We start from the raw sequence: 144,179 nt of genomic DNA, 5'->3' as shown, positions 1-144,179 counted from the left end.
CAGTTTTGCAGCATTCTGAAAAATTTAAATGGCAATTCTTGGCTACTCTTCTACTGCTTCTATCATATCCCTTCTCTCTGGAAAAAGAGAAGACTGTGAACATCACGTTACTGAGATAGAAAAAGGCCCTATTCCTACAGGGCAGTGTTTCTCAACCTTGGCAACTTTAAGACATGTGGACTTCAACTCCCAGAACTCCCCAGCCAGCCATGAGAGCCAGCTGGGGAATTCTGGGAGTTGAAGTCCAAACGACTTGAAGTTGGTGAGGTTGAGAAACACTGCTTTAGGGGATATCCTTCAGACCAATTTCTTCAGGGAACAGTAAGTCCTCCTCTGAAATTGTCCAACCCCATCCTATGGAATTAACTAGAGAGTTGGAATGCCACTTGAAAAACAGAACTAGTTATGAGATAAAATCTGCATCTTAAATTGGGAATATCTAATAGTAGGCAAATGAACCTTAGGTGGAATTACGGGAGCTCAGCTTAAAAGCTCTCTGCTTCTGGTGGCTGAAGGAATACTTGTTAGCATTGTTTTGCTTGTTGTAAGCCCAAGGGATCCATCTGAGGCTGGGTTTGGCTCAGGCGTTTCTCCGGTTTTTGCCCAGAATCCTCCCAGCCTTTAGAATTTTAGGCTGGAAAAGAGACAAAGAGGAAGTTGGCTTTTTGTTATATCATCTACTAATTAAATATCAATTATATATAACTTAAGGAGGATTATACTTTGCATAAAATGAAATTTCCTTTTAGGGCATTGTTGTCCCATGCTCAAAGCAGTAAAAAGAAATTAAAAACAATTAAGAATTAACAAAATTAGCAGGCTGCCTTTGTGGATGTTCTTCCTTAAGTCTACCATCTGCTATTGTGCTGTGTGGCATTTATGGAGAAAGAGTTAACATAATCCTCTTCATGGCAAAGGCATGTAGTGTGTCTTGAAAAATAGAAAGTGATTCCTAGCAAAAAGCATTAGCCAGACACCTTGGTTATTTTTTTGGTAATTCTGAGTTGCCTCTAGGTTTAGTAGGCTTTTTTTTTTTCAAACTATGTTTTAGGCACAGTGGCCTTTTCTGACACTTGGCTGAACAGGACAGCCTGGAGCACAAGAAAGGGGTCATGAGAAGGATGTCAACACAAGAACTCAGAATGTGACAAGAAGAACAATGGCAATCCTAAAGAGAAAAAGACACAGCACTTTTGTTGTGATAACACTTCACAGTCCTTTCGGTACTGGTTATAACAACTCTATGAACTTTTCCATCCACAGTGTTCCATCTTCTACAGACCCAAGCCCCAATCTCAGACATTCACTAGAGGGCTGCAAAGAGATACAGATAACCCCAACTCTTTGCTGCCATCCAGTGGTCACTCATAACTTTGCAACCAAGTTATGGTAACCCTAGTGGGTGCCTTTGTAGTCAGACCCCATATTTGCAGGGCCCTTTTAAGACACTGCAAGGCCTTCAGCTGAATGTTCACCTGAGGGTCCCTCTTTTTTTACTGCATCCTAAATCACAATATTTGCTTGAGAGGCCCTTTTTACTGTTGTATCCCATGTCAAAGTTTTTTTTTCCTCCATTATTTTTGCCCATTGGAGTCAATGGTCCAGACTGAAACAACTCTTGAGATGATACGTGAGCTAATTTGCATTCCTGTCTCAAATGAAAAGTATCAGCTCCTCTTTTCAAACCAGAATTTTAACTGAAAATTTAAAAAACTGGCCATTTGCCCAAGCTTTCTCTTAAAATGCCCATTTATCTACTCTCCTATTAGTCTCTTCTACTGGTCTCCTATTATTATTTAATTAATCGTTGCTTGTAACTTTCTACTTTTTTTACCACTTTCCTGTTTTTCTGTTTTAATTATTGTTCTATTTTATGGTATTTGGGTTTGTTTTTTAAAAGCAGCTATGGTTTTTAATGTGGAGAGAAATATGGGTGATAACCAAGCCCTACCTTGGATGGGATCCTAGTCAGTTCTCCACTTTGCTGTCCCTTCAAAAAGCCATGCTCCTATCTGAGTCATAGAAGCATGTTTTTGTTGGCTGAGTAGCAAATTTTGCCCAGACTTCTTGGGGTGAAAGTTGATTTGGGGGCCTTCATGACTGTCCAGGGGATTCTTGCCAAGATGCCAGCAATCTGCAATCTGTGACAAGAATGATGAACTATTTCTGATCAGCTTTTGAACCTACAAAGCCCCAATGACTGGCTGATGAGCACCACAACACAAGGAATCTTTTTGGAATGGAATAGATTATTTTCAAAGGTCTGTTTGTCTGTGAGTCCATCAGTGGTCTAACCCAGCAACATTTCATTGATTGGACACAAACATATAATAGCACTGACACATTTTTTTTTTCCTATTCTCCTTCCCTCTTTTCAGTCTTCTCATTTCTGTTGTACTGTTCTGGCCAGTTAAGAACAATAAAGCTTTGAAAGTTTTTTTTTTTTTCCCTAAAACTGACTATCAGGACTCTGTGGAATATATGTAATTTTACTCGAAGAAAAACTAAGTTCGTGTGCATGGGAGCGGGGACAAATAAATATTTTCTTGACTGCCTGTTACCATCTCTGTTTAATTTCTTAATTGGCTGGCAGAGATAAAGACAGGTTTATTGCCAAACATAGATTAGATTTAGCCCCACCTCATTTTTGTCCTCTGTGCTTATGGTTTTGCTGTTTATATTGTAAGTATTGGGTGAGAAAAAGGTGAACATTCCATGGGTTTTGATAAATACATGCTTTTTGTGAAAGGAAGGGGAGGTGAATGCAGCCTTTGATGTATTCGCTTTAAAAGAAATGCCTCTTTTCATTATTTTCCTGTACCCTCACAACCCCCATGCTTTCAAACTGAGAAACTGAGTGTCACAAGCAATGAAGGAGCTTTATGGACCTTCAGGAATAAAGCATTCCAAAATGTGGGAGCTATCACATAGAAAGCCTGTCATCTCATCCACGTCCCCTTCACTTCAGACAGAGGGGGAAGTTCCTGAGACATTCTCACTAGATGGACAGACTTTTATGGCTGCTTAATGAATGAGGAACACTGCATATAGATGAAGTTCTCTTATCTAGCTCTCATTCTGTAGATCTTTCAAGCAAGGTGACATGCTAATCCACTGGCTTGTCCTGTCTACCTTCCCACTTTGCCTGCCTGCCAGCCCACTCTCCTAACCACTCTGGTAGCTTCATTGGGACTACTTCCTCAGATTGATTGGCTGATTTAGTTTGCTGGTCGGTCAACTGCACCACCCTTTTAAATGGTCCAGCCATGGTTACAGCCTTACCTAGCCATCTGGGTGGTACGCTTCCTAGGAGCAGTCTCAGGTAGCAAGCAGGACCATCTTACATGGAGCATACAGAAACGCATTTACAAATGTTGTTTCCAAGTCCAACATGACAACATCTTCACTTCCTCCTCTTAGTTTCATTTGAGTCTTTTAGTGCATGGGTTGCCTCCTGCTTGGGAAAAGCTTCTTCTCTAAAGTGCTGATCTTACAGCAAGCTAAATGAGGCACTGCCTCACAATTATCACTCACAATTTGGAATAACAATCTGAGTTTTATTAACAGTATGTGAAAACAGCCCACTAAGCAGCCTCCTTTGCTTGTGAAGAAAAAAAAAAACATTATGAGAGCCCAATTGGGAAAGAGTATTTCTGGATAATAATGAGATGCAAAATACATAAAGACACTTGGTGTGGTTCTTTCCTGTGCCAATAATAGCTTTGCAATAACACTTTGCAATTTGACTAGTGTCTCCCAGACAGGCCTCTTAAAAATGCTTTGCAAACACTAATTAATTCAAGTTTATAACATCCCAGTGATTGTTGAAGCAGGTGAATATATTAATAAACTGAATAGAAGCTTATATCCTTGGTAAATTGAAAGATCTGGTAACTGATCTCTCTGAAATGTCCTTGAGAAGCACTCTGGAAATGAGTCATATTAAAACATGAAATGTCTTAATTTTTCTTATTTTAACCTCCCTCTTGGGAGTCTTTCTGAGCCTATCCTCATACTGCAGAAACTTATTTACTTTTAATTGCTGTGAGAATGTTAGTGCAAAGTATTGCACAGTGGCAGTTACAATGTTCAGTCTGTATAATATTAATGCTGGGAACTGAAATTAGACAGAGAAGACAGCCTTTATCCTTTTTTCTTTCCAAATAATTTATCACCATCTCTTAAAACACAATAAATTCTTCCCATATCTCACCTCTTAACTATAAACAAAATCTTAAAGCCTTGTCATTCATTCCTAGTCAGCCATTAAGGGGTACCAGAGATAACTGCATAACTATTTTAACCTTGATCAAATAAGCCAACTCTATATTCCTTCCCTGTATTTTTAACAATCTTGACTTTTAATCTCTTCAGATAATGTCCTCAATCTTGATTTCTTTTCATCTTCTCTTTCTCTCCTCTCAGCAAATCCTTCAAAACTTTAACAGATTTCTTTTATAAATCTAGCAAAAAAAGTTATCCAAATCACTGTTCTGATTTAGTACTTGTATATCTTTTTCATATATCAAGACATCAACCAGTATCATTTGTATATCCAATATACCCATATCATTCTTGTAATTTATCATGTCTAAATCCACATTCAAATCAATTTCAGTCTTATCTGGTATAGCTTGTTCCTCTTCTATAACAATGTTTGTACACCATCCATCTATGATGTTAAACATTGTTAAAATTAATTTCTGAGTCCATAATTCAAAATCTCCATAAAAACATCCACTGTTAAAGTGTTTTGCTCCATTCTGTACTAGTGTATCAAATCTGAGTATTCTTCTCCTTTAATTGAACTTCAGTTTCTTCTGATTCCCTCTAGTGTTCAACATCTTGTTATTTTTCCAAAAATGCAAAACAACCACAGTTTCCCACAGGAAAGATTCTTATATTTCAATTACAAATTCTCATTTCAAATCCAGATGGACCCTTAGTCCATTTTTAATTTTCCAAAATCAACACCCTACACATTCTTTTGCTATTTATTCCAAAAAAATGAAATTTTTCTAAATCCTTAAACTCATATTTAAAGCTTCTTTCATGAAGGAGAAGGAAACTTACCCAGTGGGTACAATAAAAATTTGCTGCTCTGAAGGTTCTTAATTTTTCAAGAGGAATAAAAAGTAATTCCAAAGGTGATTAGGAAATGAGGCTTGGTCAAGCTTTTTGTCCATAAAGGCTACATTACGACTGCGAGCTTAGATGGGATCCCTTAACTCCCAGCCGCTCTCTCCTTTCTCGAGAGAGATTTCACCAGCTGTGATCCAGCATCCAGTCGCAATCTCTGCCATAAATGCCCTCTTGCTCAGACAAAGACATCTAGCTCACCATGGCCTCACCGGAAGTCCAGAAATAGCCTTCATCTTAAAGAATTTATTAGTTCAACATGTGGTAGGAATCCCTGGTTTAGATTGTCTTTTTAAAATGTTGGATCTAAGGGCAGGCTTAGAGTAAATATATTGAAACTAATGGGACCCAACTTAAGGACTGAACAAAATCATGGAGGAAACACTTTTCAAGGAATATTAGCTATGATAACTCACCTATTATTTTTATTATTATTGTCAGTGTAACTTATATGAGTATAGATGGGGGGAAATCAAGTTCATATTTTCAATCATTTATATTCATTTTGCTTTCAATTCAGCACTGTTGCATTCTTTAATCAATTCATTTATTTATTGTGGGGTTTTTCCTTTCTGATTGCATTAGGAAATCTAGATTTCTGCATGCAACTATTTTGGTTTCCATCCACATGATATGATATTTGCAGACTTTCTATTAGTCCTCAAATTTATCAGGACAGGATGAGAATTCTACTAGTCCCCTTCCAGAGCATCAGAGATGCCAGACTTCAGACAGAGTAGATAATTGGTCCTGGTTTCATAGGGAAATTAAAACTAATTTGAAATCATGAATCACTTTGCATTTATTTAGGCTGAATTCCTGTATGACAATAAACAATTGAATGAGAGTCGCTTGCTGATTTTTTTTTCTTTTAATGATTCATCACCCCTACCTTCTAGTTTATTACCAAATAACAAGGCATGAAATATCATCCCATGCCTGCTGGCTATTCTGGACACAGAGCTGACCATTGTAGGAAATTAAATACTGGGTTAGATAAATCTAACCCAGTATTTAATTTTAAATCTAACATACCAGTTTTTATGGTCATACCCAAGAAGCAGTTGACCTAATGGAAAGGGAAAATATCATGGTCTTGGCAGATGTAAACAGATATAAGCAGGAATGATATAAATAGCAAATAATGTATGTGTGTTTGCATCAATGTTCTGGATGTTCTGTGCTGCTTAACATGGATGTTATATATTCTCTGGCTGGAGCTGTCAGTAAACCAAAGAAGACTGTAAACAGTGTGTCAACATTTTTATTCCATCGGCAAACCACAGGCAAGTTAGAACTCCTAGGATTATGGAAAGGTTTGATAGTATTTATCCTTTTGCATTTCACTGAAACAATATGAAGGTGAGGCCGGCATTTAGCAGTTCTTCTGAGTCAGGGCTTTTTCTGGGGGGGGCGGGGGGGTAGTTCAGTTAGTCCCTTGTAGCACCACAGTGAATAACAGTATTTAAGGCAAAAAGAAACAAATAATCCATGTCCTCCCAGGTGCGATGTGGGCTGCCCTAAACACTGTGATGGAACAGCTCTTGGAGGTTAGACAGGAATGTTAAACCAATGGGGTCAGGCTCAAGGGCAGATGTGAAAAAACTGTAGGTTGGCTTGGTGCTGAATCAGTCAAATAAACATGGCCAGTTGGCTGGCCAACTGGTCCAACTGTTACAAACTGTAGTTCAGCAACAAAGGTTTCCTCCACCTGACATAGAACCTCATCTTTTTATTCCCCCTTGTAGTAGACTCAGAGGCTCTGTCTGTCTCTCATTCCTTGGCATATACTGAATTCACTGTTACTCAGACACACTACTGGAATAAGTAGTCCAACGGCTTGATCACAGCAAGTGTGAAGCAATGTGGATAGAATCTGAGGGCACACAATGCCTGATCCTAGATGGTTTTGTAAAACGTGCTGGTATCTTTTTACCTTTAACACCCCAAGCGATTATGCCATTTGTTGTATTAGGCCAACCCCATCTCAGAGCTACGGAGAAGAATTTGTAAACATTGTTATTTGAATTGAACACCACATGACCATATTAAACTGAGACCAAAATCCATTTCTAGCATCCCCTTCTCCCTTAAGTTTTATTTATTTATTTATTTCTCAATTTTTTGCTACTGCCCATCTCTTCCCCAAGTTAGCAGAATAGAATTGCTGGTACATTTTAGTAAGTTGATAGTGATCGGTGGAACTTGCATAATTTCTGCCTATAAGATGCCTTATCAATCTTGTACATTTCATAAGCAGGCTTGCCTCATTTTAAAGAATATGATCAGTTGCCTCCAATTAAGAACTGAAAGCCAGTTGTCTGCATTCTTTGCATAATATCATTCATTATGTAGATACTGGCTGATTATTCAAAGAAAACATTTAGCAGATAGAGAACCAAGATGTGAATCTCTTGTTCCACAAAGCTCAGTGAGCAACTTGGACTGAAGGTTAATTGCAGCTGCTGGGAAGCATGCATTAAGAAGATGGCTCAAAATGGATTGAAGCTTCCTAATGTGATGTGTGTTCCTCTTTTTTGTTTGTTTGTTTGATTGTTTGATTGTTTCCAGGCAGGAGCAGATCCTTTCACATGTAATAAAATAAAAAAAGACTAGAGGTGGTCTAATGAGAAGCAAGATGAGTCTTCGGGATTAGTTGGGATTTAGTCTGTTGCTAGTGGCAAAGACGTTTGGCTTCTGGCCACATATTCACCTAGAAAACACAGAGCTAATTGGAAAAGCACCTGTGATAAGGTGTAACTCACCACCTGCACTTTACTGAAATAAAATAAGCCTACATAATTGAGTACATTACAGATCAACCTTGCGAAATCACCCCCAGGCATTTACTTAAAATTATTATTCTTCTAAATAAGACTACTGATTTCCAGCACATGCCTTTTTATACACTGCTGAAGAAATATAGTTCAGAAGCCATACATAAAATAGATATCAATATATCTAATTTGGTGGGTCTCAGCTAGAGGTATTTGGACCATAGGTGGGGTTCAGAAATAGTCTAGATAGGGCCCAAGTAAGTAATTTGAATCTTTATATCTTTAAAATTTACTAATAATGGGTTTAAGTATGAGAACCCATTATTCTTACTGTTCCCTTTAAGTTGTGTCCTGTTGACCTGAGATGAAAGACAAATGAGCAGAGCCTGCTAATATGGTTTTGTGAACTTCAACTACTTAGGAAGAAACTTTTTATCAACCCACTGCCTCAATGGCAGGCCTGATTCACCTAACAAGCCACCTTAGGCTTAAAGGTTTCCCAAATTGGCTAGGAGTTATAGTTCAGCAATATCCGACGTGCTAAAATTTGCCTACTCCTTGACTAGGACTTTCAGTTGCTGAAAAAGAATCTGATCAATGAGTAATAACATGATATTCTCAGCTCATTCCAAAGCCGTGAGGTTTTGATACTCATATACTGCTAGAACAATAATATGAGAACATTCTAGATTTTACCAATGTTGATTTCTTTGCACCAGCATATGCCACCAAGAACCCCAAATCCAAGGGCCAAAACTGCAACAAGTATGCAGGGGAGAAGAGGAGCGTAAGTAAAATCCTGTGCTTTCAAAGGCTGAGCCTGTCCTAGAAAGGGAATCTATAGTTCTCCAGGCATTCCTCACTATTTGAGATTGCTAGGATATGTACTTCAGTAATTACTGAGAGCCATAACTCTACCCTGTTTCTGTAACTTAACATTCCTCAGCCTGGTGCTCTTCTAATGCATTGGACTCAACTACCATAATAACCATGTTAACCAGATTTAGTTAATTTAATTTAATTTAGTTGAGATAAAATACATTTCAGGAGTTCCAGCCTGGAGAAGGCTGCTGTAACTTCATATACATGCAAGTGAAGGAGCTTCAACAGAACAAGTATTCTATCGGAGTTAATGCAGAGGTCAAGCAGACAGCTTTTCAGACACAATTACCAGTAACCAAAGCTCTCAAAATTGTTGCTTAAACCAGTTGAGCATGTAGCCCCAATTAAAATTTGCCACCCCTGATTAAATCTGACTCTTACTGACTAATCAGTTCAAGCTTCCATTGAATTAAACTCATTAAAACATAACGTCCTGCCTAGAGCAATAGTAATAATCATTTCCTGGTTAACTATCATGAGAAGTACATTGTTTGCCCCATTTTGGCTTCGGATTCTACCAATTTACTTAGGAACTTGTCTGTCTGACATCAGCTCAGTAGAACCAGGAGATCACCCGTCGGGTAGAGCTCAGTCTGTCTTCCCAGGAAGGCAAATGTTCTAAACATAACTCTTGAGATGAGTTCCTTGTCTTTGCTCAAACCTGCTCAGTCAAGTCTTTGGAAGCTTGATTGAGCTTGTAGCACTTAACCTGAGTCAAGGTTTTTTGTGCCAGCCACTTCTTGCAGACACTTGCTTCTTTGGGGATTTACCCATTGGCTGATAAAATCACAAGCAGACCCCTGAAATCACAAGATGTTGCTAGATTTCGATGGTTTGTGAGTTTGCCAAGGAAAAGTGATTTGCTGTAATGGAAGTAGACCTTGGCCTGCAGCCCATCTCATGGTCACCACTGGGTCAGCTCAAAAGGGAATAACCAGTCTACTCCTCATGTTTATGTTCTCACAAGCTTGTTTGATGATATTGCTGTACAGCTTAGGGACTACTGATCCATCACTGCTGTTCAGGTACTTGGTTGATGGTGGTGAGAGCAGAACCACATCTATGACTTAAGTAATACTATGTACATTGGGATCAACTCTTACATGGAGATGAAGTATGACTTGAAAGTCACATCCATCTTCTAAATGGACTGGAGAAAGAAGAGTTACAAACAGACCCCCATCTTTAAAAGGGATATGTCTAATAGACTGTATAAGTCGTCCTCAGTCTGCAGCTTCCTCACACTCAATTTGTCCTTTCATATTCCATCTACTTTCATCCAACTTGCAGTCTAATAAAGAAAGGCATTTGTTTTGTCCTACGGAGGGGAGAGGATGATAAGTGAGGAGAAGTGAAAAGGAAAGGGTAGGGTGAGATGCACTTTTTTTTTTCACAGCTCCTGTGCATTTCTTCAGATTGTGACCTGGTAAGGGTGACAAAAAATAGAAGCTGCCATGCCAGCCATGCCAGCCACAGATTCCTTATTCTTGGGATGGGAACACTGAACAATTCACAGTTAATTTAATGAACTGAGAAGAGCCACTGAGATATATGGTATCTGGAAGCATTTTGCCTATGGAGGATAAGGCCATTTAGGGCTACTAGTTGGTATGTTAATATGCTACCTCCAGGGCAGACATAGGAAGCCATTAGGCTGCAGTGCTTGGGATGTAAGCAGTTAATTGTCTCATGCCGTGCTCTGATCTGGGAACAAGATGCTAGGCTGAATAAAATGTTGGTCTGATCCAGCAGGACTTCTAGAACAAGGGTGAGAAAGTTGTGGCCTTCCTTAATTCTACCTCACAGCAGCCCCAGTAAGCATGGCCAATAAATTACCCTGTGGAGAGCAACACGCTGAGGGCCATGGATTCTCCATGTTTACTCTGGACAGACAAGAAGAGCCCTGCACCAGTGAATTGTTCCAAGGGCAGCCTTTTTTAGGTGACCTTCTCCATTGATCATCAGGAAAGGAACCTTAGATAATACAGTTCTTTGCGATACCACCGATCAAGCCCACTTGATCAGGCTCTATTTCTGTAAGGGAAACAGGAAAACAATAGCCAGAACCTGAGTGCAGAAAGAAGTTTCCTTAATTATGCAGATTAATAAGGTGCTTAGCTAGCACTGTCTGTGTCTTCAGGGGAAAGGTGGTGCTGTAATTATTAGCCAAATAAAATATCTCCTAGGTAATATTTATCACATTGCCTGTTGAAAGATATGCAAAGACAAAGTCAGCATTGTCCTTTTGACCCCTCTGGGAAGATATATAGATATAGATACACAACGTGTGTGTGTGTGTGTGTGTAACTATATCTATATATCTTTGATATTTTTATTCTCACATTCTCAAATATATATGATACACACACATATTCACATACCCCGACACACACTTTTAAAGAAGTTGACTAAGACTGAATTTTTAGTCTGCTTTCATCAAGCTATGATAGAAGGACATGAAAAAGGTGGAGACAGAGAGGTGGAAGAATGAACCAAAAATGTGTCCAGTTTAGTTGTCTTGTATTTTTTTCCTAAACTTGCATCTGTTTTGCTCTTTCTATGTCAGCCTGAAAATATTTTGTAAAACATTTTTTTTAAAAAAATATTACAGGTGCTTTTATGCTATTTCAGTTCAGCAAATCTAAGCAGGTGTATAGGATTTCCATAATCCTTGGGGATCGTAAGAATTGGATTGTACCAGGCTGGAGAAGACCATATTACAGGCATAAAGCACAACTTCTGGAACATTGGCAAAGCCCTGTAGCTGTTTTTGCAAACCGATTTATTTTACTTAACTTCAGTACTATTCCATTCATCACAATCATCATCCTTCGCCAATATTGAATTGTCTATCTCATGTTCCAGACGGGGAATTTATAATACCATATCCCTGGGTTCTCACAGCACCTTTAATCAGCTTGATTAAAATGTCAGATACCACATTCTCACAACACATTAAGGTTGGTCAATTCTAACTTCAGCCAGATTTTGTATGTATGTGTGGTTTATGATTTTTTGCAAACCCAGCTTGGTTTTTTGGTTTAGGATTCTGAACCCAGAAAATGAGTTAATTCAGTAATGAAGTTAAGCAGGTTGTACAGATTCAGCTTCTCGGTATGATATCCTCAAGGGGGAGTAAAGCAATACATCGATGCTATAATGCAGGTATCTGTTTTATACCTTTCCTGTTCCACTTTAATGTTTTTAGCGTTTTAATGTTTTTCTAATGGTTTTAGTAATTTTGTAATCCAGTTATCAGGCAGATTAGAACAATATCAAGAAAGAAGGAAGCTAGCCAACAAATAAATAAGTGCTATTTTCATGCAAAAGAGCCAGTTTTGGTCTACTGGTGAAAGGCGCTGGATGGAATCCAGGAGAATCGGGGGTTCTAGTCCTGCCTTAGGCATGAAAGCCGGCTGGGTGACTTTGGGCCAGTCACTTTCTCTCAGCCCTAGGAAGGAGGAGGCCAGGACAAACACTTCCAAAAATGTTTCCAAGAAAACCAGGAGTCAAGACTTACCTGAAGGCACAAAACAAAACACCATAGAGTTTAGGTTGAAAAGTCAAAATGTCCTCAAGTTGAACTGACCTTCTAGTGACTACATGGGCAGATCCATGCAATTTCCTGGAAATAATATAGAAATGGTTTGTCATGGTCTTCTTCCAAGATGCTTTTTCAATCTCCCAGCCTTGTCTGGGAGTACTTGACATGATCTGCACAATGGGGAATGTGGAAGAGTGATTTTGCAGGGGTTGGAGAAATTCAGGAAGCAGAAAGAGCCAAAAGATGACCTTCCTATTGCATCTTCCTTAGTCCAGATCTAAGGAAGGTGGTGTCCTGAAGCAATCAATTGTCCTGAAGTATCTGGGAGTACTTGAAAGCCTTGCATCCAATTCCATCCAGGCCTGACCTAGCTTAGATGTGATAGGTTGGTGAGATGCTGCCATCTCTCTGGGTAGGATCTTTATATTGTCCTCCTTACCACCACCATCTTTATTTATTTATTTTTATTTACCCAATAGCTTGTAACAGCAGGATTCTAATTTCATCTTACCAAATCATGGCTTGTGTACAACTCTGGCTTGTGTTCCTAACTCTGACTGCTTTTGATGTGGTTTGACGGGATGGTGCTTTTATCATTTTGCTGTAAACCACTGAGAAATCTGGATAGTTGGTGGCATGTCAAGTCGATAAGTAGATAATATCTTGGGCTGCAGCAAGGATACGGCAAATGAGTTGCCCACATTGGCAACCTTGCATTAGAAGAGCAATGCAAGCTGACATTTTCTTAACAGCCTTGGAACCAGACACTTGTCCCCATGTGTGAGAAAACAGTCAATCAATGCTGCAGCATTTTCCACTCCTCTGCCTAACTGCTTTTAACATTTTTCCTGATTATATTTTAAGTTGACCTTAGAGTCAAGGATGTTATCAAAACATGAGCTTGGATTACCGAAGTGATTATCTTGCCTCATACTGAGTGATATATATATTAATCCTCCTTTACCCCTTCTTTATTTTTTTATTTTTTTATTTCTTGCAGAGGCAGCAATTCAATAAATAATTAATGTAGTCTAATCTCTGGGATATTTTCCCTGCTATAAAAAAACAGACCCTAAAATAAATAATAATAGGACTTCAATCATCAGTCTTGCAGACACCCAATGTTATTCCCATTGCCCATACATGTCTTAATCCTTCTCTTGCCCCTGGTACAAAAATTGGTGTATAAGTGAATTGATATTATACATTGCTGTCACATTAAAATGCAGTAACGCCAATGTTTCCCACATAGATAAAAGCACCGATCTCTATGGGAATAGGTAGATCAGCAGTCTTCAACAAGGTTTCATCTAGAAGCTTTCACTGGCATTAATATCAAACTGAGGAGTTATTAAGTCCTATGCTATGTTGCATGAAGCACCTGGCTAGAGGTCTAGATTCAGGCAACTAGACAGACATGGTATCTGATGTGTTGGAGGAAACAGGGCCATTGAGTCAACTTTCATCCATCTGTCTGCAAAAATAAGTCTGGCCATTTGATTGCTTCAGGAAACCACCATCCACCTAAGGAAGATGTAATAGGAAAGTCATCTTTTGGCCCTTTCTGAATTTCTCCAGCCCCTGCAAAATCACTTTTCCACATTCCCCATTATGCTGATCATGTCAATTCCCTTGTCATCACATCTAAGGTAAGTTCTTAAACTTCTTGGGAAAGCAAAAGTACTTGGTCTCAGCCAAGACAGAATAATCTCATTTTTGCTTTATATTTAAGTAATCAACCATCCGAATGAGCTAAATCATCTCATAAAGTTCTGTAACATGAGATAACATGGTAAAGCCTTCCGGATCATCATCAGATGCTTTCCATAACAGGCAGATGATAAACTCTGTGTGCAAAGGTCCTTTTGGTTTATTGTCTGACCTGTCAAGAAAGAAGAGCAGAGAGATGGTGCGGCGGGGGTAGGGGGTGAGGAGACCTCTTGACTGAAGTCTTCTACAGGCATATGTTATTGTTCCCCAGACAACTGATTCACAATTGAATCTGTAATTCCCCAATAGTGATTCTTGAATAATTTCTCAATGGCATGACTTAGTGGTAACAGTAGCATTGTTACTGAAAAAGTCCCATAAGAGGAGTTCCCTTCTGAAGTCTTCTCTTAGATGAACCAAAATATGGGATGTCAGGGAGTTTGTAGACTACCAGAAAGAGGAGTTTACAATATAAGACAGGACCTTCTCAAATTCCTCTTGGCCACTTCCTCACTAAATAAATGCACAAATCCCCCATCCATGAGAATTGTATCAGAATTAATTTATCCCTTGAAAGAGATTCTAAAGGAAATACTCTTTCATCAGACTGAATGAGAAGTGGTAGGAAACAATGCAGAATAAATTACCTGACCACCACTACTATAAATAAAACAATGTAAAGCAGCAATGACTGTAATAGTAATAGCCAAATATAGAAAAAGAAGATAAAAACAAAATTAAAGAATACCTGGGTACCAAACCTAGTTAAACTAAATGGGAAATGGACTTAAGTGAGACACAAGACTGAGAAAGCATGTCCTCCAGTTGCCCCTCATTTAATGTTCAAAACCATGGTCTCTGAAGAAAGGTTTCCAGATCCAGTACAGTAATCATTTCAGTGGCAAGTAATGGTGAGAAACGTCAGGTTTTCTCTGAAGTCAGCCAACTGGGAAAAAAATTGTAGCTTTCAGGATATATACTTGGATGTTTGAGTTGTATTCAGAAATAGAAGAGCTGGCAGTAAACTTGATTCAAACCTAGTAATGTTTGCTTCCCAAGTCTAGTCCTGATGGCAGCCAAGCCATCTTGCTTAGTTACTGGTTTATTGAGAAGAACTACTTTCTCCAACTTGGTGTCCTCCGGGTGTTTTCCCATGACCATAATTCCCAGTTGGTATGACAGTAATGGATATACCATCATTATTTATTTGTTCACCTAGATGCTCAATTAAGCTGTATTCAGGAGAATTAATGAATGCCATCTTCACCTTCTGATTGCCTAGGGGGCCAACAAGTACAAGCATTTTCCCCACTGAAAACCTTCACTTAATTAATGTTGACATGAGCTACCTCTGTCTTAGGCAGCTCCTAAGCAAATTCCTCTCTTTTGATTCATAATCAGCTATCATCCCCAGCAGGCACTGTTTTGCATAGGATGGCCCCAAGTGCAGCTCAGACAAATGGGAAAATGATGATTTTGAGCTCCTTGAGTTTCAAGTGAGCCTCGACAATGGAGGCACCATTTTATTCCATGATGTTTTCAGCATATCAGAATGAAAAGCCATTTTTTCCAATGGTGGGATGTTTAGAAATTGTAATAATTCATTTGACCCATTTGGGTCAGAACAGTGAACTGTTATCAATGGCATAATAGTTCAGGCACAACACATTTTTCACAATTGCTTCTGCAAACTCCCAAAACCGGATGGCAGAGAAAAAGTGCATCATCTGTATGTCCTACATCACTCTCTTTATGGATATGATGAAGTCATTGGGAAACAAAGCTTAAGGAAGCAGGAATTACTTAATTACATTGTTATCCAACACACGCACTCATAGACCATCACTGTAACTTCTTTCATAAGAAAGAGCCCTGTTTCCCTAGAAAATCCATGTCAGGAGACTAACCCTGGCTTATATGAATCAGAGTATTAATACAGATCCATTATTTTGTGTTAGTTGACATGTTGCCTCAGGAAGTGGTGGAAAGAGAGGGACCACCTCTCCCCAGTCACATCTACCCATCCCATCAGGTCCAGCAGAAAGGGAATGGGTCCCATTAACAAAGGAGTGTCATCTGACGAGACCCAGAAGGAGAGCCTTTTCTGCTGTAGTACCCACTCTCTGGAACATCATTCCCTCTGAAGTCAGGCTTGACCTTGTATGCCTTCCAGGAGGCCCTGAAGACACAGCTTTGCCATCTGGACTGAGGATCCAGTAACGTGGGTACAGAGCCTGCAAAGTGGCTGTATTGCTAGGGAACCTGAGCGTGCTGTCCCGCAGATTATGTTTTTAATGGTTTTTAGATAGTTGTTATTGTTGTCAATGTTTCTTTCATGGGTTTTGTGGTTCTGGTTCTGGTGATTTTTTGCATTGTTCTGTCTTTTTAACTTTGTAAGCCACCCACAGTCATGAGGTGAGATGGATGGCTATGTAGATTTAACAAACAAACAGATAAATAAACAACCAGCCAAAATGGTCTGCTGATATTCCATTGATCAGGGAGTTGAATTAGATGACTGTAATGATCCTTTCCAGCTCTTATGATGATATGATCAAAAGACCACTGCTGCTGTTAGATCATGTTGTTGCAGCATCATTTCATTTATCACTGTGTCAAACCTCCATTCCTTTCTTCCATTTTTTTCCTGACACAAGTTTGATGGATGCTGCTGCTTCTCATGAATACAGACAGAAGCACCTCGAGGAAAGGAAGTAGTACAAGGACAGAGGATGGAGAGCATGGGGAAATTAATTTGTTCTTATTTTCAGTCTCCTCCTCCTCCTCCTCCTCCTCCTCCTCCATGTGATGATCACAAAATAGAGAATAACCATCTGAAGGGCCTAGAGGGTGTCCAGCTTGGGGACTAGGATCCAAAAACCTAGTGAGGTTAAAGTGTGTGAGTACGTGTGCAATCATAGGTTTCAAAGCGTGTTGCAGCATTTCTCCGGCAATTATAAAAAGTGACGGGGTGGGGAAGAGATAATTTTTAGAGTAGGCAAATGATGGCAATTGTCTCCAGCTTTTGCTTGTATTTATGGCACCTTAAGGAGGAACTTGAATCCTATAAGCTAAGTCTATCTCCTCAAAGGAAAAATTAAACACCCACTCAGGTGTTTAATGTACTTACAAGATGGATGGGCAACAATTAGACCCACACCCCCATATATGTGAGGGAAAGATCTTAAGATCATGGTGCATCCAGATCAGCAAAAAGCTTCATTCCATGCATGGTACTGTGGAGCGGGAAAAGTTACATTCCATGTTGGGATTCATTAGAGAAATGGCTGAAAATAAAAACAGTCCATTTGTATAAATCTTTGGCATCCTGAGTTAAAAGGATGATGTAGCTGAAATGGAGAGGAAAGAAAAACCTTTCTCCAAGAAGAGCTTGAAGACTTATCAGAAAATGATGGCGTTAGGCCTATTAATTGTCTGATGTGTATGGAAGGCATTGGCCAAATGTTTTGATTTAATAAAATGGCAATGGAAGTTCTCCACAGAAACAACCATAGAGAGAGAAATAGTAAGATAGGTAAGGAAGAAGAGGGAAACCTTCTTTTCCAAGGAACTTCTCAAGATAAACTACCCCCTCCCCCTTTTTTCCCCTTTGTTATTAATAAATTTGCCCCAGTGCAAAGCACTATCTAACACTAGGAACCTATTGGATTTGGTGGTTTGGGATATTACCTTGGACCTCACACACGTAGGAAGCTGCATCCATAGTATGGTTCAGCAAGTGACAAGGTCAGATAGGGAGTACAAATAATCTGTCAAAATATTAAACCCCTTAGAATTATTCATTATTTTGGTTCTCCCCTGCATACTTCACTCTCCTGGGCCATTGACATCAATGGATAAACAAGAGTTTAATATAGGAAGCAGTGAAAATGGAAAGGGGGCTCATATTAAAGACACACTCAGCTTTACAGGACTTTGAAAAAGACTCCATCTAGCACATTTGGGGAGTACCAGGCTGAAAAAGGCGGGTTTCTTGGCATCTCTCAAGTTTATGCACAAATTTCATGCAGAAAAAGGGGGGAGCCTGCCAGTCACAACAGAACCAAGCTGGCGAGGTTATTCCGGTGCAGCTATAGTTTGGCTGGCAAGATAATGTGGCCTTAGGTAGATGTGATATTGTAGTGGATTTGCTTGATTTGCAGCAGTGACAGCCGAAAAGTTAGGACTGAAGCTGATAATAAAGACTTTCAGCACTGCAAGCCCATTATGCTCAAGGAGTGGCACTGCCAAGGCCAAGGTGGTGGGGGCTTTATTTTAGATGCAAAGAGGTCACGAGTAGGAAGAACAGAGTCAAGCCAATATTCAGTCCTAGTTAGGAGCACTCTGCTTCTCTAAAACGTGAGATGGTTTCAGGATGAAGCACTTCTGAGACTTAGTTTGCTTCCAAAGAAATCGCTGACATGATGTCCCAGTTGCAGTGCCCAGAAGCGAGGGACTGAATGGCATTTTGCCTGAGATGTTCATTTGCACATTCTTTCATTTTCACACCACCCAATCATATCACTCTGAGATGGTTTACAAGCAGATAAAGCCAATGTGCAGAAATGACAGAGATAAAACAGCCAAATACTAGCTAATCAGTAAAACAATTGTAACATAATAGGCATGGGTGCCCCAATGTACTTAGCTGCAATAATTACACTGAAAGCCCTCCAGAACAGTTTAATTTTTGATGGCTTTCTGAAACGATGCCACAATCGTGCCAACCAGGCTTCCGGGAGGTGGCTGTTCCTCAAGCTGGGGGGCTGACACAGAAGAACATTTGCCAACGCAGCACCCCTTCTCTTACCTCACATATATGGGGAACTCTTAGCTTCACTACTCAGGACACACAGGTAGGACAAGCTGCTTCCATCTGGAGGAGGCTGTCCTGAAGACATCTTGCAGGGCTTTAGAGATCAAATCCAAACTTTGAATTATACTCAGATATTTACTGGCAACCAATGCAGTACCTGCAGTATCAGTGCTATGGGACTGAAGTACCACCTACTAGAATATTGCCTGTTCCATTTTCTACCTATTGCAGTTTTGGGGGGTCTTCAAAGGCAGCCCCAGGTAAACCACATTGCAGTAATCTAGTCTAGTAATCTAACCTCTTGGATCCTGCCATCAGGGGCCATGAAGGAGGCCCTTTTCCATCCCTGCCTCCCTTTCCATGGAATAGAATTCCCTCCAGCAATAACCCAATTGGCATTAAGATCAGCAATAACCCAATTGGCATTTAGGAAGCATTAAGACCTAACTGTTCAAGGAAGCCTTTGATGACAGACTTGAGAGATGAGATCCCTTTTGCTGCAGTAAGTGATGGTTTATCTGTTTTTTTTCTGGGCATGTTATTCCTCAGTATAGTCCAATAGGAATTATGTTATAGCTGTATTCTGTTGCTGTGTTTTTTTAACCTGTTTATTGAGTGGGAGTGTATACTTGTCCACTGTGATTGAAGCTGCACAGAAACCCAAGAAATAAATACGATGCAATATAATAGGAAGCAGAGAGTGGAATGAAATGGACAATTTTCTCAGCACAGATATGAACCAAGTGAGGTCCCCATAATTCTAAATAGGGATTGCTGCTTTCTAATTTGTTCATGAAATTATCTTACTTCAGACACATTATGTGAAGATCCAGCTTTCTGGAGAAGACGTTGATGCTGGGAAAGGTGGAAGGAAAGAAAAGAAGAAGACAACCAGCAGTAAGATGGAGGGACTCAGTTACAGTGGTCAAAAGAATACTAGTTAGCTGTTATAAACTGTACCAGCAAGACACTGCAAAAATATCAATATTCAGGTTACTAGAATTGAATATATATATATATATATATATATATATATATATATATATATATATAGAGAGAGAGAGAGAGAGAGAGAGAGAGAGAGAGAGGCTTCAATGAAACCATGGCAAGAGCATAGTGGATTTCAGCTTAGACAATAATCCTGTTTACATAAAAATAATATGTGAAAAGGGTTTACAGTATTAGACTTTTGTAATAGAAATGGGCACAATTTCCTGTTCATCCTGCTACATGTTTGTATTATATAGTCTTTTAGTCACTGATTACTGCGTATTACTCAGAGCAACCTCAGGAAATGAATACACTTTCTGGATTACACCCTCAGCCCACAAAGGAGCCCTTCATTTAAATCTAAACAAAGCAATTATTTATTGTTCAATGAATACCACTGAAATACTTAGCCCATTAAGATTGGTTAGGTAAGACACTTTCCCATCCTGGTTGCAGAAGAATTAGTCATCGATAGGTGTAGAGAAATAATCATTTGTGGTTGGAGATACAATGGAGCATCTGCCAGACAAAGGGTGTCATTTTTCTCAGCCTGGTTTGCAAATCCTTTGGTGGGTTGCCACAAGCCAGCTTTGACAGCAGCTTTCGTAAGTGGAAAAGGGATCTCACAGAACTGGAAGTGCATGTGGAAAGGGAAAGGATTAAGTGCTTCAGCCGAAGCACTCTGTGCTCCTTTGGATAACAAAGGCAACAGTGAAACAAAAGCAGAGGGTTTATCATGGCATTCCACCTACTCCCAGTGGAGGACGGCTGAATTATGAGCTCTTAATATACTGCATCTGGAGATAGATGGGGTGTCCTAAAGGAGAAATTGGGAAACTTCAGGCTTGTGGGTTCTATTTTGACGTTTTCCTAGATTCCTAAAGGCCCTCCGACTGGATTGAAACGTAAAATAGTGGGTCAGGAACTTGGACACATATTCAGCATTAAGTGACAGTCTGCCTTGGGAGTTATGACCAACCCAAGGGTTCAGAAAATACATAAAAGCCTCCCTCCCTTCCTCCCTCCCTCCCTTCCTTGGGTTTATAGGGCCACCCAACTCAGCCAGTGTGACTCTGGGCAGCGTAAAGCATAACAACAAACAATTACTCAAAGAAGAGAAAGGAAAACTCACATAACAGTAAACAACACAATATATAAATACCAAATGTAAAATGTTGACCAAACACAGAACAAAACCATCACAAGGGGATTCCCACTCAACCAGCCCCTAATGCCTGGTGGAAAAGCCAGATCTTAAGGTGAGAAGAGTTGGGGGCCTGTCGTATATTGGGAGGAGATTGTTCCAGAAGACAGGGACAACTGCAGAAAAGGCACACATTCTAGGTCCCATAAATGGCAAAATTTAAAAGAAGGAATCTGGAGCATGTCCTCCTTGTTGGAGTGTGTGGGGTGGACACATGTTCTTGAGAGAAGGTGGTTCCTCAAGTAAGCTGCTTCTATGCCATGTAGGGCTTTAAAGGTAATCACTAGCACCTCGAATTGCACCTGGAAGCCTAATGGGAGCCAGTGCATCTCGCAGAGTAGTGGTATTACATGGGCATATTGAGATGCGCCCATAACTGCCCACACTGCTCCATTCTGGACCAACTGACGCTTCTGGATGGTTTTTAAGAGCAGCCCTATGTAGAGCACATGTCAATAGTCCTAACCCACTGAACACAGACTACTTACATTTTCAGAACAAAATTGATCCAATCTAAAATGCCACAAAGAAGAACATCTTAATTCATCCTTGAATTGGTAGCAATGTGCATATCAAGAAAGTATCCTTAGAAAGATCATTCAGTTAGCAGGTTGCCACCACTGAGAAATCACTTTCCTTAAAGCCATCTACCTCATGCTATATTCCAGGAGACCAGAAGGAAGGCTCTCAAAAATGAATACGTGTTTGGATATATTTACACATATCAGCACAATTTCTTACAAAATAAGTTTTACTTAAATGCATTCTGATATTGGTTGGAGCTGGGAAGTGTGTTGAGATATTCAGGAAGTATGAAAAATGGTTGATGACTAAATTTGAATATGCACTAGGCCACAGAGGTGCAACTGAGATCAGCTCACATCCAAGTCCACAAAGATCATCATTACTAACTTGCTAATACAATCTTATATAACCTTGACTTGTGCTTAGCCACCATTGCTGCAGCTGCTGGGGTAAATTAGCATGTGGTGTGAATCCACCCACTTAGTTTAGAATCCATTGTCTTGGGCAAAGTCAGTATTCAGTAACCAGGTTAGCTGTATTATGAGAATTCAAACCATTGAGCTTGGCCTGAAGATAGGGGTTCTATAAAAAACCAGAGAACCATTTGAAACCAAATGTTTTCCATTCAGGCTAAAATTCTGCAAGCCATCCAAAGAAGGCTGGAATTGATTCCAATCAATTGGAATAAATTTAACCTAGCAGCTCTGTGATTAGATATAAACAATTCTCATCCTCCAGTCATGATTTGGATCAGTTCAAATCCCCGCACATATAATTCCTTTCCATTTGAGCCCAAATGGTAGATAGTGGTAGGGAGTAGAGAATTGATTTCCTATTGCAGATAAGTCTAAAAACGAAGAGGAACTAAGAAGTTCTGAACTTAATGTGAACCAAAGCAGGAGCTCAGCCAACAGATTTGTTATTGTATCATTGATTTCTTGACATTAACCTGAAATGTTCTAGTTTATATTCCTGTTGTACCTTCTGTTGAGGAGCCACATGCAGGTGTCTTAAGCTTTCACCATCCAGGGCTGATGGGCTTCCTATTGTCATCAGTTCTGTCTTCTTAACTAGATTAAAGAACCAGAAAAACAGGAAGACATATGACAGCTCGTCACAAAACTAGATATTTGGAAAAGGTTCGAAAAGCAGCTGGTCTTGGCCCTGCCAGCCAATCCCAACTTGCAGTGCCTCACAGAAATGTTCAGAACTCTTGCAGCCAAGAATGACTGGGCTGGCAACTTTTACACCAGCATACATGTTGACTCAGAATCAAATCCCACTGAGTTCTACGGCTCTTACCTGCAAGTTATTATTGGGGGGAATTGTTCAGATCAGAGATGCACTTTCCAAATCTGGTTTAGTGTACTTTACAGCAGAAACATCATTTTCAGCAACATTTAAAGGTTTCTGGTTTTAATTTCCTTGTGTTGTAGCCTCTTGCCAAACATGTATGTCAAGACACCATTCCATGAAACTGATGCAATTTTAAAGAGGCATCCTTAAGTGTTAGTTTTAATCCTTAAGGTGTCACAAGACTCTTTATTGTTTTGCTTTTAGAGATGGAGAGACTTCAATGATTTGTGATCAAGACTGCCCTCCGTATCCCCGTACTGATTAACTGAAGGCTCAGCTGTTCTTCAAAATAAACCTTTCAAAGAGCTTTGAAATAGGCCGATTTCCACCGATGGGCACTTCCCCCTCATTTTGCTCTCCAGCTCTGTAGAGTTAGCAATTTGGGGCCACAAAACCATCAGATGACCACTAGGTGTTGGCAAACAGTTTTCTTCATCTCTTTGCTTCCATCTAGTGGTGTCTAGATCTTTATCAGCTTAGGCAGGTTTTTTCCCAGTTCAGCTCTTATAGCCCTAAAATCACTACTTTACTTTCACTCTCACATTCACCTTCGCGTTCACTTTTACCTTCACTTTCACCTCCACTTTTACTTTTGCTAAGATTTGTATGGCTGCCCATCTAAAACACAACTCTGGGCAGCTCGCAACAACAAAAAACGCAGATCTATAAAAATCATAAAACGTAAAACCATAAAAACAAAACCTGATGCCTCAGTCATCCCCTTGGGATGCTCCATAACCAACTCCAGACAGCTTCACTCTCCCCAGTGCCTGGGTAAAAAGCCAGGTCTTGATGGCCTTCCAAAAAGTTAAGAGGGTGGGGACCTGCCAAATCACCAGGAGGAGAGTGTTCCTTAAGGTAGAGGCAGCCATGGAAAAGGCATGCTTCTGAGGTCCCACTAGGTGGCAGGATTTAAGGGAAGGGACCTGGAGCATGCCTACCCTATCTGATCTGGTAGGATCTGGAAGTTGGGATTTGCCCCACACTTCTGAAGTTTAGATGCCATGATATCTTTCCATCAACCCACTATTTTCTCCATCCACTCCCATATAAGATTCAGTAGCTGCTGTTTCAACATGTTTTTCCCCTAACTACAAGACATGGTAAGAGAAAAACAAAGGGCAGAGCAGAGCAGTGGTTCCTGTTTACGTATTGACCAATTAGAGGGAGTGTTGATGGGCAACAAAATGAAAAACCCAATAATGTGGACCTTTATACAAGATACAAAATTTTGAAGTGAGGATGAAGGACAAAGCCAATAGCTGTGTAGAAGTGCTGCAGTGTATAATTATAGAAGAAAAAGGGGGAAACTCTACATTTGAAAAAATGTCCATTCAGCCATCCTTTCTATTTTTGGCCTAAGAAAAACAAAACGAAGCAAAAAACCCAACATTATTTGTTAGCTGGCCTGAGCCCTTGTAGACTGGAGTGGATTAAAAATATTGTTAATGCGTACATACTCCATTTAACTGTTTGTATAGAATGGGCTGAAAAAATAAGATGACCACTAAAAGAGTGCAGAGATACAGAAAATTCTAATTCTTTGCTGCCATCTGTTGATTGTCCAAATTTTTACAGCCCAAATCCAATAGCCCTATGTTTCTAACAATTGTAGCTCAGTATGGAGATCTGAACAAGAATGTTTTCTCAATAAGAAAGGATTAATGTGTGCAGTACAAACCTTTGGGTTTTAGTTTGTTTGATTTTGCTTTAGAGAATAACTAGTAAATCAGTGCTCATGAGAACCCAACCACCTGTGACTTATTCAGCCAGTCATGGTGATAGCAAATCTGGCATAGTGCAAGTAAATCCAGTCAGTCAGTCTACATCACACTAAGCTATGGTTTGCTTCAACTAGAGTTTGCTGAAAATATAATAGTTTGATTCACACAGAATACTAAGCCATCATCCATGAGTTCACACATCAAGCTCAACTAAAGCAAGCCATAGTATAGTTTGGCACAATGTATGAACCCAACCAGTACCAAATATATATTAAAAAGGCACACGATGCATAAAGGTCTCTTTAACTTTGAAGAACCAACTCCTTAAAGCAACTGCATTTTTAAAGGGGCTGCTTTAATGAATAGCAAAGAAGTGCAGTGCTTTGTGCAAAGCACATCTTCCTGGTCATTTTTGAAACTTCCCCAGCCCTGAAAAAGAATGCTGATCCACCTTGCAACATTCTTCTTTTAATTGCTAAGATGTTTGCTATCAAAGTCCTTCCACTCTGTCATTTGAGCCAATTTGTAAAACAGATAAGGCACCCCGCGTACAGGAGAGATAATACACAGGCCGCTGGGGGTATCTATGTTGTTGTCGCTTCCGACTCTTTGTGACTTCATGGACCAGCCCACGCCAGAGCTTCCTGTCGGTCGTCAACACCCCCAGCTCCCCAAGGGACGCATCCGTCACCTCTAGAATATCATCCATCCATCTTGCCCTTGGTCGGCCCCTCTTCCTTTTGCCTTCCACTCTCCCTAGCATCAGCATCCTCTCCAGGCTGTCCTGTCTTCTCATGATGTGGCCAAAGTATTTCAGTTTTGCCTTTAGTATCATTCCCTCAAGTGAGCAGTCTGGCTTGATTTCCTGGAGGATGGACTGGTTTGATCTTCTTGCAGTCCAAGGCACTCTCAGAATTTTCCTCCAACACCACAGTTCAAAAGCATCGATCTTCCTTCTCTCAGCCTTCCTTATGGTCCAGCTCTCACAGCCATATGTTACTACAGGGAACACCATTGCTTTAACTATGCTGACCTTTGTTGTCAGTGTGATGTCTCTGCTCTTAACTATTTTATTGAGATTTGTCATTGCTCTTCTCCCAAGGATTAAGCGTCTTCTGATTTCCTGACTGCAGTCAGCATCCACAGTAATCTTCACACCTAGAAATACAAAGTCTTTCACTGCTTCTACATTTTCTCCCTCTATTTGCCAGTTGTCAATCAAGCTGGTTGCCATAATCTTGGTTTTTTTGAGGTTTAGCTGCAAGCCAGCTTTTGCACTTTCTTCATTCACCTTCATCATAAGGCTCCTCAGTTCCACTTCGCTTTCAGCCATCAAAGTGATATCATCTGCATATCTGAGATTGTTAATGTTTCCTCCAGCGATTTTAACTCCAGCCTTGGATTCCTCAAGCCCAGCATGTTGCATGATGTGTTCTGCAAACAAGTTGAATAGGTAGGGTGAGAGTATACAGCCCTGCCGTACCCCTTTCCCAATCTTAAACCAGCCCGTTGTTCCATGGTCTGTTCTTACTGTTGCTTTGTTGTTTATTCGTTTAGTTGCTTCCGACTCTTCGTGACTTCATGGACCAGCCCACGCCAGAGCTTCCTGTCGGTCGTCAACACCCCCAGCTCCCCCAGGGACGCATCCGTCACCTCTAGAATATCATCCATCCATCTTGCCCTTGGTCGGCCCCTCTTCCTTTTGCCTTCCACTCTCCCCAGCATCAACATCTTCTCCAGGCTGTCCTGTCTTCTCATTATGTGGCCAAAGTATTTCAGTTTTGCCTTTAATATCATTCCCTCAAGTGAGCAGTCTGGCTTTATTTCCTGGAGAATGGACTGGTTTGATCTTCTTGCAGTCCAAGGCACTCTCAGAATTTTCCTCCAACACCACAGTTCAAAAGCATTGATCTTCCTTCTCTCAGCCTTCCTTATGGTCCAGCTCTCGCAGCCATATGTTACTATGGGGAACACCATTACTTTAACTATGCGGACCTTTGTTGTCAGTGTGATGTCTCTGCTCTTAACTATTTTATCGAGATTGGTCATTGCTCTTCTCCCAAGGATTAAGTGTCTTCTAATGTCCTGACTGCAGTCAGCATCTGCAGTAATCTTCGCACCTAGAAATACAAAGTCTTTCACTGCTTCTACATTTTCTCCCTCTATTTGCCAGTTGTCAATCAAGCTGGTTGCCATAATCTCGGTTTTTTGAGGTTTAGCTGCAAGCCAGCTTTTGCACTTTCTTCTTTCACCTTCATCATAAGGCTCCTCAGTTCCTCTTCGCTTTCAGCCATCAAAGTGGTATCATCTGCATATCTGAGATTGTTAATGTTTCTTCCAGAGATTTTAACTCCAGCCTTGGATTCCTCAAGGCCAGCTTGTCGCATGATGTGTTCTGCATACAAGTTGAATAGGTAGGGTGAGAGTATACAGCCCTGCCGTACTCCTTTCCCAATATTAAACCAGTCCGTTGTTCCGTGGTCTGTTCTTACTGTTGCTACTTGGTCGTTATACAGATTCTTCCGGAGGCAGACAAGATGACTTGGTATCCCCATACCACTAAGAACTTGCCACAATTTGTTGTGGCCCACAGAGTCAAAGGCTTTAGAATAGTCAATAAAACAGAAATAGATGTTTTTCTGAAACTCCCTGGCTTTTTCCATTATCCAGCGGATATTGGCAATTTGGTCCCTAGTTCCTCTGCCTTTTCTAAACCCAGCTTGTGCATCTGGCAATTCTCGCTCCATGAATTGCTGAAGTCTACCTTGCAGGATCTTGAGCATTACCTTATTGGCATGTGAAATGAGTGCCACTGTTCGATAGTTTGAACATTCTTTAGTGTTTTCCTTTTTTGGTATGGGGATATAAGTTGATTTTTTCCACTCTGATGGCCATTCTTGTGTTTTCCAAATTTGCTGGCATATAGCATGCATTACCTTGACAGCATCCTCTTGCAAGATTTTGAACAGTTCAGCTGGGATGCCGTCGTCTCCTGCTGCCTTGTTATTAGCAATGCTTCTTAAGGCCCATTCAACCTCACTCTTCAGGATGTCTGGCTCTAGCTCACTGACCACACCGTCAAAGCTATCCCCGATATTGTTATCCTTCCTATACAGGTCTTCTGTATGTTCTTGCCACCTTTTCTTGATCTCTTCTTCTTCTGTTAGGTCCTTGCCATCTTTGTTTTTGATCATGCCCATTTTGGCCTGGAATTTACCTCCAATGTTTCTAATTCTCTGGAAGAGGTCTCTTGTCCTTCCTATTCTATTGTCTTCTTCCACTTCTGCGCATTGCTTGTTTAAAAATAATTCCTTATCTCTTCTGGCTAACCTCTGGAATTTTGCATTTAATTGGGCATATCTCCCCCTATCACTGTTGCCTTTTGCTTTCCTTCTTTCTTGGCCTACTTCTAGTGTCTCAGCAGATAGCCATTTTGCCTTCTTGGTTTTCTCTTTCTTTGGGATGTATTTTGTTGCCGCCGCCTGAACAATGTTGCGAACTTCTGTCCATAGTTCTTCTGGGACCCTATCTACTAAGTCCAGTCCCTTAAATCTATTCTTCACCTCCACTGCATATTCCTTAGGAATGTTAGTGAGCTCATCTCTAGCTGATCTGTGGGTCTTCCCTAATCTCTTTAGTCTGATCCTAAATTGTGCAATAAGAAGTTCATGATTGGAACTACAGTCAGCTCCAGGTCTTGTTTTTACCAACTGTATAGATGTCCGCCACCTTTGGCTGCAAAGGATGTAGTCAATCTGATTTCCGTGTTGTCCATCTGGTGAAGTCCATGTATAAAGCTGTCTCTTAGGTTATTGGAAGAGGGTGTTTGTTATGCAGAGTGAGTTGTCTTGGCAAAATTCTATCAGCCTATGTCCTGCTTCGTTTTGTTCTCCCAGGCCATGCTTATCTGTAATTCCAGGTGTCATTTGACTGCCCACCTTAGCATTCCAGTCTCCCGTGATGAAAATAACATCTCTTTTAGGTGTGTTGTCCAGTAGGTGCTGCAGATCCTCATAGAACTGCTCTACTTCAGCTTCTTCAGCATCTGTGGTTGGGGCATATATTTGGATCACTGTGATGCTAGATGGCTTGCCCTGAATTCGAATTGAGATCATTCTATCATTTTCTGGATTGTATCCAAGCACTGCTTAAGCCACTTTACTATTAATTATGAAGGCTACTCCATTTCTTCTGTGGTCCTCTTGTCCACAGTAGTAGATCTGGTGGTCATTTGATGTGAAGTGGCCCATTCCAGTCCATTTCAGTTCACTGACTCCCAAAATGTCTATCTTTAATCTTGACATCTCACCAATACCCACATCCAATTTGCCCTGGCTCATAGATCTTACATTCCAGGTTCCAATGGTGTGTTGATCCTTAGAACATCGGATTCGCCGTTCACCACCAGCACTGTCGGCCGCTAGCCATCCTTTCGGCTTTGAGCTAGCTGCATCATCACGTCTGGGGCTAGTTGAACTCATCCTCTGTTCCTCCCCAGTAGCATTTTGACCATCTTCCAACCTGGGGGTCTCATCTTCCGATGGTATCTCTGGTTGTACTGATCCATTTAGTTTTCACGGCAAGAATACTGGGGTGGGTTGCCATTACCTTCCCCGGGGATCGCATTTAGTCTGACCTCTCTGTCATGACCTTCCTGTCTTGGGTGGCCCTTCACGGTTTAGCTCGTGGCATCGTTGAGGTGCTCAAGCTCCAGCACCACGACAAGGTAATGATCCTTTGCTGAAGGAGGGGTGTCTATAGAGGGTCAAAAAAATTAAGATGGTATCCAAGCCATCAAAGCCTTGTCCTTTATTTACATGCATTGCAGATACAACAAACACTTTAAAAAAAACCAGGGCTTTGAAAACATGGGTGATGTCTTGACTTTTGGAATTCATCCCTGATTGACAAGGCACACCAGATGCAGCATATATAAGACACACAAACCCCATGTACTGTATACATAGGCTGTAAATGCACACATTTTAAGCACAGTCACTGGTGGCCAAATTTAGCATTGCTCATAAGGAACAGCTATTTGCACTGGAAAAACCCATCTATAACCATGTTCTAAGACTTGATCTTCAGTCTTTTAATAAGGACGCTTGTATTTCTGCTCTCAAAAACATCCTTTACTTCAAGTTGCCAACCTTGTTTCTATTTTCCATTTATGTTGCCTTGATTGTTTTCATTCTTGGGAGGAAAAAAAAATTAATGAATTGGGTGCCACCCTAAGGAACAAAGACCTGTGGCAGCGTGTAGTTCTAAGTGCAAGCTGTATAGACGGAGTTATAAATTAAGCAGTGATACATAATATATAAAAAGCAATTTTAAACACATAATATATTAAGTCATTCACATTTTCCACAGTTAATTAATCTGTCAGCAATCAGCTCATAAACTATTTGACTCCATGACAGGTTTGAAGGTGAGCACGCCAGCATGCCTTCCCACAGGTGTGCATCTGGGTGGAAGACAGAATTGTACGTGCATCAAGGGAAGAAAAAGAGGGTCTGGAGGAGGGGGAACTGCATGGAAAGTGGGGGGTTGGGAAGCAATTAAAGCTTTCAATTTTAAAAAAAAATCTTATTTGCCAGGAGAAAAGGGGGGGAAAAGATTTACTTGGATATTCATCATGAAGACTATTCAATTAGTCTCACAATTATGTTTGTATCATATTGTAGAATTGTTTACTTTTAGGTCACTTCACTGGAGCAGGGGAAAAAGGAAGATTAAGCAGGAGTGTAATGAAACATATTTCTAAATAGTCCTGAGGTCAAGGCCCCCAGAAATACAACTTTTGTTCAAGGGAAGCACTAAGCACCAACGCTTTCCTAGAAGAGGTTCAAAGGTCAGCTCAAATGAAAATAAATTGGACTGAAAAGAACACTCTTAATACAGTATTGTCCTTAGGTAGATCTGTGATGTAACCTCACGTTGCATCTACGTTCTGGCCACCAGCTGAACAAGAATATGGAAATGCCAGAAAAGAGACAGCATATTGATGAGGGGGCAGAGAAACTCCATTGTGGGGAATGACAACAGGATTGCAGACTTTATGGTTCTTTGTTTTGAAAGGAAGGCATGACTTGCATGGTGTGAAAAATGCAGTTTCCACATTTACAAATATTAGAGTTTGGAGGCATCCTTTGAAAATTAAAGTAGGGAGACACAGCATTAATTAAAGGAAACCTGTCTTTACGCTTAGATACCTTGCAGCTGTCAATTTTCATATTCTTAAAGTGGGCGAAGACAAATTCCTGGAGGGTCATACTATCAAAAGCTCTTAGTTCTGATTCCTGTTTACAAAGGGTCAATGGAATGATTACATTTTAAAGCGATTTGGTCGTTAGCCTCATTGAAGCAGAATCCATCATGCAGCAAAGCAAAGCAGTACTGTTACTCACTGGATTATTTGCCAGTGCTGACCAACTGCTTTGTTCCTTCCTTCAATGGTTCTCTGAGCTTGTTGATCAGTTTCTTCCTTGCCCTTCAGTCAAGGAAGCACCCAACACTTATGGCTCACCTTTGTCTTTTTTTCTTCACAGAATGCTCCTGCCTGTCATTTCTCTTTTCTAAGGTTGTCTTTGGGCCTTAAGTGAGACCCAGAAGCATTCTGATAAAGATGCAGGAACTCAGCACTTCATAGCAGGCTCACATCTCATTTATTTACATATTTTAAAGCTTGCTTCCCTCAGGCTCCATGAAATGTGTCTGTGCGCACACGCATATTGGAGCAGGCCATATCGAGGGACGTCTCCTGGAAATGCATTCAGTATAAAAGTCAACATATTGCAATCCTTGAAATGTTAAACCAGGATTGCAGAAACCCAAACTCAGATCCCCACTTAGCTATAAAACTCATTGAATGTTCTGAACCCAGTCACCATCTCTATTCCTCACACTGTGGCTTTGAAGACAAAAGAAAAGAAGAATTTATGAAGAAAAGGTGGGACACAAATGTAATTTATTTATTATTCAAATTTCTATTACTGCCCATCTCCCCCCAAAAAGGGGGACAGTAATACTGCAATATGTTCTACCTGCACTCTGAATTGGCGTGACCCATTTCCCTGCAGCCGAACTGGTTTCATTAGAGAGGGCCTTCAGTTGCCTCAAAAGAATGAATAGAGAAATTGGACAAGGAAGAAGTTAAGGAAAAAAAATAGAAACCCACAAAACCTATCCTTTTGCATTCAAAATTGTTTGAGGGACCTTATACCAAGCCAATCAACCATATGCTGTAAGTTGTTCTATAATATACGTTAGCAGCCACCCTATGATTTCCTGCCCATGCCCTATTTCCTTCTCTTCTTTTTTCATTTAAAGAAACTCTACATTGTCCACTCCTGGATGTGGGGGTAGTTTATCCAGTGGAGGAACTCAAGTGCTTTGACCCTTTAAGGGATCATTAAACAACAGATGAAATTCAGTTTGAGCAAGCTGCCAAGAGTGAGATTCTAACCAAGCAACCCTTATTTCCAAAGAAATATTTCAAAGCTGGGCTGGCTCTTGAGTTTAAGGAAGGTTTTGGCTCATGTAACCCAGCTGTCATCATTTCAAGACAAAAGATGTCTGGTCAGGAGAGAAAAGTAGTGACTCACACATGCATTAGTATTCTCTGGGCTATAGCCCCCATCTTAGTAAGCGGAGGTTACTATCTAGAGCAAAGTTTCTCAACCAGGGTTCCGTGGCACCCTAGGGTTCCACAAGAGGTCACTAGGGGTTCCCTGGGAGATCATGATTTATTTAAAAAATTATTTCAAATTTGGGCAACTTCACATTAAAAAGGTAAGTTTCATTCTTTATGTTTAGTTTAAGAACACCGTTACTGAATATATACAGGCCTACACGTGACACAGATATAATAATTTTGAAACTTGTAACCTATATTTGAGCCTGAATGTGGGGGGGTTCCCCAAGGCCTGAAAAATATTTCAAGGGTTCCTCCAGGGTCAAAAGATTGAGAAAGGCTGATCTAGATAATACTGTATGCCTCTAAAAAGCACTTGTATAATTCTCCTTCTAGACTACTTATGGCCGGTAGAGAAGATGGGATGTTGGAAACCACATCCTCTCTTGAGCTTTTATTTTATTTCCTGAGATTTGATTTCTTCTTTAATTACAGAATTGGGCAATACTCTGTATTATGTCACTGCAATGTTTCTCATTTTATATATTTATGTATTTCTCTGGGCAGATGTGTGACATATTTAATATTTCAAGATTCAAGATTTAATTCCACTCTTTACCAAGCCAATTCTTTCACAGCCCTAACAGCAATCTTGGTATCAGATACCTGGTAGAAAAGATTTCTTCTGTCATGTGAAAAAAAATGACTTGAACGTAGCTGTAATATGATTTGTCTTGTTTCAGCCTAGGATATTTTGCTCATGCAACAAATTGTGGGTCATTCAATAAGCTATGATGAAACAAGCTATCTGTTTAATGTGTCAACCCAGCCATCATGGTGTCCTACACTGAGATCATCTAACAGTGTGGTGGTGGTGGGAAATTATGACATTGTTCTTTCACAAATACACAACTGTGTACTGAGGTATCATTCAGTGATATTTTGACTTATTTCAGGAAGAGTGTGCACTTCATCATAAAAAGCAGGTGCATTCTTTTTTCTATAAAAATATTTTCTTTAACCTGAAAAATTGTCAAGGGAGCAATAGATCTTCTCCTCCCTACCCACCCCCCTTTACCAGTGTATTCTCTAGATCGTTAGGTACATCTGGTGGATAAATGGTGTACTGCAGGTAAACACCTTGTTTGCAGAACCAGCTTCATTGTAGGCATTTAGGATAAAGCATATCTCACTTTTCCCTTATTAACTTTGAGTAGATCTTCTAAATACAGGTATGATCACTGCTTGGAAAGAAAAGTATGCTTGTGGTAGCAGGTTACACTGTCAAACTCCATACCCAGATCGGAAATCACATTTTTTAGGGTCACCATTTAAGCTCTGAAGATGAAGAAGTGAGTTGTTATGCTTAGAGTACACAACCTTTCAAAGCATGTCTATGCAAGAAGTATGGTGGGCATATTTGTTGAAAGGGGAAGTGCAGCAGGAAAACTTATTTGGCAAGAGAAGGTACAGTGAAGTGCTTAGTGCTCTCTGAGCTTGGTTTTTGCTTGAAGATGAACTAGTTGGGTAATGAAATACTTGCAAGCAAACAACCAAGTTCAGAGAGCACCAAGAACTCCACAAAAGTTCAACCCTGAGCTGCATATATCCTCTTCAATTGGAGAGAAAGTAATCTACAGCTTCTGGAGTGCAATGGTTCCCCAACCCCAAGTAGATATGATGGACTGTCCTTCAGGACTGGAGGCTAATTTGCTTCTCATGCATTCTGCCCAGACTAGTAGAGGTATCTTAAGATTTCTGGATTAATATTATCATTATCATTATTTCTTGTCACCTCACAATTTAAGGTGAAACAAACAAGATATATCCATGGAGCCTTGACTTCACAAGTATGTAAATGTCTCCAACCTCCATCAGCATGTTGTGGCAAACAATCTAAGCCAAGAGGAAATTCTTTCGCAGTGACATCAATTTTGCAGTAAATTAGTGTAATGAGATAAGATTGACAGCCTCCCTGATAATCAGAGTGACTAAATTGTGTTTTTAAAACAAATGACCCAAGTTCTTATTGCAAATATGTTCATCACTTATTATTTTCTTCATGTAGCCTATGAGTAGCTGAAATGTTTGGATATAATTTTACTGTTATTTTTATAATGTACATAGTATCATACCATACCAAGAGGGGCAAAGTTTTCAGTGAGAAGGTCCACATTCCTTCAAGGATAGTTCATCAGGAACCACCCAGTCATACTGAAGAAGAAGGATAACAAGGATCTGTATTTGGAGATGTCTACAATAAAATCTTGAAATTGGGAGAAAAAACAAAGTAAATAGCTTACCTCTTATACATGCCAAGGAGTAAATCTGAGAAATATATCTTACGTATATATGTAAGTTGAAGAGCAAAGGGTGATCTATGAATCTACAACTTATACGTACTTAAACTTGCTTTGAGTTGTGGATGATAGCTAGAGGTCATGCAACAGGCATCACCAACACCAAAGAACTACAGGTAATTAGCTCATGAGGTCATATGCAAATCTAAGTAATAATTGCAGTTGTGTCCACATTCTGCACATATACTGTTGTTGTTTTCAATGAACACTAAATCCTAACTCTTAGGTGTGTTACACTTCTAGCAATATTAATCCTAGAATGATATAAAGACAAACCTTCAGATATTACAGCACATAGAAATATGTTTTAAAGTCACTGATATGGAGGAGGATAAACATCATAGCTCTGGATACTGAAGGAGACTGTTCAAATATATACCCTACCTTCTTTATGAATAAAAACTCTCCCAGAATGATTTCTCCCATTCCCTCCTTGTACTTCGAAGCTATTTCAGAGAGAAAAAAGGCAGCTGTTATTCAAGAACCAGCTGTTGTGCATTTGACAGTGGTGTAAGACAAAAAAGACGTGGGAAGTAAGGATTGTCTATTGTACACAAGGTTGAAAAAATATTTGTATAAGTGGCTGAATAAAGCAAACTGAGTCCAACAAGATCAAGTGTTTCAAAAACTTCACTGAGTTATGAATTAGCTCAACAAAACAGAAGCGGCAAGCCTAAGATAACAGTTTGATTTTTGGGGGTGTGGGGGGAGTCCTCTGGACGAGCAACAAAAGTAGATCAGGCTTCTTGGAAAATGCAAACATGGCACTGACACAACCAAGATGACTCACATAACTCATCACATCATCATTCAAATTATGTCACGATGCACATGAGATCGCTTGCCCACTCACCCAGCTGAGGGCTCCTACAGACAGGACATTTTAGACCCAAGAAACTTAAGCTAAATGCAAATGTTTGTGGCACTACAGTACGTGTTTGCTGGGTAACAGATAATCAGGACTATCCATTAGTTTTGAGCGAGCCTTCCATTTCCATTTTGAAAACTGTCAAAAGAACTTCACTTGTAATTTGCACCCTTTGAAGGCGATCCCCAGCCATCCCTATGCTGTCATATACACATAAAAATATCAGGGCTTCTGGACTTTTGTGAAATGGCAGAAACATCTAGATTAAATCTGAATGATCCCAACGATGTCCCCTTACCTTTCAACTGCTGGTGGCTGCTTAGGAATCACAGGGAAAGTCCCCCCACACCCCTGTAGCACCCCGTAGCAAAATTCTTTCTTCCAGGGTCTAAGAGAAAAGTCTGACAAAATGCAATTTGTGTCCAATATGAATACTCCTAATGAATGCTAATTCTAGATTGTGAGAAACCCTCAGGAAACTTCCTTCCTTCCTTCCTTCCTTCCTTCCTTCCTTCCTTCCTTCCTTCCTTCCTTCCTTCCTTCGTGTCACTTCCCAGAAAGAACATGGTGACAGTTCCTGGCATCCTAACCCCTAACACAAGCCCTGGACAATAACAGCTTGGCCAAAATATGGATCTACTGCCCAGAAGCTCAAGCTGAGTTTGAAGCTAAGCAGCAAAATATATTTATGTGTTGGTTGTATATCCCACCTTTCCTTCAAGCTGGCATACACAGCACTCCCTCCTTCTATTTATCCTAGTAGCAACAACTCAGTGGTGTGAAAGTTTAGCTGCAAGTGACTGAATCAAAGTTACCCAGTGGGCTTCCACGGCCACAGCTGGACGTGAATCTGGATCTCCCCAGTCCTAGCCAACATTTTAACTGCTACATCACACCTGCTGTCAAATCTATATGAATGTCCTAACGTATCTATTTTTCATCATGGAGTAGTCCTTGTGCTTCAGTGAATGCCTTTTCAAGGAAGGATGTTAACAACTAATTATCTCTAGTTCTTAGCGATAATAAGGTTTTGATTGCCTTGATAATGATTTGTAAAATTTGTAAAATTAAAGGTTCCAGAATCCTTAACATCCTCCTTGACTTCTTTCTCAGGTCATGGGCTGTTAAGACATTATTTAGTAAAGAACATCCTTCAAGAAGTACTTTATGGAAAAACACTGTTCTCGCGTCCAAGCTGCGTAGCCTCAGGCTTCATTTTGGTTAGCAATCAAATCCTCTGGCATGAAAAAGAGCCAAACATGAATATGGTTTGTATCTATGGGACATTCTTCCTTCACCTGCCTGGTGCCCTGACATGTGTTGGGACTACAATTCACAGAATTCCCAGCCAATAGCTGTGCTGGTAGGGGACTCCAGGAGTTCTCCTCCCAGCATATCAGGAGGGCTCCTTAGCACCACTACTTGGTGCCATGAGAAGAAGAGTACCACATTTTGTCTGGGAGAAGTGGTTGTTCACAGAAAAAGGCCAGACCAGTTGTAATGTTTGCTCATCCTGCATAGACCCCTTAAGCTGTCTTTTGTTTTCATCTTTATTTTATGGAGCAATGGTGGTGGAGAGTGGGTCAGAAAGTGAACCTGGGCTTTCGACATGTGTTCTTGGCTGGCTGAATTCAAGAGAGGGTTTTAAGCTTCCCATGGGAGTAGCCTTTCACAGCTCTTTCCTAATCCTCTGGAAATCGCCTGTTCTCTACAGCTGTTGAGTCTCCTGATAAACTATTTGTTCAATTATTCTTGGCAGAGGAATCGCGGCCTGCCTCAAAGGCTCCCATGTCTGCAGCTCAGGCTACTTCAGTAGTGCCAGGCCCTAACAAGATGGCCTCCTGAGACCAAGGCCTGTTTTAAACCTGCTTCCATTTGCCTCAAGATTTCATACCTGGTCCTCAACCCCAGACGACTTTCTCTTTCATTTCTCCATTGGCCATGCTAGAACTACCATATCTTGGCTGAAAAAAATCTAGATGACCACTAGATGGCAGAAAAGAAATAGATAAAAGATTGGACCTTTCATGCCCTCTTGTGGTCATCCACATGCTTGCAGCCTAGATCTGATACTCTAGCCAGGGCACCCAAGGGTTCAAACAGGATGGGAGACAGGAAACTCCAGGATAGCCCCACTGGAGTGCTTGTCTGATAAGCTAAATACAAAAGCAATTGAGATTAGCAAAGGCTGTTGGGACAAATGCTTCCCCAAAGTTTTCTAAAGGCATTGGCGGTTTGTTCTAACAGATCAAGTCAGCTGCAGCTGCTGTCTCTATAGCAATAGCAAGCAACACAGGCCCCGCTGGGATCCCGTGATGAAAATGTAAAATCCGACAAGCAGCTAGTTGGGAAGGAGAGATGACAGACTGGTCAGATCTGCATCATATAAATGGACTGGTAATTAACACAATTTCTTTCCCCATTTGTCTCTCTGCCTACCCAACTGGGCTTTTGCGGAAACATTAAAACCCAACTAATAAATGGCTTACAGCTGCTGAAAGATGAGCTTTGTCTGGTCGCGACGGGGATGGTCACCTGCTACCCTGTCCCCACTGCTGCCCTCCATTGATCTTCCAAGGGGTCCAGACTCCAGCCTGAAGTTCTTCGAGACGGAGACAAGGATCACAATGCTGCCCAGAAATCCATGAATTGTCTGGATTCCAGCAAGACTCCTCGTATCTCAGATCTGAGGCCATGCAACCAGAGACGTAGCAACCATGCAACCAAACAGCATCTGTGGTTTCACTAGCCACCCACCTAGGTATTTGAGATCCATGTCACCTGGGCTGTTTGCAGGGTGCTCATTAGGATGTTTGAGAAATGCCATGCCATTTGCACATGAAGAGACTATTCCCAGACCAAAAGAAAAGAGGTGTGGGAAGGAAACAAGGAAGAGGGTCAACAGAGAGAAAATAGGGCAATTTTTGGGACAGGTAGCCCATCATTTCAGTTTGTTTTCTGTTCTCTCTATTCTATGACCCTTACCATAAATCTCCACCTGAATTTCATCTGAGTTAGAAAAACCTCTTTTCAATTAAGGATTTTTTTCCCCCTCTTGATACTTGAAAGTTGGACTTGGGAGTTTCTGGTTTGAAAGTCCTGCTCTTTTTTTTTTTTTTTTAACATTTGTGGGCTTTTATTTTCAGCATAAGAATATCAAGTGTACATGCCATATTCCTGAAGGCAATAATTTCAGTTAAATTAATTACAAGGAAATTCTCTGTAGTTCTCTGGCATGATGCAATCTAGATTGAGCAACCAAGACTGCTGGAAAGATAAGGAGGTACAGATCCCAAGAACCCAGGGAAATGCTGAGTTCAAGAATCATCTTCTCCCATTTTACCTGATTGCTCTTTAGAATTTCAGGTTCATCTCCTTGCCTCCTACCAAATGAAGCAAGATGGGTAATAATAAGAACGCTTTTCAGTTGTGGTGCCTCCGTAGAATGCCTGCCACCTACCTTCTGGTCTTTTCTCCCAAGTGAAGTTTGATTTTGTTTTTCCTGGTCTTCTAATTATATGATCAAGCATAGTTTCGTAGCTATCTTCCATGACTCAGAGCAAGGCACTGGGTGGGGCTACCCACCATTCTTATTTTCTAAGAATAGCTTAAAGACCTATGAGATGCCTATAGGCATTCTTATGCTTTGCAACATGCCATTTCCCATGGTTTTTTTTCTCTCTGTTTAAAATATTTTGTAAAGTCAGATGAGAGAGTTTGGCAAGAGTTAAAAGAGATGTGGGCAAGTGCATTGACCACCTAGATGTTTTTTAACACTTTGCATATTGGTTTGATGAAGCTTGGCAAGAGCCAGGTCAATGATCCCATTGCATCCCACTGTTTGCTGACCTTGATGCACCAGCAACTCATTAGCAGAACCCCTTCTCTGATTCCAAGGCTCCATTTTTCCAACAGGTTCGGCATCTTTGTGCATCAAAACCCACACTGCTGAGCTTGCAGCATTTGCCAATGGGAAAAAAGGCTGAGATCAGAGGGGCCATGTTGACGCCACAGGGCTGTATGCTGAAGATTATTCTAGCATCATTTCACAGGGATAGCTCCACCTGGCAAGCTGGGAGAGTTGAATAGGACTTCAACTTTCTGTGACCTCTTGGAAATGAAAACATTAAAGCCAATTCCTTTTGCTGTAAGTATATAAAAAACCCTTTGTCCATCAAAGGCATGTACATCACCATTTTTTGCTTCAGATTCACTGGCATGCTACAGATCCCAAGACCACTTCATCATCAAGAATGCTGCTTGGGATTATACTTCTCAGTATTTATGCCCCCCTGGATTCCAATGTCACTTGAAATGGAAAGAAAGCTTTAGAAAGGAATGGAGCAGAGAAAGAGGCAGGGAGGGGGGCAGATACCGCTGAATTTCTTCTGGAGGCAAAAGATTTTAGGGAAGCATTAAGAAGGTTTTGGAGAACATATTAAAATTCCTTCTCCTCAACCACCTATGAGATACTCAGACCAGCCCCTGTTAAAATTAATAGGCTGGATCTTCCCTTGAATATTGTAAAAGGTCATGAAAGAATATAAAACTTTATTATACTCACAACTCAACACCATTTAACACAGAACATTCAAAAATCAAAGACTGTGCTAACTCAGTAAGCATATTAGAATGATATAAAATCATATTTATAATCACATGTTATAAAGATTCTACAAAGAAAACATTGGTTTCTCCATGGTGCTGGATAGATGATTCTAAAATACGTCCATTCTTTCAATTAGTCTTTAAAAGAAACATTAAGCCAAATACGCAGAAAATAATTATCCTGGATCAAGCCAGATCACATTCGGTGCTGTTTAACAAATGCACAATTTGAGAGCCTTCACTTCATTACGCGGCATTTTAGGAACAGAGAGTTTGTAATCCTTTGACAAATAAAAGCAAATACCGTAATAATCCTTATGTGACCCTCAGGGTAACAGACTCAGAAGTATGATGTGTAGCCTTGGAGGTCTTCTTTGTAACATCTCTAATTTTTATTTTATTTTATTGTTTATTTATTTATTTTGTGCCTTTGAGTCAGTCTTGACTCCTGGCAACTGCCTGGAGAATCCTTACAATTTTCTTAGCAAGATTTCAGAAGTGGTTTGCCATTGCCTCCTTCCTAGGACAGAGAGAAAGTGACTGGCCCAAGGTCACCCAGCTGGCTTCATGCCTCAGACAGGACTAGAACTCATGGTCTCCCAGTTTCTAGCCTGGTGCCTTAACACCAAAGTGGCTCTAATTAATATCTAATTAATATAGGATCCTAAAACACAATGGATGAAATTCCCCAATTGGTCTAGACTGCTGGGAAGTTCTCCCAAGTCTAAGCAAGTTTTGGTATTGCTTCTCTGAGGTTGGAGCAAGTGTGCTCATCCTGAAATAGGAAGTCCTACCCCATCAGCCTCCCAGGATGGTTCTTTTTGATGTCATGGGACAAATGGAAGTATGTCAAAGTTGTTCTGCATGTCAGAAAGAGACAGGGATCCAACACACTTTCCATGCAAGATATTCCTTAGGAGAGTAAATTACCCAGAGGGACACAGGGCTGCCCTTCATTGGATTCATTCGATGTGACAGCTAGACTGTCTTCTATCAAGGATTTATGCACTAAGCAAGAAGTTAGACTCCTTCCAACTCTAGGATTCTATTCAGAAAACCATTTTTTTTCCACCTTCACACGACTTTCCATTTTTAGTGGTAAAACGAGGAGTGTCTATATAATGCATTAAAGAAAACTATTTCTCATTCAAGGAAAAATCACAGAGGAAAACATAATTCATCATAGATGGAAGAGGTCTAAATATAGGATCAGTTGCCACAACCTGCCATGTGGTCAGAGGCTATAACCACCGTCAATCAGATTAATTCTTAAGCGAGGGCTCTTTAGAAAGAATTATTTAGATGCAAAGGAAGAAACACAAGGAAAGTTCTTCCATTCTGCTTGCTATCCCTCATCCAGCTTTGCTTGCTGTTGGCTTTCCCAGGTTCTTGCTCAGAATTTTCACTGAAACAAAGCCTCTTTTCTAATAGTGCCACCTGCAAAATTCAAGCCCTCCTGACCCAACCAAGCTGGAACGCCTCCTTCTCATGTCATCGCCACCTTGCAGAGTTTTATGATGTCCAGTTGGTTGTCTGAAATCTGGCTGTGGATCAGCACCCAGGCAAGACATCTTAGCAGCATAGCTGAGAAATGCACATGTTCTGGTATGTGAGGATTCTCAGTGTCAGACAGGAATTCTCTACAGTTAATGGACAAACGCCGTGGGTTTCGCATGCCTCTAAAATTGTTTGGGAATAAGCATTTCTGATAAGAACGAGCCCAACATACAGAATTTGTTTCCAGTTATTTACATGGGAAAATAAACTGACAAATAATAAGAGGTGTTAAAAGAAAGACCTCGTGCTTCATGTATTTGTGATAGCTACAGTATATTTTGGGTTTAATCAGTTGGGATAAAATATGGGAAATACTCTTCATAATAGTGAAAAGGAAATTATATAAAATGATTTTTTTTTAATATTCACTTGTTTCGTATGATACCTTGAATTATATATTATGACGGAAAGGAAGATCTTAAAAAGATCTGTCCATCTGTCCGCCCACCCATCCGTCCGTCTGTCCATCCATCTGTCCGTACATCTGTCTGTCCATCTGCCCAGGGCAGACAGACAAGTGGATGGGCAGATGGGTAGATGACAGACAGACTGATGGACAGAAAATTCCAGAAAGAAAACAATGGGCAACTTGCCCCTATCTGTCCCTCTCAGTGAAAGCACTTCCATCCCTCTTTCTCTCTGCAATGTGTTCATCTCCTATGGCCAGTTTCTGATTGCAAAAGCCAGTAGCCCAGATATCTGGCTCAGATGAGCCTTCAGCTGCTCCTTTTCTCCCTGATCTCTCTGCCTTGGGTGTAATAGCTGCTAAGGGTCTTTGACATGATATGCCCATAAAATGAAGCTTGGTATAGGTTCCTGATTTTTGGAATGCTTCGATGACAAAATGCATAAATGAGAGTCCAACAAACTCTTTAGAATGGGCCTTTCAAATCTCCGTCAAACATATGGGCTGACAGATAGGGTGGACAACTTCTCCAACCATTTCTTGAGGAGGAATACCCCCTTATCAGTCTGAAGAAGCTCCAAGGGCTGAGGAACATCCCTCCTGATGAGATTTAATGGATGTCTGGGAAGTTAGGAAGCGATTAACTCCTGAGGAAAGGTTTGTACCATGGAGAGCAGGGAATTAACCTGTGTCCCTTGGTTGCCTCATAACTAATACATGCAAAACAGGATTGGAAAGCAAGTTGTCTCATCAGAGGGCAAGAAAGATTTGGTAGAAAAGGAAGGCCAAACCATTTTGCCACACATCTTCTACATCACCAACAGACCGAGCAGACATTCTGCTTTGGACAAAAGCCTCTGCCATCCACAAATATACATGGCTTCCACCCCTGCTATGGGATGGAAAGTTGCAGGAAAAGGGTTGAGAGGATGCAGAAAGAATTCGAATAGGACAGTGGCTCCAAGGCAAACGATCTTATGCACCTCTTATTCCCCACCCCCTTGTCCCACAACGGTTTTTATGCTTGTGAATTCAGCTTCTCAGGTGGCTTGAGCATTAAAATATAACCTGCTGGGAAATTATTTTGCCCCTAAGATATATCGATTTACACCACTTTGCCTTCATTTTATTTGTTAAGTTTTATTATCCTTAGATTTAGATCCCGCCTTTATTTTGTACAACTCAAGGCAGCGTGCATCATGCTCCCTCCTATTTTCCCCACAGCAACAACCCTGCAAGGTGGGTTGGGCAGAGAGAGCGCGACCGGCCCAAAGTCACCCAGCTGGCCCCCTTGCCTAAGGGAGGATACCTTGGTCCCCTGGATTCCAGTCCAACACCTTTACCACTACAGCTCTTATCTCCTGCCCTCCTCCTTATCTCCGGGAGCAAAAAGTAGTGTGCTTAGTATTTCTTCTCCCAATTTCCCAACAGTTTCCAGTTTGGCTGGGAAAGAGTGACCATCCCCAAGTCCCCCAGGAAGCTTCCATGGTGGAGGGTGTACTTGAACCCAGCCCCCCCCCCCTTAGTCCCATGCCTCAACCACAGTTCCATCCCAGCTCTCTTCCCACCTCTTGCTTCCTTTCTAAAGGAAAAGCTGCAATGTGGAGAAATGAATGCCATGTTTGACTACTGAAGAGCCTGGGGCAGACTGTCCTATGGAAAGACATTAGCCTTGTATTAATCTCTGAGCCTTCCTCCCTCACCCTACCCCGCCACCTCCATTTCACCCCTCTCTCTTCCATCATCCCGCATCAGGTTCCAAACAGCTGTTTCTGAGCCCCTCCGAGCTGCACAAATTGTGCTTGAAGCAACACGTCAAAACACCATTAGCACGGCTGGTCTGCTCATTCCCTGGCTGGTCTTGCAGCCGCTATGCTAAGTTCCCTCCTCCCGGCCGTCCAGCCAGGACAGGCTGGCGCTGAGACACCCGGCGTAGTTCTTTGAAGAGCCCATCTGCGTTGGGTTCAGACAGCTGGGCTTTGCCACGGCCCCCCTCTGCTCCCCACTCTTGGACCTCAGGGCTAAATTGATGTTTTAAAATAGACGCTTGCCCAACAATAGGTGACAACTGTACAATTATTTCCAATGCTGTTTTGCAAGCTTGCTGGATAAGCTGAGCTTCTCCCAACACTGACATGCTGGGGAAGGAGAAATGGGAAGTGCTGGTGCCAGTGGATCGCAGCTGGGGATGATGTGGCAGAGGAGAAGGCTGTCTGCCTAAGCACAGCCCTCTTCTGCTTTTTCCTTTTTGTGAAATACCAGATAAACCTAATGGTTCTTTATAAAATAAGGAAGATATCTTAAAGCTGCTTCATCCTAAGACAGACCTTTGACCCACCGCAACCAGTTTCATTTGTTTCAACTGGCAGCATCTCTCTATGAATTGGGTCAGGGGGTTCCAGCCCCAGTTCCTTCAAGGAAGACTGGGAAAATCTCTGTCCTGAAATCCTGGAAGGTCACTACCAGCCAGCACATAACAATACCGAGTATAATTAATGGTCAGTGACTGTTCTAGCACATAGAATGAAGGTTTTACTCATTTGCCCATACTCATGGCATGAACTCACTTTTTTCAACCATGTCTTCATCATGTTGCCTTTGTCTCCACAGCTAGGCAGCTTAAAGGCATCATTAGCTGTTCTGCTTCACTAATCATTTGATTACTGATGTGGCCAGGAGCTTGGTTCTGCCAGTTCCTCCTGGTAGCTTTGGGCATGACCTTTCCCCTCTGATCACCAGACACTGCCATTCATGGCTATTTTGGCTGGAGATGCAGGAGAGACCAGACTTCAGCAGAGTCATCTGCCCACATAATGCCTAACTGGGGCATCCCAAGGCATTTTTCAGATTTATATACGGGCTCCTTATCAACACAGATTTAGCACTCTTCTGAAGGATTGCTAGTTCTATGTTTCAGCAGAGTTTGATTTAATCTAGGAAAGGGAGAGCTAGATGTATATGCTAGTTCTATCCACCCAGGGGATACATTACAGGTTGGTTGATTTTATTATTTGTTTTATTATTTTTATTTATTAATGTTATTGGTTTTATACATTCAATAATTGTATCATTTCTATTATTTCTGAAAAATTGCAGAACACTTTAGCTCTGACCAGGCAATGGTCCCAGGACCAGTTATAATAACAATAACAATAACAATAATGTATAATTGAATTGACTGATGTTTGTTTTTAATCTTCTGATATTCACACTGTAAGCTGCTCAAAATCTCTGAAAATGGAGCAGCATGTAAACTGTAGTGACCAATCAATCAATCTTTAGGAACTAGAAAATCTTGTCCATCTGTTAAAAATCATTCTGAAATCTATCAGTGCATCCTATTCTTTCTCTTTGTCCTGCTCTAGTTATGTAATTAACTAGATGTTTTTTGGTCCTCTGGTACATCACAAGACTCTTTTTTTGGTTTTAAGACCTGCATTTTTTTAGTAATATTTGGATTAATTTATAAGCATGCAGGTTGAGAAGAGTAGAGGCAGAGGGCTTAAACATGACAGTGCCTAACACCAACACTCTCCCCATCAGATTTTTGGAAAGAAACACTTCCTCAAGTGGCATTTTGAGATTTCAACACGGATCCTCTCACTCTTTCCATGAGTGAAATGATCATTTTCAACTTTTTCTTATACTCCTGGAAGTGTTTGTGAATATAAAGCACCACCTAGTGTTAAAACACCAGTTAGTGTTCAAACGTATAGTATGTGTTTGGTTTTCCTAAATGTTAAGGCTATATAGAACAAGTCCTTTCTTCAAAGGATTCTCTAAGATTACAGAAAGATGCACCCCTGGATACTCACTGAAAAGGAAGTAAACCCAGAGGAAAGGGATTGTTTCCTATTCTTTATTCTGGGATTTTTTTTCTTCCAATTTCCCCATCTAGTTTATTGCCCTGGTATTGTCTGGTGGTCTCCCATCGAAATACTAATTAGACCACGTTTTGCTTGGCTTCTAAGCCCATTGTTGGCCAGGTGCTGCCCCCTGCAAAGCAAAAATAATTTTAAAATGTAAAGACTAAAGACTTGCTTTTCCTTCTCACCATCAGGTGGTGCTTATAGCACACACATAATTCTCTACTGCGGTGTTACTCAACCTTGGCAACTTTAAGATGTGTGGACTTCAACTCCCAGAATTCCAAAGCCAGCCATGTTGGCTGGGAATTCTGGGAGTTGAAGTCCACATATCTTAAAGTTGCCAGGATTGAGCAACACTGCTCTACTGCTTTATTGCTTTAAAAAAAAAGCAATCTCTGTAAACTCTCACTAACAGAATGTTTACTCTTTTTTTCACTCAAATCTAGGGTCTTCCACAGAATTCCCACCCTCCCTGGAACAGTAAAGGGGGTGGGTGCGTAGATGGGAGAAGGAATCAATACTTTCAACTGGTAGTAGGACTGAGACATTGGATGAGCCTCTGCAAAAGAGGTCCCAAGGTCACCAGGGCGTGATCTGACCATGAGAAAGGGGAAATATGTAGCTCTCCCCTCAGATCACATTGCCACTGCTCCGACAAGAAAACTAAGTTTCATGTGAGGCCATTGTCTCAAGGCCACTGTCACAAATAATCTGAGTCACGTCCATGGCCGCCATGGTGGCCATGAACTCCTGGGCTGCTTCCGAGGCTCACCCCAGGGATGGCAGATTGAAGTCCCCCAGAACTATAAGTCTGGGGAACTCCACCGCCAACCCTGAGACACCATCCAGCAGCTTGCCACGCAGCAGGGAGGCTGGTACAGCAGCAACACTCCCAACTGCTCTCGGGCACTCCCAACTGCTCTTGGGGTGTGTGATTTGGCTGGCGGCTTCCCCACTCGATCTTCAGCCTTGGCTTTTGGGCAATCAGCTGCTCGATGCCCTTCCTTTCCGCATCGGAGACACTGACCCCTCACATAGCGCCTATCTCTCTCCTCATCCCAGGCTCTATAGCTTGGCCGGGTAGCAGTCGCAGCACTTCGGGGTCCCCTCATGGTGGCGGGTGGTCTTTCAGATATTCTAGCTTGCATGAAGGTATGCTGAGCATGCTCAGCCTTGCCTGCCAGACAGATCCATTCGTACAATGACTCTGGGTCGTCTCTACACAACGCCCACCGTAGGACGTCCCGGTTGAGTCCCTCTTTAAACTGTTCTATTAAGGTTGACTGAGACCAGTTAGGGATTTTCCCAGCTGGAGCCTTAAACTCTAGGGCATAATCAACTACAGACATTTGGCCCTGGGTAAGATCCTTCAGCGTCTTCTTAGCTCTTGCCTTGGCCAGAGGATCCTCAAAGTGCAGCTTTAACGCCCACATGAAATCATCAAAATAATCAAGTGCAGGGGAATCAGCATCACTTAATTGAACATACCAGTCAGCCGCTCGACCCTTCAACTTGGTGGCAATGGCAGTTATCTTAGCCTCTTCGGAAGGGAAGTATGCTCCAAACTGCCTCATGTAACTTTTAGCATTAGTTAAAAAGAAAGATAACTTTGTTGGATCCCCATCAAACTTGACAGAAAGGTCTCTCACCCCCATGCCAGTTGGAGCGGAATCGGCAGCTACTTGAGTTGTTGGGCCCCAGGTTACAGTAGCTCTCCCTCTTCAGGGTGGGGACACTGGTGATGGAGCCCTGCAGGGTGGAGATTCATCCCAGAGCTGTCTCCGGCCCCACTCCGCCGGCGGTCTGGATGGGAAGATGGCAACCCCACCCCCAGCCCAGCCTGGGAAGTGGAAAGTGCAAGTTCCTTGTCAGTTACAGAAGAACTTTCTCCAGGCACTGAAATCTGACACTTGGTTGCTAGCTAATAGAGACAATGTTATTTTGAAAACGGTCTGGCGTGGGTGGAACACCGCCTTTATGTGCCTGAAACATTAAGAGCTGATATTTTGCAGCGATCCCATGATGATAAACTTGCTGGACACTTTGGTTTTGTTAAAACCTTGCATTTGGTTCGTTGTCAATTTTGGTGGCCAACCTTGAGACGTGATGTAAAAGACTGTGTTGCTTCCTGTCCTGTTTGTGCCATGTCAAAATGAAAGGGGGGGAAACCACAGGGGCTTCTACAGCCAGTGGCCAGCCCGTCCCGTCCCTGGGACGAGATTTCTATGGATTTTATTGTGGATCTTCCTCCCAGTCAGAAGAAAACTGTCATTTGGGTTGTAAAAGACTTTTTCTCCAAACAAGCGCATTTCATTCCATGTGCATCCATCCCATCAGCCCCACAATTGGTGCGCCTATTTTTCCACCACATCTACTGCCTCCACGGTAGCCCCTCCCCTTTGGTCAGTGATCGAGGGACACAGTTTACTTCCCAGTTTTGGAAATCATTTTTAAAATTGATTGGCACCAAACAAGCACTGTCCACTTCTTCCCATCCTGAGACTGACGGTTCTACTGAGATTTTGAACTCCACTCTTGAACAGTTTCTTAGGGCATACATTAACTACCATTAGGACGATTGGGTGGAGTTATTACCTTTTGCTGAAGTGGCTTACGACAATGCTGTCCATCAAAGTACCGGACAAACCCCTTTTCGTGTGGTTTCTGGTCACGACTTTGTTCCCATCCCTGAATTGCCAGAGCCCCCTTCCCAAACATGTTCTGCATCTGACTGGGCTGTTAAGCTGTCTGATTCCTGGCCAGTGATTCAACAAGCTTTGGCTGATGCCCAAGCTGCTTACAAGTTCCAAGCCGATAAGCATCATTCCTTACAACATGACTTCAAGGTTGGAGATCAGGTGTATCTATCTACTAAATTTATCAAGTCACCACAACCCTCTAAAAAACTTGCTCCCAAGTTCATTGGTCCTTTCCCTATTGTTGATCTTATCAATCCAGTTACTGTTAAATTGGACCTGCCTCACAATTTGAGATGCTTGCACCCTGTTTTCCATTGCAGCTTGCTTAAGCCTGTGCACGACTCCTCATGCTGGCACCCTCAACCTCCTCCTCCTGCTCCAATTATGATTGACGGCCAACAACACTTTGAAATCAAGGACGTCGTTGGTTCCCGCAAACTTTGAGGCACCCTGCAGTATCTCATCCAATGGAAATATTTTCCTCATCCTGAATGGGTGTCCACCCGCCATGTTAATGCTCCTGATTTAGTTCGCCGTTTCCACCTTGCTTACCCTTTGAAGCCTGCTGCTTAATGTATTCTTTATTTTGGGGGGGGCAGTATGTCATGTTCATTGTTTCAATGTAGTTTATACATCGTAACGTTTCACATGCCATGGAGCTGACATGCATTTCTGTTTGGGAGGGAGCTGCTGTGAAACCTTGTACCAAGCTCTGTATCTGAATTCATTACAATGGAATGTGTTTGGGTTATGTTCTCTGTTCAAGGCCTTTTCCCGCAGACTATCAGAAACCGTTAGGAGCACCTGGGATTGTGAGCTTGGGAAGATTCTATGGGGGGAGGGATCTCATTTGCACCGAGGGTTTTTAGTTTGAATTTGGCACACTTTCATCATTCTCAGCTTTCTCTGTGATCCTGCATACTATTCTTTAATAAATCAGATATCTTTGAATTCCTGCTCATGAGTCTGATAGTGTTTTAGAATAGGCAACCATTACAGAGTCTCACAACTAGCTACTTGTGGAGCAGGGCCCCTGAAGGCCACTAGTGACTCTCTGATGATAATTGCCACCCCTCCTCCCTTTCCCTGGCATCTCGGCTGGTGCCACACCCGAAACCCAACCAGGCACATCTCCAACAAAGCCATTTCTCCTTCAGGGCCCAGACAGGTTTCTGTCATACACACCAGGTCTGCCCCCTCCTCCATGATCAAGTCAGATATGAGGGGTGCTTTGTGCCATGACAGGGAAACAAAGATCCTGCAACATTTGTGGTTCCAAACCCTGTGACTTGATGCAAGACTCCTTGAACAATGTCACTGCACATTTGGGGATTTGTTTCTATCTTTCAGATTTGACATATTTGCAAATAACAAGTGTGTGGACTAGAAACAGGAGAACACACAATGAGAAGAAGGAAGTTTGCTGATTCTTATCCTGGTATTGCCAGAGATAACCAGGTGAACTTATCTTCATCCAGGCGAGCAAGCTTGACAGAAAATATACCTGATAAGATCTGGCTGAATGGAATAGGGAAAAATGGTATACAGATTCATGTCGAAATCTCTGCTGGTGGAGGAGGAGAAGAAAGAACGTCTCAAATCTATATACTGTACCTGCTTCTAAAATTAGCAAGAAATCCATTCATGCTTTAGTGACTGCTTTTTCATAAACAGGGAAGTGAAGAATGGGGAGGTTCCCAGCCACCATTCTTCCTCTCCAGAAAGTGTGGCATAGACTGCTCTGTATCCTGTTCCACTTTCATGTTGATTTTACAGCTCTGCCACCAGCAATTCTATTGGTAGACAAATGGGTAGCCTTTGAAATCTGCTATAGCAGAAAAAGCCTGCCCTTCCCTTTCTGTAGAAGGTGTGGCATGGACTACTTCATATCCCTCAGAGGCTCTAAAGCTTTGCTGCTGGCAGGCGTTCTGTGAATGAGCAGGTGGACCTGGAGTTTTGCAACAGCTGTAAGTAGAAACTAAACCGTCTGATCCAAATAACAACTTTTGTCTCCTTCGAGTGAAGTTATGGCTTGATTACTGAACATAGTTGTTGCTGCTCTTCCTCCTCCTCTTCTTCCTCCTCCACCATGATCTCAAAGAATGGGTGTGTGGGTGGGTGGGTGCATGCATGCACCTATGTGCACCATCTATCTATCTGTTTCATTGGCATTGAAAAGCAGTATGTTGAAAAGATGAAATGTCCTTAGAACAGAGGCAGAAGTGGCATGCTCACTTAAAAAAGAACCAACGTGCCTTTGTGGTCCTGGGGTTTATGCCTTGATCTCATGGGAATTATATTTTATATGTTCCTTAACAGACTCACAAAGATGCTAGGAACTCATTTGGGTAGTAGTGGAAAAATCAGCTCTAACCCCACCACCATCTTCCTCCTCTTCCTCCTCCATCATAATCAAAGAAATGAGATATAGATAAAGGCTTGATAAATGAATGGTGCCCCAGAAAATGGACATAAATCTTTTCTCTGCCTTGATTTCTCTAGGCAATTTTAGGCAAGTCAGCATTTCGCAACTCCCTATATAAGGGGATTTTTACTGTAGCTAATCTTTAATACTCTAGTTCTGGAGAAGGTCCTTGTTTAGGTGCAGCCCATTCTATGTTGAACTGGCCTTATATTCATCTGAGTCTATCAAAATCTGGAGCCAAAATGAATACAGTAAAAGAATAGTCCAGGAATAGCTATGATTCCTCTTTCTTTTTTCTTTTCTTTCCTTTCCTTTCCTTTCCTTTCCTTTCTGTTCCTTTCCTTTTCTTTTTCTCACGACTTTTGCTTCTTTGGCTTTATATTTTTTACTCCTTTCTCTGTACTCTACATTATATTGCTTACTATAAAAGGCAATAGCATGAGATTGGGTAAGCACATACTGTTGTGGCTTGAATGCAGATCAGCACCACGAAGCACCCAAATCCTTTGGTTTTATCTTTAATCATCCTTCATGGTGCATCTGTAAGCTTTTAAAATAAATACATAAATATATATATATATATATACACACACACACACACATACCTGTACACAAATACATACACATACACACACTCGCCCTAGTGTTAATGTATGCCTGACAGGATTCTACAATACAATAGAAAATACACACTTTCTCCCCCAAGCATATAGTTTTAAGTTTATGGAATCTTAATCCACACACTTAATCCAATGGGAGAGTTATTGGATATTTTAATTTTGCCCTTTAATATCAAAAGAGATCTACTGTTTACTGAATCTTGTTTTAAATATGAGAAAGGTTTGTTTGTTAAGTGAGAGACATACAAGGCAATTACTGAAAATGTGCAACACAGCCATTTTGTTAATTGGCGTTAGTTCATTGTGGTTACACAATGTTTTTACATTGCTGTCTTATATAATAGTTCTTATTCATTTGCAATGCAGATCTTTGACCGTAATAAAGATTTGTTGTTTGTTATCCATTTGCAGTAAATCATACTGACTTACCAAATACAGCTGAACTTAACCTTAGTGAAAGTCATTGGATGTCATGCGCTGCCTACTACTGAGTAAAACACAGACACTAATTCAGGGAAGATCAGGTTCTGGTTTATTTCAGCATAGTGCATAGCTAGAAAAAGCTGAGAGTGAAGGGAGCGCGCCGGTACGGGGTTTAAATAGCCCGCGCCGGTCAGCGCCCCCCCCCACCTTGGGTTGTGTCATCCCCCCAAGTCCTGTATGCTTCGTTGCCAGTAGGTGAGGGGTCGCGGGGGCCCTGCTGGTGCCCCGGGCTTCTCTCATAATCGTTTTCTTCCTCCGGCCGGTGATTGCTTTCAGCTGGGTGATATCCTTTGCGTTCCTGCTGACAGCTTCAGGTGTGCCTCGTGATCCGCCCTGTCTTTGTCGCTCTTTCTTCCCCCTTTGTGTTCTCTTGACTGGTTTTTCCGGCCGGGGTTGTTCCCTTCTCCTCGGGGTTTGTGTCTGTTGTTGTGCGTCGCTTTGCTTATCTTTTAACCCCTTGCTCTTGTTTCCGTGGTATTGTTATGTGTGCCGTTGTGCTGATGCATTCAGCTCAACGGTGCTCATGACATTGGATTACTTTCAGTTTATCCAGATAATTTGTATCTCAACCTACCAACTCAATCCAACACATTAGTCTCCCAAAATTGAAGCAGAAGGAAATAGGATTATTGTCTCATTCTCTTACTTCCCATTCAGTCCCTTAAAAGGTGGGTTTTCTAACTTTCCTATGCCCAATTTCACATTGCCTGTTAATTTTATTGGACTGAAAGAATTGTCCACAATGATACAACCCACAATTATGATTGCATTACAGTGTGTGATTTCTGTGTCTTCACAATTCCATCTGAAATGAAAGCAGCAACAATACTGTAATTATGCTCAGTAGGACAGGAAAGTGGACTTCAGAACCTTTGGTATCATGAAAAGGCCAATATGATCCAACACTAAATTTTGATGCTAAAGGTTGACTTGGGTTATTCTCTTCATATTGGTGATATTCCATTCTATTTGTCTCTCTTTTGTTCCAATTGACTGTGGTGTTTGGCCACATTCATAACAGAAGGAGTCAGTTAACTGAAACTTATTTGAGTCAAAACAGAGATACTTTTAGAGGCCAGTTCATCTGCCCAAGAAAATGTTCTATAAGATATTTCATCCTTGGTCCAAAGTCAGCTTTGTACTTTGGAGGTGCTTAGGGATCCAGAGGGCTCAGAAATTCAGGCTGACAATCTGAAAGGAGATAAACATTTGTGCTGCAGATAATGTTCTCATGAGACCTTTGGCCTTAAGGTGGATATGGGTTGCCATAATTACAGTAAATATAAACATCACATCTGAAAGGGTGTGGAATAACAGGATGCCAGTGAACCAGAAAAAAGTAGCCTATACCTTTAATATATATTTAATTAGCAACATTTGTCTGCAGATAAAGGAGATGCCAATATAGCATTCATGCATGCATATAGAAAGATACATAGATATTAAACTCCATTAAGAAAATCACAAAATAAATATTGCTCCATTTACCTCACACCAAAGAAGTTTCAGTGGGCCCCATGCAGCTTGAAGATTTTCTTATTTTTATCTTCTTTCTTACAAAGAAATGATTAGATCCTCATCAGCACAGTCTTTCCCAATCCAATAGATCCACATAGGTTGGATTAAAATCTCCACCAGATCTCCCACCCCCATCTAGATAGCAGATGACTGGGCAAGTCTGCCTTGATGCCACCAAGCCTTCTGCATAGAGCAAAGTCAGTTCTCTGACTCTTTTTCAGAACCAGCTGCAACAGGGACCGATCTCATTCCCCTTCTCTCCTTGACTAGGGAAAGCAGTAAGTTATCTCTGCCCATCACTAAAGCCTTCTAAGACCATCCTAGCTCTCTTTTAATAATATTGTCAGATGTTATCAAATGCTTTTTGTCAGGTCTTATGAGACACCTGTATCTTAGATTCAAAAATTACAGAGATAGAAGATATCCTATGAATTCATCTTGACAAAAGCCTATCTCGTGGAAATACTGAGATAATTTTTTTTGAAAGACTGGAGATCATACCCAGGCCTAAGAGGTTTCATGCAGCTCTGGGGTTTAAATTGTGCATTCCCCATCCTAGAAACATTTTCCTAACCTAAGAGCCACGCATCTCTTACCCTCAATCCCCAAGATATTGCTTTTGGGAAGGGGATGTGAAATGGTTCATTTAGAAATTAAAAAGGAAGTTCATCTAACTACAGCCAGGATAGAGACTGCTGCCATGTCCAGAGAAAGTATGTGCTGTTCCTAATCTGAAAATTTAAATTACTACTTGCACTGTATCAGCAAAGATGATAAAAGGTAAATTATTAAGAGACTGTACAACCTGATACATTAATCAACATCAGTGCAAAGTCCTTTTTTAAGAATGGGGGTGGGGAGGCTTAAACTGGGCATTATACAACAGACAAGCAGTGGATTAAAATATCTGCAATGGGGTCTTTTCTGGGGCAGAACATCCAGGCCAGGATATTGTTTGTTACCCTAGCTGACATTTCCAAGAACCCTACAAAGACAATATGAGTAATAATCCTCAAATTCATTTAGATGCAAGAAAGAGTACTTCCTATCTTTTGGCAACCAATTTCATCAAGTCATCCTGGAGTCTAGGATATTGGAGCAGAAGAAAACTCTTTTACTAGCTGCTTTCTCAATGCCACCTACAACTCTATGTACCTCAAATGTGTTCCAGCTTTTTCTTGTAGGACATTGGTTAAAAATCCTTTTTGAGATGATCCACTATAATAAAAATGCAAAACTGGAGGTCTTTGGGCCCAAGTAACCCCAAAAGTTTTGTGTGTTCTCCCAGAAGTTTCCACCAAACTGTCAGCGGGGAAAAGGATTCCCAAATAACGTTACGACTAAGTTCGGTGGATCAGAGGAAGCAAAGCTTTATTGGATACACGTTTGCAAAGGCGGGTTCCCTCTCGGGAGAAGGAACCTCGAATGTCAGTTTTGCAACCTTATTTATACCCTCACTGTCCGCCTCCCCCTCCGGGGACTTGGCTCACACTCTAGCTTCAGTTCCTTAAAGCATACACGGTTTTTTTGCAAGCAAGTACTGCAAAACAACAGGAAAACAGTTTACCCACATCCTTGTTCTCATGAATTTGAGACACAAGTGCTTCATCTACCCTGATTGTGGTTTCTTCAAGTTCAGCTGTTAATTTTTCCACTAACCCTCCCTCTCACAAAACTGAATTTTGTAATTTTGGCAGGAGTGAAGCTATCATATCAATCATATTTAATTCCTTACATTAAACTGAAAGGAATTTTTGGCCTAGCCCAGCTGGAGACAGGCCAGTAATGTATTATATTTATTTTCAGCCCTTCAAGGGAAGCCAATTCAAGAAACAGTCATAGCATGGATAACAAGAATGCCCTTTATTGTAGTAAGGAAGAATAACAGAATCTTGAAAGCCTGCCCAAGTTCCTCACTGACCCATTTTATACTAAATATTATCAAGGTGGGACTAATTTGAGTTTCTTTTTCACGCTTCCTTCCATCTCAGGGCTGTACTCTTCTACAAATTCACTCCTTCCTTCCTCCATTAAAGGCTCTCTCAGACCTGTCCCAAGGTCAGCTCTAAACTCCTTTACATATATCCATCTAGCCATTATACACACACATACACACACATGAAAGGAGTAAAAATGAAGGCTCTTCTTTTGGCAACTGGCCCCAAAGCAAAGCACCGGCAAGGAAACCTACTTAAGTTTTTTTTTAAATCTGCCTAGATGTTATTTCTCCCTGTCCGCTCCTATGGGTTGCTGAACTGCTGTACTACTACAATAGTCTTCAAAATATTGATGTTCAAGTGATTATAATTATACAGCCATGATGTAAGCAGACAAATAGCAAGTTAATTATCCATCTGCAGTTCCTAATATATGCAGCATTGGTTACTCTGGTCAATGGGCCTGTTAAGATCGTCGGGGTTAGGGGTCCTCAATATGCCGATGACACCTAGTTATTTATTTATTTATTTATTTATTTATTTTTATTTAGTGCTCAAATTTAGCCACCGCCCATCTCCCCCAAAAGAGGGACTCTGGGCGGTTTACAATAAAATCCAGCACAAAATATAAACATCAAAATCTCATAAAACAGTTATTATAAAATACAGTAAATAAATAGAATCCAAGAAAGGTATAAAATCCAGGCTGGTGGGAGGGACTCTAGGGTGCGAGCCACCCCCAAGAATGGTTATTCACTTTCCCGCCCCAGGTGAGATGGCAGAACCAGGTCTTCAGGGCCTTCCAGAAGGTCAGGAGTGAGGGGGCCTGCCTCACCTCTGGGGGCAAGATATTCCAGAGAACAGGGGCCACTACAGAGCAGGCCCATTTCCTGGACCCCGCCAGATGAAATTCTCTTATGGACGGGGTCCGCAACATGCCCTCTCTGGATGATCGGGTGGAGCGGGCCGATGTAATGGGGATGAGACGGTCCCTCAGGTAGGTAGCATTGGTTACTCTGGTCAATGGGCCTGTTAAGATCATCAGGGTTAGGGGTCCTCAATATGCTGATGACACCTAGTTATACATTGCCACTCCAGGCTTAGCTGGAGATTCCATGGAAAGCCTGAATTAATGTCTGGCAACTGTTAGGGATTCGATGGGGCAAACCAAACTCAGATTAAATCCTATCAAGATGGAGTTGTTGTTCATCAGTAAACATCTAGACCAGGGTTTTTCAACCTTGACAACTTTAAGATGTGTGGACTTCAACTCCCAGAAGGCTGGCTGGGGAATTCTGGGAGTTGAAGTCCACCCATCTTAAAGTTGCCAGTCTTGAGAAACCCTGGTCTAGACAGTCTAGAAACATTGGTCCCTTTAAGGTGTGTGGACTTCAACTCCCAGAATTCCTCAGCCAGCATTTCCTCTTCCTTTTACCCCAATCTCCATGAAATTCTCTAGGTTGTTCTCTCTCTCCCTCTCTCCCTCTCTCACACAGACACATGCCTTAATTGATTGCAGCAGTCTATAAATGGTGTAAAACTAAGTCATCAAACAAGATACTGGTCTATGACTGTAATAAACTTTCACTAACTAGCAATCAAACTAACAAATAATTATCCCCCTTGTAGAGATTCTGAAACAAAATCTATGGTTGTGCCATAGACTCCACTGGATCCAAGGATTTAAACATACATCCCAAGGAACATATTTGGATGTCTGTGTCATAAGATTCTCTCCTACTCTTGGGCCTCGAGATTAACATCAGTGAACCAGAGGAGAAGCCTTTAAAATGGGGAGCAGGTGCTTTGTGCCATGATACAGAATAACACAATAAGGGCCCTCTTTACTGGGTTCTTGGATGTGTGGATGCGAGTGTTTTATAGAACTTGTGCAAACCTGGACATTTCTTTTCAGCAGGCTGATAACTTTCCTCTTGCTTTCACTTTTTAATTCAAAAGAGCATTCAGCATCTGAATTTGCTGCTAGAAGGACTAATTTCAGCCTCAAAACATCTGAAATACAGAGAAAGGTCTTCCTATTAGGTTAAAGATTCCCAGGCCTCAGATTCTTTGTTTATGAAATATAGATATTTAGCTTGGTCAAGTTTTCTGCTGCTTAACGTGTGTGCAGGAAATTACAGGTCTCACCAAGAATGGAGGCAGAAATAGCATTACTGATGGAACTTTTAACAAACCCTGACTTTTGCAAAAGCCCAACACTCACCTCTAGATATGGTGGGACTACAATACCCAAAATTCCCAGGCAGCATGCCTAAAAGCTGGGGAAAGTATGTGCCAATTATGGAGAAATTTTGACTGAGCATTCTGAAAGTTCCCATCCCAATAAGAGAGGGCATTGGGTTAGAGATGGCTGTTATAAAAACTTATGAACAGACGCTTGCCTTCCTATGCTGCAGGGAGGATCTCCTAAATAATCAGTGGTAGAATAGTCATATGTAGAGGGATTTAGCTCTGGCCTTGAGAAAGTAGTGGGAGACTCAGAAAGACTTTAAAAGGGGGCAATAAAGGTTATGGATGGGCTTTCCAAATTCTGTGTTGATATACTCTTTCACAGTAAAGGCATATTCCTGGAATTCTTGCAGTATCTGGTTTTTGACCTGGTCTACTTCATAGGGTTGACACCAACATAGCGAAAAGAAAGAAAAAAGGGGGGGAAAGGCATATCTCAAACTGGTAGAGAAATTGCAGGCTGAGGCAGTAAGATCAAAATTTTAAAGTTGAAAGTGAGGAATTTATTTCAAGCAAAAACCAGTTGTTCAAGTCTCTGTTCATTCAAGAAGCTATTATTTCCCCATAAAATTTTGTCACCTCTCAGCTGTACTGTAGTCACAATTTACATTTCTCTAAATGATTCTGACATCAGGATGTTCTTTTCCCCAGGAAGTGACTGGACCAGAATGGCAAATTTTAAGGGCCATGCTCTTCCAGGGAGTTTCTTCATATTGTATGGCCTCTGGTGGTCAGTGAAATGCCCACTAAACTATATCAGCAGGACAGTGAACAAAAACACACAGTGGAAACTCAAACATCTGGAGATCATTGAAGGGGCAGCCAAAGCTGGCTTTTCACTAGTAGGTAAGACTCAGAATAAGACAACTGACCAAACATTTGAGGAAGGCTGCTCATTATTCTCCTTGCTTTGGATCCATGCCTTTTAAGTAAACCAGTCACCTACATCAAAAAAATCTGGAGGGTAAATTAAATGTGATGTTATTTGCACAATTCATCACAGTGCAAAATCAACCAACCTAATCCAACACTCTTCAAATTTGGTGGGACTGTATCTCCTGGATTCCACAGTCAAGGAGACTTGGTGGGACTTACTTCTAAATAGGCATGTCTTGGACTGTGTCGTATATCCATATTAATTTGCACAGGAATTAAATAATACTTGTAAAAAGGAAACAGGCTTTTACCATATGCAGTTTTGATCCTTAGCTGAATTAATAATGATATAAATTCTAACAGATCTGCTACTTAGTTCTTTTGTAATAATCAAATTGTTTTAATAAATAAATCTAGCCAATTAAGCAACTAAATTATATCATTAACTGCACTTGTCTCAAGATCCATTTAGTTTTATGATGTGAAATGGATTTGAAGTACTTGCTGCTGTTTATGTTTTTTTCCCCCTTCTTCTGGTCATTACTGTTGTTGTTTTTTTAAATTATTTATTTATTTAATTTTTATCCCACCTTTATTATTTTTATAAATAACTCAAGGCAGTGAACATACCTAACACTCCTTCCTCCTCCTCTTTTCCCCACAACAACAACCCTGCAAGGTGGGTTGGGCTGAGAGAGAGCGACTGGCCCAAGGTCACCCAGCCGGCTTTCATGCCTAAGGTAGGACTAGAACTCACAGTCTCCTAGTTTAGGAGACCCATAAAATCATGGGTTTCTAGCACGTTGCCTTAACCACTAGACCACTAGACCAAACTGGCTATTTTATTTTATTTAGATATTTTATGTCAATATCTGTTATGGTTTTAAAAAGAAAATATATTGAGTTATATTTCAGATATTTTAAAAATGGTAAGGCTTTCTTTTTAACCTAAGGTGGGATGCAAAGGTTTTTAATCAAACAGAAGCAGTTGTAAAGAAAATGTTGAGGGAAAAACATTGGCTGACACTGGAGAAGCCAAAAGCATGCAAGAGTTAACAACAGTTCCTGCTACATACTCAAAATGCTGCCATAGTTTTGCTGGTAGTGTCCATAGGGTGCTTTAAAAAAGTCAAGATAGTGCCAACAAAGGTGTGATTGAATCTCTGCCTGTTTTTGATGTGTGTCACATCTTGACTTTTTTTACCGTACCCTACAAACATCCCTGGGCTTTACCATGTTTCTTTCCTTTCAAGTGAATCTTCATCCAAACAGATCTGTTCAACTTTGGTCTCTGTTGAATAGGGATTCTTGCTGAGCAGTTTGTCCCCAGTGGACCCCACTTGAAACTCTACCATGGACAGCCACCAAGTTGGGTGAAGTTGATGAACTGGCAACATTCCACGATGTATTTATTCTTCTGCATCTCTGGAGTAGTGGATATAGTCACCCATTCCTTGACCAAAATGCCTATTGGACTGGACCGCTTCATGCTCTCTATTTCATTCTTTGTGGAAGGTAGGCACCAATCGGGAGGCAGTGATTAGATGGGAAGCATCTTCATCAGGCATTCAGGAAGTCCTAGGTAGAACCTTTCTTCCACTCAAGAAGCAAGGGTTAAGGGCGCTTCCTATTGCTGGGGAATCATTTGTTTCCATATCATCCTGTTTGCCCCTTAAAGAAGCAAGGCCTTCTCAGTGACTGCACCATCACTGTGAAACCATGCTGTTCTCTCAGCATCAATGTGTCCCTTCTCTCTGGTGATCTTGCTCAATTGCTAAAGACATGCCTGTTCCATGCCTTTTGCTTGTTAAATATTTTCTGTTTGTAGTCATACTTTATCCCTAGTTTCTGCCTATATTGGAGATCAATGCATTTTTATTACTCTTACGATTTTATTTGATTGTTAGCCTCACTGAGTAGTGTCTCAAAACACAGGGAGTTGCTTTTTTTTGGCCTATAGCAGAGCCCCAGGAGAGCAATAGGACTGGTGCTTTATGCAATACTCTTCCAAAACGTGCCTTTCACTTTCTAAAAATGTATTTCCCCTACCAGCGAGGCTTCCATTATTCTACTTGATTATAAGGATGCTGCAGAACTGCTTTCAAAATTCTCTTGAACTCATTGTGAGCTTATCTGGTTATTGGAGATGCTGAAGGATGTTACTGCTGATGTTGTTTTTGGTTATACATCTTTTCCATCCCTCTGAAACCTCCATCTGAAAGTGACCCAAGGGAGGAACTTCATTACGAGTTTAATGAAAGCAGAGAAAGCAGGAAAGCTGAAGATGACTGGAGACAGGATTGTACAAAAAAGATGGGACATTCAGACACCTCATCATTCAAGGAAATTACACTCGACCCATGAGAATTGCATTGGATGTAGCAGATAGTTGAAACTGGGACTGCTACTTTTGGTGTTTAGTCTTTTAACTGTCACTAAAGACTTGGCTTGCCATTTCAAACACCACACAGATCCCATTTATCTCAGTGTCAGAAGATCAGAAACCACCCATGTGTTTGCCTTGGGAGGCCAAGCCTTTCTCAGGCGAGCTCCCTAAAGAATCTATAATCTGTTTCAAACTTTCATTATTATTGCCTGCATCCTCTTTTACACATCCATCACTGAACGTTGGGCACATGAGCTATGTGAATTGGTTGCAGGGACCAGAATGCAATCACCAAAGCTACTGAGGCTCGTTTGATGCAAGACACCCAGCTCTTCCTACAGGACTTCCTAATTTATGAGAGGGGAGTCAGACAGTTCCCATGCAAGCTACAGATCCCACAGGTAGAATCAGGTGAACAATGACTTCCAACAATCGGCAAGGAGAGTTTGCCTGGGTCTTGCATCTCCCAGATTTCATCCCTGCAACTATATCTCTAGAGATCAGTTAATGCCTCTCCAGCTAAAGCCAGCCTTGTCTGCTTTTTCCTAACATGTGTGATTATCTGAAAATAATATGGTGTTCCTTGATTATTTTGATGCACACTGAGAAGCTCAACCTTGGGCTTCTCTTGAATAAAACAATAGAAACTAATCCAGATAGGAGACGAAGCTGTTTCTATCCTGCAGCCACACTTTATTTATTTATTTATTCATTCATTCATTCATTCATTCATTCATTCATTCATTCATTCCTTTGAGTCAGTGTTGATTCCTGGCAACTGCCTGGACAAGTCCCTGCAATTTTCTTGCAAGATTTTGGAAGTGGTTTGCCATTGCCTCTTTCCTAGGGCTGAGAGGGTATGACTGGCCCAAGTTCACCCAGCTGGCTTTGTGCCTAAGGGCGGACTAGCACTCACGGTCTCCCAGTTTTAGCCTGATGTCTTAACCACTACTCTACCCTGGCTCTCTCACATCTTAATATTGCTTATTTAAACTTCACTCAAAAGCTTGTAGTCTTCTGAAAGCAGAGGAGAGAAATAGATTCACTGTCCCATTGGAGTTGGTCCAGACCAAATTGAATTTAATTGTAATTGTCACCAATACAAAGGATTTATGGGGATGGCTTAAGCAGGAGTGCCCTATCCCACTCTTTCTGAAATTCCTGGTCATTCTCCTGCACTGGGGGGCATGTATACCATAGTTTTTGCCTTCTGGGTCATATTTTGGGTGGAAGAGGGCATGGTAAACTTGTAATGCAACTCAGCTTACTGACAATTGCTTAGCTTTTGGTTTGTTTTAGTTACTGTCTTGCTACGCCAGCCACAGAAACAGTTTGTCTGTTTATAAAAGCTAGAGGGTATATCTGTGACCTTTGGGGGTTTATTTCTTTTTTAACATGGCAGCAGGTAGAAGCATCTGACTCAGCTTACAAAACTCAGAACTTAATCAGGATAGGTTACTGTAGTTCTTGGATGGGACAATAGAAAGGCTATAAGCTAGTGGGAAGCTGAAAAAAGTACTTCAAAGGAAGACAACAGCAAACCACCTCCATATTACATATACATACACACACACACACATGAAGTCACCAGGAATCAAGGTCAACCTGAAGAGTCCTTTCAAGTTTTAGCAACACCCTCAAACATTTACCCGTTCCTGTTATTCATCAGCTTTACTGAGGCCTACAACTAGGGTTTGTGTCACCCGGGGCAAACATGGATTCCGCGCCCATTTTGGTGCCCCCCAGCATTCATTTTGGCACCCCCCCCCCCAGCACAGCACCACCATCACGCCCAGTTGTGGCCCTGGCTTTACTTTTCTGATAGTTTCCTTCAATCCTCAGCAAAAGAAGTTTTAAATACAAGTTTAAGAACTTAATTTTTCCTTCTAGAATAAATAGCAAAAGGGTGATTAAAACTTTGATTTTAGAAAGTTGCAAATGGACTAACGGTCCAGATAAATTTGAAGTAAGATTCTGGAATTAATTATAAAGAATTCTTCCTGTGGGAAAATGCTTTTGTTCTGAATTCTTAAAAAAAAATAAGACTTTAAAAATTGGACACCGGAGGGAACTAGAAGAAATATAAGTTTACAATTAAAAAAGAACACTCACATTTGACTTACTAATACAGAATGAAGGAAAATATTTTAACATTGGACATACTGAAGGATATTTTTGAATAACCGACCCAGAAGTTAATTTTAAGTGTCTGTCTCTATAGATAGACTGAGTTTAAAAGATGCTATGGAAGAGGAACGAGTATTACCTGACATAATTGAGACTGATCTGAAAGTGGATTAAAAAATCACGGGCTACAAGAATGACATGGAGAAACATGTTACACTCGACATATAAAAGAAACCAGCTGATGTCTTAATAATTAAAAAAGATATACAAATAACAAACCAAGAGAGTGACCTGGATAATTTCCCTATATTGGATTTACAAAAGAGGCTTGTTAAAGTTTTGAAGAATTTTGTGAGAAGGGACAAAGAAAAACTGAAAAGAAATCAAGTTCTGGGATATTATTTGAAGGGATATTTATTTCAAGATTGTTAGAAGTAAAAGGAAGGAATATAAAGTTGGTTTACCTGGTCAAGGTTAAAATAGATGTGTTGTTATCTCTGGTAACCCTTAATGGACTTTTGCTGACATCAGGACTAAAATGATGAGGTTTTATGGGTTTGTTTATAGATAAGGGATGGGATATAGGAAGAAGAGATCAGTTGTTGTATTTTAAGAGAAGGTAATAAGTTACGAAAATTGTTTATACTTGTGATAAAGGGGGAAGTCACTTCTTTATGTATTTCTTTTCTTTTTCTTTACTATATTCTTATTTTTTTTCTTTCTTTTCTCTTTTTTCTTTTTCTTTCTTTTCTGCACCTATTTTTTTCTTTTCTTTTTTTTAGTTTGTATTAGTTTTTATTGTTGTAAATTGTAATCTTTAATAAAATTACTATATAAAAAAAGAAATTTATTGGTAAGATCTAAAGGTCTTCCTTGCAAATAATTGCAGTTTTGAACAATCTTTGCATCTTAATAGGCTTCCTCTTCTACTTCCATGTCAGCCACCGGCCAATGCTTGATCAACACATCCATTCCATGCTCCTGACGGCCATCTTTGCTTCAGCTGCTACCAGCCTGATACAAGCCTTCATGCGTGACAATATGATTTTGGACTTATTTGCTTCCACCCTTGCTGTCTTGCAAGGAACCTGGTTTTGGCAGGTTGGCTATCTTTTGAGTTTTCTTATTAAATTAGCATTGCTGTTGGCAGTGGTCAAGAAGCTAAGGTTGAGGCAGCCCACTGAATCCTCTTTGAACTTACAGATAGTCCTCACTTAACAACCACAATTGAGACCAGAATTTTGGTTGCTAAGCAAAGTAGTCATTAAGTGAAACTGACCTGATTTTATGACCTTTTTGCGGTGGTTTTTAAGCGAATCACCACAGGCGTTAAATGAACCATGTGGTTGTTAAGCGAACCATGCAGTTCCCCATTGATTTTGCTTGCCAGAAGCCAGCCGGAAGGTTGAAAATGGCAATCACGTGTCCACAGGACACTGCAATGGTCATAAATGCAAACTGGTTGCCAAGCGCCCAAATCATGATCACGTGACTGCGGGGATGCTCCAACAGTCGTAAGTGTGAGAACTGGTTGTAAGTCAGTTTTTTCAGCACCATCATTAAGTCTGAACCATCACTAAATGAATTGTTGTTAAGTGAGGACTACCTGTAGTATGTAAAGTCTGAGGCAGCTTAGAATGACCTAGAGACGAAGTCCAGGGCTATGTCATCAAGCAGTGGTCAAATGACCACCTGGAGTGCAGCAATTAATGGTTACTGCCCAAAAGGTTTAGTGTTAGCACCTTGGTGAACATGGACAAGCTGTAATGCATAGATGCTGGTTACATCCATTGTTGTTGTTGCTTCTTTTATCTCTCTCTCTCTCTTAATTGTCAAGATATTATATTTATTAAGAAAGCGGTAAATGACCACTCATATATATAGTTATAAATCAGGCATACAAAACATGTCATCAAGGTTGCCTAAATGCAACCCATTGCACCTCCACATTATGTTGTTACTGTTATTCAAGCATGTCAATGCAGTCACCAGAATTGATGAGATTTAGATGCCCTGGCATGAAATTCTGAAAGACTGCAAGAGAAAATGCCAATTCTTGCAAAATCTTGTACAAGGACATTGAAATCCTATGCAAGAGCCCCCAACACTTGTGAGATCTGGCTGCTCTGTCAGATTTTGTACAATTTAAACATGGGGAATAAACAGAAAAACATGTTAAGCTCTGATCTAGACCAGTGTTTCTCAACCTTGATGATTTTAAGATGTGTGGACCAGAAGCAAAGCTGGCTGAGGAATTCTGGGAGTCGAAGTCCACACATCTTAAAGTCGCCAAGGTTGAGAAACACTGGTCCAGACAATCCTTTTACTTCAGTGATTCGCAACAGTTTTGCATTAGAAGTTGCAGATTTTTAAAATCTGAGTGGGCTTTCCAAGGTCCCCAGGATGTCATTATCCTGGTTGGGGCTTGGCTGCTTCTAGGGCCATGACTACCTATCCTTGTTCCTCTGACTGCCTGACTGACTGACTTATTTATTTGACTGACTTACTGACTGACTTACTTATTTAATCTCACGCTTTTATTGTTATTGCCTCTCACTTGCAGCTCTTCACAAGTTAGAAAGCTCTGTTAGGCACAACATGTTTATAATTCCTTGTAATTCAGACAGTATAATTTGACTGAGCCTTGAGGATTAGTTAATCTAACATTCAAAAGGACTAAGTGAATCATAGCTCTGTTTAATTGCTGTCTCGTTGGCCTCAAATCTCTTTGTCAGAGTATCACAAGAACTTAGACCTTGGTTGGAAAGAAGGAGGGTGGGGAGAAAATATGTCATTAAGCAAGGTACAGATAAATCATTTTATACTGGACAACTTGTAAAATATATGTTCACCATTCACACTTTGCCGCTTGACATGCCTCTGCAATTGCACAGAGATCATGAACATTTTTTTTTTAAATACAGATAGGTTTTGTGTTGTATCCACCGTGGGGAGAACCAAAGTGGGATGAGAACAACCATGAGAACATAATGTTCATCACCATGTGCTTTTGCTGGCATTATGCCATTGCAATCCTCATTATTGCAGCGAACTATTCTCTGGTCTATTGGTAAGTTTTCTGGAATAATAATTCCTGATCCAAATCTAACATTATGCACTTGAATAAATAGGCATGCAAAGGAATAAAAGAGTATACAAAGAAATACAGAAAACACTAACAGTTTGCTCACTCTGGCGGTTGTCCAGTAAGGGCACAGCTTATCACTGTAACAAGTTGTTGAGATTGTTGAGACCAGGAACAAATTGTTCTGATGGCCAAGAAGGCCCGGGACTCAGCGCGAGTTGTCACCCAATAAACCACACCGAGGCAGGAAGGTCCTTCGTTCTCTCTTATTTCTGTGCACTGCAACAAGAGAGGCCTCCTGCCCAAGTGCAAAAGCCCCGAACACCACACCTGACTTCTCTTTTATACATTTTCTAGCAAGGAAATAGAGACAACAAAATCTCCTTATTGGCTGATTCTTTTAGCACTTGTGCAGTAACTCTACATGCTACATGCTATCCCATACTATTCCTTAGCTTGTTCTATGTTTTCCAACCCCCCCCCTTAGGGGTGTGCATTCTGCTATGCTAATTAGCCCTTAGGTTACAGCTAGGTCAGTGGTGGTCCCATAACGAAGTCACTCTGTGGGTTTTGAATACCTCAAAATGAGTCTTCTTCCCTTTTTCCAAGTACAGCAGACTTTCCTCATACTGTCAGATACCTGCTGTTTGACCCACATCCTCTTGAAACTTAACCACAAGCATCTAATATTATCTGCTAGCAGGCAAGCATTAAACAATAATTTTTCTTATGACTGCCTGGGCCCTTAGTTCAGACCAAGAAATCAAGCTACAAACACTTACTACACTAAGCCATGGTTTGCCTAGTCCTTGGTTACTGAATAAATCAAGGTTTTCAGGTTCACTCAACTTTGTAAGCCAAACCCATACTGTGTAGAATGTGGTGTGAATTGAGCCTGCTGTAGAGTCAACAAGCCAGGCCCCCACTGGTTCACCACATTGCCTGGTTGGACTATTAATTGTGTGAGGAGGTAGCACAGCAAAGATCCAACTACCTTTGCCTACTTTGGGGCTAAAAAGCTGTAGGCCCACGGAGAAGCACTTGCAAAATTCCTGCTTCTGAGCAGGACTTGACTTATGAAGTGGGCTTTCCCCACAAGGAGACCTGCCTTTTTGCTCCTTCAATGGGAACCATTTAGGACCAGGCAGGGCTCAACTTCCTTTTTGAAATCAGGTGAGGTTTCTTCATATTCTGGGAAGTTCAATAAGAGGATATCTCCCTCCAGAATCCAGAACTTACCTGCTCAGTTCCTATGTTTCCAGCAACCCATTAGGAAACTCCAGAAATTCTTCCAAGTGGATTTCACAAGCATCAGGTATAACTTATAAATGGGGAACCTGTTGTCTATCAAGGGCCACATTCTTTCAAGGACAAACTGCTGATGTGTGGGCTTGAATGAGAAGTTAGTGGATCTTCCCCTTTTCTTTCTCTCCTGTTTTCTGCTGTCACATTTTCCCTCTCTCCTTTTATTCCTATTATTTCCCTTTCTGATATACCCTTTTCCCTCTTCTTCCTCACACAGCCAGGGAAGAATATTGTCTCATTCTGTAAGACAATTGAATTTGTTGTTTGCAGAAGGCTTTTGAAAGTTGAAATCTTCTTCCACAGTTGCCTACCCCCTAAATGACATTATAAGCAATCAGCTGAACAGGACCAGAGTGGGACTAATTAGAACTATGCTTTATCGTTGTTCATAGCTGCATCCAGATCAATAGAAGGAGCAACAGACAAATCAGCATTGGGCTTGGCATAAGGAAGCAAAACAATTCTCATGTTCCCCTCTTAAAAGGATCGGATGAAGAATAAGCCAGGCAGGATGGAAAGATAATTCATTTGTTTTTATTCATGTCCAGAAACTTGGAAATAAAATCAACATTCCAAAAATTAATAGCATCTGGAAAGTTCAAAGAAAGCTTTGTCTAAGTGCACTTCCTTTACATTTTCATATCATATCTTCTGGCTTGCAGAATTGATAATACCTCTAATTGCCAAATATTTAATCTGGCACCAACAGAGAACAGCACACTTTTTACAAAACAATCCATTCTGTCAACAGTAAAAGAAAGTGTCCAGTTTTGCACTATTGCTACAGAAACCACTGGACATAATTGGATTTCCTTACTGTGAAATTTGTAATCTATCATTTTCTTCAGTTACGTAGAAAAAACTCTCAGCCTTATAGAGAATAGGTCTTTTTATTTTGCACAGTATTACTACCTGGACATTTTGTCCATAGATGTTATTTTAAATTGCTGGCCTTTGGCTGTAATAACATTTTATTATCATATAATGATGATGATAATAATGGCGACAATGAGCATCCCAGCTTCTCCAAATGGTAAGAAATTCCAAGGTTGCAGTACTGTCCAAGATCTGGATTTGGTGGGGGAGGGGGTATTAGGCATTTCATAATATATACATTTATTTACAGACATACAAGCAAAATGGGAAGGTAGGGGGCTTAGACATTTCGATAGCCAACTTCATTAACTTTCTAGGGATAGGCAGCTTCTAAAACACAAGGGAAATATGATGTCAGTTCCAGAAAAATAGGCAGAGTGACTGTAGAACAGCAGCGTAAAGTGTTAGATTCAGACAATATGCCTTCAGCCTAACCAATTCCCATACTATAAAATTGGAGCTCCTTATTGCTGCCTTCTTCACACCTTGGTTGCAAAGATAAGATGAAACAGTGATGAAGAACAAGTAAAATTCAACTGGTCTGATAGTCAAGTCGTCTGTATAGAACCATCCTGTGAAACCATGCAGATTTCATGAAACGCTTCTCAAGTGCACTTGCCAATCTACCATGTTTTGTACCTTGCAAATCAAAAGGAGATTTCTTTAGAAAATGAACACATTTGTTGTTGATGTTGTTGTTGTTGTTGTTGTGTTTCAGAATGCCAGTGGTGTATTTTTCCCTGTACTCAAGAGTGTTGCTTACATTATAGTATTTTGCATTCTGTAAGATCTAAAGTTTTACCTTTGGGATAGCAGAAACCTGCAAATATTGTTATCCAAGGCATAAAATATAATCAATCCATGTTTAAGATGATGATGAGAGGAGGAGGAGGAGGAGGAAGAGGAGGAGGAAGAAGGAATCCTTGATTATTTTATTCAGTTAGTTAATTATAAAGTTTAATTAATTGTCAAGTTGGGGAAGGTTGATCTGGCAGGTCAAAAGAAGCAATATAAATGTCACACCTCATAAGACTTAGAGATCCACTGTGCCCCCTGAAGCCAGTGTAGTGGCCTGCTAGAACCACTGAAATGGAGCAGAACTTATAACACAGCTGAGAAGCTGGCACAGAAAAAGCATTATCTTAAAAATAGCTTCAGTGAGCATGCCAGAGAAACACAGGTTATTGCTCTTACACATTCAGCCCTCCCAAGCATAAAGAATCACACGCTTAGACGTATTAGGTTAAGAAGTAAAAGAATTTCTTACTGACTTTATTGTTGCTTCTGCTACATTCATCTTGGTGGAAAAGATGAAGTTCCTTTGTTCTTCTTATCTTTTAAATACTTAGTGTTGCCCTAAACTCTCAGCCCTACAGCTGCCAAGAGCTGTGTGGAAGAAAGGGGAATTCCAGGCCCACCACATGGTGCCCGGAATGGAGGAGAGCAGCACACATCCCTGTGCTTGCTTCTGGTGGAGAAGAAGGAAGAAGGAAAGAGGAAGTGGGAGTGGCAACAAACAGCTTCCTCAGAGTTGCATTGTGGGACAACTTAATTTACATGTTAATTCACATGCAAATGAGGCATGCTGGATTTGCCAGGACTTCCAACACCCCCAACCCGGATAACAGGAGAAGTGCTCTGCTAGCAATACATGGTGGTGGCAGAAAGAACAAGTCAACATTAATGGGGCAAGGGTGAATGCATGAAAACTGTAGCCCCCAGATTCCTCTGGCATACCCTGGAAGGGGTGTGATACTAGACTGAAGTTGTCTATCCCCCTTTCCTATTATTTTTGTCTAGCCACAATGAAATGTGTTTGCTGGACACTCTGCAGCAGAACATGTCCTATCCACTCATATAGGTAACATTTCACTCATAACACTTAGCTATGGTTTGTTTCACTCATAACACTAATTTGTAAACCATGGCTTACACATTATAATGACTGGTTTCCAAATCACATGCAAATCAAACAGGCCACTTCATGGCTTTGTGCCATATGTGAGCGAGTTAACGATTTAGATGTGTCACTACTTTCCTTGAAGGGGATAGAAGGCCACAGCAAAGCTATGCAGCCAATCAGATTTGGATCCATCATGGCTATCCCTGAGAGCAAGTGAGGACTAAGGATCAGCAAGAAACTACTCAAAAAGGGATGATATTTTTTGGTAGTAAAAAAGCATGCATGATATTCTATAACACTTTTATTGACCTCCATTTCAATGTCTGGAAATGCCCTCCTCCCAATTACTTTGAAATTCATGGTGGTACCTGACTCAGTTCTTTAGATGCCAGCCTGTAGTTGGTTGCTGTACCTGCTGGTTATGCAAGCAGAATTGTTCGTTGTTCCATGAAAGCTTTTTAACACCAATTTTGGGGGGAAATGTACTATTTCTCTTACTTGCTACTTACTCTTTTCAGCAAACCAATTCCAATGGATGAATTAACTCAAATCATTTTGTGGTCTAAAGAGAAGGGTGCTTTTCTCTCTCTCTCTCTCTCTCTCTCTCTCTCTCACACACACACACACACACACACACACACACACCCCAGTACTGATAGTACTGAAAGCTGAATCTTCAATAAAACAGTAGGAAAGGGGAATGGACAACTTTAGTCTATCTATCCAGTCAATATGAGGGTTTAAAGTTGAATCTTTGTGCTTTACAAATGGAAATATTTTTATCTTCTTAATCAGCAGTGGTTACTCCTCTTCCCTGTGTTCATGCAATGAATAATAGAATGTGATGCAAAACAATCCACATACAACTTTCTGTTTTAGTCCTGATCCATCATTATCACCATCCAAAATACAAAAACATTTTCTCCCTTTAGACATTTCCATCCTTTGAAGCTGCTTGAAGGAGCTTGATTAAATTCACAAAGCAAACTTTCTTGGGAGGGAAGCATCATTTGCAATGCAAGATAATTGCCAAACAAAAAAGGCAAAAAAGAGGATTTTGTTCTTTAGGAAAATGTTTACATTGATCCAGTGGATTATAGTTTCTCAGGAATGTCTTCTGATTTCTTTGGTTTGAGACCAAGTTTCCTTCAGCACTTTGATATATCAATGCAGCAAAGAAATAAGCTGATAGTTTAAAATTCAGGAAAAATGGGAATGGAGAGGGAAAACGTGGCTTGAGTTCAAACCATGCCAGGTTTCAGTCTTAAAGGGACTGTGGGAATGAACTGCAAACATGTAAATGGGACCCTACTAATGCAGAAGAGATTGTGCCAAGACCATAATTGTTTTATGGTGATTAGGAAGCTTCCAGGGTGGGTTGAGACCAGTCGGGTCAAATGTAAAAGGTAAATATCTAAAATGATGTTTGAGTGACTGTATGATCAGAATGTTCCAAAAAAGCTTTTATCTACCCACAATAAATTTTTTGCCTCTAATTATGAAGATTAAAGGATTTTTAGGGAAGAAGATTCATCTGGACTTCTCCCTCACTCCATCCTCCTGTAACAATTTTTCAGTCTACTTTACTTTCAGTCTACTTTATGACGCTGCGGTGGCACTGCGGGTTAAACCGCTGAGCTGCCGATCGGAAGGTCGGCGGTTCGAAACCGCGCGGCGGGGTGAGCTCCCGTTGCTAGTCCCAGCTCCTGCTCACCTAGCAGTTCGAAAACATGCAAATGTGAGTAGATTAATAGGTACCGCTTCGGCGGGAAGGTAACGGCGTTCCGAGTCGTCATGCTGGCCACATGACCCGGAAGTGACTATGACAACGCCGGCTCCAAGGCTTAGAAACGGAGATGAGCACCGCCCCCTAGAGTCGGACTCGACTGGACTTTACGTCAAGGGAAACCTTTACCTTTACTTATGTGGTTTACATAAGGATCACACCAAAGAACTTCAGAGAATTTGCCCCATGTCATATCATAGGGTAAACATTTGTCATTTGCTCTGACAAATATTGGCCTATACAAATATTATTGCTTCAATTCAAGTTGGAATTGATGCAATGAATCTCTATGGTTACCTTTCCTACTTGTTGTTTTGGTATTTCAGATTTCCACCTCCTCCAAATGTTCCTATTTTCGGGGCCAGAAAGCAGTAATGAAAATGTATCTTCACATAGGGTGCACTCAAATGTATATTCTGCCTCCAGGCTCTTCAGAATCTTCAAAAGGCTCTGCAGTGAGGCATATTATTCATTAAACTTACGACTTTGCATTTGCTCACTTAGGTTTTTCCTTAAGAACATAACGTAAGAACCTAAGCAGTGCCCTCCTGGATCAGACCCCTGGCCCAACTAGTCCAGCAGTCTGTTCTCACAGTGGCCAACCAACAGCACAAGGGAGCCCATTAGATTCCCAGCAGATGGTCTTCAGAAGCTGTCACGCTGCCATCAGCCCAATAGCCACTGATCCCTGTGACTTCCATTGTTTGCATCCAGTAGAAGACATTCTATCGTCAAATTTCTCTTTATTTAGAATTGGGGGGAAAGGCAAGAGCAAGACACCTTCTAGAAAGTGTTCCATGTTACAAGGATATTGGCAGAGCAGTTTGTTCCAGATGGACCCTACCTCACTGTCTATAATATTGAGATCCAAAGGTGGGTATAGATGATGAACTGGCAACATATGACCTTGTATCTGTTTTTTCTTTTGTTACCAGGTAGGTTATATCACTTTCTAGTGTCTCTGGCACAGTTTATAGAAGATGAGTGATATCTCAAGGTAATAAAATGAAAACGGTAACTTCCCATGCATATGCATGACACAATATTTTCTGCCCTGCAGCATTGCCCTGTTCATTGCACCTTTGCCTTTTCAAAAGTATTAAATGAAGCTCCAAATAGTTATCCATCTTGTATTGGATTCATTAGCCAAAGATTGCATCCCTTCTTTAAACAAGATTTCATATAGATTTACTCCTGCTTTGTGTTGACCCATTCAGCTCAATGTAGCAAGTGAATAAAACTCCCAATATGGTCACGGCATCACTTACTTCACCCGGGATGGAGATGTACAATTGAGTATCATCAGGATACTGATGATACCTCATCCCATGGTGATGGATGATCTCGCCCAGCGGTTTCATGTAGATGTTAAAAAGGAGGGGAGAGAGTACTGAACCCTGTGGCACCCCACAGAGGAGGGGCCGTGGGCCCGATCTCTCCTGCCCTATCAACACCAATTGGAACAGGCCCTGGAGGAAGGAGGTGAACCAGTGTAAGACTACACCACCCATCCCCAACTCCCTGAGCTGACCTAAAAGGATACCATGGTCAATGGTATCGAAAGCCTCTGAGACATCAAGAAGAGCCAGAATGGATGCACTGCCTCCATCCCGCTCCCACCAGAGGTCATCCATAAGTGTGACCAATGCCATTTCTGTCCCATCTCCAGGCCTGAAACCTGACTGAAAGGGGTCTAGATACTCTGTTTCATCCAGGATCCTCTGGAGCTGCAATGCCACCACTTTCTCAACCACCATCCCCAAAAAGGGAAGGTGGGAGACTGGACGAAGGTTGTCCAGTACACAAGGGTCCAGCGAAGGTTTCTTGAGGAGGGGGCACACCGGCACCTCCTTAAAGGCTGCCGGAAATACCCCCTCTCTCAAGGATGCATTCACCATCGCCTGGATCCAACCACGCATCACTTCCCAAGCTGCCCTCACCAGCCACGAGGGGCATGGATCTGATTGGCAAGTGGTGGCATTTACTGTCCAGAGGATCCTGTCCACTTCCTCAGGCTCAACAGGATCAAACCATTCCCAGATTACCAGGTAAGAACGTTCCCCAGGCGTCTCCACAGACCCTGCCTCACACTCAGAGTCCAACTTGGAACAGATCTGAGTGATTTTATCCTGCAGGTGCCCAGAAAACTCCTCAGCTCGGCCCTGTAGATGGATCTCCGAATCTCCCCAAAAGGGATCAGGTAATTTTAAACAGGGCCGCCAGGTGACATTACACAGATCCAATAAGAGCGGAGAAATACTGACATTTCACTGCTCTTACCGCCACAAGGTAGGCCTTAATAGCAGCTCCAGCTTGTGTTCAGTCAGATTCAGCCTTTGTCTTCCTCCAGTGGTGCTCTAGGTGTCTCTTAAGCCTCTTCAAAACCCTCAGCTCCTCTGCAAACCATGGGGAGTGTCGGGTTGGATGAGGCAAGATAGGCCACACAGGTGTGATCCCGTCCAAGTCCCCGGCTACCTCCCTATTCCAGGCAGCCACCGGGGCCTCTGCTGGACCATGCAGATGTTCGGGTATAACCCCCAGCTCCTTCTGAAACCTTGCTGGGTCCATTAGTTGCCAGGGGCGGATCAATCAAATGGGTCCTGCCTCCCTGCAGAGGGGGGCAGCATAGGAGAATCTCAGGCTCACCAGGATGTGATCTGACCATGACAAAGGGGAAAGATGTACTGCTCCCCTCAGATCACATTGCCACCGCTCCAACAAGAAAATTAAATCCGGGTTGAGGCCACTGTCCCGAGATGGGTCCCAAATAATCTGAGTCAGGCCCATGGCCGCCATGGTGGCCACAAACTCCCGGTCTGCCTCCGAGGCCCATCCCAGGGACAGCAGATTGAAGTCTCCCAGAACCATAAGTTTGGGGAACTCCACTGCCAACCCCGAGATGGCCTCCAGCAGCTCAGGCAGGGAGGCTGCCACGCAGCAGGGAGGCTTGTACAGTAGCAACACCCCCAACTGTTCCTGGGAACCCAACTTGAAAAACAGGGTCTCACAGCCAGTCACTTGTGGAGCATGGCCCCTGAAAGCCACCAGAGATTCCTGGATGACAACAGCCACTCTTCCTCCCCTGCCCTGAAGTCTCAGCTGGTGCCATACTCGAAACCCAGCCTGGCACATCTCCGCAAAGATACCTCCTTCCAGGCCCAGCCAGCTTTCAGTAATGCATGCCAGGTCGGCCCCCTCCTCCGTGATCAAGTCACAAATAAGGGGGGCCTTGTTAACTGACCTGGCATTACAAAGCAGCAGCCGGAGGTCAGGGCCACCGTGGGTCTGCTGACCGGGACCTGGGTCTGAGCACGGAGGGCCGGAACATGCTACTGGGGCACCTTCTCCGTAGATGGCCCACCCTCTGGCTCCCGTCATAATGTCCCTGGCCCATCACCACCTTGATCCTCTGTCCCGCCCTACAATCCCCAGAGTCTTGCAGTCCATTAGCCCCCAGTCCTGGACTACGAAGATCCCTGGTTGAAAATAGAGATTCCTCCATTCAAACACTCCCTCCCTCACTCAAACGCTCAATTGGTAAGTAGCTGCCTTACATTGGATAAATTCACTTCACAGAGTTTTAATTACAGTTGGTTGAATAAACTATGATTGGCTGGGTTTACACAACACTTGAGTCATAAATCAGAGTTTGCATTCTATAAGGGCTGGGTGCATACTTCATGCTAAGCCAGCACTAAACAAATGATATGAAAACACAGCCACTGAATCAGACCATAAATTCTATCTAGCTTAGTAGTAGCCTACCCTGAATTGCTGGACTGGTTTCAGACATACAGTATATCTGTCATGCGCTGCCTCCCCCTGAATAACATTCAGACACTGGTTTGCGAATCAGGCTCTGGTTTATTGCAGGGCAGGTACAGCGTTGGTAGAAAAAAGCTGAGAGTGACAGGAGCGCGCCGGTGCGGGGTTTAAATACCCCGCGCCGGTCAGCGCCCCCTCGCTCACGGTCACGTCACCCCCCTTTGTCCCATGCGTTGCCCTGCCGGTGGGTGAGGGTTTCCGGGATCGCCCATCATCAGGTTTCCATTCCTCTGCTGATTGCTTTCAGCTGGGCGATCCCCGTTGTATTGCCGCTGATGGCTTGGGTGGCTCCGTGATCCGTTTGGCTATTGTTTGTTGGCCGTTAGTCGTTGTGGGTTGATGGCTACTTAACTTGTACCCCTTCCCCTATTTCCTTGTCATTGTCATGTGTGCCATTGCGCTGATGACTTTAGCTCAACGGCACTCATGACAATATCTTCCCCAGTCCTACTTGGCAGCTCCTATAATTAATTCTGGGACCTTCTGGCTGCAAACAATCTGCATTCATATTCAGCTCCAGTCCCTCCATAAGAAAAACACTTAATATCGATCACATCTAGCTCAGTACAATCCATTGTTCTAGTCCGCTCAATAGTATCTTCACTTACTGATTGTAGCTATCCAGAATCACAGGCAGGGTTCTTCTCAAATGTATCTGAGATTTTGAAATTCAACTCTGAACTACTAAGGTATAGTCCATTTCTGGAAGATTAGTTTTATTTTTTTCCTTATAAGCATATTGACTGTAACAAGTGTTTATATCATCAACAGTAATCCCCAACGAATAAGATCTTTACCTCTTGGATTTTATATCTATTTTATCTTTATTTATTGATCTCTTATATGTAATTTATATGCTTTTAATTTTGATTTTATTGTAAACTGCCCAGAGTCCCCCTTTTGGGAGAGATGGGCGGTAATAGAAATCTGAAAAATAAATAAATAAATATTGACTGTAACAAGTGTTTATATCACCAACAGTGGGGAATAATTTATTTGAAACATAGATGAGGTTATAAACAGAATGTCAAAGATGCCACAAAATGATTAACCATTCAGCATTCAGGAGCTGATTATCTACTTATCTCTACTAGGGGTGATCTTCTATTTCCACCTAGCCCACCTCAGTCCCCTGGATGGACACATCCACCTCCTGCTGCTGGTTGCCATATTTGATGCTGCCTTTTGCAGTTTGCTAGGATTACATTTCAGAAATTCCCACATCCTGGAATAGTTCAGGACTTCATGTTCCTTAGGCAGGGAACTTGGATGTGGCAGGTCAGCTTGATCCAATGGGTGAGATGGTGATGGTTTAGAATTGTGTGACTGCTATAGGAACTACACATGGTCTATGGGTCCCAATGGATGAAGCTCAAAGGAAGACAGCACTGATGGTTTTCAGAACCATGAGGTGCACTCTCTCTGCAGTAAACACCTATGCTATTTGAATACATTATTGTAGGATCTTTGGATGCCTCTCAAATAAGCACAAGCCTGAGAAGAGATGATGAAGGGCTGGAGCTGTATTCCGTCAAATGTCATGCAGCACTCAATTTAATTCCACCCTTGTTCCTGCAAACAAGAAATCAGTTCAGAGATTGCTAAGAAAAGACTATTTTTCCTAACCTGATGCTTAAAAGAGGAGAGGGACAAAAGGGGGGGGGCTATCAAGGGGAGAACAAGTTTCCCCACAGGTTCTGCCCCCAGAATGATCATGAAAACATCCTATTCATGAACATGTGCTTTTCCTGGCAGTACATAGCTGTTGTTCTTACTCTATCATCTGTGGAACAATTTATTAGTACATAATAATGTTAACCACTGAAGGAAAAAAACTTTAAACAATAACTTTCTGTAATGGAATGTGAGAACGACCTTGAGAGACAGGGTGAAGAGATGCTGCCTAGGGAATGGTCAGATAAGAGAGGGTGTAGCCCGCAGCTGCATAATGGGCAGAGAAAGAGGCTCAGAAGGACCATCCCTAACTTCTCAGACTGTAAAAGAGACGGTGGGAAATTTATACTTTCAAGACTTGCAAGATTCTGTTAACATAGCCTTACAATAAAGCCGAGTTAGTTCATCTTGCCGTGTTTCCTGCCTGGTCTACTTGGTGAGCTTCATTTTTATTTTTATTTTTTTTCCTGTTTCAATTTATTTGTTTTTTTAATTAATGTTTCAAGATACAATTAAGACACATAATGCAAAATCTAAGACCAATAGAATACAAGTCTAAAAAAGAAACAGGAAAAACTAAAGCAGTGCAGTAATAAAGAAAAAGGCATTATCAGATCAGTGGCTTCTGACCTTTTCCAGCACAGGTGTGAAAGTATATAAAAGTTAATCTCTTACTATTAATTAAACATTTAGTAACACTATTTCTCCAAAATCAAACCATTCAATCATCAAAACCTAAAATCAAGACTTCATTCTTTTGCGTTACAAGCAAATAGTCCAAAAGCTGCTTCCAGGTAGAAACAAATTGTTAAGTGTTTTCTCTTATCAATTTAGATAAGAGAAAACTTATCTAATTTGTCAGTTTAGCCATTTGAAGGACAGAAAATTGTTGGAATTAGAAAGACATGATCTCCAATTTGGATGGCATGCCTACTTGTGGTATGATAAAGTTAAAGCTAATAAAGATTTTAAAAATCATTTTGTTAGGCATGCCATACTGAGGGTTTGGAATAAATATAAACCAATATTGTCTCATAATGTACGTATGTGATTGTCACCTCAAGAAGCTTTTTTCAGAAGAGAAATGACAGGTAAACCAAGCTGGTTGAGATATGAAGATTTGCTGACCTTTGAAGAAGGGATACCTAAACTTAAAACAAGGGAACAACTAGAAATGGAAGGATACTTGTCACTGGTTTAATTATGCACAATTGTCAGAATGGTTTAATTTGGTTAAGTACGTAATTTTGTTCAGGAAAAAAACACAATTTGAAATGGAACTTTGTACAAATGATGAGCATCTTATCAAGAAAATGTGTAAAATGTTGTTGCAATTGAACTTAGAAGACAAATATGTTAAAGATTGTATCATTAAATGGGCTAAAAATTTTGGATACAATATTATGCTAGAACAATGGGAGAATATGTGGGACAAAGGTATGAAATTTACTTAAATTATAATTAGAAAGAGAATTTTTATAAAACAATGTACCGTTGGTATTTAACTCCTGATAAGCTGTCTAAAATGTATAATGGGTTATCAAATGTTTGATGGAAATGTTTACGGAGGGAAGGAACTTTCTATCACTTATGGTGGGCTAGTGAGCTTCATTTTTAAAGCACATTCAAGAATCCCCTTCATGGTCCCATCTAAGACATCAACTTTTTCTACAGAAGACTGCATAAACTGTTCACCTCGAGATGGATTAGTAGGTACCAAAACGTTTGATCAAAACAGAATAGGATTTCAAATGTTCTTGATTGATGGAATAAGAAAGAAGACATTTAGCCTTGGCCACAAGTAACATGCTTTAGGAATCTACTTAATACGATTTCAAAAACTCATTTTCAAGGTGGCAAGCATACATGTATATTAGAAATAACCAGACTGATTAGAAATAACTAGACTTGCGAAAGGGAATGATGTGCCATAGCTGAAATTTGTCCTCGCTAACCAAGTAAAGGATAAATAAGTTTTGATAGCTTATTTCCACATACTGACCTACTTTGCAGGATCCAGAGATCATCTATCAGCTGCTTCAAAACCAAACTTTGTAGAGATTCCTTTTAGAGACAGTGCCTCAACAATATATTGACTTTCAATGAGCTGTTTCAAAGCTGCTCAAACAAGCAGTTGCAGTCATAATTAATCTAGCTGATGCATGTTACTGCAATACAAACAGGATTGCAATATGAACAGCCTGGTGCTGTTTGGATTTATGAAGACCAGTGTTTTATTCCAACATATACCCTCCGGTTTGCAAGGGCTGGGAGCATCAGCAAAGCTTTTATTTCATTTAACAGAATCTTCCCACTCTTTTCCATATTAGCTCCAAGCCTAAGGTGAACTCGGAGCTCATGCTTTGAAAAGCCATAACGTGGGAAGCTCTGTTAAGTGGGAAAGTGAAAGCAAAAACTGAATCTTTTAAAACTCCTGATTGAACCCAGCAGAGGAGCAAAGGTGGCACTGTATTGATTTTGAGTCCCTTCTTTACCATTCTCTACAGCTTCTCTTATGCCTAGATATTGCTGCATCCCATGAGGACTGCAGAAGCTTTTCTTCCATTCCAAGTAAAGCAACATGTAGATAAATGTCTCTATTGTTATATATTCTTCTAGGTGTAATCGGCACAAGGGAGTAAAGGAGATGTAACGGTATGTGGGAATGACCTTGGGAGACAGGAAGAAGAGCCAGACTAGACAGCCATCATGCAAAAGGCATCTCAGTCCACAGAGGCAGAGGAATACTTTCAGACCTGCAAAATTGATTTAAGCCCTTCGAATTAGTTCAGACATGAACACTAGCTCTATCTTTACTGTAAGGTTACATTAACAGAATCTTGCAAGTCTGAAAGTAGTCCTCCTTTCCTCTCTTTTTACTCTCTGGAAAACTAGGGAGGGTCCCTTCTGAAACACTTCCCTCACCCCCCACTTCTGTGAACCGAGTTACCTTTTGCATGATGGCTGTCTAGTCTAGGGCTCTTCCTCCTGTCTCCCAAGGTCATTCCCACAGACCATTACAGGAGGCCACCAGTTTAGGATTCTATAGGTTATCTGACTTCATGTCTTGAATTGCATCTAGAGCAACCAGTTGGTGTATCAGCATTCAATTTTGTCGATTAATCTTTAGAAGAGTATCTATTATTCGTGGCCTAACAGTAATCAACAACCAGTGGAAATGGAAAGTCTTGTGAGGGCAGAAGATTTGATATTGCTCATTCACATTTTGTCTTTAATCCAATGATACCTGAACACTGACTTTTCTGCAGTTTTAAAAAGACAGAGAAAAACCCTGAAGATACAGCTATTGAAATTCAGCAGCATAACCATAATGACACAGTACCAACTCCTATACTGCTCTTTGATGAATCTGATGAAGAATAATCTTTACCCCTCAGAAACAAGAGTTTTAACAACAACAACAAAAGATTGACAAGGAAGATTCAATAGTTGGAAGCACAGTGTCAGTTTTGGCTACTGATTCTTATATTGTGATCAGTCCATTAACAAATAGGTAAACAGTTATAGAACTTTGTCTTTGAGCAAATTTTTTTTTTTAAATCACAATAAAAATATATTGGAACAATCAAGTTTAAAAACTCAAATGGGTCAGTTTTGCTGTCCAACATAAAATGCCCCTTTTCATCAGATATGGGTTTAATTTAAACCAAATAACTTTACAGTACCCAAATATGAGACCTATTCAGGGCTAGTCATCTGATATTTTAGCCTTTTAAGCATTGACTGGAGGTATGCACTGTATTGCACCATAATTTTTAATCATGATTTGTTGGATATACAATGGTAAGTCAAAATCAAGCAAAAGCAGTGTAATTTAACACAGTGCACAAAACAAGTTATTAGGCTTCAACAAACCAGGAGTGAGCATGTAATCTGAACTGTGTTCAAAATAAGCACTTGAATTATATTTTGATAAATAGTTGAAGGGTCTGTAACATCCATTTTAAAAAGATGGCCACCATTTCCTCATCCATAACAAAGACATGCCAACAATGTCCTGCACGTTAAGTTCCTACAATGTGACTCACATAAGATTTGTTGAAAAATGGTTCGGAAACTTCATCTGAGGTAGCTAAGAATAGAACATGTACAAAAACATGTACAGCCAATTTTACACCAACTATATTGGACACCGGTGTACAGTATTCCCAGGCCCCATTCAGACCTTTGTCATAAATTCATACTAGCTTGTATAAGACCCGAGGAACATCTTCACCCTTCTCATTCTTTCTGTAATTTGTTTTTTTTTAAAGGTATCCTATCTATATGTCCTCCTCTAAGATTATTTTCACAAGGTACAAAACTAAGCTTTATACAACTGTTAGTAATTTTGAAGCATCCAGCAGCTGTATGGGATATTGCTTACTATGGACTTCATGACACGATCACAGGATACAGTATATTAGGCTCTGAATTGAGCAAGAACATTTCTTAAAATCGATTTCAGCCCAAATAGGCTGGGACGTAAAATGTAATGAAGGTTAAAACAGGGCTTATCCCTTTAGAATTAACAAATATTTGTGAGTATCTTCAACACACAGGGTAGCTCTGCAGTTGTCAATTACCTCTAGGCAAGGGGGGGAAAAAAACCCTAAAAAGCATCACAAAAAACAACTCCTGTGCATCCATACTAATAGAGAACTTCACAGCATCTTCTGGATATACAGGGATCCTTCCCTTTGAGCATCTGATGAAGGATAGGTTGGTTTTCATCATGTTAGGGTGAAGGATAACCCTAATCCTTATTGGCTTCCTATTTGCTTTCAAGGCCATTCTAACCTATCCTAAAGCCCTCTGAATACAGTCTAGTCTTCTAAGCAACTTTGGCATCCAAGTCTAATCTTGCTTGCAGGAGATTATCCACAACACTAAGGTAACATCTGAATAAAGATGATTATCTACCTGATTGTAACAGCTGTACTTCATTCCACTACTAATGGGACTCCTGGTAGCCCCATTAGTTTTCTTGGCAATGTTTTCGGAAGTGGTTTGCCATTGCTTATTTCCTAGGGCTGTGAATGACTGGCCCAAAGTCACCCAGCTGGCTTCTGGGCCTAAGGCAGAACAAGAACTCATGGTTGTCCTTGATTCTAATCCAGTGCCACCAAACCTGTTCTCCAACTGACCTACTCAAGTGCAAAGTGATTCTAGAAACACACATCCGAGCTAGAGCAGGTAGACAAGGTGGATATATAATCATACCAAACATGTTTTCCTATTGCCTAGACAGAAGAGATTAATGAAAGGGTCAAGGAAGACCCCTCAATGGAAAGAGACTCGTGATAAAAGCACCCAAGAAAACTCCGCATCACCCTTGAGTTTTAGGGGAAAGGTGAATTAAAGGGTTTCCCAGAGCTCCAGTTTGAACATGAGTGACCATCAGGCACATAGGGATAGATACTGGAATCAGTCTGGAAGTTAAAGAGTTTATTGATGAGTTTCCAACTTTTCTACATTCCCCACAGACCATGCTAGGGAGTCTGCAGGTTAAGAAAATCTGTGCATAGTGGGAAGAGAAATTATATGGGGTGGAAGTTAAAAGAAAATTCACAGAAAATAGAAAAGAATACAACACAGGTTATCAGAACTCCAAGAATTTTTTTTAAAAATGCTGTGAGGATTAACACCAACTATACAGGCATTACAAATACATGATGGTTAATGGAGCAATTCTTCTGACACTTTACTGCCCAGTGATTCTCTCCTCTTCTCTGTCTCTCAAATATAATTCTTCTCTGGGGTTCATAACCCTGCAACCCTACAATGGTGAGCAAAGATGCAGCGTCTCTTTCGTTCTTTCTTCTTTTGCTTCTCCAAAGGTCTGGCTTTTTCTAGGCAGGATAATGGCTCTGCTTAAGTACACATGCCTCAGTCTCACCCAACTTTCTTAGGAAGACCTATCAGCCTTCCAAACCTGTCATGGTCATGAGTTATCCTGAATGGAGGGGGGACACATTAACAAGAGGGATTTGCTTACATTAGGCGAAGGCTAAAAGGGAGAAGTTATGCTGAATTTTAACTTAAAAGCTTCCAACTCTATAGCAGGACTGGGTTCAGAAAGCAAGGCAGGTGTGCAATCCTAATTTGCTCAAATCTTGACCAAGTAATACCACTAAAAAGATCCTAAAATGAGAGAAGCAATTTCTCTCCTTACCTTTAGAGGGTCTAGATTTTTTAAAACCAAGCCACACAGCAGAATTGTACAGGTCACTGGCATTGAAGAATGTATTTAAGTTTTCCATAGTTTTTTATGAAGTTTGCTTTCTCAGAAATCCTAATTTGTATTTTTGTGACTTCTGGGGAACAAAGACGGAAGGAAGGAAGGAAGGAAGGAAGGAAGGAAGGAAGGAAGGAAGGAAGGAAGGAAGGAAGGAAGGAGGGAGGGAGGGAGGGAGGGAGGGAGGGAGGGAGGGAGGGAGGGAGGGAGGGAGGGAGGGAGGGAGGATGGATCAATCTGCAAGCCAGAATGACCAAAGAGTAACTAAATTACTTGTTTATACAATGTGGTTGGTACAAATACCCTGGAATATACAAGTGGAAAATCAGAAATAAAACATAATTTCTCATGTATATAGAGAGCTTGTTATCAGACAATACAACAGCACTGGAATTTCTTCTCATTAGATTAGGTTTCTTAAAAAAGAAAAAAAATTACATCTCAAATATCTGCAATAGATCCGTTTTCCCATTTATGTTTTATATATCATATATTGTTATATTATCATTTCCTCACCCATTTAAAAGAATGGAAATTGAAACTCTACAGTAGTAATTAAGTCTTAAATGATCCAGGAACTCTGAATGTAAGATGAAGTCCTCTTCAAGCAACAGTTGGTCAGTAGTTGATCCAAAACAATGGACTATTTTGGCCCTTTCTCCCCTAAACATTTGCTGGTCAGGGATGCCACACTTTCAACACCCTTTAAATCTGCATCTGCTCCAGATATTTGTACGTTGGATTCTCATAGCCGTGGTTCTGCATCTTGTTCAGATGCCGTTCCTCTGGAGTTAGCATTGGGTCAACCTTTACCAAAAAAAAAGTCAACAGTCAGCCAAGAGATCATTTATGAGCAGCTAAAAGTCTTTGTAATGACACCAGACTCTGGAGATTAAGATAGAATTTGTCACAAGAAGTTTAGCACCCCTAAGCCAGAAGGAAGTATAACCCCAATGTCTGTTTGCATGCTCTTTGCATACGGACGCTAGACAAGTTGAAGAAATGACTCGCAATAGTGATTGATCACATTTCTGAACTGATTTTTGCCGGTCAGATTCCTGTTGCTCAGACTTTCAAATAGGCTCTGTGTATGAGAACCAAAATATTCTCAGTGCTTTCATTTAATCCCAATGTTTGCAAAGAAGTGCCTTCAATCATACCATTCTCCAGCGAAGATTCAATATATTTTCTTCAGTAGCCTTACTGTGCTCCACCTCCCTCCATGTTCACCGGATGCATCTCTAGGCCCCTCTCACCTCTACAATTCCATGGCTGATGGTTCCATACTGCCTCTTCCTCAACATCACCAGGCTTATGACTATAACTGTAGCTATGGCAACTGCTATCACCAGAAGGCCAATGAGAGCGCTGCTGCTGAAGCTGAAGTCCTCACGCAGGGCACGGTCGGTTTTCTACAAGACGGAGAATACAATGTGGAGGGACTAAGGCATGGAAACTTACACCAGTAAAGCTTAGGAGGCACTTTTCAACTGCTGCAACAAATATTAGATACAGCTGATGACACTCCTGCTCTGAGCAGAATTCCAAAGCACACAACACTTTCTACTAACATGTGCCCTGGATGACCCGTAATATGATTTTTCTCATTGAAAACTCCAGAGGGTATTGCTCTTTGCAATCTACACCATCCTTCTGGAAAAAAAAAGGGGGGGGGTCACAAAAAGGTGGATCTGGTTCCCTCTAACAGTAAACCTATGTTGATGGTGACACACATACCGGTTCATCTATCAGTCCACCAACTCGCTCAGGATTGAAAATCATTTCCTTCACATCAAGTGTTTCATCAATAACCTGAAAAGAATCATGAAGGAATTGTATGAGGAGCTAACAACTGAAAGAGTAATACTGGCTATGAATTTTTATAGATGCCACCAATGACTGCCTCTTCTGCAAGTACATACTAAGTCACCTTCAGTGAATATCTCTTTGAAGTCCACTGACAATTTCACAGAGTTAGCAAAATTCTGATAAGTGTAAGTCTTCACAAAAATGGTATTCATCATGTTAATTCAACACCCCATCCACTTACCAAGAGCATAAGAAAGAACCCAACTTTGCCCCATAGCTATGCATTCTGTAGCCATGCATTCTGTACACATTAGCACACCTTGTGGCATAAGGATGCCTTCAAATGAGCATGGATCTTGACTAATCAGGGTTCCAAAAAAAGGAGGCGCCCTAGTTATGATATGCAGGAAGTCCTTCGAAGTGATGATGAACATGCAGCCGTCACGGAAGTAATCCCGCATGCACACTTGCATCAAGGTGGACTACCACCGCACATGTCAAAGGTAGAGCAAGGAGGAACAGTATCTTTGACTTCTCCACAAAGTTCACCTGACCCCATCTCCTAAGATGAAATGTGATGGCAAACACTTGCAATGTAATGTAGATCTTCTACACTTCTCCTGAAGCATTATCAGACAAGTAGATAAACCTAGCTTTGGTTCTCAGACTGATTATAACAACATGGCTCTGAAGACACTGTCTTCTTTCAAAGAGCCAGATGGCATGTACAAACATACAGACCTGGTTTGCACATTGTGCTAATCATACTAACCCAGAGCCAAACAGACTTTATTATGACGTAGGTTGATGGCTGAATGCAACCATCATACAGTTATGGAATGCTTATTTCTCTCATTACAGTTGTCCAAAACCTGCAACTGATGGTTGAAACATTTTGTCAGAGCACCAGAGAGTCTGTACAGCTACTCATAGTGATATGACTTGCCATAATGAAGACAGTGACTTTGCCAGCTTTGCACTCCATTCCGTCCGTCACTGACACCTATTAGAGACATGCACTACTTACAGATTGCAAGGCTGCTGTGTACTGGCACAATAATATGAGTAGTAAATACAGTGAGCAAACACAGAAAAGCACAGGGTCAAGCCACACAGCTGGAGTTCCAGGCACATGTTTTTCCTATGCAAATCCAATACAAAGGGCATACCACATTCTCATCCAGTTTGTTCTTGCTGTTAATCATTTTCTCTTCTGCTCCAATCAGCCCACCGAGATCGGCCAGGCCAGAGCCTGCGCAGAAAGAAATCATGCGTGTGGTAAATAAATATGAGATCTAGCAAAAGCAAAAGTCCTTTGTCAGGCTGTGCACAGCCTGTTGATTCATCTATGAATTGCGATTTCTTTTTTAATGTACATGTTACAGGGATACCAAATGTTACGCTAGAGAAACAAACAATGGACCATGGTGAGTGGCTTGTTAAGCAATTTGCATGATGAAAATGACAAGACTTCTCAGAAGGTTCAAGGATACAGGTAGTTTCTTACTGACCACTAACAGTCCATATGGTTTTCTATAGAAGCTGTAGTTTAGTAAAACCAGGTATGGACCCCTAAGTATAACTCCCTTATGGAATCAGGATACAACCCTTTAGGGTTAAACTCTGCTGTCTTCACAGCAGTACTAGCACCATCCCTTTCAGCACCCTGCATATCTTCCTGAGGAACAAGTCTGGAAGCCATTCTAAAAAGGCTGCCTGCTGGGGAAGCTTAGTTTGTTTCTGTTCCATGCCTGAATGAAGTCCAGAATCAGTTTCATGGGAGGAGAGAATAACATTCTAGATATCAGTCACCTATGTCTGACTGAAGCCTTGCATATGATTATGGAAGAATCAAACACTCGTAATTAGTGCAAGATTAATAGCAGAAGACGTTGGCGCAATCTTCAAACCATCCAAGATTTTCACATCAGTCATGAATATCAAAGCCCTGCTCCATCTAATGCAAAGGGTGTGTTTGTGTATGTGTATGTGTGTGTGTGTGTGTGTAGATCAGGGTATCTCAACCAGGGTTCCATGGCACCCTAGGGTTCTGTGAGAGGACACTAGGGGCTCCCTGCGAGATCACAATTTATTTAAAAAATTATTTCAAACTCAGGCAACTTCACATTAAAGAGGTAAGTTTCATTCTTTATTTTTAGTTTAAGAACACTGTTAATGCGTATCTACAGGCCTACCCATGAAACAAATAGAATCATTTTGTAACGTCTGGCCTATATTTGAGCCTGAGTGGGCAGGGGTTCCCCGAGGCCTGAAAAATATTTCAAGGGTTCCTCCAGGGTCAAAAGGTTGAGAAAGGCTGGGATAGCTAGACAGCTAGATAGATAATGTGGGGGGGGGGGTTTTCCAGGCAGTTGCACTGGCAACTGACTCGAAGGCATCAATCAACCAACATATATTAGACATGTGTTGTCTCTGAAGGATTGATCCAGTACTTTTGTGGAAAAGCATCCCCCCTTCCCCATTTTTTAAAATTCCTTTAAAGTGCCAAAGCAATCTCAAGGACATCTGTTTTTTTACTGCTTCTCCCTTTAAAATCTCTCAAGAAAGACTCCTTCAGCTTCCAAACATATTTGGAATTGCCCAGCTTGCTTTCCAAGGCTGCCATAGTAGACCACATTTTTTTTCCAAAGTCAAATGATTCCCAGGTTCTAAAAAGTCTAGACCATCATCTAACAATCAATCCTAGGCGTTCAGCTTTATGCTTTATCTGGCTGTTGCAAAGGCTCTAGATGGGTACCATTAGACAAGTTTAACAGGCCTATTGGACTGGAGCTCAGAGAGGAAGCTCTTAGAAACCATACATGCCAAGAAAGAAACAGCAGTAAGCTATAAAGAAATCAGGGGAAGAAAGCAAGAAGAAATATGCCCCAGCTCTACCAATTCAGCTAAAGTAAACAGCAAAATATCCTCGTTGTTATCAGCCAGTTGGATGGATTTCTCCCAGTTTTTCAAGCCAGAAACAGGCAAGTTTCAGAGGGAAAGAACACTGCATTCATCTTAATAATTTGGTATTTTCTAATTAATCTAGAAGCAAATAATGAGCCAACTGACATTACTTTTTAACCTTATAGATTTCTCAGGAGCAAGCTAGGCTGCCCTGTGATCTTACTTGGTCTCCTTAATCATCCTTAGCCACAAGTAAGAATTTGTTAGAATCAAATGGCTCTATAACAACATCTGGCAGATTCTCAGCTGAAATTATTGAAAGTCAGCTCAATAATTTCTGACTGGTAACACAAATCATATTCAGAAGATTCAGTTTCTCCATAGCTATGTTGTACCTTTTGTTACTAAAACATCCCCTGACATGGGACTCCAACAGAATCCAGTAAAATCAAGAAGAGGAGGAGCTAAGAAAACATTGCCACTTATAGCACCCTCATAAGAATCCAAGACTGCAGGCCAGCTTTTCCCAACCTATAGGTGTGCTAACTACAATTCATTCACTAGGTTGGGAATTATAGGAGCTGTAATCCATGAAGAATAATGGGATGGAGAAGTCTGACACACATGAGTATCTAATCCCAGAGTATCTCAATAGGCTGTGTTTTCATCTACAAGCATTTGACAAATAACACTGAACTCCTGAAGAGCTTTCTAGCTAATGGTAGAACATTAATCATGACTTCTGATAGGCTGAAATCTTACTCTGGCAAGTCCAGCACCCTTCTTTTTATAACAGCTAATGCTTCTTGTACATTTGCCAATCCCCATTCCAAGTTACTTTATACAGATCTACATAATTCTAGAGAGAATCACTATGTTCAGGCTTACAGAAATTTTTCCTCCAGAAGAATTTCTAGATGTCAGCACAACTTAAGTTGAACCCCCCCCCCTATAAAAACTTCCATTCTAATAAAGTTTTATCGCATGGAGCAGATGAGGGGGAAATGCTGCTGTAATATAATCGACATTTTAATCTTGAAACTGCCAAACCAGAGATTAAAAAGAAAAACTTCATGACTCAAGTGTTTTGAACTGGGATCTCCATAATCCCTTTTCATTTGTTATACTGACTGAGGTAATATCTAGAGCAGACCAGGTTACTCCAAACCAATCTACATGTATCTCCTCTAAGCCAATTCAGCTGGCATCTATAACATGATCCCAAATTGCTGTTTTAAAACTTCAGCCGGCTCTAATCATTTTTCCACGTAAATTAATTACTTATATAGTATCAGCCTAATGACATTTACCATGGTGATCACTAACAGCTCAGAGGCCACCAAATTGACTCATACTGCATAAAAGACAGCTAATGCAGCCTTGACTATATAAGCAGGAGAGAGGGAGGGAAGGAGATGGAGCTGATATTATGAAACTAAAATTAAAAAGGATTAAAATACACTAAAAAGCGGAAGGGTATGATAGAAGGCATTTAAAAGGGACCAGGGTAGAACCAACCTTTTTTCGCTGGATGGTACAAATCCGGCTGAGAATCTATAGCAGAAGGGGAAAATAAGAACAAAAACAAAAGAAATAGCAGAGAGAAAGGGGATTAAGAGGGGAGGAAAGAAAAAGGCTCGTGTGCAATTTCTGATTTAGATTCTCGACAACATTTACATTAGAGATTAAATGCAGGTTCAGGATTCTTTTCCGCCATCCCAACATATGAACCCCAGGAAACACGGAAAAGATACTTATAGTAAGCTTGTAGCGCTGTCAGCGGATGAAACTGAGTTATCACTCTGAGTTTTAGGGTATGAAAACAGGAAGTAATTCACAAGCGAGCTAGACATGGCATAAATGGGGATAACATGAGAATGGCCACCTGCATGAATCAAGCCAGAATGCTAAGATCAAACATCTCATCACCAAGTGGTCTTTCGTCTCAAATTATTCCGAAAAGCTCTGGCAAAAGGCTTGTCCAGAACAAAGCTGACACCAAGGTTATTATGCTAGGTAGCTGGGCTCCGACTGGTTCAGGCCAGATACAGCACTGCACTGTAATTTTCACATACCTTCACTTTTTGAAGAAGCTGGGAAAGTTTTCACCTGGAATGGACGGAAAGGTTTACCATCAAAGAGAGGGGACTCTTCACTTTCTTCGGAGCTCACGTGGACATCCACCTGGGATTCGGAGATGGAAGAAGTAAACTGGTCCATATCAGTTCGCTGTTCTTGAAGGAGCTCATCTGTAAGGGAGCAACAAGGGGAAAATCTCCGTAGGGCCAGGTAATCATAGAACCTTAGGGTTGGAAGGGATTTTAGAGGTCTAACCTAACGCTCTGTCCAGGGCAGGAGTCATCATACCATCCCAGACTTATTTATTAAATTTAGAGGCCGCCTGACTTCAGATGACTCCAGACGGGTTTCAGTTAAATAGCTGCCAACCTTTGCTTGAAAATCTCCAGTAATAGAGCACCCACAACTCCAGGAGACACTTCATAGCTACACAGCTCCTGCCTGCCTGCCAGCCAGCCAGCCAACACCTTTACTTCTTGAATGTCATTTTTTCCAATCTATTAAGAATATTACCTTCCTTTCATTAAAAAACAGCATGCAAAGGGTTGACAGGGCTGGGGAAAGATCTCAGGAGCAGACCCAACACTAGCTAATCTAATGAAATGGACTGTGTCAGAGGAGAATGGAGGCTGACAAGAGAAACCCTGCCTCCTGACATTGTCTCTACTTTCTCTGCAGGAGGGCGAGGGGAACAACGCTCATCTATTTCTTCATGAAGGTGGCCTGGCCACACTGTTGTCAGAGTCCAGCCTTTCTCAACCTTTTGACCCTGGAGGAACCTTTGAAACATTTCTCAGGCCTCGGGGAATCCCTGCCCACTCAGGCTCAAATATAGGCCAGATGTTACAAAACAATTCTATTTGTTTCATGGGTAGTCCTGTATATGTGCATCAACAGTGTTCTTAAACTAAACATAAAGAATGAAACTTACCTCTTTAATGTGAAGTTGCCCGCAATTGAAATGATTTTTTAAATAAACCGTGATCTCCCAGGGAAGCCCTAGTGACCTCTCACGGAACCCTGGTTGAGAAACCCTGTCATAGTCTAACTGAGGTTGAGCAAGCCCAGTTCTGCTTCAATTGTCCTATATTTTGCTGTGGAGAAACACACAATGCTTGCAATAATCAGGCTTCCAGTGCTGATTATAAGAAAGGCAAAGGGGTTTAGAAAAGGGGGCAATTAGGTCCTTTACAGCCATGGGTTTGTAGGGCCATCAGGGTGGGGAGAAGCTATTTCATTCCCTGAAATTAAGCTTCCTTCACTGCCTATTTCTATTTCCAAGCTTAGGCATTTTCACTAGCTAGCCTAGGCAAAGGGTCAAATAGGTCACGAACACTCACCAATCTCATTCTGGATTTCTTCGGCCACATATGGTACTTTGTACAGCAGGGATAAACTTTGATTCATCCTCTCCTCTATCACATGGAGATGTGTCATCACCTTTCAACAAAGGGCAAAGTTCAAGCAATGTGTGCATCTGCACTATGTAGATTAAAACAATATATTCATGCCTCTAGAGTGGTAGGAACCACATTATAACTTCTATACATAAAAAGGTAGTTCTTCCATATACAGGTATTCCTCACTTAATGACCATTCATTTAGTGATGGTTCAGACATACGACAGTGCTGAAAAAACTGACTTAAAACCAGGGCTCACATTTACAACCGTCACGGCATCCTCACGGTCACATGATCACAATTTGGGCTTTTGGCAACCAGTTTGCATTTATGGCCATCGTGGTCGTGCGACTGCCATTTTCAACCTTCCCGGCCAGCTTCTGGCAAGCAAAATCAATGGGGAAATCACATGATTCACTTAATGACCACATGGTTCACCTAATGATGCGGTGATTCACTTGATGACTGTTGCAAAAAGGTCATAAAATCAGGTTGGATTCACTTAATGACTGATTTGCTTAGCAACGGAAATTCTGGTCTCAATTGTGGTCGTTAAGCGAGGACTACCTGTACAGAGCTTCTATTTAATTTGAACCAACAAAGCTAACAGCTTCAACATGTTTTGCTGCAGTGGGACTCCAGTTTAACATGCACTCTTAATATTTCATCAGCTTTGAAGAAACTGTATTTTAATTTTCACAATCATTGATTTTTTGCCCACCGTAAGGTAGATAGTGTGTGTGTGTGTGTGTGTGTGTGTGGTCAAAGGCACTGAGGCATAATAGACACATTACTGAGACTAGCAGCTCTCTGCCTGCAACAAAACTTTTAACTATTTTTTTAAGAATTGAAGACTTGGTTCCAGAATTAGCAACAATACACAAATGTATGTGGGAATTCAATAAACCCAACTTTTCCTTTTTCAGATATTATCCTGAAATGTTTTGTTTGCCCAGTTGAGAACTGGCCTGAGATTTCTTCCAGACCAAACAATAATTATCCTTCCAAGGAAGAGAAAGAAAACCCTCTAAAAATACACTTCTGTGTCCATCTGCTGATCTGGGAATTACGCTCAAGCTCTGATTACGCATGGAGCAGTATTTAGCTTCACCACATAATACGGGATTCAAAAGCAGCCTATTGCTTTCAAGAGACATTCAGACCAGAGGCTGAAGCAGCCTATTAAGAAAAGAAGCTGTGGCAGTTCTTCTGAGAGATTTGCTGGGATATGGACCTTAGGTGTGGTTTCCTGACCACACAAACTGGATTCCTGTTTTCTATGGAGCCACAGCTCAGCCTTCCCATCTTAAATTTATTTTCACTCTACATCTGGCCTGCAGAGGGTGCTACAAATTAGCACAATATACAGACTTGATTGTACAGCGGCTGTAGTGGTGGTGGTTTTAGTATTAGTAGTAGTCTTCAAGTCAGAACTCAACCCGTAGTAATTTCAAGGCACATGCAGTCTTCTTGACCACAGCATGAGAGGCATCTATCGCCACCTTTTCCCATGATGTATCTCTGATTAGGTAGGAAATGTATAAACCTGGACTGGCTAAACTGTAAGAACAGTAATTTGCTGAAGAGACCTGCCAGATATTTGTTTAAAGGAAAAGATGGAAGCAATTTAATTTTTTTAAGTGACACCTGTTCATCTAATGGATTGACTGAATGCACACAAATTTAAAATACCAAATCAAATCTTTTTTTTTTTAGATTTTTTTATCCCACCTTTATTATTTTTACAAATAACTCAAGGCAGGGAACATACCTAACTCTCCTTCCTCCTCCTATTTTCCCCACAAAAACAACCCTATGAAGTGAGTTGGGCTGAGAGAGTATGACTGGCCCAGATTCACCCAGCCAGCTTTCATGCCTAAGGCAGGGCGACAACTCACAGTCTCCTGGTTTCTAGCCTCGTGATCAGCAATAGAAACATATAAAATCAGCCAGTGAAAACAAAAGGAAAGAGAAAAGATTGCCACATTGTGTTTGATGTTAATTGTTGCCTTGTTCTAATTGTTGCAACAATAAATTTGGCTATCGTGTGGGTGGTTTTGCAGTTTGAGCCTGAAAGTAAAAAGTGGGTGTAAAATTTGTCTGTTCTCCAAGGTGCACTTAGCAAAATATGGATTATGATGTCCTTTCAAAGATCCTTATAAAAGATATAATCATACTGATTAATTGACCAGGGATATTGATACCAGTCAAAGGAACATCGGACTGGTATCAATATTTTTAATCAATTGATCAGTATTGCAGCCTGAACAATGAATTAAAGAATTTTTAGAAATATATTTTGCAGATTTATAGCAGAACAACCAAAAGGCCAAAACTGCTGCATGAAGATGGATATTCTACCTTCCCATAAAATAAAATTCAAGCCCTCTTCCTTGAGTATGTTCTACATTATGAATAATGAAAGGTTCCAGTAGTCAAAAAGACTGAAGAAAAAGATTCATCTCATTTGGATGCAAAATGTGGCCTTTGCAGCAATTTGTATTGCTTATTATTTATTGCAGTGTGGTGATTTTAGCATGTAGGACTAAAGAGTGGTATTTTCTGTTCTGCTGAATGAAATTGGTAAATTCCTGCTTGCAAATCAGGCGAATGACTGAATTTAACATAATGTGATTACTTATAAGATATGGCAGTTCTTGTTGACTGGGAAACCTCCATGTGGTGCATCTAGCAATAAGATACCAAACTTACAGCTAGCAATTGGCTATAATCTTGCTAAGACCTTTCGCATTTCCTCCTTCTACCTTCTCAGTCATGGATGAGTCATTCCCGGTTGAAAATACATTTAAAACTGGGAATGTAGCAATGCCCTGAAAATTAATAAACTGTTACAAGGATTTTTTCTTTTGTTCATATTCCTACACCAGAAATACAGGTAGTCCTCATTTACCAACCACAATTGGAACTGGCAACTCCATCACTAAGCAACGTGGTCATAAAGTGAAACATCATGTGACCACACCAAATTACAGCATCACTTCTGGCTGCAGTCATTAAGCAAATCACCGGTCATTAAGTGTGATGTCACGTAACTGCAACTTGCGACTTCCTGCCAGCTTCCCCACTGACTTTGCTTGTGGGAAGCTGGCTGTGAAGGTCGCAAATGGTGATCATGTGACGACAGGACATTGCGACTGTTGTAAATGCACGCCGGTCGCCAAGCGTTCAAATCAGGACCATGTGACTGCAGGGTCGCTGCGATGGCCAGAACTTCAAGGACCAGCCATGAGTCTCCTCAATCAACACTGTTGTAACTTTGAACAGTTGTTGAACGAGTGGTTGGTAAGCAAGGACTACCTGTAATGACAAAAACTTGATTCTTAATCATGAAAACCTCAGGTAGATAAGTAATAATGCCAGCATGCTCTTCTTAGCACTTAAATTACGTTGGTAATAATGGCAGATGGGAATTCTTCTCTCCTCTGCTATGGCAGGTGAGAGATTTGTTCCCGTTTTTGATTGATCAAGGTTAGTACTACACCCAAACCTTGAACAGCAGTTATGCTTCTATGATTTGGTGAATCATGCTCTGAATTTGGTTTGTTTCAAACAAGCTATAGTTAATATAAATCCTTTATATGATGCAACAAGCTCAGTTTCATAAAACATGCAAACAAAACCTTGCAATCGTTCTCATGGCTACACCAGAGTGCAGATTTACTGCACATCCTTCATATTATTATAAGCTACAGGTTATTATGATGTCTAAGCCAGTTCAAAATTTGCACATTTAAGACAGAAGAAGAGGAACTGCAACACAGAGCAGGGTGGGTGTTCTAGAAGAACGTCACTCCTCCCCCAGAGAGCGAGTATTTACTGATGTTGGTAAGCGAAACATTCCAGATATCCTCTTGAATTCACACTGAACTGGGACAGATGCTGTGAGGCTAGGCACGGGCTTATAAAATATTAGCTTAAGCACTTCAAAGGAATTTCTTTATACCTGCGATTTCATCTGTGCAGCCTTTTCAGGATCCACAGCCAAAACATGCTGGTAATGATGGATTGTGTGCAGTCTGTCTTTGTTCTCAGCACGGACATAACGTTTCAAGGCTTGGAGGATACGGTGGGGCTGCAGAAGGTAAGCCAGATAAAAGGAAAGTGTTCCCAAGTTTTTTTCTGCGTGGGAGACTGAACATCGCCCTGCCCTCTTCAATGAAGAGGATGTCACAGTAAGCAAGACAAAACAGAGTAGACAGTCCTAAGCCAAACTCAGGCCGTTTGGTCACATCCCGAGTTAAATTTAGCCGTTCTTGCCCAACTGTTATGCAACACCCATTGTACTAATACTGCATCTAGAAGGCTCCCTTCGCAGCATCTCCAGCAGCACCTCTCTCACCACATCCCCAACCACTTTTTCACTTCTGCCTGACAGCGAAGCATCCTATGGGGTACAGTACCCGTGGGGGGTCAGTCTGCAGAGCAACCAGGTAATTTTCCAGGGTGATGCGATGGCGTTCATCCAGCATGGCTTCTACGCGAGCAAGGTGAGTTTCTACAAGTTGCTGTTTTTCACTGGCAGCTTCCTTCTCGAGTGACTTGGCCATCGTCTGGAATCGCTGTAGAAGGGTGACATTGAAGGCATCTTTACTAGCTGGTGACAAAGAGGTCAGTTCCTTTCACCCTAAACAGCTGCTTTCAGATTCATCAACCGCGTAATACCTGTGAAATGACAGAAAGTAGCTTTTGCGGCTGCTTAATTTTTGTTTGGGAAATACAGCTGTGAAGTCCATGATGGGCATTTCGGTTCAGATGCAGCTACGGTCTTGTTCCAGACTAATGACATACAGCAAATGAACGCGGGGGCAAAGGAACAACAGTGGATAATAGATATTCCTAATGCTAAATACAAAATACAGTCTTGTTTTTGCAAGGAGAGCCGGCCACTGAATTCAGATAGGACTACCAGCTTGAGAACTGGTTCAAAACAATCTGTTTATGACAAAGCAGATGTGTGAATCCATAACACTAAGTTCCACGTTCGTATTTTATTTCATTCTTGGATCCCAAACCTCAGTTTTAAGCCCCTCAAAACGGCAATATTCAATATAAGTGGCTTGGCCCCATGAGTACTTGTTCACCTTGTACGAAACACTGCATTTTTAAATGTTAAATTCTAGCGGATACTATGTGTGATTCTCTTCTTGAACAAAAAAGAAAAGTCTGCTCACGTTACTCCAAACTCATTTGGGGGCAAGGATGGGGGAAAATAAGATTATGTATCCATTATGAACTCCAGAAATCCTCCAACTGCTGCAAATCTGGGAACAGAACTGCAGAAAGATCAGTTTTGCGTCAAAATAAAGAGCACTACTATACCAAGAGGGTAGGTATTAAAAAAAAAACTTGCAGAAACTTTGTATCTTTAGCCAGACACATCACAGCCTTGCCAAAATCCAGCTGTGACATTTTCTGCTGAAACTGCTGGCTGGTTTCACCTTCCGAGTCAGAGACAAAAGGGATGAAAGAATAGCTTAATGAGACCACACATCCTTGGCCCAACACCTGTTAAGGGAAAACTGAATTTCATAGTCTCAGTTGGATTGTAAACAATTCTTGCAAAGCCTCCTGTCACAGATTATAAAATGTTTTTACGTTCTAGGAATAGGCTCATTCATTTCTGAGATGCTGTGACTTACCTGCATCAGGGCCTGCCTCTCTGCCTTTGGAAGGTTCTTGGCTTGGAACTCTGCTTCTTCCCATTCCTTCTTTACCTAAAGAGTGTGGAAAGATTCGAAACCTGGTTCACGTAGGCTGGTTTGGCTAAGGACAATGTAGTGCAGCAACTCTGCTTTGGTATTCAAACACCCTTTTTCCATACACTTTCTGGAGCACCTTCCATAACATTCGTCAGAATGTCTAAGATGGCTAAATGTTTCCAATTTAAGCTTGCAAACCAACTTAGGAAGTTTATGGTTTTTACTACTAAAGAACAAAAAAAAAAAATCCCGCCCCCCGCAAAAAAAAAAAAAGCTTTTTTAAAAGCTTGGCTCAACTGAAAAGCAATGAATGAAATTGATGACAAGAAAGCAGGAGGATTAACCACAAGGCTGCCAAGTTGCCCAGGAGGAACTGCAGCACAGCTTAGGAGAGACTCACCCGGTCCATGCGGTTACGATGTCGAATCTCTAGCTGCTCTTTTGCTTTCTGGAAATGGGCATGCTCATTGTCGTCAGCTGGTGTTTCAAAGTAGACATCTACATCATCAGTGGGCAGAGGAGTCGGGGGAACTAGGAAGATGACAAAAGTGAGGGACTCGCTAGGTTACTAGTTCTGGCTTAAGTAGTTGCTTCTGGTTTTGATTGTTTGATGTGGCAAGGAAAACACTGATTCCCACCAATCTGAGAAGAATGTTCTAACCTTCCTCTTTGGAACTCCCTTTTGGCTTCAGCCAAATGCCAGCTTTCTGAAGCACTTTAAGCTGCAAGCTAAATTTGGTGCCCCCAGATCTTTCCCACTCTCCAGCGGTAGTCAGTCTTGAAGAAGGATCAGTTAATGGTAAGGACTGCTGAGAATGCAGCTCTCCTGCTTCTCCTGATGGCCACTGCTGCAAACTGCATGCGAGTGCTAGCCAATAAAATGACACCCTCCCCCTGCAAAAGGAAATGAAATGGCTGGATTGTTCAATCCTTAAGAAATTTTCTATTTCAGGCTTCACTTGTTCCTATCAGCCTTATCAGGTGACGGACTAACACACACACACACACACACCGTGGTGCAGCAAGGCAAAAAAAAGGCACAGCAAAACAGATTTCTATGTCAACGGGCCAATCTATGCCATCCTTCAGGGAAGGCTCTGTGCAATTTGCTTACCCCTTGGCCAGCTTATAATAGGTGTGCATGGTGTGAAGGCATTCAGAGTAATTAGCATCAAGAACCATAACACTCTTCAGATTCCAGCTCTCTGAGAGGCTCCTATCTGCCATGCAAACCTACTTCAGAGCCAAGATCAAAGGTCCTACCTGCTGCGTTAATGCCGTCTGAATGCAAACAGCAGTGACCAGCACTGGGATTTTTCTCTGCAGCAACAGCCCCCGAACTCTTCCATTCCAGGGTCTGGCTTCCCTTGTTTCTTTTCAGCAGCAGAAAAACATCCCTTTTACTAACTTGGGTTTTTCTCCTCCTCACCTTCTAAAATACAGTTCAGGTATTTAAATATAGTTTAAATATTTTTTATTTGTTTCGCTGCCTTGCAGAGAGGTAGCAAAAATGATGGGCTACTAATGTTTTAGGAAAATGGGAATCATAACTAACGATCAGGGTAAAAAAAAACATGGATTAGAATTTAATGTAAGAAGGGACTCGGTACAAATCCAGATCCCACAGATTAATCTGCGCTTTTTTTTTAGGTCAACTAATTTCATTCAAATTGATCTGCTTTCAGGTAGAGGAAACATTTGAGCTGCACTCATAGTAATGAGCAGAGTGCTTTTTGCACGATACTCTGGATCAAGCCCCAAATGGCAATCCTGACCTGGTGATTGAATGGACAATCCTTTTACTCCAAGGTGAAAAAGAGTTGAGGAAGATGACAAACCCTGCATTATCTCTCTGTTATCTAGATTTGTTGTATGTGGTTCAATGTGTCGGAATCAAGCTTTGATGCAGAGGCTCCAAATTCTGCCCCCAAATCCTTCTGGGGTGGGATGAACTTTTGTCCCCCAAGTTCCTGACAGCCAGTTTTTAATCTCATCACTGCTATCAGTTCAATCCAATCAAAAGCATTTGCACAGAACCCATTTTGTACACAAGATTATGGCTGTATAGACAAGTGCCAAGCAATAGAAAGCACCCCCCTAGGGAGGGAGGGAGGGAGGGGCTCTAAAACAGCCAAAATGGAAGTGCTTGGAATCAACAATGGCCTTCTGAAGGACAGTGACTTGAGGAAGCTTTCAGAGATGGATTGCTATGAATGTAGGTTGTTTCCATTAAACTGTTATTTTATATATTACATATTTAATGTATTGTTTTGCATTGATTTGCACAAGTAATTTTGTTGCTGATGTTCCAATGTATGCCACTTAGAACCCTCATGCTGAAGCAGTCTATACATCATCTAAGTAGTGATAATAACAATAAGTAACAGTAAGCTGACTCTTGGTGGGGAAGTCTTATTTTAACAGTCAGCAAAAATGGTAGAAAAAGCCTCAGACGATCAGATACAACCATGAGGCTGTGGACCATATTTCCGATATCAGAAATATGAAGCAGAGCCTTGCGTTTGAAAAAAGAACACTAGGAAAAAGCTATTCTAGAGGCCAAACCATGAAGAAAATGGTTGAAGAGACGCCTGAATCCCATGAGAAGGAATCAAGAAAAGGGGCTAAATGGTGACAGCAGTGTGGCCCTAAGCGAAAACCCCAACCCACTACCATGGAATCCAGAAGAGGATTTGCCAAGCCACTGCATAGATGGAGAGGCAGACAAGGGTGTGAGAAAAAAGGAAGACTTCTCTGGCTGCAGAAGCAGAAGCTGAGCCTAAAATCTAAGGCAGCACAAAGACAATGGAGGAACTACTGTGGAACAGACACCAGGATCTATAGGACAAAGCTACACACATTCTTCCTTTGACCTAGTCAAGGAGGAGAAGACAGACAGGACAACAGCTTGCTGCAAGAGGACCAGTGGGAGGCCAAACTTACTCATCTTTTTACACACAGCCATACAATACTCCTCTGACTCAAAATTGTTTCTGTTGCCTCCGCAGCCTCCATATATAAAGCGAATGCACTTTTTCTTGTATATGTCGAAGTACCAACGAGGCATCACAGCCCAGCAGGGACCTGTCATCGCCTCCTGGGAGCAGACAGCTGTGTGGAGATGGTTAAAGGATCAGCTGGTGGCAAGCACAGCTTTGCTAATCTAGTTCAACATCAACGATGGCTTTAGGTCAGTCCTGGTTGACATTCACCTGGGGCCCTGCAGAAAGCCTTGATGGGCTTTCTCTTATCAGACCACTGCTGGGGCCAACTTAGTCCCGGTGAGCTCTAGTTCTCACTCAACATGACCTGCTTTACTTCTTAAAAAGTTAGGGTGGAAGAGTAGATAGTGGAGCAGCACTGGGGCAAGACAGCTCCATGTGCAATTACACTGGCAACTGCTTCAACGTATCCATTCAGTTCCCACACAAAACATTTTAATGCAGAAGGACAGATTGCCTGACAATTATTTCGGGTTTATTCCCAACTAGGAGAGAGTGGGTGAAAGAGGAATCCCTTCAACCACCTAAGTTCCCAAACTTAGGTTTTCATTTTCAAAACTCCCTATCCTCCAGCAATTGTTTTTTTTTTTTTTTTAGAAAACCATGCAATTATGGGATCAGAATGTAACTACACCGAGAAACCACAAGTATTATTTTAAGTGTCAGAAGCAGTCATAATGTGTTAACTCAACTGCATTCAAAGGGCTCTAGGAAGCATTGATTAAAACCGCTACTTAAGTCAGCAAATACAGCTTTTGCAGGTTTAATGAACTGCAGTTTTGAACGGAAGAATGCGTCAGCAGCACAATTTGAAATTCTGAAGGAATGAAGAGTAACCAGTGCACAGACAATTCTATACATTACAACAAACGCATCCTACTTGGCCCCACACATATATAACTTCAGCTGCATTCAACAGCTGAAGTTACCTGCAGGCGACACAACCAAAGGAGCTTTACCTGCTCTATAAAAGAACAGCTAACCTGTGAGTTGCAGTTCAGCATGACTTTGTTCTTTGTGGACACTGATGGAGAACAGTATGTCATGCAGTGGCTTTATCCGAATGTTATTTACAAAAGCTGCAAGTGTTTGTTGAAAAGCAGCAGCGCTCACTCTATTAAGGGTAGTTATTTTGGAAGCGCCACTGCTACCTGCTAGATTAGTTTTAGAACAGAAAGGGGTATATCAATTATTGGACCTATTGGCTTCCTAATGCTCCTTTTACAGAGGAAATCCGAACACCTTGTTGCTCCGATAATGGCTATTCACGTGAACCACTTTGTAACATTTCTGCAAACACTGGGCTGAACAAATATATTTCTATACTGCCCTAGGAAAGGGCACTTATCCTGAGTTGATAATGACTATTTTGGGCAGCAGGCACTATAAGTCACCTGCCTCCAAAGCAGGAAAGGTTTCCCATAAAATGAACTGAGCTACAGATTTCCTGAATGGTATCTTTTGAAACAAGAAGCTGGTCATGGTAGTCCAGACACCATTAGCCCCACTTCCTGTTCTAGAAGACAACCGTGCATACAAACTACTCTTGAAAGACTCCAGTTGCCTCATTCTAGGGGGGAAAAAAATGGCAGATGAACCATGCCATTTTTACTTAACTAAAATCAGTAAATAGCATGTAAGCTTTTTATCTGCTGACCTACTTGAAGATTAAACATTCCAAAAGGGAAAACTGGAAAGGCAACCTATGGATCACCACGATCAGCTGATAACTGTTGCAACAGACAAAAGCAGAGTAAAGCTGCAATGTGGCTGTTTACCTTTCACATCACTGATGATTTCCTTCTCAGAGAAAGATCTTTCATTGCTTGGTTCCGACGGAGGCTCCTCGTTGTAATCTTTATAGCTATCATAATAATAATCCTGGTCTACTACCACTTCTTCTTCATTTTCTTCTTGTTCCTCCTCATCCTCCTCATTCATCTCCATGACTCCTACTGTGAAATCATCTGCATCGGCTTCAGTAGGCAGTTCACTAGGAGGGACAGAATGAGAACTGACAGACAAAAGGCAACAATTTTTCTCCCAAATTTTTAAATGCCCTGGGAGACAAGTACAGAGATCTTGACTGCAAATAAAACACTGGCTTGATAACCTCTATATTACCTATTAGAGCCCGTGACTTTTTAAACCATCATGCCAAAATTGACTTTTATAATATGAACTGAAATTCCATGGATATATAGCAGCTAACAATTAAGTAGCATATTTCAGCCCATTTTCTTTAACACACTCACAAGAGATAACAGATGAATCCAGAAAATAACAAAGAGGGGACAGATTCTAAGAATGTTTTTCCCATAAAATGAACTGAGCTGCAGATTTCCTGAATGGTATCTTTTGAAACAAGACGCTGGTCATGGTAGTCCAGACACCATTAGCCCCACTTCCTGTTCTAGGAGACAACAGTGCATACAAACTACTTGTAATGATTGCCTATTCTGACATACTCAGCCTCACAAGCAGGTTCTTAATGAAAACTGATTTATTGAAAGAATAGTATGCAAATACAAAGAAAGCTGAGAATGAGCAAAAGCGCGCCAAATACAAACTAAAAACCCTCGCTTCAAAACCAGCCCCGCCCCTCCTCCCTCCTAGCAACCACCCCCTCCCAGGTGTTAGCAACCGTCACCCACATCGGCCTGAGAAAGTAACCTTGAACAGAGTCACTAACCCAAACATACATTCCACAGTTGCAGTAAGAAGATTACAGCCTGGCACGGCTGGAAATTTCCAACCCGCAAACACGGGTTAGAAAAGTGACATGCGAAACGTTACGATGTATACAGAACATTGAAACGATGAACATGACACTACTCTTGAAAGACTCCAGTTGCCTCATTCTAGGGGGCAGAAAAATGGCAGATGAACCACGCCATTTTTACTTAACTAAAATCACCTCCCCCCCACTTTCTGCTGCACCCAGCATGGAAAACAATGTTGATAAAACAGATATTCGATCCTGCTCATTGCTACCTCTTGTTATCATCCTCATCTTCATCCTCCTCCTCCTCTTCATCCTCTTCCTCCTCCTCTTTAGAGAGAGCTTCGTCTACAATTTTGGTCTGAGGGCAACACACATACTCCGTGCCACGGAACTGGTCTACGCCGCAAGGCAGCAACATCCCATAACTGTGCAGAATCATCCCTTCAGTTAAACAGGCCTAAAGGAAGCAGTAAAGCCAAGAATTAGAATAACTTCCCCAGACTACTTTCAAGTGTGAACTTATTTCAGCCAATTGTCAGATGCTACACAGGAAGATGGAAAGATCTGGCTAAAGAATGGGAATTAGTTAGAGGATGCACAGGGAACAGAATGTAAATCCAAGAGCTGAGACGCCGGAATAGTATCTGCTATTCTTTATTCACTGCTTGGTGCTATACTTTCCAGCTGAGCTTGTAGGTTAATAACCTCAACAGGTTTATGGTAATCTTTCAGGTTAACACAGACATGTGAAAGAATGGCAAGAATTGTGCCATTTAGAAAAGAAGAGCGCTTATGCTAGGTGCATTTCAAACCAGGAAGGAAGGAAGGAGGGAGGGAGGGAGGGAGATATAGATACATGCAAGCAGTTTTAGAAACACAGTTTTGGAAACAATTTCTAGAAGCCTGGAAAAAGATGGTTCTCATATAAAAATTCCGAATCTGTTAGTTTCTCCTTCCAAAAAGCTTGGATAAAACGGTATCACCAGGTTTAGACCTCATTCAGCCTTGGCAACAAAGGAGTCTTATGGGAAGAGAACCACACAGCTCTGTAAGCAAACACGGCATTTACACACGAACAAGCAACTTTTGCTTATTAGCGGGGGGGGGGGGGCAATTTGGACCTGTAATCCCACTTGAAATGGCTTCATATGTGTCGAAGTCATGTTTCAGATTTAATGCTAACTTCTTTTCCAAGGAAAAGGAAGACATTTCTAACTCTGAATTCCAAGCTTTGCCACCTACTATATCTCCTGGGAAAATGCAGGTGTGCTAGTGGAACTGAAGCCTACCTCTTTTGCTACAATGTGCCAATATTGGTGACTTTTGCACACATCCATCTGCTCCCTGTGGAAGAAGCGGCATTTTTCGGGAACCAAGAGAACATCACTGACAAACTCGCCTACTGCAAAATAAATAAATAAATATAAGAGCATACATCAAATATGGTTTCCACCACATACACCAACCTCAACCTCCCCTTTCCAGATTGAGATATTACTAATATCTCAGAAAATGTACTCTTGTTATTACAGTACACTCCTCAGAACATTAAAAGAAGGTAAAACTTGGTCATTTATTTCTATAACTCAATGGTGCATATTTTAGTTCGGGTGTAATTTCAAACCCTGAGCTCCTTGACCAAACGCAAAATTGGCTGTGTGAACACGCACGTCAAAATGATGAAGCTTAAGAAACTGAGATATTTGGTTTTCCTTAAAAACAAAAAAAAACCCTGCCATGCTTCATATTTTGGTTAGAATTTATTTTATTTAGAATAAAATTGTATTTAGAGACTTAGTAACAGGTTTCTGGAAGGAGGCTTAAACATTAAATAATCAAAGACCCAATCCTTTAGTGTCATGACCTCGTTGCAAGGCACAAAGAGCCTCACAACGTGGATCATGATCATTAAGGAAAAGGGGGAAGAAGATAATCAAACCAGGGATTAACACAAGCACCCAAAGACACCCACACCCATGATCCCATAAACAACTGAAAGGAGAGACGTCAGAGGAGTGAAGATAAGGAGCACATGGTGCCCCGGAGGACACAACCGTTGCAGGGAGACAAAGAGGACACCGGGGAAAACGCCCAAGCAGCCATCAAGGGTCCCATCAAGAGGGATCGGGGCATCGAGGGGTGGGGAAGCCCGGGGCAATACAGGAGGGTATAAAAGGGGCACCCCCACACTACCTACCCCGTTCCCGTTTTTCGTTCTGTCAGCTATCATTCCAATAAACCAGAAATCCTTAATATCCATTAAGTGAGTCTGTGTCTTATTGCGAAGCGAGGCTGGCCCTGACATTTAGGTTCCATAAACTAGGGTTTCTTGAAATCTTTCTGATTACATTCATCAAATCATTAAAACATTTCCATCTGATTTAGGGTTACTGTAGTTGGGCCATTTTGTGCACCATTTACCACTATGGTTTGATTAAAAACAACTGGCTGATCATGCTAAACAGTTGCAAAGTTTGCTATGACGTGGTATCAACGCAAGCACAAACATCTCCAGTAATTCAGCCTTTATATTTTCAGTTTACAGATCTACCCAATAACATTTCACACTTTTTGGAACAAACTTCCTCCAGTGCACCAACTAAACACTACAATAAAACCAAACAAATGAATGTAATAAAATAAAAGGGGAGGGCATGCTTATGTGAACTGTACCTCCACTCTATTCACAGGAAGATTTTCATGCCTTTACATAGCTCTTCTCTGGATTACTGTATATGATTTCTAGGGAAGTTACCGCAACTGTGGGATGCACGTTCCCTCTTCACAATTGCTGTTTAGGTTCCACACTTAAGCCAAACTGATAAGGCACTTCCATGCTGCGGAAGGCAGCATCCAAAAAGGGGACGTATCCTCATGTTTTCAGTACCTTAGCTTCCGCTCCTCTTCTCATGAACCTATGGCTTGGTATACTGTTCCCAACATTTTTTTTCAATTAATTAAGCAAAACAAACGAAGCAAAAACAAAGAGAAAGGAAAAGATGCGGGATTGTATAAAATGAACTTTGCACAAGAGCAAAGGCTGAAATAAAAGTATGATGGCTATCAAAAGATCTAAAAAAAAAAGTTTGCAAGAGCAAAACAAACAAAAAAGGTAATTAAAAAACGGGGGGGGGGGGAAGCATTCTAGTAGCCACACACTCCTCCTCCCCTCCCCTGTTTTTCCCCCAGCCGCTAACTGCTACTTAAATATTTTTATATTACACTCTGGACATCTGTGATTATTACTCATTTGGATCAAAATGGCTGGATATCCTTAGCTTGTCCTCAGCTGCTCTAAAATAAGGGGGGGGAAAAGACATTTGCCTTCAAGAATTGCCAGGGGTCAGTTTCCACCTGCAGCTGAGATCCCGTCAAAAAGACGAAGATGGCAAGGAAGAAAAGGGCCCGAGTACTGAGTGCTGCATTCCTTTCATTGACACAGTAAGTGCTTTGATTAAAGGTAGAGTATTAGCTTCCACTCCACCTCTTTCTCACAATTCTGCAAACGTTGCAGATTTAAAAGATTTTAAATCAACATTAAAGCAATGCCAAGCATAAAAAAAAGAGGACTTGATATGGTATTAGGCAAGACAGAAACCATTCGAAGAATAAGATGTTTCTCTTTGAAAACAGCAAGCCATTGTTTCCAAAACGAACGAAGGGGGGGATCATATCCAGATTTTTTCCTTCAGTTACACAAAAAGCCTTACACCTGCAAACTATTCAGGAGCATCATGTTGCTCCTTCCTCCATGCTACCAGGACCATCAACACAGCATGAAAATCTCCAAACCAACAGAACAGCCTTTCTTCTTGGATGTTGCCAATAAACCCGAAAACAGCACTTCTTCAGTCAGTGCTCCTTCTGCATAATATAGAGCACATGAGGTTTCCTCCCTACAGCGTGTTTCTTGAAAGGGATGAAGCATGTGTTGACCTTGATAATCTCATCCTTTCTGTTAATGCAATCTAATCTGGCATTGGGCAATTATATCTGTGGGAATGCACACAGATGCAAACACATTCACACACTGCTTAGGAAAGCTGCGGAAACCAATCGCATCCCCATGGCTCGTGCAAGGCAGCCTTACTACATTTTGATGGAAGAGTTCTGTGCTGCAGAAGCAATGGGATTGTTGGTCAAAACACATAATGCAATGTGCTTCGACAGAGGACTACGTTGCCTTGAAGATTCTCCAGGTCAGTTTGGAGTTGGGCAACACCTATATCGAAATAAATAAATAAATGTCTCCCACCTGTCACCTGCCAAAGGCAGAAGAGGCTTCTTGGCAGCCATTTCACTAGGATAGAAGGCTCTTCATGCTTTGGTAAGGACATGGCAAAGGGACACGTATCCTAGCACAACTAACCAAAGCTTGAGGCAAGTGGCACATTCCTGCCAGAAGCTTTGCAAAGCAACACATTTTCTTTGCTCCGATCTTAGAAAACAGATGGCAGGTTTAGGGGAGTACTTTTGCTCAAGCACCCAGGGAAGCAAAATACCCTTCTCGAGATTTGTATGGTCCTTATCTCCATCCTTCCTTTGTTTCAGCCTTCAACGCCCCCCAATCTGTTCAAGTACGTGGATCCCACAAGCATAGGGTAACATGGAACTGCTTCTCAGCTTTGAAGACTACTGCTTCTTACTTTATGGACTATCACGAAACTCATTTTAAGAAGTTCTTAAATTAAAACAAAAGTGTTGAAGTTACAATTAAGATTACAACTCTTTCCACACCAAATTGGTTGCAATTATTAAGGAGAGTTGGGTTCATGGATGCTCACCTCAGATTAAACAAAGAGTTAGGTTTAGACTGCACTGAAACCATAAGAACATGCACCTAAGTAAGCTCATCTATGTGTCAAGTATTTGAAATTTTCAGATGTAAACTACAGGCCATATTATAGATCTAAATATAAACTACATGAACCCCACCTGTCAGGCCCTGCCAGGATTAAGTCCTGGAAGTATGTCATTTCACATTCTCAAATTGAGATAATCCTTTTCTCAGAAAAAGTATTCTTAACATACTGGATATAAAAGCTTACATTTTTCAAAACTTAAGTTTCTCATCCTACTTATTCCTTTGTTTTAAATCATGGATAAGAATGCAATGCACCACACGGTTTTAGGGCTTTCTGGTTTATCTCCGTGGGAGGCAATAATCCGCTACCTCTAGTTAAACCAAAAACATGTCCTACCACAGTTAATTCCAGTCACTAATGCTAGCACAAATTAAATCAGTACTATTGATGTAGTACCTAAATATTTACAAAACTCTGTTGCTGAAAGAAACACTAGTACAAAGACAAGGACGCACTAATAGTGCTGGTACTAGGATCCCCCATGCAAATGTTGGCAATGAAAATGAGGAAACTACAGTAACAGGAGTCAGTACTGTAAGTCAAGCAGGTACACATGGTGTTTTCAGGAGCCACTCTGTACTAGTTAGTTGGGAACCGCATTTTTTTTTCTTAAGTATATTGCATTTAAATTGAATTTTAATTCTTGTTAGCCACCCAGTGTTGCATTGGTGAGATGGGCAGCCATATAAATCAATGTAAATAAAGAAATACTTACCAAGACATTTGAAGGGTACAACAATATGGGTATGGCCCTTGCACTGTTTCTTGCCCTCCTTACACCAGTTTTTAATGCAGACCGGTTCATTGGCTTCTACCACATTTGTAATCTGAAGGTCTGGATAGATCTATTTTTAAAAGTAAAACATGAAATAAAACTAGGCAATGCACAAAGAACTGAGAGATTCCTACCAAGAAGAAAGGAAGCAGTAAAAGGATGAGCCTCAACAAAGCTTGACTGTTGCCCTGTCAGCAACATCACCTCATTACTCCTAACAGAGCAATATCTTGTTGGGCTTGGTCTAGGTACCTGAATATGCCTGGACTACAGCCTAATCAAGCACAGGGAGCAAAACACCATCATCATCATCCGCCCACCCATTTTAAGCCATTAAGGTTAGAAGACATAGCTGTAAACAACTTTATGACTTTCCTGCTTACTTGGGAACTACCGCTAAGTACCCCAGGAAGCTAGGGGGACTAATGTCCTGCCAAATACTTCAGAAGGGCTAAATATAAAGACACCAAAGGTTTTGTGCTTTCACTAAATGTGGAACTCACTAGCCAAGTTTGACACAGATCCCACATGTTATGCTTTTAGACGCAAGGGAACTAAACTCATGAAACAGAAAGTGTTCTGAAGCAGCACTTTCCAAATTACAGACCAGATAGTTGGAGTTGAGTCATAAGCTTCTAAAGGTTGGCTGAGACCAGTTACAAAGCAGTCATTTACCTCCTGGCAGTACTGCAGAATCTCTTCTTTCCTTCCAAAGCAGCTTTTTGTCCTGGAAGGATCCGTCTCCCATTTCCCAGTCTGGATATTCACATGCATATTCAGCTTTCCACAGAACATGGCGATCTGAGGCTCGGCCACAGCAAACCCAATGCCACCGTTGGCCGCCAGTGCCTATGGGAGAAGGAATCTTCTTTTATACATGAGCAATCAACGTCAGCGTGGATATCTAAACAGAGTCGCAATGGTAAAGCAAGGGCAAGTTCAAATGCCACCTCTGAAACAGAGGAAAGGATTTCACATTTCATAGCCAACACACCCCTCTTGCAATTCAACATGGTAAGCTCTCAGATTTCTTCCATCTATAACACTGAGGGCTAATGCGCCTGTCACTGGTGCTTACACACTACAATCAGATTTAGATCTGTGTACTGACAGCTAAATCCTTACCCTGACCAAGTCAGCCACTGGGTTCCTGAAGGCACTAAACGTACAGCCCCCATCTCATCGAAACTGAGCTAGAAGTGCATCCAGTGCATTTATTTATTCAGAAGATCTATCTGAAAGATTTAGATGCTGCTCCCTCCCTTAATGGCTCCCTGCAGATTACAATACTGCAGAGCTTCCATAAAATCAGCATTTAAAAATGACAACTATAAAACAAAAAACAAAACCAAAAAAAATTCACTTAAAACAGTAGCATTAAAAGGCCTGGGAAAATAAATATGCCTCTGAACCCCTCCTAACCAGAAATGAGAGGTCTGCTCAACTCTAAAGGAGAGTTTATTTCATAATATAGGTCCTGCAACAGAAAGCAGAACTAATTGCTAATATCAAATATATCTGAAACAGGACCAGGAAGAGGTGCCCCATGGATGGCACGGGAGAATGGTAGGCAATCTTACTGCCTGCCAAATGTCTGAACCCACACTGAAAAATATCAGTCTTCCCAAGCCCCACCAAGCTTCGAAATGTGTGTGTATGTATGCATGTGTGTCTGTCCATCTATCAAAAGAAATGTTACTGGTGTCATCTTCTTACATAGTATTTAGTGCACAAAGTTTAAATCAAGTTATTACAGATCTACTCAATGTTAACCAGCATAAATAGGAATGTAAGGTCTGAAAATGTAAACATTGCTACGGTCCATATGAAAATACACAATGACTACGTATTCCCCTTCCCTTAAAGTTTAAGCAACCAAGAGGGTAAGTCAACCGGCAAGATTAACAGCTAAAATCCTGGCATACCAGAGATTCTCTCACGCTACAATTTTCATTTGCTCAATAGTACTCACAACCCACTTTAATAATATTAGCAGATATCCACTACTTTTTTTAAAATCTCCATAGCATCAGTATTCCCTTATTTCATCTGACATTTATTTAGAATTCTCTTTTCTTAGATGCATTTACCGCAGTGTTTTTCAAACTTGGCAATGTCAAGCTTTATTGGGGCTTCAACTCCCAGCATGCTGGCTGGGGAATTCTGGGAGTTGAAATCCAACCCTCAGATGTATGGATTTCAACTCCCAGAATTCCCCAGCCAGCATGCTGGGAGTTGAAGTCCACACATCTTAAAGTTGGCAAGTTTGAAAAACACTGATTTACAGGTTCTTTACAGAGGTGAAAGCTGGACAAAAGACTACATGTATTATTTATGGTTAAGAACAAAGTGTATGTGTTTTAGGTCCTAACTACTGAACTCCACAAGCATTATACAGGTAGCATAAGCTCTCTGAAACGTCACTGGTTTTTGGAGATACACAATGGCAACAGAGAGTCAGAAGGTATTGATTACAAGGACAGGCCTGGCTTCATGGGAATGTTTGAGGGGCCTATTTCGAGCCTTTTCAGTACAAAACCGCTACTGTTCACTGCTCTGCCTTGTTATCAGTTTAGTTGCTCATTTCATCTGGGAAACTACCTGTACCACACAGCTGCTCCTGAAGTAAGGCCATCATGAGGGCTATACTGCTAGAAGATGAAACAGAACGGCCAACATTACTGTTTGCTAGTTTCAACCTAGGTTACAATCTTTAGGACCCTTGGGGGTCTCTTATGAACGGTGTGCAACTCATAGCAAACACAAACAAGCTTTTATCCCAAGAATCTAATTCATCTCTAAGAACTAGAAAACGCAATGCATTGTTCATTCATGCATAGGAAACTGTCATTCATTTGATTCCAGTATGATCAATTTATCTGCTGAGAGCCTTTTCTGTTGTAGCACACACCCACCCTTCGGAACATCAGCGTCCCAGAGATTAGATTGGTCCTGAGCCTACTGGTTTTCTGTAAAGCCTAAAGATGTGGTTCTGCCACCAGACTTGGGGATCCAGATGAGTGGTACAATCTGTACAGTGGTTATGTTGATGGCTGGTTTTGTTGTTGTTGTTGTTGTTTTGTATTTTGGCCGCTGACTGGGTTGCAGAGATTTTTATATGGTTTTTAATAGTTGCAAGCTGCCCAGAATCATATATTTGAGATGAGCAGCCATATGAGTTGAAATAACAAATAAATGAATGAAAATGATAGCATGTATACAACTCAACCTATATAATTGTACCATCCAACTTCTAACCCTTTATGTATTCTAAAACTCAAGAAAACAATAAACAAATGTAACTTAACAACAAACACATGCTCTATACTAAGGCCTGTCCTAGCAAAACAATTTTGGCATGTAGGACATGCAAGCCAAGTATCAATCCCAGAGACCAGTTTAGCCAGTGAATCTAAAACCTTTAGTGTTTTTTAATGATTTTTTAGAAGCTAAATCTTCTCAGGCTGCCTACAAACTTACTTAAATTAGAAGAAATCTGCTTTTAACCCACACCACCAAGAATATCCTTGAATTAACACTTCAAGAAAAACAGTCCCACATTGCCTTGATGGAAAAGGAGGAAGGGAAGAAACCTCAAAGGTACAGAGAAATCAGTTTTTCCTTCACAAGCTGCTCAGGAATATATTCAGGGGAACTTGAATATATTCCTAAGCAATTTTACATTCTAATCAATAAACAAGTTGGCTTTTAACTCAGGAAGAAGCCCACCCCATAGAAAAACTGGCCAGACATGGCAGATACACCAGAACAATGTGCATAGCGCAGGAACTATGGCATAGACTTATTACTGTCTTCCCTAGCTGATCAAGTTCTGCAGCTTCCATTTGTGTTTTGCAATGACTATGCAAAGAAGCATCACAAAAGATGATTAACACCCCATGCCATCCTGGGACCTAGGCAAACTTCTGTCAATGGACTTTTTCCCTACTCTTGACTAAAAGATTTTTAATGCCTGAACAACCTAAGCTGTAGATCAGGCGTGTCCAACCTGCGGGCTGCATGCAGCCCTGAACAGCTAGTAATGCTGCCCCCCCAAATTGTCAACTTTTAACATTATTTTGCGATTTTTTTCATGACTCGATCATACGGTGCTTGAGCATGGACTGCGTGGGTAGAAACAGCAGAACGCTGCGTAGGGGAGGGGGCAGTGTGGTGCTAACGCCGACGCCACCCTCTACACAGAAGTTATGGAAAATAATTTTATACATTTTAATACGTTGGCTAAACACGGTCCTGTGAGCAGTGAGAAATATGCAGCCTTGCTTTTCGGTTTGATACAGGAATTTGAGAACAGGTTTCAAGATTTCCAGAAAAATCATCAATAGTTTGGTATATTTTCAACTCCATTTTCAGTCAATTTAACTACATTACCTCCGAATTTTCAAATGGAATGCATAGAGTTGCAATCAGACATTCAACTCAAAGAAAAACTTGATCATGTCTCTCTACTGGACTTCTATAAGACCTATCTTCCCAGAGAAAAATATCCATGCCTTCACAATCACGCCTTATTCATGACATCGCTTTTGGGCAGCACGTAAATTTGTGAGCAACTACTTTCAAGGATGAAGCACACGAAGAGTAAAATTAGAATTAAAATTTCTGACGAGCACCTTGAGAACTCACTGAGAACTGCAACCACTTCCATCGAACCAAACACTGATGCATTAGCTTCACAAAAACAAGGTCGAATATCCCACTAGTTCTATGTTGCCCTCTTTTTAAAAATTTTATAATTAAAAATATTTAAAAAATAAATGAAGTTTTATTACTTATATACATTAACTATATTATATATTTTATGTGTGGCCCAAGACAATTCCTCTTCACTCAGTGTGGCCCAGGGAAGCCAAAAGGTTGGACACGCCCTGTTCTAGATGATGTCTTCTCATTTGTCATCTTAAGGTTTAGGGATTAAAAGGAATCCAATCTCAGAAAATGACAAATGAAGACTGTTCTTTCTTCTGTGCCTCTGTTTCTGTTACATAGAACCAGTTTACAGCTTTGAAAAGCCATCCCTAATACATAATGGGAAAGAAGGCCCCCTGATTTCTGGCTTAATAGCTTATTAGCCGAGTCTTTCTACATCTTGGTCTATTGCCATACAGGCCTAGAACAACCTGGAATAATCCAGATACCAAAGAAGTTAGCACAAGCACCTACAGTCTTAAGGGCATGTTAGCAGGCAAACAAAATGTTTTAGAAAGAGTGGGTGGAACAGAATTCGGTGCCAAAAGAAACAGGAGACAGGGTGTGTTCAGAATGTTAACCTTGGTACTCACATGCTGCATTGTGCAAAAATAGTCCTAGACTTTGAATTACAGCATGCGAGGTGTTTATATATTCTATTCTAAAGAGCCACTTTTCTAGGCTACAATGCTGCTTCTTTGAAAGTGTTACCTACATAGTAAAATAAAAAAAACAGGAAGCGAAGGAGTCAATAGGGCCTATTTGTCATTCCTCCAAAATATATTCTGAACCAACATAAACCTTGCTCAAACATGCTTTTGAACGAAGATGCTGCATCTTTAAACATTAGAGCTGCAGTGTTTATTTTTGCCATCTCTTCAGCTCATCACCACAGAAACCAAAGGAAAGGTACCATTCTTCCTCAGGTTGTTCAAAGAGTTTGCATATTACTGGAGACAAGTTGCCATAGTGACATTTTAGATGTTTATTCACAAGCGAATCAGCTAACTTAGCCACTCACCCTCAAGATGTTTTAATTGCCTAAAGAAAGCAAATAGATTCATGGGTCCCTCCACCCAGCCACTGCCGGCTCCCCCAGGAAAGGAAAATGAGAAGAGCTGTTGAGTGAAGAAGCATCCATAATGCAGGTGTACATGCAACCAGCACCCAAGATGTAACGGTCAGACCTCGGAACATGGGAAACATTCGCTGATGCGCCCGACACATCTAAATACACTTAGCGCTACAAGAAAACACACTTGGAGAACCTGAATGAGCATCTATCATTTAGCTTGCCTTGAAAGAGATTCTGGGAAGCTTCCAATGCTAAACCAAAGGAAGTGAAAATCCATTTTATGCAGAAAACAGGTGAACGTAAATGAGAAAGGATCTCCGTAGAGTGGAAGGATGCAAAGAAAGGAAACTTGTATTTATTATTAGAAGCATTGTTTAAACTATCCAGTGTTATTCCATCTGCGTTTGAACATAAGAAATGCATCAGAAGTATTGCCTTTGTACAAACCTAAACTTCTTACAATTTATGAGCACGAATACCATATTTTTATTTTATATTTTAATGACTTTTTTTTTTCAACATTTCCCTTTCAAGGCGCTGGTTTTACAGCAGGCCATTAATTTTTGGTGCTCGAAGTTTTCGATGATTCACTGGTTCCAGAAACACATCATTTCTATTCAGCTTCAACAAGGTTCTTGCTGCTGTTACTATTACTAAACCAACTGCCATGAAGAAGTAGCCTATCAGAGACGAATTATTCTGGACCTTTCTTTGTACCAAACAAAGCAATGAAGTTATTACTTTTGCTAGAGCAAACCCCTTCCTCCCACCCTCCCTCTCTCCCTCCCTTCCCTCTTCCTTGTTCCTCTCTCCCTCCCTGTTCCTTCCTTCCTCCCTGTCTTCCACCCTTCCATCCCTCCGCTGTGCACTCTCCCCGGTCACCCTGCACTCATGCTGGCCACTTGCACACCTGCACCACATCCTCCCTGACCCGCACCACACCCTCATGCACTCTGCCCAACCTGCACTGTACCCCAGCACAACCTCCCTGACTCTCACACTTCTCGTGCACCTGCTCCCTCCCTCCCTCCCCCACCCGGCAGCAGCCACTTACCTGTGTGCTCGCCTGGGACTTGCAACTTCCGGCCGGCTTCCCCACTGACTTTGCTTGTTGGAAGCAGGCAGGGAGCATCAGCAATCACGATCGAGTTTAGGCTTCCTGGCAGCTTCCCCATTGACTTGTGGGAAGCTGCCAGGGAGCGCTGGAAATGACAATCACGTGACCACAGTTGACAGTGGCAGCGCAGCAACGCTGAAATGGCTACAGCTTCGCCAAATTTCAGGATGGGATTTTGGACACATTCTGTAAATGCATTTTGGAAGTTAGCCCGTTTGGGGTACAGTACCTTGGTTGAAAAACTGTTGCCCCATGAAGCACCAGGTCGCCCAACTGAAGGTTACAAACAAACAGGCACAAGAGTTTTAGTAGTATATAGATCATACTATGAAAAATGAAGGATGTGCAACCTATTCGACAGTGATACTAAAGAATGATTGAATTTGCTGTTAATTTTTGGTGGCAGCTATAAAGAGATAATAATTTCCAATGGGATAGGATACAAGGCTGCCCTATGAGATTAGGAATTTAATAGAAACCTACATCACGATGCCATTTGTAGTAGAAGGATCAAAACTTAAGAATGGTCAATTCAAAACCAGGGTTTGGAATATTAAACCAAAGAGTTACCATCTATTTCATTTTGTTTGTTTTTGGTTTACAAATATTCTTACAGTTTTAGCCTGTCCACTGTATTCATAGATGCATGCTTTATCCATTTTTATATGGCTCTGACCATAACAAATAAAACTAAATGTAAATTTTTAAACTACTTTTTCTGGTGCAGCCATCTTGATTATGCTTTGATTTTAATTTTTTTTCATCAGCAAGTTTGAGGCTGGGTTAAACCAAATCCTACACAAAATATTTGAAGGTAGTTTACCATATAATCACAATGCTTTCTTTCTTAGCTAGCGTATTTCCAATAGGACTTGGATCCAAGTTCACCCAGAAATTGCCAAAAAAAGAAGCATCAAAGCAAACACTTGATCTGACATCTTCTAATTGGTTAAATGTCAGAATTATATTGAGAAAAAGTATAATTATATCACTATTAATTTACATTGTTTATGAGCTGGCTTGCAGCAAGTTCTCTGGGTATTCACAGAATAAAAACAAATTAGAAAAGCAATAAAAATAGAGCAGGCTGACATCCCAAATAACAGAACGTAAGACAAAAATTTAGATCTAAAATCGTACAAGCTAATTGAAAAGGGATTGGGAAATACAAAGGGGGTTACCCACAGCTAAAATGCTACCAAGGGAAATACCAGGTAAACATCTCTAGGGACAGCTGCATCCACACCTGGGGCCCAACACTGAAAAGGTCTTTTTACTGGTAGCAAGAGTGAGGTAGTGACTGTACCAGAAGGGGCATCTGAAGAAGGCTTTCCGAACAGAGACTCAGGACCCCACTCGGCAGAAATAATGGCACCAAGGGCCACAAAATATTAAAACCTGCACTAACAGTGCCTATAAACCAGGCAAAGCCAAAGATGAGAAAACAGATTACTTGGATTTGTCGGTTTATACTCGGCATTTATTTATAGTTCAGACAGCAAAACTCACTATAGCTGTTCTTGTCAAATTAATCAAATTAAGACGTTCTTTTATGGAGCAGAAAACAAACTAAGCCCAATTTGAGCTAGACTTCATATTAAGAAATGCCCTTGAACTATTAAATTGTATTGAAGGTCTTTTACAGAGTAAGCCATGAATTCTAGCTTAGCAGTGTTCAATCCAGAACCCTTCTAAAACCAAACTATCTTCAGATCTCACTCAAATATATTCCTGCAACCTCAATCTATTTAAATAAACTGAAGCTACAGAGATGTCTTTGCTACATTGATGTAATTGAGGTTTTTCGGCTAAGGTGAAGATTTTGTTCCAAGAAAAGCAATCACAGATATATTTCTCTACTACAGGTAGTCCTCAACTTATGACCATTTGTTTAACAACCATTTGAAATTACGATGGCGCTGAACAAAGTGACTTATGACTGCTCCTCGCACTTACGACCATCGCAGCATCCCACAGACATGTGATCAAAATTTGGGTGCTTGGCAACTGACATGTATTTATGATGGCTGCAGTGTCCTGGGGTCACATGATCACCATTTGTGACCTTCCCAGGGCTTCCAACAAGCAAAGTCAATGGGGGAAGCTGGATTCACTTAATGACTGCATGATTTGCTTAACAGCCACGGTTAAAAGGTTGTAAAATTGGGTGTGACTCACTTAACAACCTCTGCACTTAGCAATGGCAGTTCCGGTCCCAACTGTGGTCATAAGTTGAGGGCTACCTGTATTCCCCCCACCTCATCCCCTTGAAAGAAGACAAAAACTGGCCTTTAATTACCATGATCCATCTCCAGACTAGTAGTATAGAGGAGAAGAAAATAATCTCTACGAATGTCATAATCTTATTCATAGGACCTTTTTTTAAAAGAAAAAACTACTAAATAGATTTATGGCTTCTTCTCATCTGCCAAGTCCTTCCAAAACAACCCTTTTTAGTAAGAGGTACGAAAAAATGACTAGCATACTTTTAGAATCTTGCTTGGTAATTTCTGATAAACAAAGGCTTCACTTGCACTTTTAACAGTTTCATAAATTTTTTTTAGTTTTTTTCCTAGCTAGTCTTCCTGTTTTTATTTAACAGATAGCTAGCTTGAACTCAGGAAGACTCATTAATGCCTGACACAGCAAGCAATAGATCTGCAGATGAACAGAAAATCCAAGCTTTATTGCTCTGCTTTAAAAAAAAACAAACACACACACACACACACAAAACGCTGAAAATTACAACCCGATACATGGGCAGAAGTCCAAGAAGGGAAGAATTATTAGTAGTAGTCAGATCTGGAGCGGACAGATAACACCAGGCCAATATTTGCTTCTGAATTTAAATGGCAAATCTCAGATGAGTCACCCTGAGCTTGCTTTCAGTCCTTTCCTTTGATTTCTAGAGTAAGACCAACACTATATGCTCACTTAGGACCAACCTTAGAATGTTTGAAGCTAGTGGAATCTGCCATATGGAAGCAATTAATTATAAAATTAAAGCCTTGGGCAGTGGGAATGAGTTGGACATGGTTTAAAACGGTACTCTACAGGAAGAACTTAGGTGAACCCATCAGCCTCTGGCATTTTTTTTTTTTTTTTATGAATGAGAGCTTCTTGTCGTGCAACTACAACTGAATGTTTCCTGAATGCTTCACTTCAATATACGTATCCCTCAATGGGAAACTCTGGCAGGTTTTTTCACTATAACTCAGCACAATAGATGAAAAGGCCTGCTAATATACTAACATATAACATAACATAACATAACATAATATAACATATAATATACTAACATCACATTTGCTTCCTTTTAGTACAGCCATCCTACATTATGTATAATGACTTTAAAAGATTTTGTCCGACTACTGACAATTATTGTTTTAAAATAAAACTTTGAAATATAAAATTGTCTGTACACATATACATTGTGAAGGATCAGTATATATGTATCTGGTGAGGTGAGCTGTAGTCCCTGAAGACTTATGCTATGATAAATCTGACTTAACACTCCAAATTATTCATAGATACTGTGTTTTGGTTTCTTCAGTTGTCTTAAGCTACAGTGTCTCAATATATAACCAAGTTACTGATAATCAGTTCCTTAAAAACCTACAGCAGCTTCAAATCTCTACTGAATTTTTCTCCTCTCTTTCTGCCCTATCTGTACTTGACTTTTTTTGGAGGAATTGGAAGTGCCATTTACTTTGAACTCTTGAAGCCAATGTTTACCAATTGAAGTAACTTACAAAGGCTGAATATTCAATCAAGGTCATTGTAGATTGTTAACATTCAGCTTCACCATGCCTTCCTATGGGAATCATGAACAATTAATTCATGAAAGAAACTACAGTAGTTACAGTATGCATTAATTCAAACAAATTTGCCTAATAATGTCATAAAACATTCAACAATCATTCAACCTAAGTACCCAGCTGCAGCTGTTTCACTTAGCTCTTAACTGCTCATGAAAGGTGAGCACAGAAAGTAACGGTGATTGGATATTCCATATCTCAGGCCTAAATTCTTTCATTTAGAGATGGGGTCCATGAGAACTTGAACGTATAGGAAAGAAGAATACCAAAGTGAGCCCTCAGGGATCAAGTAAAAATTCATCTCCACTTACCCTATTCCTGACTGGTTACAATTGTGTTGCTGATTTACAAGCCATGAGGAGAATGTATGTTTAACATCTCACAGAATTAAATTCCACTACAAAATACAGAAATAAGGCAGGGAAGTATGCCATTTCCATTTTTATTGTCTTCCTGTTCCAGACAAAGACCTTGAAACTTTCAAAAGAGCATGATCATCTACAAAAAACAATGAGTCTTCCAGAACAAAATTATGTGAGATAATTTTTGTTCAAAACAGAGCCACTGAAACCCATGACTACGTCATGTGCGTTTTGAACAGTTCAGTTCTGACAATTAAGCTAAATTCATCAATTTGTCATTAAAAAGATGCAGATGTTCACAGGACACAAACTAATAATCTTTGTTGAATTAACTATAATTTTAGATCTATAGAAATGTGACGCCATGATGATCCTCTAGATGCCAAAATGAATTCTCACTGAAGTTCTTGTACTTCTTCCATGCATCCCCATATGGCTGAATGTCTAATTTAGCATATTCTAACAATTTATAAGTAGTTATTATAGGCTTTGAATCATTTTATCAAATCATTAAGTGGAGAGAATCTGTGGGTTGTTCTTCTTCCTCAACACACATGTATTCATCAGCTCCAGGACTTGGGAGAAACAAGACTTAGCAGTTTCAGGACATCAGCCTTTTTTTCCCACATTAAGCAGCTAATTCCTTCAGCAAAGGATCGTTACCTTGTCGTGGTGCTGGAGCTTGAGCACCTCAATGATGCCATGAGCTAAACCGTGAAGGGCCACCCAAGACGGGAAGGTCATGACAGAGAGGTCAGACTAAATGCGATCCCTGGGGAAGGTAATGGCAACCCACCTCAGTATTCTTGCCGTGAAAACTAAATGGATCAGTACAACCAGAGATATGTCGGTATACCATCGGAAGATGAGACCCCCAGGTCGGAAGATGGTCAAAATGCTACTGGGGAGGAACAGAGGATGAGCTCAACTAGCCCCAGACGTGATGACGCAGCTAGCTCAAAGCCGAAAGGACGGCTAGCGGCCGACGGTGCTGGTGGTGAACGGCGAATCCGATGTTCTAAGGATCAACACACCATTGGAACCTGGAATGTAAGATCTATGAGCCAGGGCAAATTGGATGTGGTTAGTGGTGAGATGTCAAGATTAAAGATAGACATTCTGGGCGTCAGTGAACTGAAATGGACTGGAATGGGCCACTTCACATCAAATGACCACCAGATCTACTACTGCGGACAAGAGGACCACAGAAGAAATGGAGTAGCCTTCATAATTAATAGTAAAGTGGCTAAAGCAGTGCTTGGATACAACCCAAAAAATGATAGAATGATCTCAATTCGAATTCAGGGCAAGCCATCTAACATCACAGTGATCCAAATATACGCCCCAACCACAAATGCTGAAGAAGCTGAAGTAGAGCAGTTCTATGAGGATCTGCAGCACCTACTGGACAACACACCTAAAAGAGATGTTATTTTCATCACAGGAGACTGGAATGCTAAGGTGGGCAGTCAAATGACACCTCGAATTACAGGTAAGTATGGCCTGGGAGAACAAAACGAAGCAGGACACAGGCTGATAGAATTTTGCCAAGACAATTCACTCTGCATAACAAACACTCTCTTCCAACAACCTAAGAGACGGCTTTATACATGGACTTCACCAGATGGACAACACCGAAATCAGATTGATTACATCCTTTGCAGCCAAAGGTGGCGGACATCTGTACAGTCGGTAAAAACAAGGCCTGGAGCTGACTGTAGTTCAGATCACGAACTTCTTCTTGCACAATTTAGGATCAGACTAAAGAGATTAGGGAAGACCCACAGCTCAGCTAGAGATGAGCTCACTAATATTCCTAAGGAATATGCAGTGGAGGTGAAGAATAGATTTAAGGGACTGGACTTAGTAGATAGGGTCCCGGAAGAACTCTGGACAGAAGTTGGCAGCATTGTTCAGGAGGCGGCAACAAAATACATCCCAAAGAAAGAGAAAACCAAGAAGGCAAAATGGCTGTCTGCTGAGACACTAGAAGTAGCCCAAGAAAGAAGGAAAGCAAAAGGCAACAGTGATAGGGGGAGATATGCCCAATTAAATGCAAAATTCCAGAGGTTAGCCAGAAGAGATAAGGAATTATTTTTAAACAAGCAATGTGCGGAAGTGGAAGAAGACAATAGAATAGGAAGGACAAGAGACCTCTTCCAGAAAATTAGAAACATTGGAGGTAAATTCCAGGCAAAAATGGGCATGATCAAAAACAAAGATGGCAAGGACCTAACAGAAGAAGAAGAGATCAAGAAAAGGTGGCAAGAATATACAGAAAACCTGTATAGGAAGGATAACAATATCGGGGATAGCTTTGACAGTGTGGTCGGTGAGCTAGAGCCAGACATCCTGAAGAGTGAGGTTGAGTGGGCCTTAAGAAGCATTGCTAATAACAAGGCAACAGGAGACGACGGCATCCCAGCTGAACTGTTCAAAATCTTGCAAGATGATGCTGTCAAGGTAATGCATGCTATATGCCAGCAAATTTGGAAAACACAAGAATGGCCATCGGACTGGAAAAAATCAACTTATATCCCCATACCAAAAAAGGGAAACACTAAAGAATGTTCAAACTATCGAACAGTGGCACTCATTTCACATGCCAGTAAGGTAATGCTCAAGATCCTGCAAGGTAGACTTCAGCAGTTCATGGAGCGAGAATTGCCAGACGTACAAGCTGGGTTTAGAAAAGGCAGAGGAACTAGAGACCAAATTGCCAATATCCGCTGGATAATGGAAAAAGCCAGGGAGTTTCAGAAAAACATCTATTTCTGTTTTATTGACTATTCTAAAGCCTTTGACTGTGTGGACCATAACAAATTGTGGCAAGTTCTTAGTGGTATGGGGATACCAAGTCATCTTGTCTGCCTCCTGAAGAATCTGTATAACGACCAAGTAGCAACAGTAAGAACAGACCACGGAACAACAGACTGGTTTAAGATTGGGAAAGGAGTACGGCAGGGCTGTATACTCTCACCCTACCTATTCAACTTGTATGCAGAACACATCATGCGACATGCTGGCCTTGAGGAATCCAAGGCTGGAGTTAAAATCTCTGGAAGAAACATTAACAATCTCAGATATGCAGATGATACCACTTTGATGGCTGAAAGTGAAGAGGAACTGAGGAGCCTTATGATGAAGGTGAAAGAAGAAAGTGCAAAAGCTGGTTTGCAGCTAAACCTCAAAAAAACCAAGATTATGGCAACCAGCTTGATTGATAACTGGCAAATAGAGGGAGAAAATGTAGAAGCAGTGAAAGACTTTGTATTCCTAGGTGCAAAGATTACTGCAGATGCTGACTGCAGTCAGGAAATCAGAAGACGCTTAATCCTTGGAAGAAGAGCAATGACCAATCTTGATAAAATAGTTAAGAGCAGAGACATCACACTGACAACAAAGGCCCGCATAGTTAAAGCAATGGTGTTCCCTGTAGTAACATATGGCTGCGAGAGCTGGACCATAAGGAAGGCTGAGCGAAGGAAGATCGATGCTTTTGAACTGTGGTGTTGGAGGAAAATTCTGAGAGTGCCTTGGACTGCAAGAAGATCCAACCAGTCCATCTTCCAGGAAATAAAGCCAGACTGCTCACTTGAGGGAATGATATTAAAGGCAAAACTGAAATACTTTGGCCACATAATGAGAAGACAGGACACCCTGGAGAAGATGCTGATGCTAGGGAGAGTGGAAGGCAAAAGGAAGAGGGGCCGACCAAGGGCAAGATGGATGGATGATATTTTAGAGGTGACGGACTCGTCCCTGGGGGAGCTGGGGGTGTTGACGACCGACAGGAAGCTCTGGCGTGGGCTGGTCCATGAAGTCACGAAGAGTCGGAAGCGACTAAACGAATAAACGACAAGCAGCTAATTCAGAAACAATTCTCTGAATTATGTAATCAGAAGCTCCATTTATGGGTGTTAGGATTGTTATGATACTTAAAGGACAGATTTTTCTGAAGACTAAGACCAAGTTCTGCTTTGAAAACTGCTTAACAACATCACAAAATTAAGGACTTTACTCGTCTTGGCAAGAGGGAGTTGATTTTTACAAGCTTTACTGGTTTTGTTTGGTTGCTAAAAAAAACAGTTTAAGGATCTTCAGCAAACAATCATGTAATCATTTCAAAGCAGTTGCGCAATAAAACGGTCTTGGTAATTTATATAATCATGACACCCTTTAACTATAGACTGCTTAATGCCCGCATAAAATCTGAGCTTAACTCTCTGGAAAAACAGTGTTAATCCTTGCTATTTCCTGATCCAAGTAGAAATATAACATTAAGATTAGATCCCTCTGTTGCACTGAACCATAATTTATTAACTAAGGCACAATAAACTGGATTTACATATTATTAAGCCTTAATGTGGTTTGCTCAGTTTTGCCTCAGCATGTTGCATGAAGCTGTTCACTGTGGATTGTAAACCATACTAGACCATGAACTCCACAACTGTGGCTTAATTCAATAAACTATGATACAAACATAATGCATCCAAATTCATCTCTGAAAACATTTTGTCCCTCTAGGTCACAATATATTGTTTTATTCCTCCTGCAGTGTTCTATAGAAGCTCTTAACCAGCACAAGCAAGGGGTCCGTAGCAAAGCAGGACACAGTACGGCAAACTATATCACACAATGATACCCCTGTGCCCTTCTTTACAAGCCTGCTCATGATGCCAGCAAGCAAGGACCGAACACATCTAGTTCCTTGCTTGCTGGCAAAAAACAGGCCAGCCAGCCTAGCTGGCTTGTTTTCTGATGGTAATTCCCAATTACCAGAGCAGATTGGCTACAGTCTCCTGCCACTGGCCTGGTTTTTGTTTTGCTTTGTTTTTGCCAACAAGGAGTCATTAGTGTCCCATTTTTATTTTAACTTTTGTCATCCTCTGCTTGGATTTTTTTTTTTAAAAGGGCATTCTGAGAAGTTATGTCAATTGACTTCCTGGCTGTAGGGCAGATGCCCCTGAGCATAAGACTTTCCCAACTGATCTGGCCTCAGTCACTCAGTCACTCAAAAACTGCAAGAGAGAAATCAGACTGAGACACATGTTTCACAGCAGGTGGCTGGACAAAGCAAAAGTTCCCCAAAGCTATTCCCACCATTCAAGTAACAAGTCATGGCAATCACCTAAACTGGACTGAGTAACTGCTGTGCCTGGATGTGCATGTGTCATAGATCAATGTATCTCAACCTTAGCAACTTTCAGATGTGTGGACTTCAACTCCCAGCATTCCCCAGCCAGCCATGAGGAATGCTGGGAGTTGAAGTCCACACATCTGAAAGTTGCCATGGTTGAGAAACACTGTCTTAGATGGATGAACTTCTTCCCATGTATTAGAACTATGTAGGGTTTTAGATTCAAAGACAAAGAAGAGCTTGGGTGCACAAGGAGGAGTTCCCATGTGACCTTGCAGCAATTCCTTAAAGCAGGGGTGTCTTTTTTGAGATCGTGTTCCACAGGCAGAGTGCAAAGCTGCTGCCCAGCACATCCATTTATCCCCCAAAAAGGACACTTGCTGACAGGACAATTCTAGAAGCAAGTTACTACAGCCTAACTGTATGTATCTCCTCTCCACAATGGCTAGGGCAGAAAGCATAATCAAGAAACGTGCTGCAAACTTTCAACCTGACATTCCTCTCTACCACCAGACTTCTTCCAAAATATGGAAAGAAAGAAAGAAAGAAAGACTCACTCAGAAATGAACCATTGAGTGGATTCCACCCACTAATCTCATCAGTGAGGAGATATTTCAGAAGACACTGATTGGCAGAGTGAAAACGTGAAACTGCTGAATAATTTTTTAAAAGATTATTCTCATACGAAAGGATGAAGATCTGATAGTAAACTGAAAGGTTTTGGCGGATATAAGCATAAGAACACTGATTATTTTAGATATGGACTACTGAGAAACATCTGCATGCAAGCCAAAAGCAGACCAATTTGAAGCTGAATTCCAGCCCGTCATAAAATATATCAAACAAATTTCAACGCTGATCTATTTACACTTGATCATAAAGGATCAAAGGAGGACAAGGACACTACTGTGTGCATTTCCCGTGCTCATACATTTAAAATAACAGGAGTCAAAGCCCTGGCAACAAGTTCTGGGCTTACATGTGAATGTTTATTTTGGCTATGGCAAAAAAATGTAAGAGGCAGAGCTGCGCTTCGTAAAATCATTCATTGGAGAGAAAGCCACATGCCAACTTTTTCCAGCAAACTGAGAACATTCTTTCTAGGAATATCAGAACGTAAGATATGTATGCCCAGGTATAGCGCCCAGAGTCCCTCTTTTGGGGGAGATGGGCGGTATTTATTTATTTATTTATACACACACACACTTTTGCCCTCCTACAGATATTTATAGATTCTATTGAATTCATGAACGTTTAACATCAAGCAGAGTACAAGGTGCAACGTTTCAAACAAATATCCATATCAAGAACTGTTACCCTAACAGGATATGACACAAGTAACTCTTTTTTAAAAAAGTGGAAGGAAGAGAATAAAACGAAGATTGGTTTTTGTGTCTAAAGTAAAGGGTTTAGCTTAATTAACTTCCCACACCCATTTTATTTAACAGCTATTATACAAAATCACGTTAGGTGCCTAATTACCAAATTTCTAATTTCATATGCAAAATGGCATTTGCCACAGAAATGTGTTGATTCATGAAATGCATACCCCTAATCAAAACTGTGCTTTTCTAATGGAGAACGGTATGACATGATGGTCAAACTTTATGAATATGGTTTTGAAATATTCTGTTTGCATGAGGGGTGTCTCTCAATTGTGTTCTTCCACACAGACCTCAAATGGAATGCTCTGGACCAGCCATTAACCTCTGGTTTAATATCTCTATTTCCCATTGTGATACGGTGGAAAAAACCCTTGTAGGCCCTAAATAGAAGTCTGAATATTCACTGGTGATTGCATCGAGCCTAGTTTTTGGTTCCTCTCTCCGCAGCTATGTTCTGTTGTACCCAACGATGTTGTAAGTATCAGAATTAATGGATAAAACTTCATTATAAACTCAGTGTTATAGTGAGTAGCATAAGATGTCAATTAGCGAAACTGTAATAATGTAATACGCCAAGAAATACAGAAGCAGACGTAGCTAACGATGAGAAGAACAACCCATTTTATATCCTAGTCCATGCTCTGACTGCGGAAATTTCAACTGCAGACTTTTCTTAGAAAGAGAAAGCTGTAGAAGCAGCCAATGCTGCCTGGTAATGTCCTGCCCTTAACAGAGGAAGCTTTGTGGGTTTTCTTTGTAAATCAGAGCAAACCTAGTCTACTCAGCATAAGTATCTCCTCCCATTTCCTCTGCCGGCCTACAATCTTTTTCCCCTTGATCTCCATAGACAATATTTTTAACTGTAATTATTCTTATCAAAACCACAGTTGTTAGTGGTGAGTAATGTTCAAAAGGCAAAAAAAAACAAAAAAAGTGTAGCATCTCCTACACATATTTCATCATTATGAGTGAGTTCACATACTAAATTAAGCCATCAAAAACCTGGTTTATATACCATAGTGGCTGGGTTCGCACAGCATGCTAAACCAAAATCTAGCAAACCATATTGTGGTGTATACATGATCTCACCCACTCTGCGACAAAGCAAAATAATAATAATTATTATTATTCACAATCAGACACGCTATTCTACACAGAATCTGGAAAACCATTCCCATGACGAATGCTTTGAAGCAAATAATACCCTTTTGTATTAACTCGGGGATCCAAATACCAAAAGTTAAAGCTTTTCTGAGTCAGCCTCAACCCCTGGTGAACACATCCATGGCCATGTATTGTCTTGGCAATAAAGAGAAGTGGTTTGCTCCTGCCACCTTAACTAGACTTAATGAGCACCTAGTTTGCCGTATTAGAGCACTCTGTAATTGGATAGATCGTCTTCCACATATTAACCTGTTATGCTCCCCTACACCAATCTAGTAGTCCTACCCTTCCTTTTAGATTCTTTTATATGTACTTTCTGTTTTAATATCTTCTAGCTTTTCTCATAGACAGACTCTGATGTGCCTTCTGTGCCTTTAATTGACTGTACCCCACCCTCCTTGTGCTGGTCTATGACCATAATAAAGATTTGATCTGATGCCTTAGGAAGCTAAAAACTATACGGTGAGCAGGCGCAAAATGCTAACTTTGGCTTCATTTTCTACAAGCGTTCGTTGCACAAATGGATTCAAATGTCTGACCATACCAATACAAACTCACATACACGGAACACTAAACTTCTGCAGCCTGGTTTTGCCCAGTTGTGTTACACTCCAACTTGTACTCTTCCCAAACAGCTTGAGAAGATGAAGGAAGCTCTCTCCAATACATCGGGTAAACACTGGGTGGAAAGATGCTGATGTGATGGGCAACCTCCGATTCTTATGTGGAGGATAAATCTTCACAATTTATAAGAGGGATGGGGAAAACTTGGGAATTTTAGTCTCACCATTTTTGTCTCACCATGACTGCAGGCAAGCTGGCAACTGCTGCTCTCAACAGGCACTTGCTCAGCAAATGCTACTCACGGCAAATGAGAAACAGTGACATGCAGAAGAACAAATTTGATTGCTGCAACAGCAGGATGGGAAAGGAGACAAGCAGATGCCTCAGCATGAGCAAGCATGGTGGAAAGGAATTAGCTGCTTGGATTGCATCTCAGCCCAAAGCATACACAAAAGACTACAAAGAAGATTACTAAGGCCTCAGAAGAGGGTAGTCTGTTGCCTGAGCTAGATATTATTTGACAATCCTGAGTGGTTTTGTTCAGAACCATTTTGTGGGATGGATTTCAGCAAGTGAGGAACAGACCAGGAATCTCACCAGCTGTAATGCTCATTTTCTATTCTGACCTTAAGATCTGTTGTGGCATTTAACTCCATGGTTACTTCTATCTCCAACTCATGGGCTTGCAAAATAATGTCACCTTGCAATAGGACACCAAAGTATGAAGAACATTTCCTCACTAATTCCTTAAAGAATACAACCCGCCTTCTTCTTCTCTGCAGTGCATCAATCCCTTGCTACAAAGCACCCAACTATGGAACAAATCTTGAAGACATTTTACATCTGTACCCTCTTGCATCAAAACTATGTTAAAATCAGGCTTAAGACGTTAAATTAAACAATTAAAAGCCTGTTAAGGAACTGAACCCAGTTTCTGTTAATACTATTCACTACTTGAATAAAAGGTTGTTTGTTTCATCTTTCTCTTAAACTTCTGAAGACTGTGGAATGGAGCTCAGAGATCAGAAAGTGTTGGCCCTGATCCTAATTCAAGCTTTTATCAGTGAGAACCCTAGGTTCTCTGTTAAAAATTCAAACAGTTATGGTAGGATAACACAAGCACTGAAGCATTTAGAGACCTGCAAACTGGCTTATGTTTTACTTGTTGGCAGATTGCTAGGAAAGCCTTTGGCCCAGGAGAGATCAGAAAAGTCACACACCAGGCATTTCTATAAAAATAATTTTATTTACAGAAAGCAAAACATATTTAAAAGCTTCTGCATTCTTACAAGCTCTCAGTGAGAGCTGCTTAACTCTCTACATGCCTACACAGAAGGGAAACTGAAACTAAAACAAGTCCAGGCAAGTTCTTTCCCCCCAGGTGCAAAAATTAACATCCGAAAAGGGGACAATTAAATTATGGATTAGTTGCCATAGTAACCTTAATCTGTAGTAGAAAACAATATATTAACATTACAATGCCATGGAAACTCAAATGAGGTACAGGAGAACAGGCAAGTAAGAAAACATGTATCTATCTATCTATCAAATTTGTCACTGCCCATCTCCTCTGGCCGGATGGTAGGAGTTTTAGGAGACTGCCTGAGACCATTCTGCATCATGACCTGAGAAAGATGCAGTGAGGACAAAAGGAAGTAAAAGAGAATATTCTAAGAATGGGGGCTAAACCTAAATGCATACAGTGAGAAGGGAACTAATGAAGCGATTCACAAAAGCTGTATGCTACTTGTAAGACTTCAAGGGTAAAGTCACTGGCTCAAAACATATTGAGCAATTGAACATAATGAGCTGTGCGTTATAAAAGAGGTTGAACACTTAAAGTGTGTAGCTAAGGGCTACAAACAAATTGAAATGTCTGATTTGGAGGACACGATTAACGCACTCATCACATTTTTGATGGGCCACCCCATCTTCTGCTCTTACTCCCTGTCCAGCATCTTCCAAAAAGCAACACATCATTAGGAAGCTAATATGTCAATCACGTTGTACACTGCTAACACAACTAGTAGGATCTTTTTTTTAATTGTAATGATTAACAGCAATAGAAAATTAGATTTCCATCGGGGTTAAATTATAATTCTAAATGATACAGCTCGTTGTTCAGAATTCAATACGATCAGCTTGGTCTTTCTCTCATACCCTCTCCCTCTCTGGAACAGCAACTGCAAGGGAGGCCTAGTTGTGGTGCTTTCAAGGTAAGCTCTATGGAGCAACCTCTCCACATATGTGATACCTAAGCTGCTGTACCTAATTTGGACTGTCTCCTTTTGCTTGGTTGCCATCTTGGACACTTCAGGACACAAGTATTCAATTAAATGAGGCAGGCTATTCGGTAAAGCATGTACAGAAAACAACGCACTCCCAGCTAAAACAGCATCTCTTAGTCAACAATTTGAATTTAACCTCTTCAAAAGCACTCTAAATATAAAAGATCTGTCTCAAGGGAGCTAATCTCCATTTCATGACAGCTCTAAACTGTATTAATAGCCCAGCTGGTAAACATCCAGTTTAGTTCATTCGATCTATTCTTGCATTTGTTTGCAACAGCACTACTTTTCCTGGGCAGCATCAATGCGGAATAAAACAGAGATAAGCTTTATCTCCCTTACACTTGCTACTGATATACATCTCCCATAAGCCCCAGCCAGCAAAGCCAACTGGGTGGTACCTGTGAGTTATAGTCCAGAAACTCTGGGAAAGGGCACAGCTCCCTTCCTGAACACAAATGGAAAGAAATTCCTGTCTTCGTGGATCCTCACCATGTCAAACCACTTGTGATTACTGGCTCTAGGCCATGCCTTTTAAAGGCATTTCTGCACAAGTCTGTCTTATTACATATTTCATCATGGAAGACTTTAACCCATATCCATTTGCCTTCAACAAGTTTAGATGGCCGGCCTAGGGGATGCTTGCCTTTTGTTCAGGAGATACAAACTTGTTTTGCCCAGTGTGATTTAGAACTGCAGCCTGATTCAGCGAGCATTTTTTTAAAATATAAATAATATTTCAATTTACTGCATCCCAGCTCTCTGTTATCACACTTTAAAACTGTTTATGGTGGTCAAAGGGTCCAACCGTGATCAAAAAGCTCCCCTCAGAACCTCAGGTTGGCCATGGAATTCAGCTCAATCTAGTATATTTTACAAAAATGTTGCAAAGGTCAAATGTGAAGAGGAGAAAAATATACACTGCCCTGAGGCTGTCAGAGAAAAAATAGGATATAAATGTCATAAATACATAATGCCTTGTAAATTGTGCTGGGGTATTGCATCTGAAACAGAAATATCCTAATAAAAAATGAGGGAATAATAATATTAATATTCATAAATGAAACCGCCAAACCAGGAACTTGCACTATGAATATTTATGGAAGATTAAGCTTCCATACATGCGCTTTCAAAGACAGAGGATGAGCTGGAAACAGATGTGTCAATGTTAAACAGATTAATGCATGACCTGGTGCCAGGGACTTCTTAGCTGAGATAATCAGGTGAAAAATCTACCTAACATACTTTTGCCAAATCAGTGAATCGATGGAGCTGGGTGGGGGGGGGGGGAAATACAACACCCATTTATTAAATTTTATGAAAGCAAGCTCAGCTTTAGCTTTTTCTAAATCAAAGCTACCCAGGAAGGAAATAAGAGTTCATGCCACCAGTTCATAATCACAAGACGGCTCCCAGACAGGATACGTACAAGCAGCTGAGCTTGCGTTTGCTCCGAGAGGAAATGCCATACCACCGGAAGATTTTAACAGGTGCAGAGATTTAATCTCATCTTTAGGAAGCAACCCAATAGCTCTCCACCAGCACATCACCCGTGCCAAGCAACCCGATAGGGGCTTTAGCTAGAATCCTGTGTCCCACTCTCATCGGGCTGCGTTATCAATCCGGTTGAACAATTTCCAGCAGGTTATTCAAGATCACTAATTGCCACCACATTGTGAACAAATGCTGAGGAATCTAACAGTTCTCGGAGGAATTCCAGAAGAAACGGTCATCCTAAAATTAGCAGAGCACTAGCGTATATATGCGCTATGCCACAGGATCTCAAAGATGAAGAGGCCCCAATCTTCAATTCAAAGATTGTACAGAGATATGCTGAATAGACAATCAGAAGCAGGATCTCCTAAGAATATTTCAAGTGTGGTATGAAGCAGTAGCCCTGCACGATGGGAGGAGGGAGACAACATTTGAAAGTTATTTCTACACGCACTGAAGAACTGTTAATAGCAAGTGCTTCCATTTTAACAGATGTGTTTCATTTTGAGAATTATCGATGTGCTACATTCCTCTTCTTTAGCCCTATACAGTTTGGGGCTGAAAGCCATTTTACAACCCAGGAATTTCTTCCATAGGCTTTAAAGTAGACTTGATTATGTGAGGCCAAGCAGCCTTTCTCAGTTAAGAGTAACCATATTTGTATGCATTAATTATACTCTCAAATAAAGTCTGAAAGCCAACACAATAAGCAGCTGATACGGAAAATAGTCAAGCTCTGTGCACCAGAAAACATCAGGTTAATGAAATAGTTGCTTTTCCATGTGAACTGCTTGCTAATGTAAGCTTCTAGATGGATCTGAAACCAGATTTCTTGTTCCTGTGCCAAGAATGCAGAGGTCAGTCTTCATAAATATGTCCGCACATACATACGAGGTAAAACAAAAGACTCAGGCGATTAACTCTGTAACAGATCACTGGACAGCAAAGCAAATTCTCCATATACCACTGAAACATTGCTGATTAAGCTCTACCACTTATTTAAAGTGTAAAAACAAACTGCATTCAGCCACACAATTCGTTTCATCCCAGAAAGGATTCACAGCAACCCTCACTTTAAGCAGACCATGCCAAGTATTTTCCAGACATCTCAAAAGAAAACAGACCCAGAGAGATGCTGTAAGAGAGAACCCCAAACTGCTTTCACAAACACAGGCAAAATCCGGTTATAAAATGGCCTGAGGGGAAAAAACACAAGAACAGGAGATGGGCTTGCTGCTTCTCCTTACAGCAACGTCCCTATTAAACAGCCACAGCAGCAGTTTAAGCTCAACCCAGTAATTGAATTCCACCCATGTTATTTTACTAAATTGTCACAACAACTTTGAACAAAAGCACTTGCCCCCCCCCAAAAAGCTATAAATTGATCAGATTTGCGTCATGCCCAGAAAACAAGCGAGGGGGACAACTCAGGGCAGATCAATAAAATGCAAATATTCTGCCTCCAGGAAAGTGGAAAAGTACAGTTTTCAAGGAGATTCAGGAAAAGGCCGCAGGATAACACCTTTCCTGCTGTGATAGGATCAGAAAGGGGGACATTACAAATGTTACAGAAAGAGGCAACTTCCCTTTCCCCCCAACCCTACCCCAACCCATCAACGCAAACACCATTCATCTTATATGAGAGATCAGGATTCATTCATCTCAATTGTCTTTTTCTCCATCACCTCCACACTGTGAAATCCCACAAGGGGAGGCATCCACGCGCTGCCTCCAGGCCGGCGACCACCCTTTCCTCGCAGTGATCTGTCCCTGACAGCCCCCTCAGCCAGCAGGATGAAGGGGTGAAAAAGAGACTTGTCTTCACTTCGCCCAGACGCCTTTGAACTCCCTGGGAAAGGGACATAAAGTCACCTTCCGCGGGGGGGGGGGGGGTTGGGACGACCGAAGGTGCAGAGCCAGGAAATGGCTTGCGGCCAATGGAGGAGCCACAACGGGTGGCAAAAAGAGACCTATTTCAGGAGGGGAGTGGGTTGCAAAAAGGAAGGGCAAAGGCACCGCAAGTGGGCACAGGGGGATCGGGAAAGAAAAGAGCAGGAAAGGAAAGCCTAGTTTTAAGAAATCTCCGCGCATCCTCATGGCCCCCCTACCGCTGTGGGAAGCTTCGTGGACGGGCACCTACAAAGCACCCACGAAAGGAGAAGGGAACCCAGGGAGAGACCTCTCATTGCCACCCACCCGGCGGGCACCGGGGCTGCTGCTCCCAGCGGCTCCAGGCTACGACCGGGTCCAGGGGCATCCAGAGAGAGGGGGTACCCCCCCTCGGCGCCAGCAGGGTGGGCTCCCCGTCCCTGGGCAACGGCGGAAGGTCCCGCCTGCTGGAGAAGGACCCCCCCAGGAGGGGCCCGCCACGGAGAGGAAGCGCGAAGCGACGTTCCCCTTCCCCGCCGGCTGGGCGGCGGAGGACGGGGCGCGCCCTCCGGGTCGGGAGCGAAGCTCGAGGCAGCCCGGCCGAGCAGGAGCGGGTCCGGCCGCCGCCCTCGCCGTCCCTACCTCGATGTACCCGGCCAGCGTGGCCGCGGGGCTGCCGAGACCCAGGAGCAGCAGCCACAGCAGCGCCCGGCCGCAGCGCCTCCCCGCCGCCGGCAGGGCGCCCCAAGTCCGCGTCGTCCCGGATGCCTCCATCCTGCGCCGCCGCCCAGGAGCAACTGCCGCGCGGGGACCGCGGCGGCGCCACCAGCCGCGCTGTCGTCACCGGGGGGAGGAGCCGGGGAGTCGCCCCGCCCCCTCCCCTCCAGCCCCTCGCCGGTGTGCCTCGGCGCGGCACGCGGGGGCGGGAGCCAAGAAGAGCGACAGCGCGCTCAGCCAAGAAGCCCCCGAAGGCTGGAGTCCTTTTTTTTTTTCCCCCATCACGCCCGTCCCCTTTCAGCGGCAGCCAATCAGGGGGACTTCAGCGGAGTTTGGCATCCTACGCCCCCCCCCTACGGACGGAGCAGGACCAGGACGCATTCAATTGATCGTTGATTGATTATGGGCCATCAAGACCGCATAGATTGATTTTTCTCCATGAAGATCTATCCCTCGCTGGTCCTTCCGGCTTTCCAACGGTGTATTAAATAATGAATATTATTTATTAATATTAAAATTATTAAATGTACGGTTAATTTGCGTAAGATATAAATAATATAAACAACAGTAGTCATTAAGAATTTTGATAATAAATAATTATTATTTAATTGCATTACATAATTGCATACATTGTAATGCAATCACAGGTGGGTTGTGGAAGTTTTTTTGTTTGCTTTTTAATTGTGTCTACAAATAGCCCATTCGGAGGGAGTTGCGTGGTTGCTAGAGAAACGATGGGGACCCAAGCCCCTTTATTACACGTGGGTTGCAATAATCTGGACACCCACTAGAAGGCAGGCGTAAGACAGTTCTATCTGTTCTGGCTGCTCCCTAATGAACGTTCAATCATTGCAACCTGATTTGGAAGCTCATCTAATTTTCCTTCTCAGAAAAATTAGATGAGCTTCAAAACGTTTTAGGAGAGTATTTGCTATTTCTTAGAGCTATTTGGGGTATGCTTATTTGGAATTCTATCAGACTTTGCATGATGATACCCAGCTTTATATCTCCACCCCTGGCTGCCTGAGTGATGTCGTGGATGTCCTGTCCAGCACCTGGAGGCTGTAACGGTCTGGATGGGGTGCAATGGGCTTCAACTCAACCCAAGCAGGACTGAGTGGCTTTGGGTTTGTGGGCCTCTGGGTGACAAGGTTTTTCCATCATTGGTCCTGGCTGGGGTGGCACTGCCCCAGATAGACCCAGTGCGCAGTCTGGGGGTCCTTATAGACTCACGGCTCCTGCTTGAAGAGCAGGTGGCAGCCGTGGCTAGGAGGGCCTTTGCACACCTTCTGGTTGTGTGCCAGTTGCGTCCATTCCTGGACTGAGAGGCTCTGCTGACAGTCACTCATGCCCTCATGATCTCCCATCTGGAGCAATGCAATGGGGCTGCCCTTGAAGAGCATTCGGAAGCTTCAGCTGGTGCAGGATGGGGCTGCGCAGGTAGTAAATGGAATCGGATGTTCGACACACGTAACACCACTGCTACGTGAGCTGCATTGGTTGCTGGTGTGCTTCCGGGTGCAATTCAAGGTGCTCGTCACCTTTAAAGCCTTTCATGGCTTGGGACTGGGTTACCTCAGGGACCGTCTTCTCCCACTTGTTTCTGCCTGTCCAATTCGAACTAGTAGGTTGGGTATGCTGCAGGTCCTGTCAGCCAAGGAATGTCAGTTGGTGGGAACTAGAAGGCATGCCTTTTCAGCCGTAGCACCTGCCCTCTGGAATATTCTCCCCTCAGAGATTAGGATGTCCCCAACCCTGTTGGCCTTTCGTAAGGTCGTGAAGACCTGGTTATATGCCCAGGTCTGGGGCCCTGAATGTGTGAATGCTCCTGTTTCTTAATTATATTAACATCTATGCACTGCTTACTTGGTGGCCATGTATATTTATTCAGTAATTGAATTGTTTTAATTGAAATCGTTTTAATTGTTTTATAGTTTTTATTGTTGTAAGCCACTCTGAGTCACTTGCTGAGAAGGGTGGCTATAGAAATTGAATGAATGAATAAATAAATAAATAAATAAATAAAATCTACAACTTCAGGTCTTCCTTAAAACAAGGGTATAGAAATCCTCTTTAGTTCTATGTTGTGTTTTATCCAGGAGGAATGGTGTACATTAAAATTATCTAATTTGATTGTGACCTTTTGTTCCTCTTTTGCCCATCAGTGAGTTTTGCACACCAATTGATGACATCTGCTTATTTTTGGCTCTGTTGTGCTTTTTCCACTGCCAGAGGAGTTGTGGATTGACGATTGTCAGTGATCTCTGCAAATGGATGTACCCAAGCCATAACCGTAACAAGGATATTTCACCAATCAATTATGCCCGTGGCAGGCAAAAACTTTTGGGTACAAGATTTTAACACTAGCAGTGGGCAAAAAAGGAACAAGATGTCTCCAGGTTGTGGCAGGTGAGCAACTGGGAAGCAATAACTCACTCAAGCCATCCAAGGCCGAATGAGGATGAACTCCGATCTTCCTGGTTCAGGGTTAACATCTGATTCCAACTTTCTCCAGTCTAGAGCCTTTCCTGCATCTTACACTGTAATTCCCTTATCACCAACCGGGAGAGTTGCTGGATGCCTATGTAGAGAGTATAGAGAATGGCCTTGGAGAGAGGGAAGATTTGTTACCAAGGCAACAAAAAAACATGGCTTAAACTCATGAAGATAGAGATTTATGAAAATGCCTAAGACAGATGTCCCCTAATTCACATGGATAAAAGAAGGAGGAGGGGAAGCACATTCAGACTTGCAAAACTCTGTTCTATAGCCATTCTACTAAAAGTAGCTTTAGGCCTACAGAGCTTCTGTTTCTTGATCTGGACTACCCTGTACTAGGGTAGGAACTGTAGTCTTATGTATGTAGAGGTCATGTTGGGGAGGTAATAAAGACTGCCCTTATCATGCAAGCTCAATGCTGCCATGCATCCACACAGGGGCAAATGCGTGATGACAACATACATATGCCCCTACTTATATAGTCCCATCAGACATCATGATGCAAGAAGATTTTTGCAGACCCTTCGTGTCCTGGACATAAACTGTTTCAAACTTCTACCATCAGGATGGCGCTACAGAGTACCGTATGTCAAAACATCTAGACATCGAAACAGTTTTTTCCCTCGTGCCATTGCTCTGTTGAACTCCTAATTAATGTAGCATTAATATAATGATTGACAATGTATGGTAAGACATGACTGCTAAGATGTGACCGGTAATGCTCTGTTAGATGTGAACATATGTTGGACAACAGATGCAGTATGCTGTCCATAAATTCTTTTAAAATGAGTGTGGGTTGGTTGATAGCCATAGTATTATTCCCTTCAATTTTTTTTTCTTTCTTGATTGTATAGTTTTAGTAAATAACATTATTACTTTACTATTGTTTATTTTTGACGTTATGCAAATATATTGAGAGCTCGTCCACCAAAGTCAAATTCCTTGTATGTCTAATCATACTTGGCCAATAAAGTATTGTATTGTATTGTATTGTATTGTACACAATGGTGGTATTTGCGTGATGACATCATCACGTATGTATCACTGTTTGGCATCAATGTGGTTTGGTGCACATGTTACTAAAAGCTTCCTTTAACCCAGTGGAAATGCCAGAATGACTAATGTTAGGTTCATGTGTTCTGCTAAATTGTGGCAACCACCAATGGCTGCATTCACACATTGCTTTCAACCATGGTTGCCAAATCAAAACAATTAAGCTCAAATATTGTACTAAGCCAACTTAACTGTATAACGGCAAGAGGTGAAAGAGTGATATTTATAATCAATAGTTTGAGGTGCTCTACTGCAGCACTAGAAATGTTGCATTCCGAAAGGGTGGCAGTGACTGGAGAAGGGCTAAAGAAACAAATTTAAGATTGCAATCCTAAACACACTGCCTAGAGAGTGAAACCCATTCTCTTTATTTCAACATCCCTGCAAAATACTATAGCTCAATTATTATTTCAATCTTGCAAACAGAATTCTGAAGCTTCCTAAACAATTTTATCAGGAGTGGAATCTGATATTGAAAGTGGACATATTTAAGCTAGGACATGCTTGCTAACTGTAAGAACAATTTAGCAAGAAAGTGGGTGCCCCTGAGAATTTTTTTTCTCACTTGAGATTTTTCAGGACATCTGCTTAGGTGCAAGATACTCTGCCTTATTGAAAAGTTGGACCGCTGAATCTCATATTTCAGGGAAATTCCAGTTGTTTTGTTTTCAGGGAATACTACACAGGTGTTTTACAGTACAAGCCCTTTTATGAAAGAATGATAATGCTGTTGCTTAAGAATTGATCCAGAATGCAGTTTTCCCCTGCAATTTGTAATGCAGTTACTTATAGATTTCTCTTCCGGTGGAATTTCAGAGACAACCTTTTGCAGAGTTGATCAATAACCTCACCTGCAACAGGGTGCTTAAAGCTTGGTTCCCTTTATCATCCACAGGTCAAAGTTCAAGGAAGGGTATCTCGGTTGATAGAGGCCTCTTGTCCCAAGAGTTTGCATTTCAGAGTCCAAGCTGCAGAACTGGAGCTGGGTATAGTCAGATTCTGGAAGCAAAAGGCATTCATTAACAAAAGTAAGGGGGCCTGATTTTTATTTTTATACTCTCATTTGAGTCAACCACAACTAGCAGGTTCATACAACCTACAGGCCAGCAGGAGTTCACAACTGGGATGTGCCCTCTTGAGTTCCTCCAAATTCCCCATCAAACAGTAGTTTTTAAGGTGACAGCCGAGGGCAGTTATTAAATACATGGCCCTGTCATCTGTATTTAATTCACATAATGGAATGTAAATAAAATCTAATTTTTCTCCTGGCTCCATACTCGGCTTTCTACAGATGTACTTTGTGGAATGCCCTCCGTGGATCCTGGACCAACAAAGGTGTCTACTTCTCTGCAATAAACCATATTTACAAATCACATGGTTAGGTTCATACAATATGCCAAAGAAAAAGGAACTGTCATTTGGCCAAGTGTGATGAGCACATGCAGAGTTGCACTGCCCTTACGGTTTAGACCAGTGTCTATCAACCTTGACAACTTGGCAACTTGAAAATGTGTGGACTTCAACTCCCAGAAGTCCCCAGCCAGCAACATTCCCAGCCAACACATCTTCAAGTTGCCAAGGCTGACAGACACTGGTTCAGACTTTCTTGTGCTCTGCCTCTGACTGCAGAGATGGGGACTTCTGAAAATATTCTGAAAATATTGCAGCTGGCCCTCCTCCTTCTGAATGGACAGCTTCCATCGGTTCTGCAGTTCAGCTACAATGAAGGGTCCTTGCAAAGGGCAGGTGTTCCCTGCAGGCCTGTCAGGAAGGAAAATCCAATTGGAAAGAAATGCGTGAGCTGAAAGGTTCCTCCCTGTGAAGCCACTGGCAACTAAAAAATATGCATGAGCTATTTGTCATTCTATTGCCACGTTTTATCCAAGTGTCTGAGCCTGAAAAATAATGGAAAGAAAAATCCTGTGATAGCCGCCATTATCTTGAAAACCTCCCAGTTGAAAGGAAGCAGTCAGGTCAGCCGTTACAGCATGGCGTGCTTTAATTAGAGTTCTGATGGACTATCAAAATGGAAAATGACATCATTTATAGTAATCCAGGTGGGCTAGATAGTTCATCGCCCGAGCCAATGTTGACATCAGGAACTGCAAAGCAACTTGGGACATGGGGAGAATGAATATAAGGGCTGATGGCTGGCTTAGTGTTGAAACTGTAGCACAACCTTCCTTTTAATCACAATGGGAGGAGGTAAGCTACGCAGAGGAGACAGCTGCACAGGATATAGATAAACAGGTAAATGTAGAGGGACTGCTGCAATGAAGTGCTGGGTTGGAACTCTCAGCTGAAAGCTTGCAAAAGTTGTGTGTTTTCCCAAGGGTTTTCTAATGACCTGTTTATGTGTGTGCGTGTTATATATAGAGTTTGCTTGATATATACATTTTACTAAGCTATAACTGCCTTGTTTGGGGCTTAGAGCATTGTATAACCCTAAGCATTGTGGTTTATTAAATGAACCATAATTAAGCCACGTCTTAGCCAATCCATTTTATTAAACAGTCATAGACCATCATGATTGAGTATGATGTATGAACAAGGCCGCCGCTTGTGTATTCTAGCTATTTGTCTATTTTATATTCCATATACCAGCCTTCCTCACCTACTACCTTCCTGATGTTTTAGATTTTTTTTTTAGTGCCTTCGAGTCAGTGTTGACTCCTGGAGACTGCCTAGACAAGTCCCTGCAGTTTTCTTGACAAGACTGCAGAGGTGGTTTGCCCTTGGCTGCTTCTTCCTAGGCTGAGAGAGAATGACTGGCCAAGGTTGCCCAGCTGGCTTCATGCCTAAGGAGGGACTAGATCTCACCATCTCCCAGTTTCAGCTCTAAGAATTCCTAGCAAGCTCTGCCTGATGCCTCTACTCAAGTTGCCTTTTGCTAGAAGGTAGGGTAGATGGCACCCTACACAAGTCTGTTCCAAGAAGTGGAGTTTATTTCCAGCTGGGTTCACCCATCATGCTCAACCAAAAGCTAACCACAGAATGGCGTATTGCAATGTATAGACTAGGCCATTTACTGGATACATACATTAGGAAATGCCATGGCTTGTTAAGGTTAGGGTTAGGGTATGGGATAGGTATTCTCACAAAATGGCTGCTGAGGAGGCTGGTTCATTCACACAGGGATGAAATCAGCCCAAGAAGCATCTGATGAGGGTGGGCCTCACAGCACCTTCTAACTCCCTTTCCCTGGGTAGTCTTTAGCACTCATAGCTTATCTTTAGGCTGGTGGTCCCACCTGTTGGTGTTTGTTTCTATAAACACCTATGGGACCTACCTGGAACCCTAACAGTGATGCTACAGCTTATGCTCAGGAACATGCCAGATTTCTACTGAAATCAAAGCATCCTGGGCAGGTGCTATGGGAGCACCATCTTTGTCAGCCTGTATCTGAGTGAGGCAGGCAGGGAGAAGATGGGTGGACGAAAGGCTTCAGTGCAGATGTCCCTCAGTCTGCCTCCTTTCCATTTTATAGCCTCTCTACCTCTCTGTAATGTGCCATCAATCTGGCTTTCAAGCTCAGAATGCCAGACAGGTATTTTAATTAAAATATTTTTTAAAGCTTATGTTATCTATTAGACTGATGGATTATGATGGTTCTGTCTCAGCAAGCAGACACTTTTCAGCTCAGCCACCGGATTCTTATGTCCAGGTATTGCTTCACCAACAGAACTGGAAATACTTTTTCCAAAAGCACTAAGACAATGGAAAGGAGGGTGCATGTGTGGTGTGCATATGTGTGTGTATGCCTTCCAGCGCTGGCTTTCAGTTGCAAAACTGTCATGGCCTGGCCTTCGAAGTGGGGCATGTGGTATGCAGCATGAAAATAGCACTTAGCTAGCAAAGACCTGACCAGCCTTCTTACAGTATGCGCAAGAGACAGCTTTCTTTTGTTCTATTCGTTACATTATAATAATATAATCAGGAAATAGAAAGTTATGGGGAACTAAAGGCACTTTACATATGAATGCATGAAGAAAGAGCTTTTCTTTTGTTACCATCACACTCCCCTTTCCTTCCATCCCTTTATTCCTACCACAATGAAATTTAACTTGTAAGCTGCTGGGGATAGGATCCTGTGGTGTTAGGAATGAGCAGATTTGGAACTTTTTGCTAGAAGCCTGAGATTTTCCCACTGGGGCTTGCTGCCAAAAATAGGAATTTAAAAGGAAGACCGTAAACCCAAGAATTTCTTCTCTGTGTCATAAGAACAGAGTACAAATATTATAGTCCAATCTCCTCCACAGCATTTCTACATTTCAGCACTATAACCTTGAGGGAACCATTGCTGAATTCACATAACCTATGAAGGCAAAATGATTTCTCTCTCGATGGCTTCAAGTGTTGTGTGAATCCTCAGTGGTTTGCAAACCATGGCTTACTGGGTATGAATCTAACCAATTATAGTATAGTCAGCAAACCAAGTCATGGCTTTGCATGATGTGTGAACAAAGCCACTTCGATATCTGGGAATTGTAAACCCTTGCTATTCTATTGCAGATCATCCAGAGATCTCCAGTGGATCCCGGTTTACTCTCCATGCATGCCCATGTACATGGATGGCAGTATATCAATAAAGTCGGTTCATAAAATGGGAAGGAAAAGCTGCATGAGTCAGAGAATAGAGGCTAAATTTACATAACCTACTGAATCATAAATTAACACATAGGTTGAGTTGCCCAACCAACCATAACTTAGGGCATTGTGTAAACCCAGCAATGAGCAGTTTAGAGTTCAATAGATGTGGATTCTGAAAATTGGGGTCATCCATGTTTAGGTTAACTGTCAGAGTCTCACCCAGGGCACAGAATAGACCTCTCTGTAGAAACTCAAACTGACATCAGGTACTAGCAACGAAGAGTCGTCAAGGGCAAGGTTCATATAGGTAAGTTGATTTTATTGCAGATATTGAAAAAAGCTCTACTAATGAAGAAAATCAGCTACTGCAGAATGTTGGAATCCAGCTATATTTCTATCAAACCAAGGGTTTAAATCCAGTATCTGTTTCTCCTACCCATATAGGGTGACAGACTTCTCGATGTTTGTGTCCTAACAACCAGGAAACACACTGAGACAATGAACTGGTCTCTAATATTTATTGCTAGTACTTAACAGGAATCCTAACAAACTGAAGAAGCGTGGGAAAAACCCAGACATATAACCCCCAAGGGTTAAGGCAGTCCCGATCTGTGTCTCTTTGAATGGCTGAACAATTCATCAGTGCTACGCATGCGCTTGACAGTCTGGATGGGAGCCCCCTGCTCGCCATCCTTACTCATGACAGTTTGTTTCTCAACCTTGGATGTGGAAGGTCCCTACATGGTGTTTTGGTAATGGTCCTGTGGGGCCTCTCGCTCCTTGCTTCCAACCTTGCCACCTTCAGCCTTCGTATTAAACTTGGGTAAGTGTTTTGTATGAACATCACCACAAGGTCTCTCTGTGCTTACAGGACATACTGAGTTTAAGCCTTTGCCAGGAAATATAAGGTATTAGCAAGAGAACATTTCCCATCTCTGTCTCTTCCAGATTTGTTGAAGTACAAAAACTGGTAGAAATTTGGGTGGCTGCAGTCGTAACATATCTGGAAGCCCACCAGCTTGGGGAAGGCAGGATTAAGATAACTGTCCAAGGTTTCTACTGGCTAAGAG

At 41.4% G+C, this 144,179-nt stretch overlaps 2 protein-coding genes and 1 pseudogene across 8 annotated transcripts; 2 read left to right on the top strand and 1 right to left on the bottom strand.

The window, feature by feature from the left end:
* Window positions 1–52,842: 52,842 nt before the first annotated feature.
* On the top strand, window positions 52,843–68,262 carry LOC134502680 (transmembrane protein 45B-like). Its single transcript, XM_063311137.1, has 6 exons — window positions 52,843–52,863; window positions 58,552–58,746; window positions 60,079–60,291; window positions 64,206–64,390; window positions 66,214–66,359; window positions 68,072–68,262. Exons 2-6 carry the CDS (start codon window positions 58,569–58,571, stop codon window positions 68,178–68,180), a joined length of 831 nt encoding a protein of 276 aa, XP_063167207.1. The 5' UTR covers window positions 52,843–52,863; window positions 58,552–58,568; the 3' UTR covers window positions 68,181–68,262.
* A 2,389-nt stretch (window positions 68,263–70,651) lies between these two features.
* Window positions 70,652–77,706, top strand: LOC134502799 (transmembrane protein 45B-like; annotated as a pseudogene).
* Window positions 77,707–84,244: 6,538 nt separating this feature from the next.
* Window positions 84,245–135,041, bottom strand: APLP2 (amyloid beta precursor like protein 2). Of its 7 annotated transcripts, none has more exons than XM_063311549.1 (18): window positions 134,893–135,041; window positions 109,940–110,113; window positions 109,205–109,334; window positions 104,914–105,026; window positions 103,894–104,081; window positions 102,678–102,913; window positions 100,841–101,008; window positions 98,298–98,428; window positions 97,838–97,912; window positions 96,599–96,757; window positions 96,142–96,270; window positions 92,117–92,216; window positions 90,773–90,946; window positions 90,216–90,251; window positions 86,960–87,042; window positions 85,719–85,793; window positions 85,238–85,393; window positions 84,245–84,788 (listed from the first exon to the last, which is right to left on the bottom strand). In XM_063311549.1, the coding sequence occupies exons 1-18, from the start codon at window positions 135,022–135,024 to the stop codon at window positions 84,687–84,689; spliced, it is 2,361 nt and encodes a 786-aa protein (XP_063167619.1). In that variant the 5' UTR covers window positions 135,025–135,041; the 3' UTR covers window positions 84,245–84,686. The 7 variants fall into 7 exon arrangements, with proteins under 7 accessions (XP_063167619.1, XP_063167620.1, XP_063167621.1 ...); XM_063311550.1 differs by having other exon boundaries at window positions 102,678–102,892; XM_063311551.1 differs by lacking the exon at window positions 90,216–90,251.
* Window positions 135,042–144,179: the final 9,138 nt, after the last annotated feature.

The sequence above is a fragment of the Candoia aspera genome, chromosome 9 (genome assembly GCF_035149785.1).
Source record: "Candoia aspera isolate rCanAsp1 chromosome 9, rCanAsp1.hap2, whole genome shotgun sequence".
NCBI classification, from domain to species: domain Eukaryota; kingdom Metazoa; phylum Chordata; class Lepidosauria; order Squamata; family Boidae; genus Candoia; species Candoia aspera.
Note: the sequence above shows the minus strand (reverse complement) of the source record. Positions and strands in the feature narration are given on the sequence as shown.

Excerpts from the sequence above, each read along its gene's own strand:
- LOC134502680 (XM_063311137.1), top strand. The coding sequence starts at position 58,569 with ATGGCAAATTTTAAGGGCCATGCTCTTCCAGGGAGTTTCTTCATATTG. Across the intron at positions 64,391-66,213 it reads AAGGAACCTGGTTTTGGCAG|ATAGGTTTTGTGTTGTATCC; the intron begins GTTGGCTATCTT and ends TTTTAAATACAG. Across the intron at positions 66,360-68,071 it reads AACTATTCTCTGGTCTATTG|CTGCATCCAGATCAATAGAA; the intron begins GTAAGTTTTCTG and ends CGTTGTTCATAG.
- APLP2 (XM_063311549.1), bottom strand. The coding sequence starts at position 135,024 with ATGGAGGCATCCGGGACGACGCGGACTTGGGGCGCCCTGCCGGCGGCG. Across the intron at positions 96,758-97,837 it reads AGAGGCAGGCCCTGATGCAG|CGATTCCAGACGATGGCCAA; the intron begins GTAAGTCACAGC and ends ACCCTTCTACAG. Across the intron at positions 87,043-90,215 it reads GTACCATCCAGCGAAAAAAG|GCTCTGGCCTGGCCGATCTC; the intron begins GTTGGTTCTACC and ends CTTTCTGCGCAG.